Source organism: Cibotium barometz, chromosome 63, assembly GCF_041138505.1.
Source record: "Cibotium barometz isolate CiBa-2024 chromosome 63, ASM4113850v1, whole genome shotgun sequence".
Classification (NCBI taxonomy): Eukaryota; Viridiplantae; Streptophyta; class Polypodiopsida; order Cyatheales; family Cibotiaceae; genus Cibotium; species Cibotium barometz.
The window spans coordinates 7,015,105-7,159,283 of NC_141108.1; the positions used below are offsets into that span (position 1 = coordinate 7,015,105).

Here is a 144,179-nt window from a genome sequence, read left to right on the forward strand (position 1 = left end):
GTTAGTGGGGGGTCGATCTCCTCCTGGTCATGGGGTGGTGGTGGGGGGTTTTGTCCTTCTTCCAAGGGTTGGGGGGAGTAGGATACTTATGGCTTGCTTGAACTCCATGCGATCTAATGGATCGTGCCAATTGAGGGGGTTAGTGGGGGGTCGATCTCCTCCTGGTCATGGGGTGGTGGTGGGGGGTTTTGTCCTTCTTCCAAGGGTTGGGGGGAGGGGATGTTGCGTGGTGGTTGTTGTGATGAATGTGGAGGGGTGGCCAATGATGAGACAAGGGTGCTGAGGGTAATGGTAAAGAATGGGGGAGGCCTCACCTATATCGAGGGTAACTTTGTTATGGATTTGAGTATGCCTAAGTGGAGAATTAAAGTGGTAGGTGAGGGAGGAGTGGGTGATGGAGGCGGAGTGGGGAGGTGAGGAGGTGTAGAGGATTGTTGGGGGAAGAGAGGGAGTGTGGTGGTGCTAGGTGGGGGTGGGGGTGCTTGGGTGCTTGTGCTGGGGTGAGAGGAGTTGGGAGGAGGTTGATAGGGGGGAGATGAAGGTGGGGGTCGAGTGCCCGGGCTCCTCCACCGCTCTCATCATCGTGTTGTTGTCTTCATCAGAGGAGGTGTTGTCGGGGCTTTTGGAGTGAAAGAAAGTTTTGGCTTCTACGGCTTCTTGGGGGCTGAAATTCATGGTGGGAATGACACATGCGAGTCATCAAACTACATTATGCCATTGTCTTAGATAACCTCCATCTGTAGAAGTGGCACTGATGGTAGAGGATCACGAGACCTTCAGCTGAATACGATGAGAGCTTATAGTGTCAGAGGGATTTATAGGGGCTGCATAGACGATTTCCCAACGTGTGCGATGTAGGAATCGGAGGGCCTATGCTATTCTGGGGGAGGAGTAAGGGTAAGGGCATAGCCCATTGGGAATGACGAGGTCAATTGGTTTGGTTTGTTGGCCATAGTGAAGGAGATGGGCCTAGTTCATAAGATTTGCTTGAAGAGGATGGGCAGGAGGTCAAAAAAGATGGTGGGGTGGGCGAAAGAGAGTGTAAGATTCCTCCCTAGCTTCTCAGGATGTCCAGTATCTTCCCCTGTAGTCAAATCCTTCTTTAGAAATATAAAGGATCTTGTTTTTACCAGTTTTAACCTAGAGAGAGAAAATCTTCTAGAGAGTGGTAATGTAGTTTTTAAATATTTTTGGATGGAAAAATATCTCTTCTTATTAAAATAAGTTCCCCCGAAACAAAAGTTCAAAAATATTTTCAGAAGGTGCATTAGAAATCAAGTAAAATCTGTTCAAGAGGCCTTATCCTGAGCTGAGGGTCAAGATTTTTTCAAAATTTTAAATTAAAGTTCCTATGGGCCAATAAGATCAATCCATGTGTGGGGAGGAGATAAATCCAATTTGTAAAAGAAAAATACCCAAAAATGAGTAAATGCTCACATAAGCTGAAGAGTTGACTATGTACAAGGGTTATTAGTAAAAAACTATGAGTATTACTAAAAAAATGAGATATTTTGGGTATAATGATTCCATTTTGACACGTGTAAGGAAGGGGAGTCCCTTCAAGGAGGCGCGTACTTCACATGCTTGAATGAGTTTTAAACTCAAAAATAATGTGATATTTTTATCTGTCCTCTCTCTTGGATCAAACCGAATCAAAAAGGAACCAAACTAGGTCCAAATTCAACCAAACTGAATCTAAAAAATTCTAGAAATCAGTTGGTCTTGGTTAGAGCCTCCCTCTCTTATAAATAGAACCTGAGCCCTTTGTAAAAAAATAGGAGAATTATACTATGCCAGGATTATGCTTTCTAAAATTATGAAAATTAAGTTTTATTTTTTTATTCAAAAAGAGTAATTCCCATCGTATATGTACTCTTAAAGTATTAATTTTCATCCTAGGTATAAGAAAATGCATACTAAAAATATTTTATTAAAAAAGTGTTACTTTCTTTAGAATTAAATTACATGCATACAAGGAAGTATATTGAAATTGTTGTTTTGATTATAAAAGTGTTTTTTTCATCAGAAATAATTTTTATGCATAAACAGATGCATAAAAGAAATTCTTTTATATTAAAAGAGTGATTTTCATCATAAATGATTTGTATGCATAAACATATGCATAAAAGATATATTTTTATTTTGAAAGTGTGATTTTCATCATAAATAATTTTTATGCATAAATAGATGCATAAAAGAAATTCTTGTATATTAAAAGAGTTATTTTCATCATAAATGATTTCTATGCATAAACATATGCATAAAAGATATTTTTTTTATATTAAAAGTGTGATTTTCATCATAAATGATTTTTATGCATAAAAGAAATTCTTTTATATTAAAAGAGTGATTTTCATCATAAATGATTTGTATGCATAAAAGATATTTTTTTATATTAAAAGTGTGATTTTCATCATAAATGGATTTTATGCATAAATTAGATGCATAAGAGAAATTCTTTTATTCTAAAAGTGTAATTCCTACTAAATTGGATTTATGCATGGAAAGATGCATAAAGAATTTATATTAATCCAAAAGTGTTATTCTCATCAACTTTGATTTTATGCATAAATAGATGCATAAAGAATTTTTTTTAATTCAAAAGAGTTATTTTCATCAATTTTGATTTTATGCATAAATAGATGCATAAAGAATTTTATTTTTAATTCAAAAGAGTTATTTTCATCAATTTTGATTTTATGCATAAATAGATGCATAAAGAATTTTATTTTTAATTCAAAAGAGTTATTCTTATCAAATTTGATTTTATGCATAGAAAGATGCATAAAGAATTTTATTTTTAATTCAAAAGAGTTATTCTTATCAATATTTATTTTATGCATAGAAAGATGCATAAAAGATTTATTTTTATTTTGAAAGTATTATTTTCATTAAAATTAAATTTATGCATAGTTAGATGCATAAAAGATTTATTTTTATTTTGAAAGTGTTATTCTCATTAAAATGGAATTTATGCATGGGGGAGGCTGTAGAGAAGTCGATCGATGTCAGCGGGTACAATGAGAAGAGCAAAATGGCTCTTGCAAGGCTGAAGATGGTGGAGACAGCTAGAGTGGCATGGAGAAACCACTGCGAGACAAACCGTCTCGACCGAAATACCCAAACCTGGACCGATCTCAAGGCTTACCTGAGAAAGAGGTTTTGTCTCCCAGGCTTTCTTGAAACTAAGATGAATGAGTTCTTAGAACTAAAGCGGGAAAGCTGGACAATTGAAGAGTACCATCAGGCTTTTGCCCTTCTCCTTAAATATTCCCCTCAATTAGTAGATGAAGGGCAGCTGATGGTGGCCAGGTTCAATCGGGGAATGAACGAGCCATTGGATACTTTAGTCAAGAATGCCAAACCTATTTCCATGGCCGAAGCAGTTCGGATGGCGAAGGATTTTCCCAAAGTGTTTGATGTCAAAGTCCCGCCAAAGCCAGCACCATCACCTTTATTCCCAGAAGATGATTCCAACCTTCCTCCACCTAAGAGATATCAGGGTCAAACCCAAGATATGGGAAGTTCCAGAATGGAAGAAATGTCCTTTTCCCGAAACTCAATCCCCTGGATTTCAACTTCAAAAGTTTCACCCTTGAACAAGAGAGTGAAATGCTATAACTGTCAAGGATTTGGACATCGCAGTATGGATTGCCCAACTCCTTTTGGATCGAGGTTTTCGGGGCAGGAAAATTAGGGATCAAGATTCCAGACTCCCGCCCCTTCTGTCCAGAGTAATCAGGGTTCTATCTGCCAAAATCAGGGAAATCCCAGAGGTAGACCCTCTATCCAACCTACAGTTTCAATCCAAAGTAATGCAAGACCTTCACCTCAGAATAGGGGAAGTCAAAGAGAGTTGTTCCCAAATCGGCCGTCCACTTCTAAGGTAGTAACGCTTGAAGTGATTGAAGAAGAAGAAGATGAAAGATGAAAGAGATCATACTCCACCTGCGAGATGAGGACATCTCGTGTTTTTTAAGTAGGGTAGAATGTAAGATTCCTCCCCAGCCTCTTAGGATGTCCAGTATCTTCCCCTGTAGTCAAATCCCTCTTCAGAAATATAAAGGATCTTGTTTCTACTAGTTTTGGCCTAGAGAGAGAAAATTTTCTAGAGAGTGGTAATTCAGTTTTTAAATATTTTTGGATAGAAAAATATCTTTTCTTATTAAAATAAGCTCCCCCAAAACAAAAGTTCAAACAAAAGGTGCATTAGAAATCAAGTAAAATCTGTTCAAGAGGCCTTATCATGAGGGTCAAGATTTTTTCAAAATTTTAAATTAAGGTTCCTATGGACCAATAAGATCAATCCATGTGTGGGGAGGAGATAAATCCAATTTGTAAAAGAAAAATACCCAAAAATGAGTAAATGCTCACATAAGATGAAGAGTTGACTGTGTACAAGGGTTATTAGTAAAAAACTATGAGTATTACTAAAAAAATGAGATATTTTGGGTATAATGATTTCATTTTGACACATGTGTAAGGAAGGGGAGTCCCTTCTACTTCACATGCTTGAATGAGTTTTAAACTAAAAAATAATGTGATATTTTTATCTCTCATCAAAAAGGAACCAAACTAGGTCCAAATCTAGTCCAAATTCAACCAAACTGAATCTGGAAAATTCTAGAAATCAGTTGGTCTTGGTTAGAGCCTCCCTCTCCTATAAATAGAACCTGAGACCTTTGTAAAAAAATAGGAGAATTATACTATGCTAGAATTATGCTGAAATAATGATAATTTTTACTATTCTCTAAAATTCTCTCCAAATTGAAGAAATTGGAGCTTCCCTCCTTCTTCAATCTCCATTGGTGGCTCCATCAACATACCAAACCAATTGATTGGTTGGGGGCCTCTACCGTGATCAAAGAATCAAGCAATTTGTAAGGTAAAGTGTGAATTTTGATCTTTTTTCATAATTTCTCAATGTTTCTCTCTTCTCAACCCCTCTCAAGCTTGAGAAGCTTAATTGGAATGGCTTTTTAATGCTATTGAATTTTGATCTTTTTCCATAATTTCTCAATGTTTCTCTCTTCTCAACCCTTCTTAAGCTTGAGAAGCTTAATTGGAATGGCTTTTTAATGCTATTGAAGTTAATTGATGAATGGTAGTAAGGAAATACATAAATTCCTAATTTTAATGGATTTTATGATTTTTGTCTTCTCTAAAATGATTATGATGTTATGCCTCATTGAAAAAAAGGCATTCCCCTCTCTTCTTTAGTAAATCCAACCATTCTTTATCCTAGATGAATGATTAATGGATAAAATCAAGTTTTTCATAATGTTTCGCTTTGATAAGTAGAAAATGTTTACATTAGAATGATTTAAATACTCTTGGTGAACTTCCAATTAATTTTAGAGAATTAAAAATTGAAAAATGGTCAGCCATACAAAGGAGGTTATGGTGAAATTTTCTAAAATTGTGAAAAAAAAGTTTTATTTTTTTATTCAAAAAGAGTAATTCCCATCGTATATGTATTCTTAAAGTGTTAATTTTCATCCTAGGTATAAGAAAATGCATACTAAAAATATTTTATTAAAAAAGTGTTACTTTGTTTAGAATTAAATTCCATGCATACAAGGAAGTATATTGAAATTGTTATTTTGATTATAAAAGTATTTTTTATCATAAATGATTTTTATGCATAAATAGATGCATAAAAGAAATTCTTTTATATTAAAAGAGTGATTTTCATCATAAATGATTTGTATGCATAAACATATGCATAAAAGATATATTTTTATATTAAAAGTGTAATTTTTATCATAAATAATTTTTATGCATAAATAGATGCATAAAAAATTTTTTTTTATATTAAAAGAGTTATTTTCATCATAAATGATTTGTATGCATAAACATATGCATAAAAGATATTTTTTTATATTAAAAGTGTGATTTTCATCATAAATGATTTTTATGCATAAAAGAAATTCTTTTATTATAAAAGAGTGATTTTCATCATAAATGATTTGTATGCATAAACATATGCATAAAAGATATTTTTTTTATATTAAAAGTGTGATTTTCATCATAAATGGATATTATGCATAAATTAGATGCATAAGAGAAATTCTTTTATTCTAAAAGTGTAATTCCTACTAAATTGGATTTATGCATGGAAAGATGCATAAAGAATTTATATTAATCCAAAAGTGTTATTCTCATCAACTTTGATTTTATGCATAAGTAGACCCCCATGCTTTCTTGAAACTAAGATGAATGAGTTCTTGGAACTAAAGCAGGAAAGCCGGACAATTGAAGAGTACCATCAGGCTTTTGCCCTTCTCCTTAAATATTCCCCTCAATCGGATGAAGAGCAGCTGATGGCCAGGTTCATTCGGGGAATGAACGAGCCATTGGATACTTTAGTCAAGAATGCCAAACCTATTTCCATGGCCGAAGCAGTTCGGATGGCGAAGGATTTCGCCAAAGTCTTTGATGTCAAAGTCCCGCCAAAGCCAACACCATCACCTTTCAAAAGGTTTTTATTCCCAGAAGATGATTCCAACCTTCCTCCTTAAGAGATATCAGGGTCAAACCCAAGATATGGGAAGTTCCAGAATGGAAGAAATGTCCTTTTCCCGAAACTCAATCCCCTGGATTTCAACTTCAGAAGTTCCACCCTTGAACAAGAGAGTGAAATGCTATAACTGTCAAGGATTTGGACATCGCAGTATGGATTGCCCAACTCCTTTTGGATCAGGGTAGGAAAATCAGGGATCAAGATTCTAGACTCCCGCCCCTTCTGTCCATAGTAATCAGGGTTCTATCTGCCAAAATCAGGGAAATCCCAGAGGTAGACCCTCTATCCAACCTGTAGTTTCAATCCAAAGTAATGCAAGACCTCCACCTCAGAATAGGGGAAGTCAAAGAGAGTTGTTCCCAAATCGGCCATCCACTTCCAAGGCAGTAACACTGGAAGTGATTGAAGAAGAAGAAGATGAAAGATGAAAGAGATCATACTCCACCTGCGAGATGAGGACATCTCGCGTTTTTTAAGTGGGGTAGAATGTAAGATTCCTCCCCAGCCTCTTAGGATGTCCAGTATCTTCCCCTGTAGTCAAATCCCTCTTCAGAAATATAAAGGATCTTGTTTCTACCAGTTTTGGCCTAGAGAGAGAAAATTTTCTAGAGAGTGATAATTCAGTTTTTAAATATTTTTGGATGGAAAAATATCTCTTCTTATTAAAATAAGTTCCCCCGAAACAAAAGTTCAAAACGATTTTCAGAAGGTGCATTAGAAATCAATAAAATCTGTTCAAGAGGCCTTATCCTGAGGGTCAAGATTTTTTTGAAATTTTAAATTACGATTCCTATGGGCCAATAAGATCAATCCATGTGTGGGAAGGAGATAAATCCAATTTATAAAAGAGAAATACCCAAAAATGAGTAAATGCTCACATAAGATGAAGAGTTGACTATGTACAAGGGTTATTAGTAAAAAACTATGAGTATTACTAAAAAAATGAGATATTTTGGGTATAATGATTCCATTTCGACACATGTGTAAGGAAGGGGAGTCCCTTCAAGGAAGCGCCTACTTCACACGCTTGAATGAGTTTTAAACTAAAAAATAATGTGATATTTTTATCTCTCCTCTCTCTTGAATCGAACCGAATCAAAAAGGAACCAAACTAGGTCCAAATCTAGTCCAAATTCAACCAAACTAAATCTGGAAAATTCTAGAAATCAGTTGGTCTTGGTTAGAGCCTCCCTCTCCTATAAATAGAACTTGAGCCCTTTGTAAAAAAATAGGAGAATTATACTATGCCAGAATTATGCTAAAATAATGATAATTTTTATTATTCTCTAAAATTCTCTCCAAATTGAAGAAATTGGAGCTTCCCTTCTTCTTCAATCTCCATTGGTGGCTCCATCAACACACCAAACCAATTGATTGGTTGGGGACCTCTACCGTGATCAAAAAATCAAGCAATTTGTAAGGTAAAGTGTGAATTTTGATCTTTTTCCATAATTTCTCAATGTTTCTCTCTTCTCAACCCCTCTCAAGCTTGAGAAGCTTAATTGGAATGGCTTTTTAATGCTATTGAAGTTAATTGGTGAATGGTAGAAAGGAAATACATAAATTCCCATTTATGCTTAATTTCAATGGATTTTATGATTTTTGTCTTCCCTAAAATGCTTATGATGTTATGCCTCATTGAAAAAAAGGCATTCCCTTCTCTTCTTTAGTAAATTCAACCATTCTTATGATATTATGCCTCATTGAAAAAAAGGCATTCCTAGATGAATGATTAATGGATAAAGTCAAGTTTTTCATAATCTTTCGCTTTGATAAGTAGAAAATGTTTACATTAGAATGATTTAAATACTCTTGGTGAACTTTCAATTAATTTTAGAGAATTAAAAATTGAAAAATGGTCAGCCATACAAAGGAGGTTATGGCAAAATTTTCTAAAATTGTGAAAAATAAGTTTTATTTTTTATTCAAAAAGAGTAATTCCCATCGTATATGAATTCTTAAAGTGTTAATTTTCATCCTAGGTATAAAAAAATGCATACTAAAAATATTTTATTAAAAAAGTGTTACTTTGTTTAGAATTAAATTCCATGCATACAAGGAAGTATATTGAAATTGTTATTTTGATTGTAAAAGTGTTTTTTTCATCAAAAATGATTTTTATGCATAAGTAGATGCATAAAAAAAATTCTTTTATATTAAAAGAGTGATTTTCATCATAAATGATTTGTATGCATAAAAGATATTTTTTAATAATAAAAGTGTGATTTTCATTCATAAACAATTTTTATGCATAAATAGATGCATAAAAGAAATTCTTTTATATTAAAAGAGTGATTTTCATCATAAATGATTTGTATGCATAAACATATGCATAAAAGATATTTTTAATATTAAAAGTGTGATTTTTATCATAAATGATTTTTATGCATAAATAGATGCATAAAAGAAATTCTTTTATATTAAAAGAGTGATTTTCATCATAAATGATTTGTATGCATAAACATATGCATAAAAGATATTTTTTTATATTAAAAGTGTGATTTTTATCATAAATAGATTTTATGCATAAATTAGATGCAGAAGAGAAATTCTTTTATTCTAAAAGTGTAATTCCTACTAAATTGGATTTATGCATGGAAAGATGCATAAAGAATTTATATTAATCCAAAAGTGTTATTCTTATCAACTTTGATTTTATGCATAAATAGATGCATAAAGAATTTTATTTTTAATTCAAAATAGTTATTTCATCAATTTTGATTTTATGCATAAATAGATGCATAAAGAATTTTATTTTTAATTCAAAAGAGTTATTCTTATCAATTTTGATTTTATGCATAGAAAGATGCATAAAGAATTTTATGTTTAATTCAAAAGAGTTTTTCTTATCAATATTTATTTTATGCATAGAAAGATGCATAAAAGATTTATTTTTATTTTGAAAGTATTATTTTCATTAAAATCAAATTTATGCATAGTTAGATGCATAAAAGATTTATTTTTATTTTGAAAGTGTTATTCTTATTAACATGGAATTTATGCATAGTAAAATGCATAAAATGTTTATTTTTCATTCGAAAGTGTTATTTTCCTTAAAATTGAACTTATGCCTAAATAGATGCATAAAAGGATTTTTATAAAAGTGTTATTCCTACTAAAGTTGTCTTTATGTCTAATTAGTTACGTAAAGAATCTTTATATCAAAAAATTAGAATTCTCCTACATTCTATAAATAGATGTGATAAGATGTGAGAAGAATCAGATAAATGTAAATGGATGTATGGATGTATGAATGTAGATGTGGATGTGGATGTGGATGTATGGATGTATGTGGATGTGGATGTGGATGTATGGATGTATGTATGTGGATGTGGATGTATGATGTATGAATGAGGATGTGAGAATGGATGTATAAATGTGACTGTGGATGTGGATGTATGAATGTGGAATGTGGATGTATGAATGTGGAATGTGGATATGGATGTATGAATGTGGAATGTGGATATGGATGTATGGATATGAATGTGAATGCGGATGTATGGATGTGGGTATGGATGTGGATGTATAGATGTAGATATGGAATGTGGATGTGGATGTGAAAATGGATGTATGCATGTGGATGTGGATGTGGAAATGGATGTATGGATGTGAATGTGAATATGGATGTATGGATGTGGATGTATAGATGTAGATATGGAATGTGGATGTGGATGTATGAATGTGGGTGTGGAAATGGATGTATGCATGTGGATGTGGATGTGGAAATGGATGTATGCATGTGGATGTGAAAATGGATGTATGGATGTGGATGTGGATATGGATGTATAATGTGAATGTGGATGTGGATGTATGAATGTGGAATATGGATATGGATGTATGAATGTGGAATGTGGATATGGATGTATGGATGTGAATGTGAATGTGGATGTATGGATGTGAATGTGAATGTGGATGTATGGATGTGGGTATGGATGTGGATGTATAGATGTAGATATGGAATCTGGATGTGGATGTATGAATATGGATGTGAAAATGGATGTATGCATGTGGGTGTGGATGTGGAAATGGATGTATGGATGTGGAAATGAATGTGGATGTGGATGTATGGATGGGGATATGGATGTGTATGTATGAATGCGGATGTGGAATTGGATGTAGATGTGGATGTACGAATGTGGATGTGTATGTAGAATAATGAATGCAAATGTGTATGTGAAATGATGTGTCGTCGATATGAGTGAATGGATGAGATGTGATGACATGTGAATTGGGATGTGAATATATGATATGTGATGTGAATGAATCTGAGGTGATGAGATGGAAAATGATGTGATTGGATGAGAATGACTACACATAGGAATGGAATGTGGAATAAGTAATGTGACTGATGAAGGATAATGTGGGAAGACGAGAGTTCAATATAGAAACTGTATTTGTGACCTGTTTGTAAATGACTGTTTTATGTCAAGAATGCTGGGGAAGCATTTTGACCGTCTTGATTAAGGTCATGGAGACCTAACTGATAAAGTTGCAACTGCTGTGTGACGGAGAGTCAATGGAGGACGTCTCGCGTAGCAAGGTCGGCCGAGGTCTTGACCAACCTCGGTTCGATTTAAATGGTGAGTTTCCGGTACTGTGGATGAGGGACCAAGGAAGTGGCCTATAAGTGAAGCGCTAGGTGACTTGCGAAGGATCCTAGAGGGTACTGACCATATGGTGCTCGCCAAAGATACCCACACGTGCATCGTGGAAGATATTGGAACAAGGAGTAAAAGTTGTTTTTGAAACCGAGTATGGATTTGGTTGATTGACCTTGCTGGTCCTCAACTGATGAGTCCATAGCTCTCTTATATGGATCTGTTGGTTGATCTTACTGAACTTCAACGAGGATTCCATCTTGATTTTTATAAGTGATTATCTGCCGGGTACTATGAGCTAGGAACTATTGAAAAAGCCCCTGAGTGAACATGTGGTGAGCGTTCTGGTTGCCAATGATGCCATAGATACTCCGATGAAGGAATGGCTAGAAATTAAGATTCAACCGGATACTTGGAAGTTTATGATCAGTAACACTATGAATTAAATACATTTGAATTTAGGAAAAAGATAATTTCATATTGGGTGTGTAAGTAGTGTGACTAGAGTTAAATTTGCTTGAAAATCTGGCTAGGGGGCCTGGGAACTCTTTTCTCTGGTACCTGGGACAAAACCTAACCAGATTCCTAATTGGATCCCATCACTACCCATGGGACTGGGTGGGGTTAGGCTGGACTGATGGATCCGTAAAATGAGACTCAATTTCTATTGTAGTACGCTAGATGAAGTAAATAGTAATTGTTCTATGGAAAAAGGAATCAACAGCTGTGCCTCTCGATGGAAAAAAAAGCATTGATCTCTATGATCCAAGTGCAAGTTTCTTCCTTGATTTGACCAAGTGACTTTAGGTTCGGTTGGATCAGTTTGGTCAGTAATGACCCTGACTACATTAGAGTAAAATTTTATCCTGGAGGAATCACCTGTGCTTTTCGGGCAAGGGAAGTTTTTTTAAGTTCGGTTTTGGAAGAACCGAGGAATTAGTCACCTGTCCGGATATCCTCGGATATCCGTGGGCGAGGCCCCGAGTGTAGGACCCTGCCCCGCGCAAGATGTGCTACTTCTGTTGCTAGCACCCTGTTGCGCGGTGGGGACGGGGATCTTACAGAGAGCTTTTTCTTGAAAGAAGAGGGTGGCCAAGAGGGAAATGCTATGAGGTGGGAGTTTGGTTAGGATATAGGAGAAGGTGGCTTGTGATAGGGGTTCATCGAGATGAGGTGGCTTGTGATAGGGTGGCCAAGAGGGAAATGCTACGAGGTGGGAGTTTGGTTAGGATATAGGAGAAGGTGGCTTGTGATAGGGGTTCATTGATGAAAATATCATGTTGGAGTAAGTTAAGGCGGATGGTTCGGAAATTTAGCTCAAGGATTTGGGATGGGTTTTGGGGAGTAATGGCAAGAAGTGGAAGTTCCGTGGTGGTGTCCCATCAAACTTTCGTTCGACTATGTTGTGCATAGGGCCAGATGGGGTGGGTGGGTATTGAGCTACCCGAGCTTCTACAGGTTCATGTTGGACGGTTTTTTGGTGGAGAGCCTCCTGTACAACCTCGTGGTATTGCTAGAAGACAAGGTTGGTTTTTGTGAGGGTTTCTTTGGCTTGGGCTACTCTTTGGCAGAGTTCTTGTGCAGCGATCTGGGTGACGGATAGGTCATGCAGCGCCCACTACTCTGCTTCTTGGGTCGCTTGTAGTAGCTGTCTTTGAATCTTTGATGAGGGTGAGGAAAGGGTGTTGGCTGTACTTTGTGCAGAACCTACATAAATTGGCTTTGTACTTTGTGTAGAGCCTACATAAACTGGCTCTCTAAGCTAGCAGTGTACCTCAAATCTGGCTTGCTGATCGTGACATAGATCAAAACTCCCCACAATCTTCATGTACATAGTGGGGTCCTTCAAAGCATAACCTGCATCCGCACTAAGCTTTCCATTTTGATCTAATGGCATCAAGATTGGCTTACAATTAGCCATCCCATACATGGAGAACATGTATGGGATGGCTTACAATTAGCCATCCCATACATGGAGAACATGTATGGGATGGCTTACAATTAGCCATCCCATACATGGAGAACATCCCATACATGGAGAACATGTCCAATGCATACTGTCTCTGTGTGACAGCCAAATACCATCAGCAGGTGTGCGAATGACCTCAATGCCCAAAAAGTAGCGTAGATCTCCCAAATCCTTCACGTCAAACTGCTTTTTGAGAAGACTTTTCATATGCTCAATCTCTTCCAAGTTGTCACCCAACAATAAGATCATATACATAGATGGTGATGATCACAATACCCTTATCACTCTTGCACACATACAAAGAGTGATTTGCATCTACCAATATGAAAACCAATAGTGACAAGATACTTAGAAATCTTGTCATGCCATGCTCGTGGAGCTTGCTTCAGCCCATACAAGTGCTTACAAAGCTTACATACATACTTTGGGTGACCTGTATCCTTAAAACCAGGTGGCTAATCCATATACACTTCTTATTGCAAGTTACCATGCAAGAAAGCATTTTTTACATCGAGCTGATGTAAAAACAAGCCTTTAGTTGTAGCCACTGCAATCACAAGTCTCATAGTTGCCATCTTTGCAACTGGAGAAAACATCTCCTCATAATCAATCCCATGTGTCTCCTCATAATCAATCCCATGTGTCTGCGCATATCCTTTGGCTACCAATCTAGCCTTGTACTTGCTTATGCTACCATCACTGTTATGTTTCACCTTATACACCCACTTACATCAGATAACTTTCTTGCCTTCAGGCAATGGCACCAAATCCCAAGTCTCATTTCCATACAATGCATCCATCTCCTCATCCATATCTTTCTCCCAATACACATCTCCAATAGCCTCATCAAAACATGTGGGCTCTACAACCTTCACAACTTTTGCCATACAAGCATAGTGATGTGACACATAACTATCGTAAGTCAACCTTTGCACATGGTTTTGACTCTTCTAGATCTTTGTAACTTTGTATTCATGGCTTCTAAAGCCTTCTTTACACCAGGTGTTCTCATTGTTGGAATCCCAAGCTCCTCACATCCAGGCTCATCTGTGAGCCACTTGAATCTCCATCAACAAGAAAATGCCTTGTAGAAATATTAGGCATACTAAGGGGATCAACCACTTTCTCTTTGCCTTTATGTGATGTACTAACTACATTTCCAAGACTGGTATTATGACGTAGCCTAGCACTCCATGGTCTATCAATGGAACCACTGCATAAGGACTCTCTTGGTTCACTCATCAATGACTGTGATTTGATGACTTGCATTCTGTGCAACCACATTTCCACTTACATAAGCTTTTTTTCTTTTGGATCTAGCTTAGTACGCAACTCATCTGGCACATGCACATATGCAATATATCCCAAAACTTTCAAGTGAGACAAATTAGGTTTCTTGCCAGTAAACTTTTCCTCTAGCATTACATTATGATGTAAACTATTGTAGACATAGCCTCAACCCAATAGCTATGTGACATATTCTTCTCTACTTTCAATGCTTGCACAATCTTAGCAATGTGTGAAAGATCCCTACCCCCTGCGCATCGAATTCTGGGGTGCTAGCACGGAGGTAGCAATTCTTGCCCCGGGCAGAGCCTCTCACTTAGGGCCTTGCCTACGGATATCCGGACAAGAGACTAATCCCTTGGTTCTTCCAAAAGCAAACCCAAGAAAACTTCCCTCGCCCACAACAGACATAGGCAATTCCTCTAGGATATTTATTCTAACGTAGTCAAGGTCTTCGCTAACCAAACTAATCTGACCGAACCCGTAAGTCTCATGGTCAGATCAAGGAAGAGACTTGCACTTAGATCATAGAGTCCAACGCTTTTTCAAGAGGCACAGCCGTTAATTCTTTTCCATAGAACAAGGGTTATCCGAGATTTACTTTAACTATCATAACTTAATAGAATTGAGTCTCATTTTAGGGATCCATTTGTCCAACCTAACCCCATCCAATCCCATGGGTTAGCCAACCGCCGCTCAACCACTGTAGTGATAGGATCCATTTAGGAATTTGGTTATGTTTTACCTCGGGTACCAGGGAAAAGAGTTCCCAAGCCCCCTAGCTGGCGCTTCAAGCAAAGTTTAAGATAGTCACATCACTTACACACCCAATATGAAATTACCTTTTTTACAGATTCAGTTGTCTTTAAAACAATCTTTTAATGAAACCATAGTATCACTGATCATAATCCTCCAAAATATCTAGCTTGAATTCTAATTCCCAATCATTCATTTATCGGTGTACCTATGGCATCATTGGCACCAGAATGCTCACCACTTGCTCACTCAGGGGCCTTTTCAATAGTTCCTAGCTCATAGAACTCGAAAATATAATCAAGTATTGGATTCATTTCTTCCCCAGCGTACCTACGGCATTATTGGCAACTAGAATGCTCACCACCTGCTCACTCAGGGGCCTTTTCGATAGTTCCTAGCTCATAGTACCTGGAAATATAATCACATAAGAAAGATCCAAATGGACTCTCCATTGAAGATCAGCAAGATCAACGTAAAAGAGCCATGGACTCATCCGTTGAAGACCAGCAAGGCCAATCAACCAGATCCATGCCCGAGTTCAGAAAACAACTCTAACTCCTTGTTCCATTTTCTTCCCTGATGCATGCGTGGGTATCTTTGGCGACCTAGAGCACAAGCACCCTATGGTCAGCACCCTTTAGGCTCCTTCTTCGTCGTAGGTCACCTAGCGCTTCACTCATAGGCCGCTTCCTTGGTCCCTCATCAATTGTACTGGAAGCTCACCATTTAAATCGAGCCGAGGCTGATCAAGACCTCAGCCGACCTTGCTACGTGAGACGTCCTCCATTGACTCTCCGTCAGCTATTACAACTTTTTCACTTAGGTCTCCACGACCTCATTCACAAGATGGTCAAAATGCTTCCCCAACATTCTTGACATAAAACAGTCATTTAAAAATAGGTCTCCACGACCTCATTGACAAGATGGTCAAGATGGTCAAAATGCTTCCCCAACATTCTTGACATAAAACAGTCATTTAAAAATAGGTCATAAATACAGTTTCTAAAAACGAACTCTCATCTTTCCACATTGTTCCACATCATTTCTCATTATTCCACGTTCTTCTAAATCAATTCACTTTGCTTATTCCTCATCCAGTCATATCTATTCCCATCATCCTTCATCCATTCTCATCCAATCACATCATATTACATCTCATCACATCTATCCACATCACATTACATTCATCCACATCACATCTCATCACATCCATTTACATTTATTCAGATCCTCATGACATCACGAGGATCCGTCCTCATCACATCATGTCACATCCGTCCTCATCACATCTCATCCATTCACATCTACCCATATCCACATCACATCACATATCACATCCATTCACATCACATCACATCCATTCACATCACATCACATCACATCCATTCACATCACATCTCATCCATTCACATCTACCCCAATCCACATCACATCACATCACATCCATTCACATCACATCTCATCCATTCACATCTACCTAGATCCACATCACATCACATTCATCCACCTTACATCTCATCCATCCATTCACATTACATCACATCCATTTATATTCATTCAGATCCACATCTCATCACATCACATCCATCCACATCACATCTCATCCATTCACATCTCATCACATCATATTCACATCCATTTACATTTCATCGTATCATATTCACATCCATTCACACCTACCCAGATCCACATCACATCCATTCACATCTACCCAGATCCACATCACATCACATCCATTCATATCACATCACATCTATTCATATCTCATCACACCCATTCACATCTATCACACCCATTCATATCCCATCACACCTATCACTTTCATTGTATCCACATCACATCACATACATTCCATCCACATCTATCCATATCACATCACATTCATTCCATCCACATTACATCATATCCACATCTATCCATATCACACCACATCCATTCGCAGCTCATCACATTCATCCACATCCATTCATTCATTCACATGCACATTTATCACATCATATCTCATTCTCATCCATTTTCATCAGATCACATCCATTCATACATCATCACATCTCATTCATATCTTATCACATTCACATTCACATCCATTCATATATCATCACATCTCATTCACATCTTATCACATTCACATCCACATCCATTTACATCACATCACATCTCATTCACATACACATCCATTTACATCACATCACATCACATCTCATCACATCCATTTACATTACATCACATCTCATCCACATCTCATCACACCGCATTCACATCTTATCACATCACATTCATATCTTATCACATCACATTCACATCGTATCACATCACGTTTACATCTCCTCTTATCACATTCACATCTCATCTAATCACATCGCATCCATTTACATCCCATCACATTTCATTTACATCCCATCACATTCATTTACATTCATTTGCCTCTACATCACATCTTATCACATCCACTTCTAGTACTATTTTCTACGTTCGAAAAACCGATGGGACTTTTCTAAGTTTCTGCCAATTGCTTGGCCTAGTTAAAGGTACTTTTTCTTGATGTGGATATTTTCATATTCTTTCTCAAATTTCTCAAGTGAAATATATTCAATATTCTTCTTTTGAGTAAAAGATTCATGGGATTTACAAAAATCAATTCTACCCATATTTCCCAATAAAATTAATAATGTTCAAAATTTCACTTTTGATAAATACTCATAATTTGAATTATACCAAAAATTCCTCTTTTACCATTTAATTACTTGGATCTCCAATATCATGGGAATTTCTCTTTTTGCATGAAAATAAATCTACCAAGATTTACTCTTTTCTTATAATCAATTAATTATGCATAATTACAAAAAAATTATTTATCATGAATATGATGAAAATCATTCTTTTTGCATAGGATGTCCAATCCTAGAATATGGTAGGAAGTCCTCTTTTAGTATTATGCATAAAAATAAGATATGTATTATTTTCTAAAAATTTTACCATTGCTTTGTTCTCCTGTTATACTGATAATTCTCAATTTTTTTCTAAAGAATAAAAGCTTATAATGAAAATATGATAGTAGTTCCTCTTTTATGCTTAAAATAAAACTATGAATTTATATCATAATTTTAACCATAAAATTAAACATAACTATGATTATCCCACTAGATTGATCTAATTTCAACATTCCTCTTTTCTCAATTTGTTAGGATAATCCATTTCTCTCTAATTCATGAATGAATTAGAGTAGTTTTTAACTACTCATAAATAATCTAAAAGAATTTACCATTATTTTAATAGCACAAAATCATGAAAATATCATTTTCTTAATCTCTAGCTTATCAAGCCTAGAGTTTAGCTTTGCATCATTGAGAAGCATCCTTTTCCAAGGGATTTAGCCATAAAGATGGCTATTCTTTTAGAGAGAGAGATTTATTTAAAGAAAGCATTACAATTAAGCATAAAGATTAACTTTCTCTTAATTAAACATTAAGATTTTTAGGGAAAGCTTTATTTGAATTAAAAAAATCATTTTGAAAGCTTCTCAAGCTTGAGAGGGGTTGAGAAGAAGAAAGTCATGAGAAAATTAGAAAAAACCATAAAAATTAATTTTACCTCCAAGTTTGGCTTGATTCTCTAATTGCAGTGAAGCCCCTAACCAATCAATTGGTCCACCAAGAGGAGAAGAGAAACTCCAAGAGTTGTTTGGCTTGATTCTCTAATTGCAGTGAAGCCCCTGACCAATCAATTGGTCTACTAAGAGGAGAAGAGAAACTCCAAGAGTTGTTGTAGAGAGAGAGAGCTCCAAGCTCCCAAGAGAGAGGAAAATTTAAAGGATAATAGAAAATATGATTATTTTAATATAATACTAGCATGGTATAGCTCTAATATTTTATTACAAATGATTGAGGGCCTATTTATAGGTGAGGGAGGCCACTAACCAAGTCAAGATTTGGACCAGTTTGGCTCCCTTTTTGATTTGGTTTGATCCAGGAGAGAGGAGAGATAAAAATATCACAATGTTTTTGAGTTAAAAACCCTTCCACACATGCGAAAGAGGCGCCTACCTCAAGAGCCCCCCTTTCCTTAGTCAAAAATGCATCATTATTCCAAAATATCTCATTTTTTAGTAATATCTCATAATTTTTAACTAATAAACCTTGTACTCAGTCAATTCTTCATCTTATGTGAGCATTTACTTATTTTTGGGTAATTTTTGTTATTCTTTGGAATTATCTCATCCCAACACTTGGATTAATTCAATTGGCCCATTGGAACCTTAGTTGGACCATAATCTAAAAATTTCTGAAAATATAGACCCTTAGGCTAAGGTCTCTTATACCATTTTCAATTAATTCCTAATGCACATTGGAAAGTTCATTTTGAACTTCTATTTCAAGGGAATCCATTTTAGACACTAGGAGGATTTTTATATCCAAAGATATTTCAATTTTGGATTATCTCTCTCTAGACATTTTCTCTCTCTAGGCCAAAATAGGGTAAAACAAGATCTTTCTTCTATTTCAGAGAGGGGAATAATTACAAGAACAGAAGGAGAGGTTCTTACACCTTTACACCTCAAAAGCTGGAGGAAGGAATCTTACATCCTTCCCCACTTAAAAAATGCAAGATGTCCTCATGATCTCGCAACAACTGGAGGATAAACTCTTTCACCTTAAGATCCAACTGGAGGATAAACTCTTTCACCTTAAGATCCAACTGATTATGGGGTTCCTTATAGTCTGGTCATGATCTCGCAACTGGAGGATAAACTCTTTCACCTTAAGATCCAACTGATTATGGGGTTCCTTATAGTCTGGTCAACCCATGTAGAATCCTGGGATAAAGATCTCTTCTATAAGAAGAACATACAGAACTCATTATCAGAGAACAATTCATTCAGAACATATCATTCATATCCTTAACACAATAATGGTCCATCAGACTGAAAATTCCATCTTAACATTCCCCACGGAAATTTCAGATATGCAAGTTCTCAATTTGTCATTCCTTAATTAGATCCATTGGATCAAAGGTCAGCCATCATCAATCTATCAGCATAATCCACTAATCTCATAGTGATCTGCTGGAAGTTATAATCGTCTTTCAGTTACTAACATCATCACTGGGATTCTCCCCATTCATCCTCATTGTGGCTTTATTCAACTTATCTTCTTTCAACTAGAATTCAGAAATCATCATCTTTCAATCAGAATCTAAATCAATTCATCAATTCTCAACCAGAATTCAAAAATTATATCAACAAGCATTCAAATTCATCATTTGGATAGCATTTTTGCTTATAACTTCAAGGTCAAGTAGATTTACTGGTATATATTGTCAGTAAAGAGCTGCAAATATACCCACGGTATGTACATGTAGTCACGATCCTTGGAGATATAAGGTAAATACCATCATATTTAGGCCTCAAGCAAGTCAGGGATTCCATACAATTGCGGTACTTCCATCTGAAGACCCACTTTCCAATTTATGACTCTTCATTCTGAATATCAATTTGTATGAATTTCATCACACAATTACAGTCTTTTACTAGTACTTCATAAATGTTTTTCATTTCTTGCTTCTTGGTTGATCCACTTTAGCCAACTTGCTCTGATACTTGAGAAGAAGAAAGTCATTGAGAAAATTAGAAAAAACCATAAAAATTGATTTTATCTCCAAGTTTGGCTTGATTCTCTAATTGCAGTGAAGCCCCCAACCAATCAATTGGTCCACCAAGAGGAGAAGAGAAACTCCAAGAGTTGTTGTAGAGAGAGAGAGCTCCAAGTTCCCAAGAGAGAGGAAAATTTAAAGGATAATAGAAAATATGATTATTTTAATATAATACTAGCATGGTATAGCTCCAATATTTTATTACAAATGACTGAGGGCCTATTTATAGGTGAGGGAGGCCACTAATCAAGTCCAACTGGGTTCTAGAATTTTCAAGGTTCAATTTGACTCAATTTGGACAAGATTTGAACCAGTTTGGCTCCCTTTTCGATTTGGTTTGATCCAGGAGAGAGGAGAGATAAAAATATCACAATGTTTTTGAGTTCAAAACCCTTCCACACATGCGAAAGAGGTGCCTACCTCAAGAGTCCCCCTTCCCTTACCAAGGTGTCAAAAATGCATCATTATTCCAAAATATGTAATATCTCATTTTTTTAGTAATATCTCATAATTTTTAACTAATAGACCTTGTACTCAGTCAAGTCTTCATCTTATGTGAGCATTTGCTCATTTTTGGATAATTTATTTTATTCTTTAAAATTATCTCATCCCAACACTTGGATTAATCCAATTGGCCCATTGGAACCTTAATTAGACCATAATCTAAAAAATTATGAAAATGTAGACCCTTAGGTAGCTAAGGTCCCTTATACCTTTTTCATTTAATTCCTAATGCACATTGGAAAGTTCATTTTGAACTTTTGTTTCAGGGAAATCCGTTTTAGACACTAGGAGGATTTTTATATCCAAAGATATTTCAATTTTGGATTATCTCTCTCTAGGAATCCGTTTTAGATACTAGGAGGATTTTTATATCCAAAGATATTTCAATTTTGGATTATCTCTCTCTAGACATTTTCTCTCTCTAGGTCAAAACAGGGTTAAATAAGATCTTTCTTGTATTTCAGAGAGGGGAATAATTATAAGAATAGAAGGGGAAGCTCTTACACTTTTACACCTCAAAAGTTGGAGGGAGGAATTTTTACAATGTGCTTGTTTTTCCACTCAACAACTCCATTTTATTGCGGAGTGTATCTACATGTAAACTATCTCTGAATGCCATTCTTCCGCAAGAAATTAGGGAATGCATTGGAGTAGTACTCTCCCCCTCCACTTGACCTTAGGCACTTCACATACTTCCCTGTCTGGGTTTTCAGTCATCACTCCTGAAATTCTGAAAATGAGTGAAAACTTAACTCTTCCCCTTCATGATGAAATACACCCACACTTTCCTCGTGTGGTCATCAATGAATGTTACATAATACCTGCAACCACCCATGGACGTAGTTTTCACAGGACCCCATACATCTGAATGCACAACTAGTACATTCTTGCTCACATTTATGCTCACAGGACCCCATACATCTGAATGCACAACTAGTACATTCCTGCTCACATTTATGCTCACATTTATGTTATGTGGAAATATGTGCTTTGTTTGCTTTCCAAATTGACATGCTTCACATACTTTATGCATAGCTTCAACCTTAAACTTAGGCAGCCTTGTCACAATTTCTTTAGTCTGCATAGACTTCATTCTTTGCACATTTACATGCCCAATTATCTTATGCCAAATGTTTGTAATCTGCAATAACTCCTGAACCATTTGCAAACATTACAGCACTCACTTCAAGCATATTTACATTCAATGTAAACATTTTGCCCACTCTGTTGCCTTTTGCAACCAACCTGCACTTATGTTTAAAGTCTTATACATAATAACCATCAGGGTTAAACCGGGCCTGCAAACCCTGCTCAATCATCTGGCCAACAGAAACCAGATTCTTTGTAATGTTTGGAACATGAAGTACATATGCAAGGTACTTCACCTTACCATCCTACATAGACAATGGCACATCTCCAACATGGATAATCACATGAGCAGTGTCATCCCCTGTTTCAACAAAACCTGGTCTTTCAAGTCTCTTCATTTTCTTGAACCACTTACCATGACTTGTCATGTGGTTTGAAGCTCATGAATCAACATACCATACATCATCCTTACATGCTGCTACGTCATTTCCAGACATAGCGTTCACTATATGTTGCATAATTAAAAAACCTCTCATTATCCTCATTATTTATCTTAGAGGATGCATAGTTATTTTGCTAGACTTTTCCACTTCGCATGTCATTCTGCTTCTTATAGCAATCTGCCTGCACATGTCCAGGCTTACCATAGTAAAAACAGCCTTATGTATCATTTTATTTCCTTTATCAAAATTACCACAACCTCTTTGACTCCCCCTACCTCTAAACTGGCCTCTTCCACCACCTGTGTGCTGTTGTTGTGAATCATCCTAGGACTGTTGCTGAGCATTAATCTGATTACTTGTTCAGCCACCACCTTGGCCATGGCCTCTACCTCATCCTCTACCTGCCCTTGTGTAGAAGGCCTGTTGCTCCAAACTACCTTTGTTTTGTGAAGACTGGTGGTCTTCACCCAAACTCTTTTCTTCATCAATGATCAGAATTGACACCAAATCTGTAAAGTTAGGAATGTTCTCCTGCGTCTGAATAGAAGTCTTGAATACCTTGTATTGCGGCCCGAGACCACATAGACATACTTCCACCTTATCATCATCAACAACAGAAACACCAATAGATGCAAGGGATTCCACAATTCCCTTGATCTTTAAGACATAATCATTTACATACATATTTTTCTTCTCCACAGTATGAAGCTCATTCTTCAACTGAATCTTTTGTGCCTTGGTGTTAATTTTATATAGCTTTACCAAGGTGTTCCATGCCTCCTTGGGTGACTTATCATCCTGTATATGCCCAATCATGGTGTCATGTATGCTAATAGAAAGCCAATATAAGACTTTGCTTGCTCCTTGATTCTAATCCGTGTATTCTTTTACATCTATAGCAGTTGGATTAATCTTTGGTATCTTTGGTGCCTCCTCATGTTCACCTTCTCAATGTAGTCCCAGTAGCCTTTTCCCATCAAGAAATTTGTTAATCTAAACCTCCAAGCATGGAAGTTGTTCTTGCCAAGCTTTTCTGCAACAATTTGGTTAATTCCATCATTCGATATCTTATCTGCAACACAAACTCACCAAAACAACACTCTTGTTTGACGTGTATAAACTATTGTATTCTCTGCAGTGTTATTGTACTGCACCCAAACTGTCACAAACCAGTGACCTAAATTTGCATACATACACCCAATGAAAACTTTAAGACCTCTTTGCAGTACACACAGTGTCTGCACAACCAATCGCCCATCCTGTAGTTCCAAAAACAGAGTTTTGTAGAGAATCGAAACTTACTCGCAATGCCCGTGAACGCTTGTGAACTAAAAAATGGAGGTCCAGACGCGCTCGAAACATGTTTTTGTCCCGAAACATTTCATACAATGGACATTATAGTTGCCCTAAACCTCCTCTCCCATGAAGAATCTCCTCAATTGGAGTCCATTGGTTGGTGCCTCCCGAAGAGCTCCCTACTACAATGGTGTAGTAGCCAACACAGGGGGAAGAGTAGATGAAGCTCTTACCCTCATAGTGCTTCCTGTGCTTCTCTTGCTTTGCTGCTCAACTCTTAGCATGAACTAGGCTCTGATACCATGAAAAGATGTAGGGGAGAAGAGAGCTTGAGCTCTTGCAAGCACACACACACACACTCACACAAACCCTAGAAGAGAACACACAAGGTGAGAGGCTAAAAATTCTTCTTCTTCTTCACACAACAAAAGAGGTCTACAAAAGAGATAAAGTGACTAACACACATACTAGAGTATACACAAGCGGTCCATAATGTGAACACACTACGTAGATAGGTGTGGACTAGTTGGTGTAGTCCAGTTGTAGAATCTCTGGGTGGCGAAGGTATGTCGGTGCGAGCTACCAAACCTGCCAGTGATGTAAATGTCAAACGGTCATGCAGGCGTCTCGTGAGTGTCAGCTCATGTTGAGCTTGACATCTCAACATTTGTTTCATCTCTTCATGTTTAGTTTTTTGTTGTTTTTTTGTCATAAATGGTCCTGAGGGTGGTTTCCGTTAGGGGGGTCATAGTAATGTTTCAATTTGCTACCATTGAAATATCCTGCCATCTCGACGTCGTCGTATCTCTATGTACACTATTCCTTATGGGGCTATCTCAGTGACTAGGAAAAGTCATAAGCCTCTGAGCTTGAGTTTATTTTTATGAGTTTTTATGCTAAAGAGGAGGACCATGTCGCCCTCCTTCATTTGTTTGTCCTTAAGCTCATCCATCAAACCACTATTTATGCCCAAGTTTTTGACAATCATACTGTAGACAACAAGGAGGCATGATTCGTTAAGCTTTTCAAGCTCGAATAGGCGACAACCGAGGACATTGCCCATGAGTTTTTCCTTTACTACAATTTGAAAACTTGAGACCAAGAACTCCATAGGCATGACCGCTTTCAGTACCATAGGTCAAACTGAAGGTGGTAGCAGCCTTGTAGGATGTTTGATAGGCCCAGAGTGCCGTAGGAAACTTTTGTTCCCAATCATTACAGGTTGGCTTCAATTGTTTTGGTTAAAATGGCACAAATAAATTTATTCGTGCTCTCTGCTTGGCCATTGTCTTGGGGGTAGCATGGGCAAGATTTCATGTTAGTGATGAGAAATTCTTGTAAGAGGAATTGGATTACCTCATTAATGAAGTGTGTGCCATTGTCACTCATGATCTCAAGTGGGCATTCAAAGCGAGTGACCACTACCTCATACATGAATTTTATATTAGATCGCACATCAACCTTGCAGGTAGCCCTTGCCTTAAACCATTTTGTGAATCAGTTTGTGGCTTTGATGATGTATTGAGCTTGAGTGTATCGAGTCGTGGGACTAATGGGTCCAATGAAATCAATGACCCATTTTTTAAACGGTTGCATGGACACAACAGGGTTCAGGGGCATATTGTCCTCAAAGCATGGAATTGCCGCTCATTGGCATTCATTGCACCACTTTGACATATTCTATTACATCGGCCATTAAGGTGGGCTGCCATAGCCCTACTGTGAGGACTTTGCATGCAATGATATCTGTGCGTGAAGTGCCCCCCCACCAGCACACATAGCGTGAGCCTATTCTAAAAGGAAGACATATTCATCTTCTCGAACAAAACGTGTTATAATTTTATCTTTCCCCTTCCTATAGAGTTGGCCTGTAAAATCAATTGTAGGAGGCTACCTATTTAATGATGCACTGTGCATAGTTTTTATTGAGGAGTGGGTCAACTGGTAGGCCATTGGTGAGGAAGTGTGCAACTTTATCTCCCCATCTCGGAATTAAGCATAAGGCGGTCTCTGGTAAATCGTCATTGACTCCCACCAGTGGCTTGCCGTTGGGAATGCATGACATATGGTCTATTGAGATGTCAAGCTCAACATGACCGTCAACACTCATGAGGTGCCTGCATGATTGTTCAACATTTACATCACTAGCAGGTTTGGTTAGCTGGCACCAACATATCTTTACTAGAGATTCTATAGCTAGACTACACCGACTAGTCCATACCTATCCACTCCACTTTAGCGTGTTCACATTATGGACCGATTGTATATACTCTAGTATGTCAAGCTCAACATGACCGTCAACACTCATGAGGTGCCTGCATGATTGTTCAACATTTACATCACTAGCAGGTTTGGTTAGCTGGCACCAACATATCTTTACTAGAGATTCTATAGCTAGCCTACACCGACTAGTCCATACCTATCCACTCCACTTTAGCGTGTTCACATTATGGACCGATTGTATATACTCTAGTATGTGTGTTAGTCACTTTATCTCCTTTGTAGATCTCTTTTATTATGAGAAGAAAAAGAACAATTTTCAGTCTCTCATCATTTTGTGTGTTCTCTTCTAGTGTTTTTTAGAGTGTATGTGTGCTTTTTTGCAAGAGCTCAAGATCCCTTCTCCCCCTGCATATTTTCATGGTATCAGAGTTTGCTTCATGTTAAGAGCTAAGCGAAAAGCAAGAGAAGCATAGGACTTATGTGAGTATTTACTCATTTTTGGGGGGATTTTCTTTATTTCTTCTATTTATCTTCTCCACGCATTTGGATGAATCTGATTGACCCCTCAAAACCTTAATTTAATTTTTTTTGAAAATCTGGACCCCTAGGGTAAGGCCTCTTGAACAAATTATACATGATTTCTAATGCACCTTCTGAAAATCTTTTTGAACTTCTATTTCGGGGGAACTTATTTTAATAAGAAGAGATATTTTTCCATCCAAATATATTAAAAAACTGAATAACCTCTCTCTAGAACATTTTCTCTCTAGGCCAAAACAGGTAGAAACAAGATCTTTTATATTTCTAAAGAGGGATTTGATTACAGGGGAAGATGTTGGACATCTTGAGATGCTGGGGAGGAATCTTACAGTCCTGTGGGTTAGCCAATTGCCCAACCACTGTAGTGATCGGGCGGATCCAATTAAGAATTTGGTTAGGTTTTGTCCCGCGTACCAGGGAAAAGAGTTCCCAAGCCCCCTAGCTGGATATTCATGCAAACTTAAAACTAGTCACACCACTTATACACCCAATATGAAATTGCCTTTTTCACAGAATTAGCTATCTTTAAAAACAATCATTTAAAGAAACCATTGTGTCACTGATCATAATCCTCAAAATCTCCAGTTGAATCCTTATTTTCAATCATTCCTTCATCGGTGTACCTATGGCATCATCGGCAACCAGAACGCTCACCACCTGTCAACTCAGGGGCCTTTTCGATGGTTTCTAGCTCATAGTACTCGACAATATATTCACATATCAAAATGGAATCTCCGTTGAAGATCGGCAAGATCAACCAACGGATCCATATAAAAGAGCCATGGACTCATCCATTGAGGACTAGTAAGGTCAATCAACCAGATCCATGCACAAGTTTAGAAAACAACTCTTACTCCTTGTTCCAATATCTTCCCCGACGCACGCGTGGGTATCATCGGCGACCCAAAGCACGAGCACCATATGGTCAGCACACTGAAAGAATTTCTTTTATGCATATGTTTATGCATACAAATCATTTATGAGATGAAAATCACTCTTTTAATATAAAAGAATTTCTTTTATGCATATGTTTATGCATACAAATCAATTATGATGAAAATCACTCTTTTAATATAAAAGAATTTCTTTTATTCATATGTTTATGCATACAAATCATTTATGATATAAAAATCACTCTTTTAATATAAAAGAATTTATTTTATGCATATATTTATGCATAAAAATCATTTATAATGAAAATCAGACTTTTAATATCAAAGAATTTCTTTTATGCATATGTTTATGCATAAAAATCATTTATGATGAAAATCACTCTTTTAAGATTAAAAAATATCTTTTATGCATAAAAATAATTTATGATGAAAATCACACTTTTAATATAAAAAAATATCTTTTATGCATATGTTTATGCATAAAAATCATTTATGATGAAAATGACACTTTTAATATAAAAATATCTTTTATGCATATATTTATGCATAAAAATCATTTATGATAAAAATCACACTTTTAATATAAAAAATATCTTTTATGCATATGTTTATGCAAAAAAATCATTTATGATGAAAATCACACTTTTAATTTAAAAAAAATATCTTTTATACATATGTTTATGCATAAAATTTATTTATGATGAAAATCACACTTTTAATATAAAAAATATATCTTTTATGCATAAAAATCATTTATGTTGAAAATCACACTTTTAATATAAAAAAATATCTTTTATGCATAGAAATCATTTATGATGAAAATCACACTTTTAATATAAAAAAATATCTTTTATGCATATGTTCATGCATAAAAATCATTTATGATGAAAATCACACTTTTAATAATAATAAAAATATCTTTTATGCATAAAAATAATTTATGATAAAAGTAACACTTTTATAATAAAAAAAATATTCTTTTATGCATAAAAATCAATAATGATAAAAGTAACACTTTTATAATAAAAAATATTCTTTTATGCATACTTTTATGCATGGAAATCGATAATGATAAAAGTAACACTTTTATAATAAAAAAATATTCTTTTATGCATAGAAATCAATAATGATAAAAGTAACACTTTTATAATAAAATTCTTTTATGCATAGAAATCAATAATGATAAAAGTAACACTTTTATAATAAAAAATATTCTTTTATGCATACTTTTATGCATAGAAATCAATAATGATAAAAGTAACACTTTTATAATAAAAAATATTCTTTTATGCATTCTTTATGCATAGAAATCAATAATGATAAAAGTAACACTTTTATAATAAAAAATATTCTTTTATGCATAAAAAATAATATGATGAAAGTAACTCTTTTGTAATTAAAAAAATATACTTTTATGCATTATTTTAGGCCTAAAAATCCATAATGAAGAAAGTAACACTTTCATAATAAAAAAATTATCAATAAGTATCTTTCATAGAATTTAATTCTATCGAAAATCATTCTTTTACAAAAATTAATCAATATGTATCTTTCTATGCATGAATGAAAATGACACTACTCTAACGATGGGGATTACTCTTTTTGATTAATAAAAGATGAAATTTATTTCACAGATTTTTCAAAAATTTTACCATAACCTCCTTTGTATGGCTGACCATTTTTTAATTTTTAACTCACTAAAATTAATTAGAAGTTCACCAAGAGTATTTAAATCATTCTAGTGTAAACATTTTCTACTTATTTAAGAGACATTATGAAAAACTTGATTTTATCCATTAATCATTCATCTAGGATAAGAATGGTTGGATGTACTAAAGAAGAGAGGGGGATGCCTTTTTTCAATGAGGCATAACATCATATTCAATTTAGAGAAGACAAAAATCATAAAAAACCATAAAATGAATAGAAAAGAGAAGAATCTCCAACTTACGAAGGAATTTGAGAGCTTTCCTTTCGCTTGATGGCTTGATGGTTTGAGGGTTCTACTGTTGTTTGAAACAAGAGTGACCACCAATCTTTAGAAGAGAGAAGGTCAAAAAAACTAATGAATTATGAGTAAATTCATAGTTTTCTGACTCTTAGGAGAAGTAGGGTAACAGTGCAAAAACACTATTAAGCTTCAACAAAGGGGAAGGCTTCTATCTATAGGAAAAAGTGAGCTTCTAACCTGTTGCCATATATATAGGCAGTGATGTGTGTGGACACACTTAGGACCGCCGGGGCACTTTTTCCCTCTTTAGGAGGTTTTTTCCCCCAGCTTGTATATACGCCCATCCTTCTAGGGCTAACTTATCTTATGTACATTGACACAATCTAATACACTTTGTGTTGTGTGCATTCTTGCTTCTTCTTCTCCAAGCTTTGTGTGCTTTCCTGCAACCCTAATTCCAACAATTGGTATCAGAGCAGGCATCGGCTCCCAGGGCTACGCCGCCAGTACCCTCCGACTCACATTCTCCGATTGAGGTGAGTTTTCACAAGCGCTTGCAGGTCCCTACACTCTGCAAATCAGCCCATAGGGCTACGCGTTCTCAGAATTTGCATCTGAGGTCGTTTCGGGCTCCGTTTTTGCATTTCAAGTTCTGCACAGGTGTTTCGTCATTTTCTGCAAAAATTTTGACAGTGCAGTTTTCTGCAAAACAGGCATACGTATTCTATTTTGTGGACCGTGCTACATAGCACAAGTTGTTTTCTGTTCAGTCTTTGCTTCATTATAGGTAGCTTTTGCATCACTTTCAGTCAGCAATGATGTATTTCGCATGTTGTCTGCTGAAGACAAACTAGATGGAGACAACAACTACCCACTTTGGGCATACATGATGCAGCATGTTTTGGTTGCAAAAGGAGTGTGGAACATTGTGCAGGGTATGGATGTACGTCCAGGTTTTGTGGATGTAGGATCTATTGAGGATGTTGCAGGTTCTAGCAGCTCTACTGTTGCTGATGTTTTACCCACTGTGCTGAACAAGCTCGTTGGGATGGTAAAGATGCGCAGGCTCATGCCTTGATTGCACTTTCTGTCAAACGTAACATCACCCCACATATTCGTTCAGCTAAAACAGCAAAACAGGCTTGGGATATTCTAGCTGGTTTGTATGCAGGTCGTAACGAGGCAAAAATCGCTTACCTGCATAAAGAGCTAGAATTGAAGATTATGCAAGAAGATGATGACATGAATGTTTTTCTTGCTGAGATTAAAGATCTCAAAGAGCAGTTAATTTCTGCAGGTGAGATTATTCCTGATCATTCTCTTGTGCAGACTGTTCTTGATGCTTTACCTGAGACATATGAGACTTTTGCCGTGGTAATGAGGACAGACCTGATACTGTCAAGTAGGTGAGATTATTTCTGCAGGTGAGATTATTCCTGATCATTCTCTTGTGCAGACTGTTCTTGATGCTTTACCTGAGACATATGAGACTTTTGCCGTGGTAATGAGGACAGACCTGATACTGTCAAGTATGATACTTTAGTCAACAAGCTCTTGCAAGAAGCGCAGTCCAGGAAAAACAGGGCCAGGTAGCGTGCAATTGATCAAGCATTTATTGCTGCCCAGCAGAGCAGAGAAGAAGTGGTAAGGCAGCCCCTTCCACTGTTTCTTCTCCTATTAGTAGGTCTGCAACTTCTTCTCCTTCCACAGGTAGCAACAATAAGTCTGAGAAGGCTCTTGAGTGATAAAGGCAAGAAAAAGACCAGGTCCAACTATTGTAAGGCAAATGATCATGTCATTAAGAATTGCCCTAAGCTAAAGGCTAAAGAGGCAAAGAAGAAAGAGTCAAATGCAGCCACAATAGCGGATGCTTCTACAAATGCAGATTCTGCAAATGTTGTGCAGGATACAAAATGGGCGTTTAGCATGTATTGCTAGTATGACCCATCTGTACATGATGCATGTTTGGCAGTTTCTGTTGACTCTCATGTTTGGTATTTTGATAGTGGTGCTACAAAGCACATTACCTCACATCGTGATATGTTCACTTGTCTTGAGGCTGTCTCTAATGGAAATACTGTCACATGTGCCAATAATGCTTCTTACCCAATGAAGGGCATTGGTAAAATTATGCTTGCTGCTGCAAATGGCAGTGCTTTCACACTTTCAGATGCTTTGTATGTGCCAGGGATAAAGAAGAATCTATTGTCTGTCTCTGCGCTTGCTAGACTTGGACTTGTAGTCAAATTTGTGGATGACAGATGTACTGTTCATGATTTGACTTCTTCTGGTGATACGATTATTGTATTTGGCACCTTGTTTTGTGGGCTGTATAGGCTCAATTCTTATGACAAGTGTGTGGAAGATTCAGCAAATGCAATTTGTGTGATGATGAAAAGGCAGTTTCAGATGCAAAACTATGGCATGCTCGTTTTGGTCATCTGAACTTTGCTAGTTTGCTGCGTTTGCAGAAATTTGATATAGTTGCTTCATTGCCCCCTCTTGAGACACCATTGAAACATGTTTGTGAAGGCTGTATTTTGGGCAAAATGCAGCGTTCTGCGTTTCCAAAGGATGGTTCTGTGCGGGCTACTCGCAAATTGCAACTTGTACATAGTGATGTATGTGGGCCTATGCAAACTCCGTCATTTGGTAAACACTTGTTCTTCGTGACTTTAATTGATGATTACTCAAGGCATGCATGGGTATATCCACTGAAGGCAAAGTCCGAAGTGTTTTTGTGCTTCAAACAGTTTTTTCTTATGGTTGAAAATGTATCCAATTGTACTGTGGGCACTCTCCGTTCTGATCGAGGGGGGGAGTACATGTCTAAAGAGTTTGATGCATTTCTGGCTAGTCGTGGGATAAAACACCAATGTACAGTGCCGTATACCCCTCAGCAAAATGGTGTTGCTGAGAGAAAAAACAGGTCACTTATGGAGATGGCACGATGTATGGTCAAGAGCCAAGCTTTACAACATGCGTTTTGGCTTGAGGCTATCATGTGTGCTGCATATGTACTCAACAGGTGTCCCACTAAGGCCTTGCAGTCTATTACTCCATATGAAGCTTGGCATGGCAGGAAACCTTCTATTGGTCACTTACGTGTCTTTGGTTGCTTGGCCTATGCTTTAGTGCCTGTGCAACAACGCAGAAAATTGGATGATAAGGTTGTCAAATGCATTTTTGTTGGTTACAGTGCTGAAAGCAAGGGTTACAGATTGTATCATCCGCAGTCAAAGCGTATCTTGATTAGTCGAGATGTTGTTTTTGTGGAAGATGATGCTGTGCAGCCCTTGTTATCATGTACCAAAGAGACAGGTGTGAGGTCACGGGATGTATTTGATACGTTGTTACCTCTCTTTACAGGTGGGAATTCAAATGTAAGTCCTAATGAGGCAAATATTCAGCCTATGCAGATTTCAAACGACATCATAGATCAGCCTATTTCTGATGCAGATCAGGCTAGAGATATGCCTAAATGGCTGGTGCAAACCTTGCGTGATAGTGAGATTGATGCACCTATGACTAGTCGTACTCATTCAGGTTTTCAGCATGCCTCTTATACATCAGATTGTTATGCTTTGGTTGTGTCTAGTATGTCTGAAGAGGAAGAACCTCTTTCATTTGATGAGGCACAAAATTCAGAAAATTGGTTGGCTGCAATGCAAAGTGAATATGATGCTATAATGAAGAATGGTACATGGTCTTTGTGTGATTTGCCTATTGGTAAAAAGGCCATTGGATGTAAGTGGGTTTTTAAGTTGAAACGAAAGACAGATGGCAGTGTTGATCGCTATAAGGCTAGACTTGTTGCAAAGGGTTATGCTCAAGAAAAGGGCATTGATTAGGTTGAAACGAAAGCCAGATGGCAGTGTTGATCGCTATAAGGCTAGACTTGTTGCAAAGGGTTATGCTCAAGAAAAGGGCATTGATTTTGATGAGACCTTTGCTCCCACTTGTCGTATGACTACCATTCGTAGCATTTGTGCATTGGCAGCTCATAATGGTTGGAATGTACATCAGTTGGACATAAAGACTGCTTTCTTAAATGGAGATTTGCATGAGGAGGTGTATGTATCGCAGCCTCGTGGTTTTGTTCAAAGAGGGCAGGAAAACAAAGTGTGCAGGTTGAAAAAGGCTTTATATGGTTTAAAGCAAGCTCCACGAGCTTGGTATGAAAAGATACATGCATATTTGACTGCACATGGTTTTCAGAATAGTCCAACAAAAAGCACTTTGTATGTTAAACATGTGGATGATGTACATCTAATCATTGCTCTCTATGTCGATGACATGCTGCTCACAGGACCAAATGAGAGTCATATTGCTGATTTTAAGGCTGACTTGAATGCCTCTTTTGAGATGTCAGATTTGGGGCATTTGCATCATTATTTGGGGATACAATTTAAGCAGTGTGATGGAGGTATTGCTTTGTGTCAGACAAAGTATATTGAGACATTGTTGCGGAGATTTAGCCTTGAAGACTGCAAGCCTATTGCTACTCCAATGGAGACAGGTTTGAAGTTGAGTCTTCATGATGCTGGAGATCACTTTGATGTCACACTCTATCAGACAGCTGTTGGTTGCCTCATTTATGTATGCATTACGAGGCCGGACATTCAGTTTGCAGTCTCACAGGTGAGCAGGTTTATGCATAGCCCAGGGTCTCAGCATTGGAAGGCAGTTAAACGCATCTTTTGCTACTTGAGTGAGCAGGTTTATGCATAGCCCAGGGTCTCAGCATTGGAAGGCAGTTAAACGCATCTTTTGCTACTTGAGTGGCACCATACATCTTGGGTTGTTTTACCCCAAGGGGGGATCGTTGCCGCCAGATTTACATGTCTTTTCGGACTCAGATTGGGCTGGTTGCTATGACACAAGAGTGTCCACAAGTGGTTTTTGTTTCATGCTCGGTAGCTCATGCATATCTTGGTTGAGCAAGAAGCAACCTACTGTGGCCACTTCTAGTTGTGAAGCTAAGTACAGGGCAGCTTTCATAGCTACGGTTGAGTGTGTGTGGCTCAGACGGCTTATCGCTGACTTGGGTGTTGGACAGGACTGCCACCTCTATCTTCACTGACAGTCAGAGCGCATTGGCAGTTGCAAGAAACCCAGTTTTTTATGCTCGCACAAAGCACATTGAGGTGCATTATCACTATGCTCTCACTATGTCAGGGAGAGACTCTCAGCAGGAGAGATCAGCTTGGCCTATGTGCCAACACAAGACAACGTCGCCGATCTTTTCACAAAGGCACTTCCTCATGAGAGGTTCGAAGCTTTTCGCAAAGCTTTGGGCTTGCTCCCCTTTGTCGATTGATCTACTTCGGGCATGGCACTCCCCTATACATGAGTGCCAGCTCTCATTCACACCATCACTCCCAGGGGGGATTTGTTACCATATATATAGGCAGTGATGTGTGTGAACACACTTAGGACTGTCGGGGCACTTTTTCCCTCTTTAGGAGGTTTTTTTCCACGGCTTGTATATACGCCCATCTTTCTAGGGCTAACTTATCTTATGTACATTGACACAATCTAATACACTTTGTGTTGTGTGCATTCTTGCTTCTTCTTCTCCATGCTTTGTGTGCTTTCCTGCAACCCTAATTCCAACATAACCAAGCCAACTGATTCTAGAATTTTTCAGATCAGTTTGGTCAATTTTTGACCATTTTTGGGTCAGTTTAGTCCACTTTTTGGATCTAGTTGAAACATGAGAGAGGAGAGATAAAAATATCTCATTGTTTGGGAGTTTAAAACTCTCCCACAGATGTGAAATAGGCGCCTCCTTCATGAGGGGAATTCCCCCATACTGAGGTGTCAAAAATGCATCATTTCATCTAAATATCTCTCTTTTTTAACTATTAACCTTGTCCTTAGTCAACTCTTCATCTTATGTGAGTATTTACGCATTTTTGGGAGATTTTTCTTTTATTCTTCTATTTATCTCCTTCCTACATTTGGATGAATCTTATTGCTCCATAGGAACCTTAATTTAAAATTTTGAAAAAATCTTGAGGTCCCTCAGGATAATGCCTTATACTTAATTTCTAATGCACCTTCTGAAAATCTTTTTGAACTTCTGTTTCAAGGGAACTTATTTTAATAAGATGAGGTATTTTTCTATCCAAAAATATTTAAAAACTGAATATTCTCTCTCTATAATATTTTCTCTCTCTAGGCCAAAACTGGTAGAAACAAGATCTTTTATATTTTTGAAGAGGGATTTGATTACAGGGGAAGATGTTGGACATCTTGAGAGGCTGGGGAGGAATCTTACATGCACCATGAAAAGATGCAGGGGGGAGAAGGGAGATTGACCTCTGTAAGCACACACACACTCTCACAAACCCTAGAAGAGAATACACAAGATAAGAAGCTGAAAATTGTTCTTCTTCTTCTCACAACAAAATAGGTCTACAAAGGAGATAAAGTGACTAGCACACATACTAGAGTATATACAAGCAGTCTATAATGTGAACACACTAAAGTGGACTGGATAGGTGTGGACTAGTCATCAGTGTAATCCAGCTGTAGAATATCTGGCGAAGATATGTCGGTGCCAGCTACCAAACCTGCTAATGATGTAAATGTCAAACGGTCATGCATGCACCTCGTGAGTGTCAGCTCATGTTGATCTTGGCATCTCAACACTTCCCCTTAAGCTCAACTCTAGCTTGTGAACTCCAAGTATATCAAAAAATCTACGAAGCTTCTTAGCTCCCAAGGCCTTCATGAAGATGTCAGCAACCTAATCCTGTGCTGACGTAGTCCAAGTCAATGTTGCTTGCCAAGGCTTTCTCTCTAATAAAGTGGTAATGTACCTCAATGTGTTTTGTTCGCGCATGGAAAACTGGGTTCCTGACCAATTGTATACTGCTAGGATTTTCACAATATATGACAACCTTTCTCTCCACATGCAACCCCAAATCAGCAAAGTATCTTCCTTAACCAAGCTACCTCACACACTGCCACCACAGCTCCTCTCTGTGTACTATGCCTCTGTGCTACTCGACAAGGCAACTGTGGGTTGCTCCTTGCTACTCCATGTCACAGAAGCACTCCCCAATGAAAGCTACCTCACACACTGCCACCACAGCTCCTCTCTGTGTACTATGCCTCTGTGCTACTCGATAAGGCAACTGTGGGTTGCTCCTTGCTACTCCATGTCACGGAAGCACTCCCCAATGAAAACATAAATCCATTAGTAGATCTTGTGTCTGAGATGCTACCTATGCCCAATCTGCATCTGTGTACCCATATAACTCCAGTGGTGGTAGACCTGCTGCATAAAACAATGCACAATCAAATACCGAAGTGTGAGTCACACACTATCAAGATGTGGTTTGCATCATGGAACCTACATAAATTGGCTCTCTAAGCCAACAACGTAGCTCAAATCTGGCCTGCTGATCGTGACATAGATCAAACTCCCCACCATCTTCATGTACATAGTGGGGTCCTCCAATACATAACTTGCATCTTCACTAAGCTTGTGATTTTGATCTAATGGCATCGAGATTAGCTTATAACTAGCCATCCCATAGTGAGACAACATGCCCAATACATACTGTCTATGTGATAGACAAATACCATCAAGTGTGCAAATGACGTCAATGCCCAAAAAGTAGTGCAGATCTCCCAAATCCTTCATCTGAAACTTCCTTTTGAGAAGACTTTTCACATGCTCAATCTCTTCCAAGTTGTCACCCTCATCAATAAGATCATCTACATAGATAGTAATGATCACAATATCCTTATCACTCTTGCGCACATACAAAGAGTGATCTGCATTTGCCATATGAAAACCAATAGTGACAAGATACTCAACAATCTTGTCATGCCATGCTTGTGGATATTGATTCAGTCCATACAAGGCCTTACGAAGCTTACATACATATTTTGGGTGACCTTTATCCTCAACACTAGGTGGCTGATCCATATACACTTCTTCTTGAAGGTCACCATGCAAGAACACATTTTTACATCCATATACACTTCTTCTTGAAGGTCACCATGCAAGAACAAATTTTTACATCCATATACACTTCTTCTTGAAGGTCACCATGCAAGAACAAATTTTTACATCCATCTGATGCAAAAACCAGCCTTTAGCCTGCAGCCACCGCAATCCCAAATCTCATAGTTTGCATCTTTGTAACCAGGGAAAATTTTTCCTCATAATCAATCCCATGTGTCTGTGCATATCCTTTGGCTACCAATCTAGCCTTGTACCTGCTTATGCTACCATCAGTGTTATGTTTCACCTTATACACCCACTTACATCTAATAGCTTTCTTACCTTTAGGTAATGGCACCAAATCCCAAGTCTCATTTCTATACAATGCATCCATATCTTTCTCCCAATACACATTTCCAATAGCCTCATCAAAACATGTGGGCTCTACAACCTGCAAAACCTTTGCCATATAAGCATAGTGATGTGCCACATAACCATCGCTCATAATTCAACCTCTGTATAAGGTTTTTGACTCTTCCAGATCTTTGTAAGTTTGCATTCATGGTGGCTTCCAAAGCCTTCTTTATACCAAGTGTCCTCATTGCTGGAATCCCAAGCTCCTCATCAAGGCTCATCTCTAAGCCACTAGATTCTCCATCAATAAGAGAATGCCCTGTAGAAATATCAGGCATACCAAGGGGCTCAACCACTTTCTCTTTGACTTTATGTGATGTACCAACTATATTTTCAAGACTGGTCCACTCAATGACTATGATTGCTGACTTGCATTGTGTGCAACCACATTTCCACTAACATTATCCCCAATAACATCTTGCCAACTACTCATCTCATCAAATACAACATCCTTGCTTACCCTCAATTCACGTGTAGTAGGATTATAGCATTTATATCCCTTTTTCCTGAGGGAATACCCAATAAACACACATTTTTTTACCTTTAGATCTAGTGTAGTACCACACAACTCATTTGGCACATACACATATGCAATACATCCAAAAACTTTCAAGTGAGACAAATCAGGTTACTTGTTGCCAGTAAAATTATCCTCCGGTGTTACATCATGTATGGCTACAGTAGGAGTCATGTTCATGATATAAATTTTTATTGGACACAACTTCAACCCAATAACTATGTGGCATATTTTTATCTACCCCATCAATGCTCACACAATCTCAGCAATGTGCCTGTTTTTCCGCTCAACAACTCCATTTTGCTACGGAGTATATCTACATGTGAACTTTTTGTGAATGCCATTCTTCTATAAGAAATCCGAGAATTGGAGAAGTACTCTCCCCCTCCATCTGACTTTAGGCACTTCATATGCTTTCTTATCTACTTTACCATCACTCTAAAATTCTAAAAATGAGTGAAAACTACACTCTTCTCCTTCATTAAATATACTCACACTTTCCTCGTGTGGTCATGATTGAATGTTACATAGTACCTGCAGCCACCCATAGACATAGTCTTTGTAGGACCCCATACATCTAAATGCACAACATCTAGTACATTCCTGCTCACATTTCTATCGTGTGGAAATACCTACTTTGTTTTCTTTCAAAATTGACATGCTTTACATACTTTTTTGCATACCTTCAACCTTAAACTTAGGTAGCCCTATCATAATTTTTTTAGTTTGCATAGACTTCATCCTTTGCACATTTACATGCCCAATTCTCTTATGCCAAATGTCTGTATCCACAACAACTCTTGAACCATTTACAAACATTGTAGCACTCACTTCAGGCATATTTACATTCAATGTAAACATTATGCCCACTCTGTTGCCTTTTGCAACTAACCTACACTTATCTTTAAAGTCTTCTACACATAACAACCATTAGGGTTAAACCAGACCTGCAAACCCTGCTCAATCATCTGGCCAATAGAAACAAGATTCTTTGTAGTGTGCGGAACATGAATTACATCTATAAGGTACTTCACCTTACCATCTTGCATAGACAATGGCACATCTCCAACATGGGCAATCGAATGAGAAGTGTCATCCCCTGTTTCAACAAAACTTGGTCTTTCAAGACTCTTCATTTCCTTGAACCACTCACCACCATGACTTGTCATGTGGTTCGAAGCACTTGAATCAACATACCATACATCATCTTTACATGCTGCTACATCATTTTCAAATATAGAATTAACTACATGTTGCATAATAAACAACCTCTCATTATCCTCATTATTTTTGCTAGAGGACGCATAGTTATTTTGTTGCACTTTTCCATTTCACATGTTGTTCTGCTTCTTATAGCAATCTACCTCCACATGTCCAGGCTTACCACAATAAAAACAGCCTCATGTAACATTATGTTACCTTTGCAAATTACCATCATGACCTCTTTGACTCCCCCTACCTCTAAACTGGCCTCTTCCACCTTTGTGTGAGTGTTGTTGAATATTTGGATTGTTACTACTACTGACCATAATTTTGATTACCTCTTTGGCCACCACCTTGGCCATGGCCTCGGCCTCTACCTTATCCTCTACACCTGCTCTTGTAAGGAATTACTAAAAAAATAGATTTTTGACACCTCACAATAGGGATTCCCCCCTCATGAATGAGGCGCCTACTTCACATGTGTGGTGGAGTTTTAAATCATTAAAAATTGAGATATTTTATCTCTCCTCTCTCCTAATTCACTAGTTTTTGACCATTCCCTCTTCTAAAGAATTGGTGGCCACTCTTGTTGCAAACAAGAGTAGAACCCTCAAACCATCAAGCCAAAGGAAAGCTCCTAGAATTCATGTAAGTTAGAAATCTTATATTTTTCTTTATTATTTTAATGGTTTTCTAAATTGTTTGTTATCTTACAATGATAAACAGATGCTATGCCTTCTTGGAAAGGCTTTCCCCCTCTCTCATTCTTAAAATCAGCCCTTCTTTATCCTAGTTAAGTGATCTAATTGTTGGAGTTAAACTTTTCATATTGTTTCTCTCTTAAAAGTTAAAATTGATTAGTTTAGAATGCTTTAAACCAATTGGAAAAATTCCTAAGTAGATTAAGGTTAGAAAATTTAAAAAATGGTCAGCCATACAAAGGAGGTTATGGCGAAATTTTCTAAAAATTTGTGAAATAAATTTCATCTTTTATTAATCAAAAAGAGTAATCCCCATTGTTAGTGTATTCTAAAAGTTTTATTTTCATTCATGCATAGAAAGATGCATATTGATTATTTTTATTATTAAAAGAGTGATTTTCAATAGAATTAAGTTCTATGCATAGAAAGATGCATATTGATTATTATTTTTAATTTTAAAAGAGTGATTTTCAATAGAATTAAGTTCTATGCATAGAAAGATGCATATTGATTTTTTTAATTATAAAAGAGTGATTTTCAATAAAATTAATTTCTATGCATAGAAAGATGCATATTGATTATTATTTTTATTAAAAAAGTGTTAACTTCATCAAAATGGATTTTTACGCATAAAATGATACAAAAAAAGAATATATTTTTATTATAAAAGTGTTACTTTCATCATTATTAATTTTTATGCATAAAATGATGCATAAAAGAATATATTTTTATTATAAAAGTGTTACTTTCATCATTATTGATTTTTATGCATAAAAGAATATATTTTTATTATAAAAGTATTACTTTCATCATTATTGATTTTTATGCATAAAATGATATATAAAAAAATATATTTTTTATTATAAAAGTGTTACTTTCATCATTATTGATTTTTATGCATAAATGATGCATAAAAGAATATATTTTTTATTATAAAGGTGTTACTTTCATTATTATTGATTTTTATGCATAAAATGATGCATAAAAGAATATATTTTTATTATAAAAGTTGCATAAAAGATTTTTTTTAACAAAAGTGTTGCTTTCACCAATATTGATTTTTATGCATAAAATGATGCATAAAAGAATTTTTTTATCAAAATACGAGTTCACTTTAATCCTATGTTTAAATCCCATGAATATTGGAAAAATGAATAAGTAAATACTTAGTGAAGGAAAATTATACCGTTTTATATTCTCTAGGATGGTAATGAGAAAATTCAGAAAAAACTATCGAAGTCGGAATTTAAGATATACTCATTGTATTCAAAAGAAAATCAAAACTGAAAACTTGCATAGAAACCCTGTTTTCTTAAAGGACTTTCTTATGCCAGAATGCTGCCAGAATGCTGGAGGGAGCATTTGGTATATGTGTGTTCTAAGCGAAGTTCGGTTGCAATAGCTGGCCGGGAGTGTTCAAAGGACGGCTCACACGGCAAAGTCTGTCCAGGTCTTGACCACCACCCTCGGTATGGTTAAAATGGTGCGCTTCCGGTACGATGGACGAGGGCCGATGAAGCGGTCCCTGAGTGAAGAGTACCAGGACACCTAAGGAGGATCCTGGAGGGTTCTGACCAGGCGATGCATGGGCTCGCGGTGTCGAGGACACCCATGCATATGTCGAGGAAGATATATATGTATGATGACGAGAAACTTATTGTAGTATGCTATTACTGGATCTCGTTGTTGACCTGCTAATGAGGTTTTGTCCTCCGGGCTTCCTTGAAACTAAAATGAATAAATTCTTGGAATTAAAGTAGGATAGCCGGACAATTGAAGAGTACCATCAAGCTTTTGCCCTTCTCAAATATTCCCCTCAGTTGGATGAAGAGCAGCTGATGTGGCCACGTTCATTCGAGGAATGAATGAGCCATTGGACACCTTAGTAAAGAATGCCAAACCTGTCTCAATGGCCGAAGCAGTAATAATGGCAAAGGACTTTGCCACCAAAGCCTTTGTTGTTAAGGTCCCGTCAAAGCCTACACCCTCTAACTTTAAAAGATTCCAAACCACAAACCCCGGGAAGTACTTCAAACTTTCCTCCCCCAAAGAGGCAGCAAGGCCTAATTCAAAATCAAGACGCAGGAAGATTCAGAAGTGAAGGAAGGCCCTTCCCCCAGAACACTTTCTCAGGAGCCCCACCTATTTCAAGGATTCAAAGGGATGAGATCAGAAGTGAGAACTGGTGTTTTGGATGCCAGGGTTTTGGTCACCAGTTGGAAAGATTGCCCAACTCCTGCCATGTCAAGGGGACAGGGAAGTCAAGGACCAAGAGTGCAAAGACCAACCCCTTCCTATCAATCAAATCAAGGTCCATCTCGCCCAAATCAGGGAAATCCCAAAAGAACTCCAGCTCAGTCGTCTGCCTCTATCTAGAGTAGCCTCAGAACTCCTCCCCAGAACTGGGGCAACCAAAGAGAAAGAGTCCTGCTCAGACTGTAGCATGCAGAGCAATCACAATTGTAGAAGTAGTGGAAAGAGGAAAGAGGACAGATTTATGCTGTAATTGAAAACCAAGGGCCAATTCTCCGTCATTCATACTCCAACTGAGTATCAGGGTAAGCCTTTTAAGCTTTTGATTGATTCAAGCAATACTCATTCTTTCATTTTCCCTGGATGCTTGCGTAAGTTAGTCTTGGGGATCAAAAATCACGGAAACCTATGCAAGTTGAATTGGCAAGTGGGAAGATTCTTTTCACTCACCTTGAGACAGATTGTATTCAGTTCAATCTAGATGGGAATTTAACTGACTGTCAGTTCAGAGTTATACCTTTGGGAGTTTTTGACGGGATCCTTAGAATGGATTGGCTCCATAAAAATCAAGCTGACATTCACTGTCATAATGGAACCATCTCCTTTCATGACCTTCACGGAAACAAAGTTCAAGGAATCGAAATTTCAGGATCCCCTAGTGGTTAAGTGAATATGATGATTTATTCCCAGCAGAATTAACAGAGATGCCCCAGTAGATCATGTCATAGAATTGACCCCCGGAGCTGAGCCAGTAGCCTTACGCACGTACAAAATACCAGTTCCTAAAGCCATCAAACTCAAGGAACAGCTTAGACAACTGTTAGAACAAGGGTTTGTAAGACCCAGTGTTTCACCTTGGGGTGCGCCAGTTCTCTTTCAGAAAAAGAAAGATGGAACGTTAAGACTCTGTGTGGACTACAGAGGTCTCAATCAGCTGACAGTTAAGAATATGTATCCTATCCCCAGAATTGATGAGCTTCTGGATAGGCTAAGTGGAGCCCAGATCTTCACAAATATAGATCTCAAATCAGGGTATTATCAGATCAGGATTAATGAGCAAGATATCCCGAAAACAGCCACATCAATACTCAGTATGGGCATTATGAATTCACTGTCATGCCGTTTGGATTGACAAATGCCCCGCTACATTCACTCGCTTAATGCACGGCATTCTCAGAGAATACTTGGATGATTTTGTTCTTGTTTTCTTTGATGATATTCTGATCTACTCAAAGAATGCAGCTGACCATGAAGCTCATGTTAGAAAAGTTCTTGAGATCCTAAAAAAGCACCAACTCTTTGCAAAAAAGAGCAAATGCACTTTCTCTGCCGACCATGTTGAATACTTGGGCTTTCTGGTATCCAAAGATAGAATTTCTCTAGACTCCGTGAAAGTCCAAGCAGTCATAGATTGGCCTGAATCAAAGATAGTGAAAGAAGTCAGAGGATTCTTGGGATTGACTGGTTGGTATAGAATTTTTATACCAAAGTATGCTCTCATAGCTTCCCCCCTGACTAATCTTCTCAAGAAGAATATCTCGTTTCAATGGTCTACCAGGTGCCAGAGTGCTTTTGATAAGCTGAAGACCACCTTGGTAACCAATCCTGTTCTGAAGCTGCTAGATTTCTCTCTACCCTTTGAGGTAGTAAACTGATGCCAGTGGTTTTGCCTTGGGAGGTGCACTCATGCAGGAAGGTCATGCAGTGGCCTATGAATCCCAAAAACTCAGAACGCATGAGGAATTATGCTGTCCACCATGACCTAGAACTACTTTCAGTAGTATATGCCCTAAAGTTGTGGAGACATTACCTACTAGGTCAAAGATTCACTTTGATGTGACAGATCATCAGAGCTTAAAGTGGATCGTCACTCAGAAGGATCTCAACATGCGCCAAAGAAGGTGGATGCAGACCCTACACGAATTTGATTTTGAAATCAAGTACTGCCCAGGCAAAGAAGGTGGATGCAGACCCTACACGAATTTGATTTTGAAATCAAGTACTGCCCAAGCAAAGAAAATGTGGTAGCAGATGCCCTCAGCAAAAAAGCCTCCTTGCTTGCAATTACTGTAGTGTCAAATCCCTTGATTATTGAAGCAAGAGAGAAGATCATGTAGGGTAGATTCTTTGGCCCTATTGCTACCCTACTTATGCAGGAAAGCAAAACTCCACAGGAGTTGAACCGAGTTCAAGAGTATAGCCTGGATGATGGAATTATGTATTATAATCACAAGCTATGCATTCCCACAATGATGAGAGAACTAAGGGTCAAATTCTGAATGAAGCCCATGATAGCCTTATTGTTGCAGGACATCCAGGTTTCATCAAAACCTACATGTCTGTGAAGAAAAGATTCTTTTAGCCTGGTCTAAAAAAGGATGTGCTTAATCATGTACGTCAATGTCTGACCTATTAGAAAGTCAAGGCCGAGAGAGTAAAAATGCTTGGGAAATTACATCCATTAGACATCCCCCAAATGAAGTAGGAATGCATCAGTATGGATTTTATTACTGGATTACCTTCAGCGCAATCAGGTTACAACTCCATCTTCGTGGTAGTTGATAGACTTACCAAAGTTGCCCATGTGATTCCAGTAAAAGAAACCTACATTGTAGCGGATTTGGCCAGAGTGTTCCTCAAAGAAATCTTCAGATTGCATGGCCTACCCAGAGGAATAGTAAGTGATCGAGATCCCAAATTCATGTCAAGATTCTGGACTGCATTTTTTGAAGCGATAGGAACTTTCTTGGATCTCAACACAACTTACCACCCTCAGATCGATGGACAAACAAAAAGGGTAAACCAAGTAATCAAAGATATACTTCGATCATGCTGTGTTGTTTTGCAGGGAACCCAAGAAGTGGCTAAGTTATCTGCACCTAGTCGAGTTCGCCTACAATGCTTCTTATCACATAGAAGTATTGGGATGAGTTCTTTCAAAGCTTCGTATGGACAAGATTGCTTAACTCTATTAACTTGGTCCGACCCATTGATTAGGGTTGAGATGTCCAGACAGATGCTTGATGGCATGGAACAGCAGATGCAGATATGGTCTTCATTCGAGTACGCCCCAAAAGAAGTTCTCTATCTCTTAGAAAGTACAAGAAGTTATCCCCCAGATATTGTAGGCCATATCTGATTACAAAGAAAGTAGGTGACTTAGCCTACGAGCTTCTTCTGCCTCCTCATCTCAAAGTACATAATGTATTTCATGTCAGTCTTCTCAAAAAGTATGTACCAAGCTTGAATCATGTGCTTGATGATGAAATCTTAACTTCTTCAACCGAAGGGTAGATGGAACTCCAACCTGAAGAAATCCTTGATGTTCGAGAAAAGGTTCTTAGGAATAGAATTCTAAGAGAATTATTGGTCAAATGGAAGTTCTATCCTTTTGAAGATGCCACTTGGGAGAAAGAATCCGAACTGTTGCAGGATTACCCCTAGTTTGTGAGATGAGGACATCTCATATTTTTTAAGTAGGAGAGAATGTAAGATTCCTCCCCAGCCTCTCAAGATTTCCAGCATCTTCCCCTGTAATCAAATCCCTCTTCAGAAATATAAAGATCTTGTTTCTACCTGTTTTGGCCTAGAGAGAGAAAATATTCTAGAGAGAGGCTATTCAGATTTTGAATATTTTTGGATGGAAAAATATCTCTTCTTATTAAAATTTTAATAAGTTCCCCCGAAACAGAAGTTCAAAAAGACTTTCAGAAAGTGCATTAGAAATCAAGTATAATCTGTTCAAGAGGCCTTGCCTTAGGGGTCTAGATTTTCGAAAAATTTTAAATTAAGGTTTTGAGGGGTCAATCAGATTCATCCAAATGCGTGGAGAAGATAAATAGAAGAAATAAAGAAAATCCCCCCAAGAGTAAATATTCACATAAGATGAAGAGTGGACTAAGGACCAAAGGAATTACTAAAAAAAAGGATTTTTGACACCTCACAATAGGGATTCCCCCCTCACAATAGGGATTCCCCCCTCATGAATGAGGCACCTACTTCACATGTATGGTGGAGTTTTAAATCATCAAAAATTGAGATATGTGATACTGTTTTGTGAGAAACAAGGATTGAATGGAAATTTTGAGTTGTGACATCTATACCCAATTGTTTGTCAATGCATTGTTTTATAAATTAAAGTTTAAAGAGGAGTGTGTGAGTATCTGTATTCTAAAGCAAAAGTTACGAAAGGCTTTCAATTATGGGTGGGTGAGTACTTATCTGGTTCTACTATTCCAGTGGTTGGGCGGTGGATAACCCATGGGCCGGATGGGGTTAGTAGGCTGGAAGCAATAGAGTTTTAATAATAAAATTGATTAATAGGATTACGCTTAGAATTCGAATAGTTAAATAATAACCTGAAGACTTCTCAAATGAATAGATCAACAGCTGTGCCTAATTCAATTAGGAAAAAAGCGTTAATTCCTTCAAGTCAAGTCTGTTATAGTTTCCCTTCTATCCGGTTTATTCAGGTTAGTTCAGTCTTGACCTTGTTAGAAAAATTCGTTAAGAAATTCAAAATGGTGGAATCGTCCCCGCTTTTTGGGCATGGAAAATTTTTCCGGTTTCGGTTTTCGAAATGACCACTAGCTTAGTCTCGTGCTCTGACATTCGAGGGCGAGGCCCCGAGTGGGAAACCCTGCCCGTGTTGCATGAGGAAACTGCTTCCGCCTGCTACCATTCGGGAATCCCCGGTGCGCAGAGGGGGCAGTGGGATCTCACATGGACTGATGGATCCCTAAATTGAGACTCAATTCTGTTATGGTACAATAGATGAAGTAAATCCCAGACTAAAATTCTATGGAAAAGAATCAACAGCTGTGCCTCTCAAATGAGGAAAAAAGCGTTGGTATCTATGATCTAAGTGCAATCTTTTCCCTTATCTGACTATGGGACTTATGGGTTTGGTCAGATCAGTTCAGTTAGTTAAGGCTTTTGACTACGTTCGAGAAAAATTATCCTGGAGGAATCGCCGTGCTTTTCGGGCAAGGGAAGTTCTTCTGGGCTTGGTTTTGGAAGAACCAATGGATTAGTCTCTTGTCCGGATATCCATGGGCAGGGCCCCGAGTGTGGGACCTTGCCCCGCGCAAGAAGTGCTACTTTCACTGCTAGCACTCCTGAATTCATTACGCGGTGGGGACGGGGATCTTACATGAGGAAAATGCCTTTCTTCCATTCTGGAACTCCTGTATCTTGGGTTTGACTAGGACCTTGTTGTCTCTTAGGAGGTAGAAAGTGTCGCCTTCCGAGGTTAGGAATTTTTTGAAAGATGATGGTGTTGGCTTCAGTGGAACCTTGATAACAAAGGCCTTGGTGAAATATTTCGCCATCCATAGCACTGCTTCAACCATAGAAATTGGCTTAGCATTTTTCACCAGTGTATCCAAGGGTTCGTTCATTCCCCGAATGAACCTGACCATCAACTATTCTTCATCCACCAATGGTGGCGAGTATTTGAGGAGGAGGGCGAATGCTTGGTGATATTCCTGCATAATTTGACTTCCCTGGTTTAGCTCAAGAAACTCATTCATCTTTGTTTCCAAGAAGCCATGAGGACAGAATCTCTTTTTGAGGTATGCTTTGAGATCATCCCACATCTGGGTGTTTTGATCCAAGCGATTTGTCTCACAGTGGTTTCTCCACACTACTTTGGCTATTTCTCCACGCTACTTTGGCTATTTCTGCGATCTTCAGCCTGGCAAGAGCCACCTTACTCTTTTCATTGTAACTTGTGACATCGAAGTACTCCTCCATAGCTTCGATCCACTTCTCTAGTGTTTCTATCAAGTGCTCCCCACCATCAACTTCAACCAATTTGCTCTGATACTAGCTATGAGATCCCTGCCCCCTCTGTGCATCAAACTCTGGAGTAGCAACCTTGTGCACAGGGTAGAGCTTCCCACTCGGGGCCTCTCCCACGAATGTCCGGACAAGAGACTAATCCTTCCATTCTTCCAAAACTGAACCCAAAAAAACTTCCCTTGCCCAGAAAGCATAGGTGATTCCTCTAGGAAAATCTTCTAACGTAGTCAAGAGTCTTAACTATCCTTTGTATTCTGACCAAACCCGCAGGTCACATGGCCGAATCAAGGGAGGAACTTGCACTTGGTTCATAGAGACCAATGCTTTTTTCCAAGAGGCACAAATGTTGATTCTTTTCCATAGAACAAGGATTTTCTCGTGACTTACTTCAGCTATCGTAACTTGAACAAAATTGAATTTTATTATAAGAATCCATCGATCTAGCCTAATCCCATGGGTTAGCCAACTGTGCCCAACCACTGTATTGATAGGATCCATTATAAAAATTTGGTTATGTTTTGTCCTGGGTACGAGGAAAAAGAGTTCCCATGCCCCCTAGCCAGCTCTCATGCAAAAATTAAGTAGACACACCACTTACACACCCAATATAAAATTGCCTTTTCTTAGACTCAACTATTTCCAACACAACATTGCAATAAAACCACAGTGTTTCCATCATAATCCTCAGTATTTCAATTCCAAGTCTAATTTCCAATCATTCCTTCCTTGGCGTACCTATGGCATCATTGGCAACCAGAACGCTCACCACCTGCTCACTCAGGGGCCTTTTCAATAGTTCCTAGCTCATAGTACCTAGGAGTATAATCACATAAAATCCATATGGACTCTCTGTTGAAGATCAGCTAGATTAACCAACAAGATCCATGTAAAAGAGCCATGAACTCATCCATTGAAGACTAGCAAGGCCAATCAACCAGATCCATGCCCGTGTTCAGAAAACAACTCCAACTCATTTTCTTCCTCGGCACACGCATGGGTATCATGGGCGACCTAGAGCCCGAGCACCGTATGGTTAGCACCCTCTAGGCTCCTTCGTAGGTGACCTAGCGCTTCACTCATAGGCTGCTTCCTTGGCCCCTCATCCACCATACCGGAAGCTTACCATTTTAACCGAACCGAGGCTGGTCAAGATCTTGGCCGATCTTGCCACGCGAGACGTCCTTCTTTGACTCTTCGTCAGCTGTTGCAACATTTCCACTTAGGTCCCCACGACCTCATTTCATAAGATAGGCAAAATTCTTCCCCCAGTATTCTTGACGTAAAATACAGTTTTCAAACAAAATTCTCATCTTTCCATATCATTCCATCATTTCGCATCATTCCTCATCATTTCTCATTACTTCACATCATTCTTCATCATTTCTCATCATCCTTAGCATTTGACATTATTCCACATCATTTAACATCTTTCCACATCAATTCACATCACCCCACATCGTTTCCACATTCATTCACATCATCCCACATCTATTCACATCTTCCCACATTCATTCACATCATCCCACATCATTTCCAGATTCATTCGCATCATCCCACATCAATCCACACATCAACCCATACATCAATCCACATCAACCACATTAATCCACACATCAATCCACATCAACCACACCAATCGACATCAATCCACACATTCCACATCCTTCTACACATCACTCCACATTAATCCACATCCTTCCACACATCACTCCACATCAATCAGATTTCTACAAACAAGATGGTCTCTTTTCACTTTGAGCGAATTAGGTTTGATTATCAACTTTCCTTGATCTAGTTATCATAATTTTTGTTCCATAAAATCAACCAAGTTAAAAGTACAGATACTCTACTTTTTATACTGACAGAACTTTCTAAGTCTCGGCCATTACTTGGCTCAGTTAAAGGCAACTTTTTCTCAGCTCAATTCAATTAAGTCTAAATTTTGGTTCACTTTTGGATCCTCGATCCTTTTAAGAATTCCATATTCCTTTCCCATGAAATTTAGGAATAAGTCAGTCACACAAGTATTTACATTCATCCAACTAAGCATGTTTCTGGTCTTTTTCTGGGAAATCCCGTTTCTCGCTCAGAGTGTACTTAAGATTCTAGTACTTGAGAATCTAGACGTATTCCAAAAAGTCAAATATGTTCGTGGTTCCTCTTTTTGATTAAAAATTTATCCATGTTTTCTAGATGCATTCCTATGAATATTTTCACATTCTTATCTCAATTTTTCCAAAATAAAATATGCTCAATATTTTTCTTTTTGAATAAAAGGTTTATGCATGTACAACCTCGTGGGATTTACAAAATCAATTATACCCATAATTCCTCTTTCAACATAAAGCATTCATGCACCCAAACTAATTCATTTTTATCTAAATGAATTATATTCATAATCATTTCTATAATTCTCATAATGTGAATGAATCTAGAAAATTTATGCATAACCTTCTTTATTTTTTTGGTAAATGAATAATGCTCAAAACTCCACTTTTAGCATAAAATTTATTATGCATAAATTCATTCTCTAATGATATAAAATTTTCCACATTTTCTATGAAATGATAATACTCAAAATTCCACTTTTAATATAAAAATTATTTATGCATAAATTTCATTTTCTAATGATAAAGATTTTACCATAACTTCCCCATATTTTCTATGAAATGAGAATGCTTAAAATTCCACTTTTAGCATAAAAATTAACTACGCATAAAATTTATTTTTTTAATGATAAAAATTCTGCCATAGTTTTTTCACATTTTCTATAGAATGAGAATACTCAAAGTTCCTCTTTTAGCATAAACTTAATTTATGAATAAACCTTCATTTTCTAATGATAAAATTTTACCATAACTTCTCCGCATTTTCTATGAAATGAGAATGCTTAAAATTACACTTTTAGAATAAAATTTATTGCATAAACCTTCATTTTCTAAAAATAAAATTTTGCCATAACTTCCCCGTATTTTCTATGAATTGAGAATGTTCAAAATTACACTTTTAACATAAAAATTAGTTTATGCCTAAACCTAAGCTTAAACATAAACATTAATTCATCATAAATCAAGAAGAGCATGGTTTTAAGAGGAAACCCATAAAATCAAAAGCTTCCCAAGCATGAGGGAGGTTAGGAAGAAGATTAACATAAAAAAGAGAGCATAAATATCATTATTTAGGCTTACCCTTGGTTTGCTTGATTCTTTATCTTGCAAAAACTGTGTAGCCCTCAAAGAAAAGGCTTGGCCACCAAGGGAAAAGGGTAATATTCAATAGAAGAAGAGGTTTAGTGAAGATCCAAAGCTTCACAATGGAGGGCCAATGAAGAGGGAAGAGGAAAATTATGGATATATTATGAGAGTAGTCATTGCAATAGCATTAGGCCTCTTATGAGCCTAAAGTGCCCGGCTGGCCATAGTTTAAGTGCGTGTGAACACTTATGGCCATGTATATAAGTGAATTTCTCTCATAATACAACATACTCTCCTATTGTGTAATTGAGTCTTGCTCTTGCTAATCTCTCTCGCTAATGCATGCTAGTGAGTGTGTGTGAGTGAAGTGAAGTGAGGTGAAAGGAGGGACGAGGACCTATTGTGCAACGTGGCCATGTGACAATGCTCGCGGGAGATGCAGTAGAATTGCTTCTCAAGGAGTTGTAGAGCTTGAGACTGCAAGGGTTATGAGCTCGGCCATTGGAAAGATCCTCATGACAATTGCAGTTCATCAGGTAATCTCTTTTTGGATGTGTTTCAAGGAGGGTTAGGGTGAGCCATAACAGCATTTGTTGTCTTTGCTCCTGTATGTTTGCAAATGTTGCTGGCATTAAGAAGTTGTAGCAAACATGTGAGTCGCGCCTTTTGGCTTCCTGAAATTCCAACACTGTCCATCTTCTCTTAACTAGCATGTATAAAGGATCAACCTATTGTGTTGGTGGCGCTCCCATATAGACCTGGCTGTATTCCGAAATTGTCAGGTACTCCTTCTGCCAGTGTGGTTGTATGCCAAAATCTTCCAATTTGGGTTACCCTTCATCGGTGACTATGGTGGCATAGCCGCCCTCTTGTGTGTACAGGATGTGCCTTCCTCCACCACTGCAGAAGTAGTAGCTGATCATGAATGTAATGATCTTTATTTCCAACATATCAGATAACTAGGGGTTTGCCAACTTTGTGAGCTTTGCCACATTTGCCCATAATGTGCCCTCTCTAGCCAAAGGAATTAATTCTTCTAAATCAGGGCGTGGAGCTCGAAGAGGGTATGGCACATTGTGCTGTTTTGTTGGGGTGATCTCAGAGTAAGCTTTTGGCATGATTCGTCTAGTTGGCTCAAATGGAATGATTTGCATGAGGACCTTGAACATTAATTTTGTCTTCAAAAGAGGGTTTCCAACATGAATGAAACCCTCGTACTCTGCACCTTACAAAGATTCCAAATGGGTGTCATCAGTGAATGCCTTAATATTATCCTATGGGATAGGATGTCATGCCTCTTGAGAGTGCCATTTGTGGAGACGGGTGAGGTGCTAGTATCTCCTTGGTGGGGGTGAGAGGGTTAGTGGGAAAATCTATCTCTGGGACGATTGAAGGTTGAGAAAATGCAGTCATCTTGAGATGTGTTAGTAGGTGGCATGTTAGGATAGGGGTTAAGCAGCTTATTACTAGCGACATTAGAATAGACAGGTTAAGTTGATTTTGAAGATGAGATAGAGGATTCTTCTTAACCCTGACGTGTGCTGCAAGGGGGTAGGTGGCTAGGCTTGTGATACTTTATAAATTCTTGTAAGTCCACAATCTCTTCGTAAATTGATAATGGGATATTCAATGTGGGTAGCATCAAAATTGTATTGTACATTTGTTAACATGGCTTCTAAGTGCTTGTAGATATTAGAGTATAGCTTTAGAATGCCAAAAGGATGATATAAAGTTGACTCACATAAGTTTAGACGTTGGTGAGTATTATATACTTCAAGCCAGCCATGACTTGTAATCCACTGGTAAGTATGTGCTACTATAGTTTGTAGATATTAGAGTATAGCTTCTAAGTGCTTCTAAGTGCTTCTAAGTGCTTCTAAGTGCTTGTAGATATTAGAGTATAGCTTTAGAATGCCAAAAGGATGATATAAAGTTGACTCAAGTATTATATACTTCAAGCCAGCCATGACTTATAATCCACTGGTAACTATGTGTGCTACTACCTCTCATAGTTGGCCGGTGTCTCAAGAATGTCATATGGGACAAACAGGTCTAATTTTTTGACATTGTTGTCCAGAATTTTTGAATTTTGGAGGATGCGACACCAACTACGAAGGTTTAGCATTATAGAATGTAAAGGGTAGAATAAGATGTCTTGTGGATTAGTTAATACTAAGCCTCCTCGCAAAACTCCCATTATTATGGTAGGGTCAACATCTCTTTTTTAGTATTTTGTTTAATTACGGTTAGTTCTCCTAGGCCTATATCTTCATATAGGTTAATGTCATATTGAAGTAAAGAGAGTGTTAGTGTAGACAAAAACAAGGTGAGAGTTTGAGGAGGGGCTCAAGGAGTTACTGGGCAACTGCGGAGGAGGCATGCTCAAGGAGGAGGCGGAGATCATCATTAGGCTTTAGCCGTACTAACTCCTATCTTGGATTGCCACAGCTGGTGCTCTAACTCTTGTAATCGAGAGTCAGTATTTCTAAGGAGGTTTGAAATTTCCATTTCCTAGACCATCCTTGTATAGCATCTAGTTCCTTGAATCTTTTGGTTGCGTCTTCTTGGGCACGCCTAGCCATTGCTTCTCTTTCTTGATCTTCGGTGATTTGTTGGAGCCTTTGGGTAGCTAGCCTTTGAATGTCGTGTAGTTGTTGTGTAAGATGTGCCATTGCCTCTTGGTGGGCCAACTCTTTCCTTTACTTTAACTTGGCTTGAACCTATTGTGTCGTTAAGTGTTCTAATCTTTTCTACATGGGCCTTGTTTGTTTGTTCCCTCTCTTGCTGTAAATGAGTTGCCCTCTCCTCCGCTGCCTTTAGCTGTGAGGTTAACTGTAGGATTTGGCTTTGCAAGTCTTCTTCTTTGGCCCTAGCATTGGTTTGGAGCTCTTGTATTTGGCATGCATGAAGTGTAGTGAGCTCATTGGTGTGGGTGACCTCTTTTTGAAGCTACTCCTTAGCTTGTTCTAATGTTTCCTTGAGGTCCACATTTTCCTTGATTCTTTACACAGTTGTTTGGCTGAGGACCATGTTATTGCTTTCCAGGGCTTTATACTTGTTCTCTTGCTCCTCCGTGGCCTTCAAGCTTGTCATGATTACATCCTTATGGTGGGTAGCTTCAGCTGTTGTTGCTAAGTGGTCTTTTAATGTTTGCACTTGTGTGCATGCATCGTTAGCCTGCTTTCAGAGGGCGGCGTTATGGTCATGGAGCATTGTGCGTTATGAGGAAGTGGCACTGCCAGACCTTTTATTCTTGCTCCTAGATTGCACTTGTGCTTGATTCTTCTTAGAGCCCATCCTATTGTTGGTTGAGCAGCTCATCTAGCCCTTCCACAGCCTCTTGCAAGAATTGTTGATAGTCCATTTTCCGTAGGGAGGCGCTGGGTATTCTTACTTCTTCTTCCTAACCACCTTCTCTTACTTGGACTTGATGGCTCTGCACTTTGTTGTCTTTTTGTTGCTTCATTTGGGGCCTTTGTTTCTTGTACTTGAGCTGTGGTGCCTTGTCTTTCCTCAGCTTGTATACTGGTGCTTCTTGTTCAGGTGTTGTCTCTGTTGGCATGTCTGCCAGAGCTGATTCTTTGAGGGGGGATAGGTCTGTAAATATCACTTGAGCTGAGCTTGTTGGAGGAGTAACTTGTTGCAGGGGCTCCTATGTAGCTTGGCTGATAGTGGTCTCTTGTAATGCCTCTTGGTATGTTCGGATTTCCTAGGCCACTTTGGCCTCTAATCTTTATGGTTTAGCAGCTACATCAGGAATTACTCCCCTCATCTTCTTTTCTATCTTCTTATTTCTCCCTTCTTTATTTCCATCATGATTCCCTGGGTCTCCACCATCAATATAGCCTACCCCTCTAGCATATCTTCAGATGTTAGTGTGGGTTGTTCTAGCAGCAGTGCTGCAAGTGCTCCACTGGTTCGGGCTCTGGGAGAGGCCTTTTTGCTATGTGATTTAGAACTTGTGTGTGAGTAGGTACAGGTTATAAATTTTGGATTGGTGGGCCTTTAAGTAGTTCTCTATCTCTCTATGGACATAGTAGGCCTAGTCCTCCTCTCTCCATCACGGGCACCCTGTTATATCTGTCCACCACGAGCTTCACCAGCATCATTAAGGACATGGCCTTGCAAGCTTTTTCCATAGCCTCATCACGGATGTTTTCATACTCGGCCCCATTTGAGTTGTAAGAACTTTTCTTGAGCATTCCGTCCAGAGGCATTTTGTTGATGGCATGGGCGTGGACCTTGATTGCGGGTGAGAGCTGTAGAGCATCCCGTATGAGCTCTTCTTTGATGAGGAGTTGATCGGTAGTGCCGTCAACCTTGGTGATAGTTCCCCTTTTGGTGCCCTTGTCGTAGGTCTTGAGGTACTCGGCACAAAGTTCTGTGTCGATACTTCTTGGGAGTATTTGTGCCATTTTTCCCAAACCAACCTTGTCCAGCTTTGCTTTGAATTCTGCCTCTTCCAGAATTTGGAGGCATTTTGGGCTGTGGTAATGTAGGGCTACCTTTCCATGGGCCATTGAGGGCTTCTTTGTTGATGACACCCCATGGAAGGTCTATGCATAAGGGCCCAAAAAGTTCAACTTCGGGACCTGCACTGGCCTCTTTTTTTGTGACTTCTTGGGGATCCAATGGTGCTAGCTTGAGTTGCAGCTGGGGTCTCGAGAGCTTCTGACTCTGAGGCCAACACCTATACATGAACAGCACATCAGTCTTCTGACTGGTGGGGTTGATACCATATTTTATTTTTGGGTTAATGGATAATTGGTTACTTGAATTGAGGAGTGTGTTAGTGTAGGAGCAATCATAGGGTGTGTTAATAGACAGGTGAAGGCTGTGGCATGAAGGTGCAGGGTTTGAGTGGTTTCGTGAACCTGCAGGCTATGAAGTTAGGTTTCGTGAAACAGTGAGGTTCCATGAAGTGGTAGGTTTTGTTAAACATTGAGGTTATGAAACAGTGAGGTTCTGTGAAATAATGAGGTTCCATGAATTGGTTAGGTTTCGTGAAGTGTTGAGGTTCTGTGAATCAGTTAGGTTTCATGAAGTATTGAGGTTCTGTGAACCTTTGAGGTTCCGGTGAACTGGTTAGGTTTCGTGAAGTGTTGAGGTTGCGTGAACCAGTTAAGTTTCGTGAAGTGGTGAGGTTTCGTGAACCATTGAGGTTCCATGAAACATTGAGGTTCTGTGAAATGGTTAGGTTTCGTGAAGTGTTGAGGTTTCATGAACCAGTTAGGTTTTGTGAAGTGGTGAGGTTTCATGAACCGTTGAGGTTTTGTGGTGAAACATTGAGGTTCCGTGAACCGGTTAGGTTTCGTGAAACTGTAGGTTCACGAACCTGAGGTTCCGTGAACCCACAGGGTGATAATATCGTGAATCTTTTGTTATGAGGGTTTTTATTTTTGCTTTCGTTATTAAGATGCATGTGAGGATACCATGAATAATTTTTTTAAGAATAATTATGATGTATGTACAATAAGCATTGCCGAAAATATTTTGATCAATCATGAAGATCAAAAAATACAAGAAGAAAAAGAAAACAAAAAGAAAAAGGATCAAGCTCCCACCTTGAAAGGAGACAATTGATTAAGCCCAAAATCCAAGATGGAAGATGCACAGCCATTAGGAGAGCGGAAGCAACGCGCAATCAAAAGTAAAGGTCACACGATGCAAAATGACGGAAGAGGAAATAAATTTTATAACGCAACTGTCAAACAGGGCCACTGCCTTAATGAAGAAAACCACGTGGCGTTGCTTGATTAGCCCGTGAGAAATGACCGTTTCACGGCGTGAACATTTTTGAATTGGTTCACGGCATGAACCTTTGTGAATCAGTTCATGGCATGAACCTTTTTGAATTTGTTCATGGCATGAACCTATGTGTATCAGTTCTCAACGTGAACCTTTTTGAATTGGTTCATGGCATGAACCTTTTTGAATCATGAATGCATAAGATCAATACCTTCTTGTTTTTTTTTTTGGTTTTTTTTCTTCATGCTCAAGCAGTCAAACATGCAAAAAATCAGTGAATGATACCCTGCTTACCTTGTACCCATTGTGCAACCATTGGACACCCTTCTATTTTACTGCCATGAGAACCAAGGGGTCACTTGAGCACTTTTGGGCATTTGTTGATGCAGTCGTTTTAGCTCTGTGGGAGTTTTTAATTGTTCCTTCCACCCAACTGAACAATGTTGTTACTATGCCTTGTGGTGGAGGGCTTCTATCTGTGTCCCTTTGCTGAACTTCTTTGTTTCTACCTTTGGGTTCCCTATTCAGTTCTGTAATCGGAGTGGCTACTGTCATTGCTTTGGCAATTTCCAAAACTAATTTTGCTCAGTTGTCTTTTTCCTCCACACAAAGGTTGGTGAGGTTCTTGCTTGGGTTGGGAGTTGATGTTGTGTGCTTTTACTAACAGGGGTGAGTGGCATCTTGTCCTTTTGTTGTGGGATAGTGAAACGTTGACATTCTTCGCACCTTTTGACAAATTCTATGGCATCTCCTAATAACATAGGCCACCATAGTCTTGCTTGGGTTGGGAGTTGATGTTGTGTGCTTTTACTACTCAATAACAAGGGTGAGTGGCATCTTGTCCTTTTGTTATGGGATAGTGAAACGTTGACATTCTTCGCACCTTTTGAAAAATTCTATGGCATCTCCTAATAACATAGGCCACCATAGTCCTGCTTGAAGCACTTTTTGAGTGTGATGTCTCTAGCAAAATGCCCCCCTACTATCCAATATTGTGATGAACTCATCTTCTCTAAAACATCTTTGTAGCACATTATCTCTTCCTAGCTTATATAGTTCTCCCGCTCGTAATCAGTTGATAAGGTGCATCAAGCTTGATAAGCCACCACATTTTATCTTTGTTCAAAGGTATATCTGAGATTTCCTTGCTCCATTCGGGTACCGTGTCCAACTTGAACAAACAAGCATCATGGAGATCATCATCAACACCAGTTTGCTAGTTCCTCGTTTGGAATTCTTGACATATGATCGGCTAACACATGTTGTGTTCCTTTTCTTACCATGAGACTATAAAGTCGAATTCCAACAATAATAGCAACCACCATCATGTGATTCTCCCCATGGTGCAAGGCTTATTCACTAGGTATAATAGGGCTTGATGTTCCAAAACAAATACGAATTTGTTGGCCAAGAGGTAATGTCGATATTTCTCGACAACGTAAACCATGAAAATCCTTTCTTCTCCGTGTGGTGGTGTAGTTCACCTCTACATCATCGACTAGCAAAGCAGACTGGATAGTCCAATTTGAACTCACCAGGCTGGGCTAGTACTACGCAACCAATAGCAAAATTTGATGCATCAATATGAACGTGAAATATGAGATCCCAATTGTGGGGTCATAGAATTGGAGCGCTAGCCAATGCTTGCTTCAGTCGATCACATGCTTACTGGAATTCCTTAGTCCATTCAAAGACAATGAGGAGCTTGTACAATGGTTGGACTATTTTAGCATAGAAAACTATGAAGCAGTGATAATACCCCACATGGCCCATAAATCTTTGCACACCCTTGGAATTGGTGGGTGGTGGCAACTCTAATATCAGCTTGACCTTGCTATCATCCATGGATATACCATTCTTTGAGACAATGTGTCCCAATATTACACCATGTTTTACCCAAAACTGACACTAAAGGGTTCAAGGATATACGATATAATCGACATCACTCGAACACTTTCCTCAAGCAGGCCAGATGGTCTGCCTATATCGAGAGTATGCACACAGATCATCAATGAATACCTCTAACCACTTATGTAAGTAGTCCTTGAAGGCTGTGCACAACCACCGTTGAAATGTTGCTAGGGCATTGGTGAGGCCGAAAGGCATATCACGTTGTATTGAAAGCTGTCTTATGCTGGTCCTTTTGGTGCTATGGACACCTCATTGTAACCGGAGAATCCATCCAAGCAGTTGTAAGCTTCTTCCCTAGCCACTCTTTCCAAAACATGTTTTGTTAGAGTAGTGGATAATGGTCTTTCGTAGTAGCTGCGTTGACCTTTTTAAGATAAACACATACCCTAAGTTTTCCATTATTTTTTGGCACTATTACGATTGGTGACAACCAATCCCTATGTTCGATTTCATAGATGAAATCCGTTGCAATGAGCTTGTCTATTTCCTCCTTTACAATTGCTGCATACTTAGGATTCATCTGGTATGGTTTTTGCCTGGTTGGTCTTGACCCTTCTATGATTGGAATCATATGTTGTACTACCTCAGGTGGTACCCCCTTCATCTAGTTGTAATTCCAATGAAAAAAAGTCCTTAAATTTCTTAAGGAGAGTGACGAGCTCATCTTCTTCAGCCAAAGTCAAGTCATCCTTAGCAATGTATACAGGTCAAGCTTCCTCCCTGGTCCCACAATATCCACTTCCTTGACTTTTTTCGGGCCATCCTATGATGTGGAAAGCCCATCCTCCTTAACACTTGTTGCCGTTAGTCGGACCACTTTCTGTTTGTCAACAATATAGGTTTTTAAGTGGCCGAGTGTACTGAGAGCAAGCCTGGTTTGTCCTCATTTTCCCTTTTGGTTTTAGTCATCTTTCTAGCCTCACATTTTGCTTCTGCCAATGCTTTATTGTGTTTTCAGTGCCCAGCTTCTGTAAGCTTGGGTGTTTCTAGCTCTTGAAGGGATACTTTTTCCTTGTCTTCCCTCTAGCGATATCTTAACTCCTCGCCCCAATCCTTGGAGAACTCATGTACCTTAGTGGCCTCAAGGTATCTCAACGCGACGACTGGGCATCCATGGGTTTTCTTCGTATAGGGCATTTTGTCAGGCTATATATCGTTTCTATTTTTGCCACCTTCTGATGCATTGAGCATTGGTACAGCCTTGTGCTATGGTCCCTTTTGTACTCAATGTCTCCTCTTTATCAATGTTCTGCCAATTAACCATACATATAGAGGTCATGGAGAGAGTTTCGGATTCCACATATTGGGTCCCCCTGGGTTACATCACTTTTATGGTGGCCAACACATGCATCCAATTGTCACTGAATTCTAGAGGAGGAAGTGACACATACATTTCCATTTCCTCTTCTTCCTTGGGATTTTCCACCGAGGCATATTTGTATAGAGTAGTCCATTCCGTTGTGACCGAATCATTACCAAACAATTGCCCTTCCATGGGGTGTGCTTTCCATGTTCTTAGATCTATCTTTAAAATTTGTGAATCCCTACGTACATACACGTGATCTAAGGCCCAATCATGCAGCAATTTGGATCTCCCTCATGAAGGATCTCCCCAATATTATGTTATATGAATTAGGTTGGCATGCGTAGGAAGTCCATGACCATAAATGTATGATGGTAGCAAAATGTAAAGACCTTGAATTTCACATTCTCTCCAGAAGTCCAATGGGCCTCAAAGATGTTCCGTCAGCCATTTTAACGATTAGATCTACTTTTTCTAGCTCAGGTTTCTCCCAATTTTCCTAGCAACATTTTGTGATGATGCTAACCCCCGCCCCACCATCCAGGATAGCCAGTGCCTAGTACCCATTATGATGAATCAGGATTGTAGCATTTGTGTCGTTGCTTTCGTAATAACGTCCTAGTTGATTAACTGGTATCTTAACGACTCGGGGTTTTCCTTGTGTGTCTCAAGGTTCTTTCTACCAGAGGTGGCAGAGCCTCATCTATAGTATTGACTGGCTTTAGTCCACCTTCTACCCATTCTTTTACATCTTTCCATAGGGTTGGTGAATTGCGTAATAGTTGCCCTAATAGCATTTTTACAGGCACAGACAGTATAGCCGCAAGACTTCCTACGTCTCTAGGTTCTTTGGAGATAGAGGGTTCTCCCCATGTGTGTGACTCGCATTCCTCCATAGAGAAGGGATGGATGGACTTCCCCAATGCATTTTCCTCAAACATTCTAGACATTATGTTTGCTTGGGATCCCTCTTCTGTTTTTTTTTGGAATTGGAGTAGGCACGTCCAATTCCCTTTCCTTGGTTGACTCATTTCATGGATAAATTATATCCCTGACCCGGTTAGCCCTTAGCTTGCCTTCATGAAGTTGTTCACATTCTTCAGCTAAGGCCCTTGCATCTTCAAGCTTTCTTATTTCCTCTCATCGACATTGGGGTATTCAACGACTCGTTTAGGAGTTGTTGGTTGCTCCCTTTGCTCTTCTAGGTCTGTGATTGATCCTTTGATCTCCCTCTTCTGTCGATTGGGTGGATCTGCCTGGTGTCGATTATATCTTCTTTGGATCCATCTTGGATTGTGACCCTTGTGTCACCCTTACCCACTCTCTTCACTCTTCTCCTGCACAACCAGTTCTAGAAATAGTCGCATCTGCTCGGTTCTTTCCCTTGTCTCCTAATTGAGCTTGAGCTCTTGTTAGGACATTGAGTGGTGTGATATTTCTAGGTTGCACACTAATGGTTCGGATGGTGGCCTGATTGGTAGTAGAAGTCAAACCACTTGTGTGGTATGGAAAATCCTTGATCAAATGATCAATCCCACATTTAGTACTGTAAGGGAGTACTAGCATGTCATTGGGTGTAGCAGCCACTTGTTGGGGTTGGTGCGTATGAACCATATTATTATTTGGGCACTCGGCAAACTGGATGCGGCCCTCCACAGCTAAAACATTGTAGTGGTCCTCTTCTGAGGTTCGAGTTCATGTCCTTGCCCTTGCATTGTACCGTGGTTTTTGAAACATAGATACTGGCATGTTATTCTGTAGGACGTAGAATTTAAGCGTGACCTCTGACATTTCCTCATAGTACTCTCCGCTAAGTTCTACTTCACACACCATATCAACATCTTCTAACGGCTCTTCAATCAATACTTGATTGATTTTAGTGTGTGCGGTGGTTGTGGTAGTAGAATTAGTGGTGGCAAAGTTGAAGCGTCTTGTACCTGAAACTTCCCCCTAGGTAAGTAGGAAGAGTTAGGTTGTCCAGCAGTAGTAGCGGTGATCTATACAAGTGGTGCAGGTAAAGCTAGTAGAGCTCTAAGTGCTGGTAGCTGTGTAACATTTTATAATCTTGGATATCTGCACATTGAAGTGTCATGATTTCCTAATTTTATACAATGGGCACAATAGAGTAATGGCCTTGCTCTTAATTGTGGACATTCGATGGTAGTGTGATTCAATCTACACATAGATCACCACACCAATTCCCTGCGGGGGTAAAGATGATTATACCCATGCCCAGATGTTTCTCTTCCCTCCTTTACTTTCAATTTCTCTAATATAGCATTATTGAGCTCGTCCACCATCATGTTTCCGACTTGCTTGCTCCGAGTTTCAATTTCTTGGTGACTTGAGACACGTGAAGTCATAGTTTTGCTAAAGATATTTTGACATCTTCCGATTGCGGCAATTCTAGCATATGATCTTCACATTCAATTGCTAGTTTGCAACATGCATTAAGAGTAGCGGGTCGAGCTAGTACTAGATAATCATGCATTTTGTGGTCTCTAACCCCTCTCCTGAAGAAAGGCAATAACTCATTCAATTAACCTCTCCCGTAGTTTGCACCTTGAATTTAAGTGCTCGAGACACACAGTCTCTCATATCAACTCAACTTCCTTTTGTTTGATATTATGTAACTATGCCACATGGCTCCATCTATCACCACTTCCGACAAAGCTGGATACAAAAAAATTCTTGAGTCTTGTGAAGTTAACCTTATCCTCGGGCTTGAGGGTTCGGAACCACTGATGAGCTTTTCCTTCCAGGGTCAGTGAGAAGGCATGAATCATATTCACATCACTGATGGGCCCACAGGTTTCACATGTGAATTCAAAAAACTCTACATGTTGGATAGGATCTCCGTCCCGAGAGAATTTTTAGACAAGTTTGGAAATGATGTATGGCTTCATCTGGGAGGGTGGTTGGCATTCTAGAGCACTGCGCCTAATTCTCTAACCATTCCTTGGCCCATCTCTGCCATATTTAGCAGGTCTGTCCTTGTGTGGCTGCATGCTCTTCTAGGTATCTCTAGTCCATGCAATGGTCCTGCTGTTGTACCTTGGAGTGGCTCATCATTAGTCGTCTCCGTACGCCTTTGCAGAATCAGAAGTTCCATGTCTTGTAGGAACCTAGGATGATTGATCATCTGCTCAATATCCTTTTTGGTGTATAGATGGTCCTCCACTTTACCCACTCTTGCTAGGTTATCCTCTTCTTCTATGGTTGTAAACCCTTCCTCAGCTTTGGACTCCTCATTTATGGGTTCCAAGTTTGGAATTTCTCCCTCACTTCTTCCCATAACCAATTCTGGTTCCTAACCCCATGATGTAGGTTTAAATTTTCCGTTTCCTTTTTCTTAGCTCTTGCCCTTCGAGTATCGAGCTCTTGTTTCCTTAAGCTCAACTCTTATAGCTGTTGTTCCACCTTGCTCCTTCTGAGATCTAACTCTACTTCCTCCGAGGTGGGGAAGAATATTAGACTCATCCTGGTCACACTTTCCATGTCTCATCTCATTCAGGGGGTGCCGGTGTTCGACAGCCTAGAATTTGATGTTTGGATGGGCACTTCTTGTCATGGACCAAGTCCAGCGCTGGTTGACAGACCCATGCCCGCAAATTGCACTTCTTCATCATGATTGGTTTGGAGACCAAAAAATACCCGGGCGATATCAATGATACCACTTGACCTGGTTTGGGGAGGGTGGTTTCTCCTCTCCCCCAAACCCAGTGTACCTCAGCCCTTCTTCCATGGATTCTTCACTACTAGTTTCAATGGTGGTCAGGTTCCTAAGGCACTCAGGTGTACGCTTGCTGAATGACTTGAACCCACACTTTTTTGATAGAAAGATCCAGGGTGATTTGATGCACTATTGTCACGTGTAAGATCGTCCTCTAATGAGTTTTTCAGATCTTAAGTGCATGTATGTATGATTTTGTAAGCTACTTTGTTGACCCAATTTGATTTTGATCCGACTCTATCGCTCTATTTGTGAATCCATGAAACTGAAAAGAATAGTTCACGGCATGAAGTGTCAGAAAATGGTTCACGACGTGAATGTTTTTCTACACTTTCATGTGTTCAAAGATTTTTGCTTTTAGGTTTAAATCCCCTCTTCTTTGTTGTAGGCGTCCCTCCCTTACCGACCTTTGTGGCCTTGGCATGACTGTTCATTGGATCGGACTAAACCGTGAGTTTGCAGAAAAAGTTCAGGTTGTGAACACAAAAGGGTACACATCGTGAACAAAAAAGGGTTCACGCCATGAAGAGTTCTGAAAAAGTTCACGGCGTGAATGTTTTCTTGAACTTTTGCGTGTTCAAAAATTTTGTCAGACTTCATGGCGTCAGAGGTGTCAGGATAAGGTTACCTATTTTTGGCAAAGTAATCCCGTGATTTGAAGTGTTGATTGCGGTGCTGATGTCAGAAGCGATTTGCAGCGTGAAGTTGCAGAAAAAGTTTATGGCGTGAACATTTTTCTGCAAACTTCTCGCATCGAATGTTACTTATCCAACGGATACCAAATTTATTGTGCCACGCCTAAGGACTGGAATCCTCTATTTCTGTAAGATTCATCCTCAGCCTGAATAATGAATAAGATTTACTTTAATGCCCTGTAATCATTCGCTATTTTTTAATACAAGAAAATATTATTTTTCCTTGTTTTTGTCTAGAGAGAAGAAAAATTCTAGAGAGAGGTAATTCAATATTGAGATATTTTTGGATAAACAAATTTCCCTAATATCAAAAATATATTTCCCTAAAACAAAAGATCAAAATAAATTCTCTAAGGTGCATTAGGAATCAATAAAAAATGATTTAAAAGACAGCCTAAGGGTCAAGATTTTCTGAAATTTTTGGATTATGGTCCAATTAGGTTCCTATGGGGCCAATAAGATTAATCCAAGTGTTGGGATGAGATAAATCCAATGAATAAAAGAAAATACCCAAAAATGAGTAAATGCTCACATAAGATGAAGAGTTGACTGAGTACAAGGTTTATTAGTTAAAAACTGAGATATTACTAAAAAAATGTGATATTTTAGAATAATGATACATTTTTGACACCTTCGTAAAAGGAGGGAGGAGACTTTAAGGTAGGTGCCTATTTCACACATGTGGATGAGTTTTTAATTCAAAAATATTAAGATATTTTTATCTCTCCTCTCTCCTGAATCAAACTATCAAAATGGGAGCTAAACTAGTCCAAATAAACTGAAGCTAGAAAATTCTAGAACTTAGTTGGACTTAGTTAGTGGCCTCCCTCACCTATAAATAGACCCTCATTATTTTGTATTCTCATCTGTGAACTAGACCATGCTAGTATTACATTAAAATAAGCATATTTTCTATTATCCCTTAAAAATCCTCTACATTTTGGAGAGATTGGAGCTTCTCTCTCTCTCTTCAACCATCCTTGGAGCTTTCCTCTCAACACACTAACCAATTGATTGGTTGGGGGTTTCCTTCTAAGAGAAAGAAGGAAGCAAGCAAAATCAAGAGATAGGATGTACTTTCATGGTTTTCTTTAATATTCTAAATGATTTCACTTCTCAACCCCTCTTAAGATTGAGAAGTTTCAAATGAATTTTTTTTCAATGCAAATCAAGCTCTCTATAAGAATTCTAATGATTAATCACAAAAAGTTTATATTTATGCTTAATTAGGATGTTTTTTATGTATATATCTCTCTCCCCAAAAGAATGGTCATTCCTATGACTAATTCTTATTCAAATGGATGCTTCTCATTGATAAATTCTTAATTCAAAAATCAACTCTAAGCTAGTTGAGCTAGAGATTAGAAAATGGCTTTTTTTAATGCTTTTATGCTAATAAAATTATAGTAAACTTATGATTTAATTCCATAAATTGGATTTAGGTCCAATGATAGTTAATCTATCATAATTGTATTATAAAGTCTTATTCTTTCTAAAAAAATTAAAAATTATCAGTAATAGCAGCAGAGCGGAGCTATGGTAAAATTTTTAGAAATTAATACATAACTCATTTTTATGCATAATGTGAAAAGAGGACTTCCTACCATATTCTAGGATTAGTCATCCTATGCTAAAAGAATAATTTTCATTACATTCATGGAAAAGTAATTTTTAGTATTTACGTGTAAATAATTAATTAGAGAAATGAGAAATTTTTGGTATTTCTATTTTTATGCAAAAGAGGAATTTCCATGATAATGGAGATCCATGTAATTAAATGGAAAAAGAGAAAATTTTATATATTAAAATAATAAATATTTTTAGAAGAATTTTAGATAAATTTATTTTCATGCATGAGAAAATTTAAATGATAAAAGAGGAATTCCCGTGACATTTGGAATTCAATAATTTAAATGGTAAAAGTGGAATTCTTGGCATAATTGAATTAATGAATATTTTTATTTAAATTTTAAAGAAGAATTTTAGATAAATTTATGTATGAGAAAATTTATTTTATGATAAAAGAGGAATTCCCATGACATTTGGAATTCAATCATTTAAATGGTAAAAGTGGAATTCTTGGTTTATTTAAATTAATGGATATTTTTATTAATTTAAAAAGAAATTTTATGAAAGGGACGCTCAGCAAACTACTTGTCCATCTGTAGATCTGAAAGCAAAAACCACGTGACCGATTCCGGATAATACAAAGAATAAACTACCGTTGAATTAACTAGTTTTTCCTTGATCAAAATCACCAAAAATCTAGTTGGACAGTCAGTCAAATGATGGTAGATTACCCTAATGAGAGATCAAGGATTCTCATTATGAAATTTTGGATTAAGGAAAAAGGGTTTTTGTGGAACCAATCTCAAACTAGGAATTTTACTTGCATAGAACCTTTGTTTTCTTTTAAAGGACTATTTTACGCCATAATGCTGGAGGAAGCATTTGGTATATGTTTAATCTAAGAAGAGGCTCGTTGTTTAGCTGGCGGGGAGTCGCCGAGGGACGTTGCTCATTGCGGCAAATCCTACCGAGATCTTGACAGCCTCGGTATACTGTTAAAATGGTGCGCTTCCGCCGGTACGATGGGCGAGGACCGACGAAGCAGTCCTCTGAGTGAAGTGCTAGGACACCTAAGTAGGATCCTAGAGGGTTCTGACGAGGTGATGCTCATGGTTGCTAGGACACCCATGCGTGCGAGGAAGATTCGGATGGACTAAAAAGTATGACTTTTGTGAATCAAATTTTGATATTGGATCTCATTGGTTGGCTAGTTGCTTGTGACATATTTTGTAATACAATGGACTCAGAATTTTGAAGGATGATGATCAGTAATATTATGATTTTCATTGAAGGATTAAAGACATCTGATTCTGTTATAATGCCAATTTCATATTGGGTGTGTACGTGGTATGCCTACCTTAATTTTTGCATGAAACGCCGGCTAGGGGGCCTGGGAACTCTTTTCCTCGGTACCCGGGCAAAACATAACCAAATCCTTATAAAGGAATCCCACCAATATAGTGGCTGGGGTGGTTGGCTACCCATGGGCCGGTTGGGGTTAGTAGGCTGGATCCGGGGATTCTTGTAAGAAAGCATTATGGGCCCAAGGCCATGGACAACTAGTAAGTAGGTGTGAACTCTTGGGTGGAGTATAAATTACCAATGTAAATGGGATTATGGCTCATTCATGATAATGTTATCTATTCCAAGAATCAATGGTGAGCTTCTCCCGTGAGATGCTAAGTGGTGACTCCTTCATGAGCCACTCCCTTGGTGAGGGACTAACCCACCCCTGTTACTTTCTTTCATTGGTATCAGAGCATGGCTTTTGATCCATGATTTTTAATTTTTCTTTTCTTCTTCTCATTTCGTGAAATTTCTGCTTCATTTGATTCATGGGGGAAGGGGATATGGCTAAGGTAGAGTTTGTGGTTCAAATCTGAGCACATGGACCTATTTTTTTGAATGAGTGGACCAAATTGGGAAAAATTTCTAATCTTGATTAGCAGTTGTTAATCAAAAACGTTTTTTGTTTGGGAGCTTTCTTGCAAACCCTAGCCATGGAATCTCAACATGAGCAAAGGGCATTGAGTCTCTCATGTATCTAGCAATGTTTTATGAAGTATTTCACCTATTTTCCATGAGCAATGGGGCTCCCAATGTGGCTGAAAATCACTACCAAAGCTGCCCACGTTTTTCACCAAAGTGACCCTAATCTTCATCTCCTTCAACAAATTCAAGCATTAAGGCTTCCCGGGTGACATTGGTGAGTTGCTCCATCACTTTCTTACAATTTTGAAGCATTCTTTCAAGCTATGGAGTGAATTAGGGTTTTATTACACATCATTAGGAACTCAATGGAGTCTTCTTGGGCCCTTTAATTTGCCATGAGGTTATGGAAACGTTTAACTTTTTGACAAATAGGAGCCCGCCATGTAAGCAAAAACCATTGGTTTGTAAGAGAGGTGTAAGAGTGGTCAAAGGGTGCACTTTTTCCCCCAAAAAGGGGGGGGGGGGGGGGGCAATTTTACAATTTTCAGACCTCCATAACTTCTACATACAAGCTCCGATCTGAGCGGAGATTACAGATCCGTGATCTACGCATCAAGAGCTTTCCATAGATATGTTACATGATATGGTTTTATCCGCTAGATTTTAAATTCCATTTTCCCCCCCAAATTCAAATTCGAATAAAGTAGTCGTTTTGAAGCTTCAAATTAGAAAATGTTTCTTCTTAAGAGAAAAGGTTTGACTCCCTTAAACTGCCAAATAAAAGGGCCCAAGAAGACTCCATTGAGTTCCTAATGAAAGCCCTAATTTTCAGAAATTGGACTTTAATCATGGCCATTCATGCTGCTCTTTATGCATTATGAATGCTTGAATGCTACACATAGCCATTCAATGCTATGCCTTGCATATTGGCATAAGTGAGCATAGCTTTTGGCACATTTGGGGGATTGAATAAAATGTTTTGGGTTGGAAGCCCACTTTTTGGTGACCGTTTTCCATTGCCGGTTGCACGTTTTTTGTCATAACTCTCTCATACAAACTCCGTTTTTGGAGTTCTAGTACTCAAAACGACCGGCTCGTCGTCCTCTTCGAGACGAGCTATAGGTCTTGAGGTGCAGGATTCAGCAAGTGCTCTCTGTTTTCACTTTTCTACTGGATTTTCTAGTCCCGAGCGGGAACTCGCGCCCAGAACGCGACCCGAGATCACCGCTTCTTCGTGACACTTGGATGTTGTTGATGTATGTGGAAATGTATTGACATTGCCATGAGTGGATGTGATGAAGGAAGCACTATGAACCATGTATTATGATATGAATGAGCATGAGTCATGCTATAAATCAATTGTAAGTCAACTCTACTCATTCATTTGAGCTTGTAACCACATTCCACTCACGATTGTACCCCACTTTATTCCTAGAATGTAGAATGAAGTAAGGGTACCTTGGCATTTGGAGGAGAGGCCAAGGGGAGAATGTCTTGAATCTTCCTTGCCGTTAGTGCCGGGTAACGCGGTAAGGAAGAGGATTAGGTACTTGGTGGTAAAGAAATGGCCTCAACCTTCACCTTGGATGTAAACTTGGTGAAGGGGTGAGAAGTGCTTGGCCGGGAGATCGGCAAGCATCGACGCGCTTCATCGACCACTTCATTCGACTTGAGCAAACAAGCAAATCCTCTACATCGACTTCTTATGCAAAAGGACAAAATTGATGCCATAAGGTCACATGCTCAGATGGAAAAATGATTGAGGATTGATTTGCTTACAGTGGTCAAATGCATAAGGATTTTAATGCTTGATTGAGATGCTTTGATTTGATTGAGATTTGGTGCAAAAAGAGGGGAGACCATGGCAAAATTTTTGCAAAATTTGCCTACTTGCAGCCAGGACAAATCCTTGAATTTCTAGGGTTTTTCAAAAGCTTTTCAAATCTGTCCTGAAAGCTCTTCAATCTACCCGAAAATCTCTTTCAAACAAGCTAAAGATCACTCAAATCGGAGTAGTATTGAGCGGTCAAAGTTAAGAGTTGACTTTCAGCTAGAACAGTTGACTAGTCAAAGGTTGTTGACTTTTTCAAATCTGTTTTTGGGGATCCTTACTCGTCTCGTCAAGAGCTTCGCATCGATATAAAGATCACCCAAATCGGATAAGAATTGAGTGGTTAACATCAAGAGTTGACTTTCAACCAGTACAGTTGACTGGTCAAAGGCTGTTGACTTTTTCAGATCTGTTTTTGGGGATTCTTATTCGTCTCGTCAAGAGCTTCGCATCGATATAAAGATCACCCAAATCGGATACCGTTTGAATAGAGAAAAAAAAATCAAGTAAGTGGTCTTTGCAAGGAGGGATCAATTACGCGCATGGAAATGACTAGAGGAGGTCAAAACAAGGGAGCCCGGAATGAAAATGATCAAAGACAACCGGAAGCAATGATGGCAACGAGTTCATCAACGAGGAATGAAGAAAGTTCAACCATAAAAGCACCATCTCCAGATGAATCTCAGCCAGTGGAAATGCCTCAATCTTTGGGAACTACTCCGCTAACAGTGGACATGATGTTAATGGCTATGGAGAGTATGTTTCAAAGGATTGAAAATAACCAAACAAATCGGCAACAACAATTTGGTGAACACCTCATGGAACGGTTCGACAAGCGACACCACTACCTGGATGACGTGATGCAAAGAGGGTTAAAAGACTTGGAGAAAGCCATTAGTGCATTGGCTCCTCTCAAGCAGAAGCTGATATGAATGCAATGGATGGATGGTGTACATTATGATGCCAAACATGATGGAAAGCCTTCTATGCCAGAAGAGAACAAAGTAAGACAAATGATGCCACCTCAAATGATGCCACATTCTTCTTACATGGACAAGGGCAAGAGACCTATGGGTGATGCTTCTTATGAGAGATCCAATGCCAGTATTCCAAGAACTTCATCCTTTATGCAAGATGCAAGAAGAGGGTATGAACAGAAGGGATTTAAAGATGCAAGTGATTGGCAATTGGAAGATGAGCAAATGCATAGACACTTGGGTGAAGGAAGAGGATTTGATGATCCAAGAGCACGGCAGAGGGGTTCAAGAATGTATGGTGATTTTGACAATGCTGTGAAGGACAAAATTATATTTAATAAGTTCAAAGGAGAATCAAATTCTATCGAAGACTTTGAAGAGTGGGCAAACAAGATGGATCTCTACTTCGAAATCAGCCCAAGGAGCGAGATTGTCAAATTGTACTTCGCCTCACTTCATCTTGAAGGTTTTGCTCACACTTGGTGGAGGAGGAAGCAATCTCATGGTTATGTCATCACTACTTGGGAAGAATTCAAGAATGACATGGCAGAAGAGTTTACTTCTCGCATGCAAAGGGACAATCACATTGTGGAATGGGACAAGCTAGAGCAAATCACTACCGTGAAGGAATATTCTCATAAGTTTCTAAAGCTTCTATTATACTTGGACGACTTTGATGAGCATTATCTTGTTGTCAAGTATATAAGGGGCTTGAAAGCTTCTATTGGTGGTGATGTCAAGTCTCATGAACCCGCCACTTTGAAGAAGGCAATGATGTTTGTAGAAATTCATGAAGAGAAGTACTTGACAAAGTGGGCTAGCAAAGGGAATATCAAAGGGGAAGTGATCACAAGGACTGACATGGGTTCTCATGCAAACACAAGACCTAATCTTCCAAGATTTCCTACCGTGTATGGTAAAGGGTCTAATAGACTTCCATTTAAACCACCATTTATGTCCAGCAAAGCTACATACAATGAGTCCAAGCCAGCAAATGGGGGTTCAAAAAGCAAGGTTATCAAGGAGGACCGTTTGCATGAAATGAGGCTCAAAGGTCTATGTTTCAAATGTGGAGAAAAATGGAACAAGGATCACTTCAAAGTATGCAAATCCAAGGATATTTCCATAAGCTACATTATCACTGAGGACAATGCTAATCATGAGGAGGAGGAATTCCTTGAATGCAATGATGCCTTAGGATGGGGAGATCCTCATGAGGGTGGAGGTTCTCATGATGATGGTTTTGATAAAGAAAATCCCGAGTTTCCTTTTGATCCGGGTGGGAAACTAAAGTTTGCTCATGACAAAATGGATGATGGGATGCCTCTATGCGTGTGGAATGAAAACAATAGTGCACATACTACCTTGTGTACAATCTCTCATGATGCTTATGCGGGAAGTAAGGGTGCCAACACATTGAGATTGAAGATCAAGGTGAATGGGAGAACAGCATTGATACTGGAAGCACGCATAGTTTTGTCAATAAAAGGTCTTTGAACACTCTCAAAATGCAACCAACTTCTTTACCAAACAAGCACATGGTGCAAGTGGCCAATGGTGATTCAATGGGTTGCAATATGAAGTGTCAAAGTACAGAATTGGAGTTGTCCAAGAACTACTCTTGCAAAGTTGATCTTTTGGTGATTGAGTTGGGACCAATTGACATAGTACTTGGATGTGATTGGCTGTCCACTTTGAACTCTTTTACCATGAACTTACAGAAAAGTTTCATGAGTTTTGTGCATCATGGAGGGGTTATTACATTGAATGGAATGCAAGGGTCCAAGCTCTTCATGATCAATGCTACTCAAATGAAGAAAGAGTTCAAGAAAGAGGGCTATGTTTATGTACTACAGCTTTGCAAAGAGGAAGATAATAGCAAAAAGGATTGCATCGAAAATGTGGACATGGTTAAGCTACTCAAGGATTATGAAGATGTGTTTACCATGCCAAAATCAATGCCACCAAAGAGGAGTGTTGATCATGCTATTGATTTGGAACCAAATGCCAAACCAATCAACAAGCCTCCCTATCGTTTGTCAAAGGTTGAAAAGGAAGAGGTGGCAAAGCAAGTCAAAGAACTCATTGACATGGGATGGGTTGAACCAAGTCAATCTCCTTTTGCTTCTCCGGTGCTACTTGTGAAGAAAAAGGATGGTACTTTCCGCATGTGCATTGATTATCGTGATTTGAATAAGATCACCATCAAAAATCGATTTCCAATACCAAGGGTGGATGATCTTTTGGATGAGTTGAAGGGTGCCACATGCTTTTCAAAGATTGATTTGCGTTCCGGATACCATCAAATAAGGATGAAAAGTGGTGATGAGTTCAAAACAGCATTTCGTACAGAAAGGGGTCTTTACCAATTCATGGTTATTCCGTTTGGATTATGCAATGCACCGGCAACTTTTCAAGCATTGATGAACAAAGTGCTTCAACCTTTCCTCTACAAGTTTGTATTGGTCTTTTTCGACGACATACTTATCTATAGCAAAGATGAGGAAGTGCATTTGAAGCACGTGAAAGAGGTTTTGGAGGTCTTGAGGCAAAACAAGTTGTATGTTAAGGAGACAAAATGTACCTTCATGGCACATGAGGTGGAATATTTGGGTCACATTGTGAGCAAGGATGGCATTTGTGTGGATCCAAAGAAAGTGGAATGTATTAGGAATTGGCCGGTTCCTTCAAACACTACTCAATTGAGGGGATTTTTGGGGTTATCTTCATTCTATAGGCGCTTTATTGCCCACTATGCAGAAATTGCAGCCCCAATGACGGATAAATTGAAGAAGGAAACCTTCTTTTGGGATGCCATTGCCAACAAAAGCTTTGAAGATATGAAGAAGATGCTCACATCAGCACCTATTTTGGTATGTCCAGACTTCACCAAACCTTTCACAATAAGGGCGGATGCAAGTGGAAGAAGGATTGGTGCGGTACTTTACCAAGACCATGGAGTCATTGCTTATGAAAGTAGAAAGCTGAATGACAAAGAAAGAGAACTCCATGTGTATGAGCAAGAGATGATTGCTATACTCCATGCTATCAAGAAATGGCACCATTACTTATATGGGAGTCATTTTTATGTGAGAAGTGATCATAGGGTGCTGAAGTTTTTCCTCACACAACCCAATTTGTCTCCTAAGCAAAGAAGGTGGGTAGCAACACTACAAAACTATGATTTTGAAATCACATACACAAAGGGCAAAGAAAATGTGGTTGCCGATTCCTTGTCTCGTATGTGGGCCTGCTCATTGTATGCTATTTCTGAGGTGCATAAAGATTGGATCATGGAGATACAAGAAGAGTACTTGTTTGATGAAGAAACCTCACAAATAGTGCAGAAATTACAGCAAGGTGTATGTGAAGAGTTACCCCATTATGAGCTGAAAAATGGTCTCCTCTACTACAAAGGAAAAGTCTACTTGGTTCCTACTTCATCATTTATCAAGAAGATCATGGAAGAGATGCATTGTACTCCTATGGCTGGTCATTTGGGTGTCTACAAAACCTTTGATGCAATAAGGAAAAGTTTCTTTTGGAAGGGGATGTGGAAGAGCATTCATGCTTATGTAAGTGGGTGCCGGTCATGTCAATTGAACAAGGATCCTACACATAAACCGGGAGGTTTGCTTCAGCCATTGCCCATTCCCGAAGGCAAATGGAGTCATATATCAATGGATTTCATTACTAACCTTCCGCGCACAAAGAAAGGGTGGGACAGCTTGTATGTTGTGGTGGATAGATTGACCAAAGTGGCCCATTTCATTCCTTCCAAGGTCACATATTCAGCCCAAAATGTTGCCAAGCAATTTGTTGATGGGGTTTTCAAGTTGCATGGTATGCCGTCACAAATTGTGAGTGATCGCGATGTCAAATTCATGAGCACTTTTTGGAGAACATTGTTTGAATATATGGGAACCAAGCTTACTCCAAGCACCGCCTATCATCCCGAAACCGATGGTCAAACAGAAAGAGTAAACAAATGGGTGGAAACATATCTACGCCACTATTGTCATGATACTCAAAGCACATGGGATGATTGGTTACCTTTGGCTGAGTTTGCTTACAACTCAACATATCATGTGAGCATTGGCATGTCACCCTTTGAGGCTTTATATGGTTACAAGGTCAATTTGCCTATGTTGGTGGGTACATATGAGACTTCTAACCATAATGCCAAGGAGGAAGCTGAAAGGATGCAAGCTTTGTTGCAACAATGCAAAAGTAATTTGAAGGTTGCACAAGAGAAAATGAGACAATATGCCAATGTTCATCGAAGACCATTGGAATTCAAAGTGGGAGATTGGGTTCTTTTGAGAATACCAAAGTCAAGATATGCGTCTTTGAAGGGAAGCACCAACACCAAGCTAGCTCATCGCTATTATGGTCCTTATCAAGTGATACGAAGAGTTGGGGAGGTTGCATATCAACTCTTACTTCCATCTACAACAAAGATTCATGATGTGTTTCATGTCTCTCACTTGAAAGGATATGTGGGTATGATCGATCAAATGGTTGATGAGTTACCTCCAATGAATGAAGAGGGAATGATTGAATACATTCCAGAAGCTATCTTGGGTACAAGGAAAAAGGTACTTCGCACTCGTACCTTGGTGGAGTATCTTGTTCAATGGAAAGGTTTACCTAAGGAAGAAGCTTCATGGCAACCTATTTCAGCATTGGAGGGATATGAAGCATTGATAGAGCAATATGGGTTGGTGTAAATTCAGCCACATGGAACATTCTTCTCCAAATTTGGGGTATTCATTTGAGGTTTCGAGGACGAAACCATTTGGGAAGGGATGGTTTGTAAGAAAGCATTATGGGCCCAAGGCCATGGACAACTAGTAAGTAGGTGTGAACTCTTGGGTGGAGTATAAATACCAATGTAAATGGGATTATGGCTCATTCATGATAATGTTATCTATTCCAAGAATCAATGGTGAGCTTCTCCCGTGAGATGATAAGTGGTGACTCCTTCATGAGCCACTCCCTTGGTGAGGGACTAACCCACCCCTGTTACTTTCTTTCAATTCTTGCGATACCATTAAGTTACGATTAGTTACGTTAGATAGATTAAGTCCTGAGAAGACCCTTGTTCTGTGGGAGGGAATCAGCGGATGTGCCTCATTAAAGGAGGAAAAAAGATTCTATGGACCAAGTGTAAGTCTCTTCTTTGATCTAACCATGTGACTTCAGGTTCAATCAGATCATGTGACTTCAGGTTCAATCAGATCAGTTTGAATAGTTAAGACTTTGACCCATTAGATTAATTCTCCCGTTCGAAGATTTTCCCTGCCTGCTCTGTTGTTGCTGGAGGAATCACCTGTGTCTTCCGTGTAAGATTTCTCCCTCCAGATTTTGAGGTGTGCAGGTGTAAGAACCTCCCCTTCTGATCTTATAATTATTCCCCTCTCTGAAATAAAAGAAAGATCTTGTTTTACCCTATTTTAGCCCTGGAGAGAGAAAATGTCTAGAGGGAGGTAATTCAAAATTGAGATATTTTTGGATATAAAAATCCTCCTAGTGTCTAAAATGATTTCCCCTGAAATAGAAATTCAAAAAGAACTTTCCAATGTGCAATTGGAATTAATTGAAAATAGGTATAAAGGACCTTAGCCTAAGGGTCCAGATTTTCAAATTTTTTTGAATTATGGTCCAATTAAGGTTCCTATGGACCAATAAGATTAATCCAAATGTAGGGAGGAGATAAATTGAAGAATAAAAGAATCCCCCCCCCCAAAAAAATGAGTAAATGCTCACATAAGATGAAGAGTGGACTAAGGACCAAAGAAAACAATTAAAAAACTAAATTTTGACACCTCAGTGTGGGGATCTCCTCTCATGAAGTAGGCTCCTTTTTCTCATCATTGCCCCCAATTTTTAATCAATAAAATGAGATATTTTTATCTCTCCTCTCTCCTATTTCAAAACTAGATCCAAAAAGTAAGCTGAACTGACCCAAAAATGGTCAAAAATTTGACCAAATTGATCTGGAAAATTCTAGAATCAGTTTGCTTGGTTAGGGACTCGCTTTTTCCTATAAATAGAAGCCTACCCTTTTGTAAAAACTTAATGGTGTTTATGCACTGTTACTCTACTCCTGTCCTAAGCCATCTACATTGATTTTTTTAATAATTCAATTGTTTTTGGCCTAATCCTCTATAAAGTGAATTGGTGGGTGGCCACTCTTGCTTGTTCAAACAAGAGTAGAACCCTCAATCCCTCAAGTTAAAGGAGAGCTTACAAGCTCCATGTAAGCTAATTTTCTTACTTGTTTAATGAAGAATCTATGGTTTTCTTAATTTTTATGTTTTGCAGATGTTGAATTAAATTCAAATGCTATGCCTTTGATAAAAAGGCCACCCCCTTCTCCTCTTTACATTCCAACCTTTCTCAATCCTAGAAAGATTAACTAAAGGATTAATTAAACTCTTTTATTGTTTACTCTCTTGAATTTAAAAAATTATGTATATTAGAGTTCTATAAATCTAATTTGGGTTAATTTAAGTTAAATAAACAATGATAAAAATGAGAAATGGTCAGCCATACAAAGGAGGTTATGGTAAAATTTTCCAGAATTTTATGGAAAAGAAAGTTTATTTTTATGTTATTCCAAAAGAGTAACTCCCACCATTTTTGCATCTAAAAGAAATATTCTAATTACTCCATGTACATATTCACCTATGAATATGCATGGATATCACTCATATTAATTATTAAATTTGATTTTTATGCACAGAAAGATGCATAAAGGAATTGTTTTTATTACAAAAGTGTTATTCTCATTAAAATTGATTTATATGCATAGAAAGATACATAAAGGATTTTCTTATTACAAAAGTGTTATTCTCATTAAATTTCCCTTCGAGTTGATATGTGGATCAAGGTTATAGAATTCGAGGAATTTTGGTATGAAATTCAAAAGTTCGATCAAGAAGTTTTGGGGATACTTATTCAAGAAATACTCCTTGTATTCAAAAGAAAATCAAACTAAAAACTTGCATAGAAAAATAGATGTGATGATATGTGATGTGAATAGATGTGATGAGATGTGATGTGAATCAGATAGATGTGAATGAATGGATGAGATGTAATGTAATGTGAATCAGATAGATATGAAGAATGGATGTGAATGAATGGATGAGATGTAATGTAATGTGAATCAGATAGATATGAAGAATGGATGTGAATGTGTATGTGAAAAATGGATGTGAATGTGTATGTAAAGAATGGATGTGGATGAGTATGAGAAAGAATGGATGTGGATGTATGTGAAAGAATGGATGTGGATGTGGATGTGTGGAGAGACGGAAGACTCTCTCACTTGTAGCATGAGTAGTATAATCTGTGTGTAGTTCAATCCAATGGGATTTGCATCCCTTTCGGAGCTAGAGATTCAACCCGTACTGGTGCACAAAAGCTTATCCACGAATGGAGAAAATGCTATGAACACCACTACCTTGACATAGACTTTACACACACAAGCTCAATCTTGCCATAACTCATTCACTCATCATCCCACTCATTCATGCATCCAATACAAGAAGAAAGCTAAGCTAATGCATACACAAGCTCAAAGCATACTTCATTCTCAAGCTCTTACTTCCCTAGCATGCACACAAACCTTGAAGCTTAATGGAACTTGAAATAAACATGCATTCTCAATCACTACTCAAGCAATGCCTTGCCCATGGATAAGCTACAAGCTATGGAGAAGCTTAAGCTTGAATCCACTACCACACAAAGCCTAATAGAGAATCCACAAGCATCAACAAAGAAGCATGCACACTAGAGAATAGAGATGAGAAGAGAGAATCCACAAGCATCAACAAAGAAGCATGCACACTAGAGAATAGAGATGAGAAGAGAGAAAAACATCATCTCATTGCATTGAATAGAAGAGCATTGCTCATACAATAGTGTAGATGGGAAGAGAGAAGAGCTTGCACCTCTATGAACAAGAGGGAGAGCTCTCCCTCTATGAACAAGAGGGAGAGCTAGTCTCAAGAGAGCTCAAGCATAAGTTTAGCCCAATGTGTCTAAGCTCAAGCATAAGTTTAGCCCAGTGTGTCTAAGCTCTCAAATGAGCCACTTTTTATACTAAAACTCCCAAAACTTCCCATGTGGGATTATTCTCAAGCCCACTCCCACACTCACCTATAACTTGGAACTTTTTACAAGAGCCCTAAATAAGAATGTCAAGTCTCTTGTTTTCCTGCTTGCATCTTTGTGTTGCATCCTTGCATTGATCACCACTCGTCATGCAACATTCTCCCTTCCTATTTTGCGCACGTCCTCGAGCGCGTAGATGCCAAGGAAGAGTAGAATCTCTAGTGTGTACCTGCAAGCATAACGATAGGTGGTTTGTGTGTGTGTGTGTGTGTGTGTTTTTTAAGCAAAAGTACTGACAGACAGTAACGAAACAAGCAATTTTACTGAATAAGACATGGCAATAAACGTCCAATTAGCTAGAGGAAGGAAAAATTGAAGCAGTGTAGAGATTCAATAGGTTTGTTCAAGCCTTAATAATTATTGCTTGTGCAGCTAACTAAAGTAAAGAATGTTTTATGCCAAATGTTACTAAATAAGACATGGCAATAAACGTCCAATTAGCTAGAGGAAGGAAACATTGAAGCAGTGTAGAGATTGAATAGGTTTGTTCAAGCCTTAATAATTATTGCTTGCAGCTAACTAAAGTAAAGAATGTTTTATGCCAAATGTATTGTTCTTTTATTAGAAGGCAAAAGACAATAGTTAATCGAGGGACTATCAAGTAGTATACCTAGCCTATGCTAAGTCAAAGATGTCGGTTCAACACTAATAAATCTAACATAATTATGTATTGGCAGACTCTTGATATTGCTTAGTATACCTAGCCTATGCTAAGTCAAAGATGTCGGTTCAACACTAATAAATCTAACATAATTATGTATTGGCAGACTCTTGATATTGCTTAGTGTTAAGGTTTATTATTTTAAGCACAACGGCGACCATCCTGGATTAGACAAGCATTTCTCTTGGTGCCTTTCTGTCCCTTTTTTTTTCTTTTTTCTTTTTTCTTTTTTCTTTCTTTCTTTTTGGACACAGGGCTTTCTTCAAGAGTATGTTTGCGCACCCGCGGTATGGCTATTTCTTGCTACACAAGGCATTGGTCTGGGAAAGGTATAGACCTCCCTCACCTACCATGAATGACAAGGCAATAGGCCACAAACATATACACTTTTCTTTTATTTTTGTCATACCAATTTTTGCTATGGAAGGTTTATTAGATTGTCCCTAAGCAATGTCCTAGTAATGGCAAGATATCCACTAATGGTCCTATGATTAATTTAGTCTCTTTGTCCTAGGTCTGGAACTCTACCTTTAGCACAAAACACTAATTACTTTGTATTGCTAAACAGGTAAAAACAATTACGATCAAACTTACACTATTAAGTCTAAAGCTACTAAAATGCTATCCCTACTCTAGACCAAAGGAGATGCATATTGCCATGCTCAGTAAAGTGAATCTTATAAACAATTAAGCAGCAAGAAAAATACTGAAAACACTAGAGATTGGCATGAGTTCACATGTTTCTGTTAAAACGCTGGTTGGTGAAGAATTGTTTGCACTTGATTGTATGATTGCCAGTTGTTGCGGTATTGAAGTGGAAGATGTAGTTTGGTGCTTGTATCTGTTTTATTCCGACAAAACAAATAGAAAGAAAATTAAAAAGATAAAAAATAAAAAACATTGGTGTGCTAAACACCGGATTTAGCCGAGGGGAAAAACCCAATGGGAAAAAGTGCCCTGGCTTCTAGTTCTTATTAAGAGAGTACAAGTGCCCTGGCTTCTAGTTCTTATTAAGAGAGTACAAGTGCTAGTCTTGCACTGGGGGTGGATGTATGTTTGCATTCTCAGGTGGGTGGACATTAATAGCTTCAGGATGTAAAGATAACCCAGAACGTAATCCTACCCATGGAGTAGATGGCAAGGGAAGAAGTGCATCTTCACTTACATATGGTATGGGCATAGTAGGAAGGCTAAAGACGCACCTATGGTTTTGAAACCGTTCTTAAGACTTACTCACATTGAGCCAAAACTGACATGTAAATTCATGGGGAAGAAGAACCTGCAAAATGGGAGGGGTTAGCAAACGAAGGTTGTCTTCGCACCATGTTTGAGCTCTTTCCTCTTCCGGGAGTCTTTGTTGGTTGGAACCACGTTGCGGCATCATAATTGCCTAGAGATTATGTCGTTGAGGTGTGACCCCCATGATCTGCTGCATCATACCCATGCCATAGCGACGGAAGTATGTGCGACACTGCCAACATATATGGGAAGCATTCCCCAATACCATACAAGCACAGTCGCGACAGTGTGGAAACGGATGATGTTGCTGGTAGTATAACTCCACAAATTGTCTTCCACAGTAAGCCTCACCCACCACTGGCGCATAAAAATATCGGGAGTGCGTCTGAAAAGGTGCAATGCTATAGCCCCCTTTGATGGTCAGGGGGTGAGTGCTATCTAGGTCCAAAGATGGACTGCATGTGTCCAGCCAAGTCTCCACTTGGTTATTCTACACCACACACAAGGAAGTGTTCAATTTTTTTTTTATTTAATGCAAGTTGAACGAAGAATGCTAGTATGTACAGGCATGACGAAAATAGAGCTAATAGAATGAGCAGCTTTTGTAGCATGCTAGCTCTTTCAAAAATGAGTTTGCTTTTGGATGTAACATTAAGCAAATTGTTTTTTGGGGTGTTGACGTATGGCACAGGTTCCTTTTTGTTGGACTCTTTTTGGTACCCTTTTCAGAGTACGTGCAAGAGATTGAAGTTTAGCTGGAGGTGAGATTTTAGCGATAGGCATAGGTAATGCATTGGGACAAATAGGAGGAGGTGTGAATGGAGATGTTTGAACACTTCTAAGCTTTGGCAACCATATGGCAGCTGTGTTCTTGCCATCTCATTGGGCCTTCAAAATTTTATTGGGTCTTCAGAGTGCCCAACTCTAACACCTATGCTTGTAGACTTATGGCTGGTAATGTAATTTGATTAGTGAAAGAGTAGAATACCGAAAACATTCCAAATAGTTGGAGTTGTAGGAAGAACGCTCTTTCCTTGTTTGATAGTGAGGGAGTTTACTTGTGCAGGAGCCTGATTGAAAGTTGTCGGCTTTGTAAGACAAACTTTGACATTTCTTGTGTTTTGAGGAATAGACTCTGAACTTGATTCGGTTGTAATATCCTCCTTCTGATGTGTTTCCTCTGAGATAGAAGTGGGTAAAGGTACCCACTTGCCTTTTTCTTCCCATGTCAGTTTGGAGTATCCCTTCCTGTCCGAGACCTTCTGAAGATGTCCAATTGATACGTCAGCTTGTGTTTCCACCTGGACTCTTTCAGGCTTGGTAAGGCGTGGTTTCCAGTATTGATTTGGTTTCTCTAAGTGAGGTGGTATTGACCACTTTTGTTCTTGAGTAAATTTAGGAACATAATTATGTTTTGCTGCAATAGTCCTTGCATTCTTCTTTGGTAGCCACAAGGTAGTAGCACCCTCGTAGTAGCCTTGTGCTTGCAGAACCTTCTTTGGGATCCATCATTGTTGAGTGGTCTTGTTGGAGGTGAAACTGTTGGTTTTGGTGAACCTCCTCTTTAGCTTTGTATTCCTTGGATGTTCCTTGGCAGCATTGGGTCTTGGCTTGCGAGCTGCTTTAGGTAACCAGATTTGAATTCTAAGTGCTTCCCCCCTTCCGTAGCCTTGTGCATATAAGAGATTTGTTGGCACATGCCATCCTTGAGTATTGTCATTGTCATTATTCACCCAACTCATTGGATCTTTTGAGGATGTCTCTATCACAGTAGGGGATACTTCCTCTACAGATACCATATCTCCTAGCAATAATGATTTGTTTGCTTCAAACCTAGGGGCTTCTTGAGGTTCCTCTGCATAGATCGGTCTTAGCATTCTTACGGGAATAATGTCTTACCCATCTGGATCACAGAACTGTGTTTGCCTTGGCAATGCACAAGTGTCTATGGTAGCTAAAACATGGTTCCATTCTAAGGGATCTATCAAGTTCTCAAGAAAAGGTATGGGGATATACGCCTCATCCGTCACACTTCTGTCTATGGTAACATTTCCAGGTTGCAAATCTCGACAAGATGCTCCACAGATCCATAGATCAGCTCTTCCTTCAGACATGGTTGCTCCCGATGCTTCTGAAGAAGCGGAATCAAACTCGTCCCACAGGAGAGTGCATCACATCTTGATAAGCATGGTTTTTTAGATTCACCCTCGTGGTTACATTCTCATGTCTGAGGTACAAGTAATTGTAACCCCAGTCTTGAATCATTTTGAATTGGCGCATGAATGGCCTTCCTAGGATTACTTCATAATCCAAAGTCTACGATAGCAAAGGTATGTCCGTACTCAATGCCACATGACTTGACCATAACGTTCTCAAGCAATCCTATGGGACTCTCTAGATTTCCGTCTACCAATTGCAAACTCATCCTTGTACTTCTAATTTGCAGGTTTTCCCCACATTTTTCATACAATTTTTGTTGCTATACTCACCCCTGCTCCGCTATCTAGAATAGCTATAGATTCAATCTTGTTGATCTCCACAGGAAGCGTAGTATTTCCTTCATCGTCCTCACAATGCTTGCCACTTTGTTCACAGGAACCAGAATTGTTTGCTTAAGCATTAGCCCAGAAGCCTTTGTCTTCAACAACTCCTTAACCTGGATATTCTGGTTCCACAAACCTTGCTCAGTTAATTGTGTAGCCACTTCTCCCCACAACCTTGGCCTAAGCTTTAAGAACTCTGCGAGTGGAATGGTACACGTAACTGGTGCCGACATTAAGGCTTGCAAACTCCCTATGTCTTGTTCCTGATGAGGTTGTCATGTCATTGATGGTACTCGCATGATTGGCTATGTGCTTCGTACAGTCCTAAATATGAGGGCAGTGTCTTGCATGTGAGCTTGTTGCTCCGAGCTGAAGTCTGAGCATCATCTGGTAGAGATAAAGCATCTAATTCTTGAACCCTTTGATTCGAGAATTCTACTATAGAGAATGGTGGTGACTTGTCAGAAGATGCTAGATCCTCAACTTGCTTTTGCACTGCTTCCCACATCTCCCTTGCTACTGCTTCCCACATCTCCCTTGCTACTGCTTTCTCTATTTCAAGAATTTCATCTCCAAAATCCGTGGTAGTCAATGGTTTTGACTCGTCTGCATTGGTATGAGGTAAATCATCTCCTTCAGGCATTTCTGGAAAATGTAGAGATACAACTTCACTTCCCTTTTCCATGCTTGGCGTGGCTTCTAGTATCATCTCTAAGTTAGGCTTCAGAGAAGCAGGTCCTCTTGCGTACATAGGTGGTGGGCCGTCTATTAGAGTCTAAGTATCCCTAATCAACTGCTTATCGATAGCCAAGTTGATTGTCTCTTCACGAGGGTTGGGATATTCTTGCAGCTTCTTAGGCACCTTAGTCAGAGCTGTGATCCTACTATTATACGCTTGAAGCGCTGAATCTAAAGGCTCATACACCTTGTCCACAAGGACTGATCCTCCTGAGCTTCTCGGATGCTTTTCCCTTTTGCTCATTTTGAATTTTTTTCTCCGATTTGTTTCATTTTCAACATTCCTTCTAGCTCTTTTGGGATAGAGTTTCCTCCATCAGAGCTCTTCTGCTCCTTCAACTTCTTACTCCCCTTGCTGCGTGGTTTACGTCAAGTTGATTTCTTGTTCTCTTTTACATCTTTGGATAGAACCTTAATCTCAGAGGGTTTCTCAACAACCTCTTTGACATTCTTTTGCGCTTGGGCTCTAGTCACTACTCTTAGCGACACTAGTTCATTCTCCTCCTCAGATGTCGTGGGTGATGGAATCAGCGCTTTAGCTTTTTGTGCTGCCACGTCGAGTTGATTTCTTTTTCTCTTTTACATCTTTGGATAGAACCTTAATCTCAGAGGGTTTCTCAACAACCCCTTTGACATTCTTTGCTCTAGTCACTACTCTTAGCGACACTAGTTCATTCTCCTCCTCAAAAGTCGTGGGTGATGGAATCAGCGCTTTAGCTTTTTGTGCTGCCGGATCTACAGGCTTCAACAAGCAATCCTTTGGTAGATGGTCAATGCTACACCCTTGGCAAAGCCTCTCTATAGGTTGAAATGTAGATGTTGTGCCTATGTTAGCTAAGAGGGGTCGTTTCTTGTTTGGACATTCTCTCGCCCAATGTGGTCCACCACATTCGTAGCATGGTCCTGTTTGTTGCGTGGGGTATAGTCTCTTTGTAGGATATGGTCCTGGTGGATAACCTTGAGTCTTGGTTGGCTGAGATCCTATAAGCATCAAAGAGCTTGGGTCTCCATTAAAGTCATGAACTAGGCTTGGTCTAGTTGGGTTCTCAAAGTAGGGTTCGACAAGAGGATGCTCCATTTCGATGTAGTATGGTTGAGAGCTAACCATCTCCATTCCTAATTCAGGATTCTCATATTCCACATATCTAAAGGAAGGTGTGCCAGGTGTAGGAGGTTGAGATCCTAGCATCGGCCGTGCTTGCTCTTGAGCAACTAATGTTCTCTCATGGTTCACAACTTGCTGTCTAGGTGCAGAGTTGGCTGCTTGTTCCCTTTGTATCCTTGCAATGTGATTGCAGTCCGAAGTCACATGCGTGTAGTTCCATTTACAAAGCTGGCACCACTTCTTTGTTGGTTGATTGCCAACCAATGGTGAAAAGGTTGGGCACTGCTCGATTTTATGGCTACCTCCACATCCTCCACAGATGTAAGGGCTTGTAGGTACAGTATGCAACGGTATGATGGTTGGGGTCGGTAGGAAGGTCTGTAGTATTGCCCCATCTTTTTCAATACTATCTCGGCAATCTGATCTGGATTAACTAATGGCACACTAGAGTCAGAACCCTTCCCAGAGCTATGTTTATCATCCGGATGACTATCTTGGTTTCCCATGCCAGTCATGTGAAAGTTATCATCATAATCCATGGCATCCATGCAACACTCATTGAAGATGACATGCTTCTCTGCGTACAAGTGAGCGTGAAGCGTCTTGTTTCGTAAGCCTTCCAGGAAGATAGAAATTAATCTTCCTTGGCTTGGCTTCTCATCGTCAGGGCATCGATTGATATATTGCTTTAGCCTATTTACACAATCTTGCACAGATTCTTGATCTTTTTGCTTAAAAGCATAAATTTGAGCCACCACATTGTGCTTAATTCCCATTTTTGAAAATGTTGCTATAAAGCTCTTTTCCAGCCCATTGAAAGATCGCTTTGCCTCAGGCTCTAAAGTCTGAAACCATGATAAAGACTTACTCTCTACTAGCGTCAAGCCAAATCCTTCGATTTGTGTATGCATATCCGTGACTTGCTCCGCATGTATAGCTTGCTTAAAAGCTGCTATATGGTCATATGGGTCACTGGATCCGTCGTACTTCTTGATAAGCATTTGCAGCGCAGATGGTCTCACTTTTCTAGAATATTCATCGTCATGTCTCCTATATGAGTCTCGGCCTCTAAATCTAGGCTCTTCAAATGTCAGTTCACTTGGTCTATGGGGTTCTTGGAGGTACATATCCACTTGCTCCTCGTGGTCTTTCCTCTCCCCTAGATTCTCTAATAGCCCTGGGTCTCCTCGTAGGATCAATCGTTGGAAAGACTGGTCCTTTAGCAGTTGTTTGCATGGAAGGTGCTGGTCGAGCCACACTTGGGGTTCTAGCCCATGGTGGTGCTAGTGTTTCTCCTTGAAAGGCAGATTCGTCTTGACGTGCCGTGTCTAAGGTAGACACCTCAGTGAAAAGGGGCCTTCCTTTCCATGTCATTTCCCTAACCTCTGGCCATTCAAGGATTCTAAAGTCGTTCCCCCATCTATCATGAACACGCTTAAGTGAAACCATCTAGATGCTCTACAGTTATTGTGTGCGTGACTGGAAGCTCTAAGCTCGGGTGCTTAGTGGTTGCATAGTAGGTTTCTTCCACATCCCTATACACCTCTTTAATTGGGTCGTCCTGATAGATTTTAACTACTGGAATTTCTTTTACTATGTCCCATGGGTTTTTCTTGGTCTCTTTTTCTTTTCCAGTTCTTTCTCTATCCTCCCAATTCCTGTCAGAAAACAATTCTTCAAGTAAAGAAATGGACGTACCAGGTCTACGCGATGTTCCTGGCACATTTGGGTGGTCCGATGGAAGCTCCTTTTTTTGCTTTGCTTGTGTGCTAGGTTGAAGTACACCCAAAGCATCCACTTGTTCAGGATTTTTGGTGACCTCGTAGCGTACTCCATTTCTACCCATGTACATATCGTTTTGGTAATTTACCCATGGTGTTGGTTCAAATGCAGAATGAATGTCTGCAATTTTAACAACAAACCAGCTCATTGGATCTTTGTAGATCTCACCACCATGCGCATTTGTATACAAAAAATGGAGTCTCATGTTGTCAATCAACTCCCCATCTGGGATTTCAAATGGATTAGCAGAATTTGCCATACCAATGGGTGTGGTCGGTCTATTCATGCCAAATGACTCGTTTACGTCCATTGAAATATCACTCTCGGTTCTTGAGAGGCTCTCTGTTTGAGACTTTGAAGATGTCTCGAGAATGCTCTCCAAGTTGCCAACAACTGATTGAGTGCCGCTCCCTTGATGAGTGGTTCCCCTAGATGGTGCACTAGTGTTACGCCCCCCTAGTATAGTTCCCGAGCATAGATGCATACGCTATTTTTTGCACGTTGCAGTGTCCAGTTTTGATTTTTTTGATTTATATATATATATATATATATGTATGTATGTATGTATGTATGTATATATATATATATATATTTAAACCCTACCTAACCACTAAATGCAACTAATATGAATATGTGTGTAACTATCTTTTTTAAAAAAAACTTTTTTACTAATTACACAAAAATACGAATTACGCTAAAAAAATACTAATTATGCAAATTGCACTAATTATGCAAAAAATTTACAAAAATCTAAAAAAATGCAGAATATGCAGGAAATATGGACTCAAAATAAAACTCATAATTTACAGATTTTTTCTTTCTTTCTTTCTTTTCTTTTCTTTTCTTTTCTCTTTTTTTTAAAATTATTTTTATTTATTTTTATTTTTTTATTGTTTTTTTTCTTTTTATTTTTTTTTAAAAATACAAAGAACATGAAAATTAACAAAAAAATAAAAAAAAATACTAACCTTATCTTCGGTGCCTTATCGCTTCCGGGATTTCTGCAGTCACCTTCGCTTCCTCCCTCGTCTTCCTCCCTTGTCTGCACTTTCTGCTGCTGCAGCCGCCTCCTCTGCCACTACACCGGCCCTCGCTCTCTTTTGCTTTGCTCGCCTCCACAGCTACCTCTGCAGCCTTCGCCTGTAGCTGAAACTCAGCCTCCGCCAACGCTAAGCTCAGCGACGGCGGCAGCCAGGCGCCCTCCTTCCTGACGTGTTCACTTTCCTCAGCCACCTCTTCGCTCTCGTTCAGCCACTTCACCAACGCCGACTACCCTCCTTGCCTTCCTGCCTTCGCTGACCTTCGGCCTCACCTTCGCCCTTCTCGCCTTTTGGCCTTCTTCGCAGCTGCTGTTGTGGCTGCTTGCCTTCTGGCCCCTGACAGCAGCTGCCTCTCACCGGCCACCACCTCACCGTCTCTTTCGGCCAGCCTTCGCTTCTTTGCTTTCGGCCTGGCCACCTAACCAGCTGACCTCGCCAGCCTTCGCAGCTAGTTCCACCTTCTTGCCCGGCCTTCCTTTTCTTCTTTCAGCCAGCCGCCTTCTACAGTCACCGTTGCAACAAGGCGCAACACATGGCTCTTCAAGGTGGATCTTGTTAAGCTTAGGAAAAAGCTAGCCCTGCCAGTTGGGTCCGGTGAGCTTGCTGTACCTGTGGAGAGCCAATGTAAGCATGTTCTGCAACCATTTTGTCACAGTCCATTAAACATCCCACAAATTGTTAGAGCTCATCGGGCAGAAATAATACAGGGCATTAGGTGGAAAACCTTGTTTATTGGGCTTGTACAAAAACATGTATTTTCTCTAGGTTCTTGCAGCGCTGTAAGAAGACGCGTCATCTCCTTACTTAGGGTGGACCACACCCTATGTGTGTTGCAACCAAATTCATCTAGAAATGGTTTCTTTGTGTGTTTTAAAAAAATATAACAAAAATAAAAAATAAAATTTGCGACCTTGTCCGGCCCCTCCTTTGTCTTTGTAATCGACCTTTTTTCTCTTCTAATCACTAGCTCCGAGATTCCACACTCGTGCTAACCCTAAACCTAAAAACAAAAAGAAATAGTGGTAGTAATGTAAGCTTCTCAACCGGTTTTGAGTCTTCTCCCCCGCAGCGGCGCCAATGGAGAGACGAAAGACTCTCTCACTTGTAGCATGAGTAGTATGATCTGTGTGTAGCTCAATCCAATGGGATTTTGCATCCCTTTCGGAGCTCAACCCGTACCGGGGCACAAAAGCTTATCCACAAATGGAGAAAATGCTATGAACACCACTACCTTGACATAGACTTTACACACACAAGCTCAATCTTGCCATAACTCATTCACTCATCATCCCACTCATTCATGCATCCAATACAAGAAGAAACCTAAGCTAATGCATACACAAGCTCAAAGCATACTTCATTCTCAAGCTCTTACTTCCCTAGCATGCACACAAACCTTGAAGCTTAATGGAACTTGAAATAAACATGCATTCTCAATCACTACTCAAGCAATGCCTTGCCCATGGATAAGCTAAGCTAATGCATACACAAGCTCAAAGCATACTTCATTCTCAAGCTCTTACTTCCCTAGCATGCACACAAACCTTGAAGCTTAATGGAACTTGAAATAAACATGCATTCTCAATCACTACTCAAGCAATGCCTTGCCCATGGGATAAGCTACAAGCTATGGAGAAGCTTAAGCTTGAATCCACTACCACCACACAAAGCCTAATAGAGAATCCACAAGCATCAACAAAGAAGCATGCACACTAGAGAATAGAGATGAGAAGAGAGAAAAACATCATCTCATTGCATTGATGAATAGAAGAGCATTGCTCATACAATAGTGTAGATGGGAAGAGAGAAGAGCTTGCACCTCTTATGAACAAGAGGGAGAGCTAGTCTCAAGAGAGTTCAAGCATAAGTTTAGCCCAATGTGTCTAAGCTCAAGCATAAGTTTAGCCCAATGTGTCTAAGCTCTCAAATGAGCCACTTTTTATACTAAAACTCCTAAAACTCCCAAAACTTCCCATGTGGGATTATTCTCAAGCCCACTCCCACACTCACCTACAACTTGGAACTTTTTACAAGAGCCCTAAATAAGAATGTCAAGTCTCTTGCTTTCCTGCTTGCATCTTTGTGTTGTATCCTTGCATTGATCACCACTCGTCATGCAACAATGTGTATGTGAAAGAATGTGATGTGATGTGACATGAATATATGTGGATGTAAAGTGATAGATATGAATGTATGGATAGATGTGAGTAGTCGTACATGTGAAAGATTGGATGGATGTGGATGGATGTGGATGAATGAGATGAGATGCGTATGAATGAGATGAGATGCGTATGAATGAGATATGATGTGGATAGAAGTGATGTGATGCGGATAAATGAGGAAAGATGTGATGAGATGGAAAATGATGTGATGAGAATAAAATACATATGAAATAAATGAGGATTGATGTGGAACAATGTGGAAAGACGAGAGTTCGTTATAGAAACTGTATTTATGACCTGTTTTTAAATAAATGTTTTATGTCAAAAATGCTGGGGAAGCATTTTGACCGTCTTGTGAATGAGGTTGTGGAGACCTATCTCATAAAGTTGCAACAGTTGATGGAGAGTCAAAGGAGGACATCTCACGTAGCAAGGTCGACCAAGGTCTCGATTCGATTTAAATGGTGAGCTTCCACAGTGCAGTGGATGAGGGACTAAGGAAGTGGCCTATGAGTGAAGCGTTATGTGACCTGCAAAGGATCCTAGAGGGTGTTGACCATACGGTGCTCGAGTTGTGGGTCGCCGAGGATACCCACACGTACATCGTGGAAGATATTGGAACAAAGAGTAAGAGTTGTTTTTTGAATTTGGGTATGGATGTGGTTGATTGACCTTGTTGGTCCTCAACGACAGATGAGTCCATGGCTCTTTTATATGGATCTTTTGGTTGATCTTGCTGATCTTCAACAGAGATTCCATTTTGATTTTTATAAGTGAATATATTACCGGGTCTTATGGCTGTGGTTGATTGACCTTGTTGGTCCTCAACGCGGCAGATGAGTCCATGGCTCTTTTATATGGATCTGTTGGTTGATCTTGCTGATCTTCAACAGAGATTCCATTTTGATTTTTATAAGTGAATATATTACCGGGTACTATGAGCTAGGAACTATCGAAAAGGCCCCTAAGTGTAAAGGTGGTGAGTGTTTTGGTTGCCAATGATGTCATAGGTACACTGATGAAGGAAAAATTAGAAATTAGGATTCAGTCGGATGTTTTGGAGGATTATGATAAGTGATACTATAGTTTCATTAAATGATTGGTTTAAAGACAGCTGAATCTGTGAAAAAGGTAATTTCATATTGGGTGTATAAGTGGTGTGACTAGTTTTAAGTTTGCATAAATATCCGACTAGGGGGCCTGGGAACTCTTTTCCCTGCCACCCAAGACAAAACCTAACCAAATTCTTAAATGGATCCCATCACTACAATGGTTGGGCGGTTGGCTAACCCACGGGACTGATGGATCCCTAAAATGAAAGTCAATTCTGTTATGATACGATAGATGAAGTAAATCCCAGATAAAAATTATTCTATGGAAAAGAATCAATGGTTGTGCCTCTCAAAATGAAGAAAAAAGCATTGGTCTCTATGATCCAAGTGCAATCTTTTCCTTGATCTGACTATGGGACTTACAGGTTCGGTCAGATCAGTTCAGTTAGTTAAGGATTTTGACTAGGTTAGAGTAAAAATATCCTGGAGGAATCGCCCGTGTTTTCCGAGCGAGGGAAATTTTTTCGGGTTCAGCTTTGGAAGAACCGATGGATTAGTCTCTTGTCCGGATATATGTGGGCGAGGCCCCGAGTGAGGGACCCTGCCCCGCGCAAGAAGTGCTACTTCCACTGCTAGCACCCCAGAATTCGTTGCGCGGTGGGAACAGGGATCTTTCATTCCGGGCGAGGGAAGTTTTGTTGGGTTCAGTTTCGGAGGAACCGCCGGACTAGTCTCTTGTCCGGACACACTCGGGGCAAGGCCCCGAGTGTGGATCCCTGCCCCTCACGTGAGAGACTGACGCTGCTTTTGCCGCCAGCACCCTCGGAGGAGGCACTGTGGAGGGGGCGGGGGTCTCACAATTTCAGCGAGACCTATGATGAAAATGTTACCACTGGATAGGTGTGGATGCTACAGGCCCGCCGACCCAGACCGTCCACCTAAGTCTCAACGTGGTCCATGAGACCCTGCACCTCCCAAGGATGGACCAGCCATACGTTCACCTTCCAATGCCACGCGTATAACTTGTGGCACCTACGACGGAACCAACACCAAGGATGGTGTGGAGTGGAAAAAACATTACATAGGAGGATGGTGTGGAAAAACATTACATAGGAGGAGCTTGTCATGCCGGCCAGGCCTTGTCCTTTTTGCTAACCACCATATGTATATATAGATTCATCCGATGCAGCCTCTCTATACTAGTGAGGGTCCACCAAGACACACCCATCATCTTGGCAGAGAATACCTATATAAAGCGGATACACTCCATATGTGCTAACCCATAGGGAAATCTAATGGTCGCATCCCTACTTACCAAAGTGCTTTACCACATTGCAGGGTGGGATGAACTCCCTCAGGCCATTCAACTAGAGAGGCTAGATGCAGTGCCAGTCTCTCTCCCTCCCCCTCAATCCTCTCCCACCTCTCCCTCCCCCTCAATCCTCTCCCACCTCTCCACCCCCAAAGCGCCATCACCTAGACCCAAAGAAACAAGAGCAGGTTCCACCCCAATCCAATCCGGACCCAAATACAGAGAGACTTGCTGCTAAATCCCATCACAAGGTTACTGAGGAGGAAGCACAACACAAGGCATTTTTTGAGCAGAATCTATATGAAACCCCACCACCCGCCGCGGGCGCCTCTCCATTCCCTCCTCATTACTCAGAACCTAGCCTATTTTCCCCTTCCTACTTTCACATAAATGCATTGGAAACCCTCTACTGGGTGCCACACACATGAAGCCTATTGTGAAGGCATCTGAGTTCATCACATAGGGAAGTGCCGGACTTCACCCCCAGGGATTCTTCCACTTGGCCTACAAGCTTATCAGTCAAATGGCAGAGTGCATATACAAGCAACAAGAACTAGCAACAGTGGCGCAGCAAAACAGATGTTGCTTGCAAAGGCCCAAGAGCAACGGAGCCAAGAAGCTCTATACAATGCCACCATCGCCAATATCAACCTCCACCAAGCCTTGGAAGATAGAGAGCGGACCCTAGCCAACACCCTTTCCTCAACCCTAGCCCAGATCGCAGCATATAGGAACTCTTCCAAAGAGCAACCCAAGCCAATGAAACCCTCACAAAAACCAACCTTGACTTCCAGCAATATCACGAGGTCGTAGAGTGGAGGCTCTCCACTAAAAAACTATCTAATGTGAACCTGGAGAAGCTCAGGCAGCCCAATGCCCACCCACCCCATCTCGCCCTGTGTGCAACATGGTCGAAAGAAAGGTCGACGCGTTGATGGACTCCACCACGGAATTTCCACTTCTTGCCATTCCTCCCTAGAACCCATCCCAAATCCTTGAGCAATGCCTTCTTACATTGTTAATTATATTTAATTTACACATTGTTTCAAAGGTGAATGGGCTGATGCAAAATATTACCGTTGGGTAGGGTAAGCTTGCTCTTGCTGTGGGGGGGAGTACTCTTCTTGTTGGGGAGAGTTAGTCGCTTGCTCTTATTACTGTGCTTGCTCCAAGGGGATGGCGAATCTCCAAGGTTGATCCACTCCCTATCGGTTGGCATTTGTGGGTACTGTCACGGCGGTGGCATTGGTCTTGGCCATTGTGGAGGGGACACAAATGCATATGGCATATCAGGCTCTCGTTGCCCAATATTGTTAATTAGAGTTTCAATTTTTGTGGCCCTGTATAGTCGTACATCCAAATCTGTATAATCCACTAATCATAGATTCTACACATATGAAAAATTACCTATGTGCTATCAGTGAATATATAAAGAAACTGAGATATCATTAGAAGAAGAAGTGTATGCTTACATTTTCTAAGGGTAGTCCCAACATTGAGCACAGCATAAACATGGTATTGTAGCACACTCTCCAACCATAGCGAAAGCCATCATGTTGCTTGGAGATCTGCATCTAATGATTTCCCTTGTCTCTAAAATCTCCTCTTGGGTAAGGACCTCAATACTAGCTATTAAATTTCTAATAGATTTGCACACCATTTTTCAATTGTTATCAATACTCTCTCTCTCTCTCTCTCTCTCTCTCTCTCTCTCTCTCTCTCTCTCTCTCTCTCTCGTAGGGTAATATAAAAAATGATTGTGTGGCCTTACTACCTCATGTTGCCCCATGAAATCCTGCAGGTGAATTGGCAAGATAATATTACTTCGACTCATTAGTTATAAATAACAATCAAACTCCAGTGTCCATTAAAAAAGTCAATAAATAGTATAAGACGGTAAATCTAGTATCTATGTTAGAATACCAAAAGTACAATTTAGATCACATGACACTCACGCTTCATGGTAGACCATTACAAAGATCTGGGCTTAGTCCAAATCTACATGCCTAAACCATGGACATATATCCACGTAGGAAACATCCTCTGAAACTAGAAGCAAGGCTATAAGAGAATCCAAAATGTATACCCTATGTTGAGCTTCCCATGGTAGATATGATAAAACTAGGCTACATAGATAATTAACATCATATTACTTTGAGAAAGAATAACACTTTAAATTAAAGTTTAGGTCATGGAAATAGCAAACCTTAAAATAGCATGTATAGCTCTGTTGTTGACCTCCTTGTGCATTCTCGATAACACATTAATCTCCTTCACCTCAAAAGGAGTTATGAAATTCTTGGAAGGCAACTTCTCTCCTCACCCTTTCAATACCCTCCGTATCAACAGCCCTATTTTTTGCTTCCCTGTTGGTCTAAATTGTACGTTGTGCCATGTGTCATGCAAATGATTAACCTTTGTCTCTTAAATGATAGTACCTCTTTGCCTAAGGGGGGGATCTCCATGATATCTTTCATCTTTGTGTCAGTGAGGTTCACTGGCTCTAGGGTCTTGTTGTTGAAAAACAGGTAGAGGGAGAGGAGACACACACACAGGAGCAAACCCTAATGTATATTGCAAACCCTAACCATAGAGGGAAGCCATCTCCCTTCTCACACAATGCATAAAGCTATAATCCATAATACACAAGACACACTATGTGTTGTGTCCACACACATCTAGCCCTAGCTAATGTCCACACACTATGACCAGCTGGACGCGGTCATTTATGTCTCACACATGTTTCTACCTAACATGCCAAGCACTCCAAGCACGAGGTGCTTGCTTCAGACCATATAATGCCTTCTTCAATTTGCATACATGAGTGGGATACTTTGGGTGTACATATCCTTTTGGCTATGCCATATACACTTCTTCTTGTAGATCACCATTTAGAAATGCATTTTTCACATCCAATTGATGCATTTCCCAACCATTTATTGTAGCCATAGCAATGACTGCTCTCACTGTTCCCATCTTTGCCCACTGAACACCTGTCACTCTAGCATGTGGTGGCACATATCTATCCTGCCTAGCACCAGGTGTGCATAAAACGGGTATGCCAAGCTCCTCATCCAAACTCTCTGAACTTGACGACTCATAACCTGTAATTCTAATTCCTTTGACTTTCTTCTTTCCTTTATCCACAGCACTACTCCCAGTGCTCACACTCTCATGCCTCAAAAGTGTCCTGACCATGGACGTACAGTGCTACTCTATGACTCTGCTGGCCCAGACATAGTAGAACTAGAACTTGCTTGTGGCAAGTTCACATGCACATCAGCATCAAGTGACTCAATGACACCCTCATCCTTTGCTTTGTACCAACTAGCAATTTCATCAAACACCACATCTCGTGAGATAACCACTTGCCTAGTTTGTGGATTGTAACATTTGTATGCCTTACGATCCTGTGCATATCCACCAACAAACTGTAAGGTTCCTCCTTCTAAAATAGGAGAAACACTTAAGATAGTCCACTAAGTCTTAACTTCGAGAAAATTTCCTATTTATTGACACCTTGACTATGTAGAGATTTATTAATACGATTCATAGTAGGTAAGACCTAGTCCTATCCCACAGGGAAGCGTGATCTTCTAAAAGTCAAATCACTTATAGGGAAATTTATCATAAATTGGGAAACTACTAGACTTGATTTCTAGAGACAATGCTTTTTTCCTCATCCGTGCAAGGCACAACCGTTGACCTAGTCTTCTAGAATAGAAGTGCCCAAGAACCTAATTATCTAGCGTAGGGCTTTCACTTAATATGTTGGAAAGCTACCTAACTAATCGGGTCCACCCATCCATAGGATGGTGCCATCGGGGCATTCCATCCTACAACTTTCCACCCCTCACGCGTCAATTTGTTTTCTAATTAATCCTACCACACTGTTTAACATAAATAAACATGTTCCTTAATTACGGCCCTTTTCACAAGGTTTGTTAAAACAGCCTTTTTACACAATACAATCATGCGCCAAAGACAAGATATATATATAAAAGTTGATACATGAATCCATTCCATACAAGCCAAACCGGCTCTCAATGGTACGAGGGATGCCTTGGGCCATTCTCGGGCTTTGCTTAACGACGTCGCCCGACTACATAAGCACGGAACGGAGTTAGCATTGAAGCCAGGAAAACTTGCACTCTTTAACGATAACAATTTCAATGCAATTTATTGAATACAACATCACACAATTCGTAACTTCATACAATTTTATGTCATTATTTCAAAAAGAAAAAGATACACATTTATTAGCAATATATATATATAAACTTTTCTTTAAAATATAACCAAGCTAACCTGGCCACCATTTCCTTGAGGAGCTTGAAGAGGGAGGGTTGGAGCCGCATCGGCGGGAGTATCTTCCCTAATTTCGTTGTTGCGTGCTCCTCTTGGGGCAATATTCTGATGTTTCCGGGATGGGGCCATCTTGGACGTCGACTTGTAGGGCTTGCTGTTGCGGTCGAAACGCTCCAATCATATCTCAATTCTGAGATCGTTTGCTCACCGTATGAGCAAAAGACTATAGCGTATGAACCTTTTCTAAAGGCAAAAATCCCTTATTAAAGTCTACGCAAATGGGGGGGGAATTGTGAGATGTCCTTAAGACCAAAAATGTGGAGGAGGGCTGTGAGGGGGGGCTGATGTAAGTCTATTCACACCCCGGGGGGGAGGGGGAGAAGAGTTAAGGACACTGCCTCCTATAGCAAGAGGGGGATGGAGGAAAATTAGCTTATCTAAAAAGAGGCAAATGAGGGGGTGTAAGAGGGGCGGCTGTACTGCAGCAACAAGTACGCTACACAGGGGACGGACGACGGTACAACAGGGCATACACTGCACAAAAATGTGTGCTGCCTGTGTGGAGCACCCCGGGGGTTTATATAGCTGAGGGATGAGGGTACGGGCACTGCGCAAAGCAAGGATGAAAGGACGGTGTACCATCAAAGGCTATGGATCGGTGGCCTGCATGGGTCTAGGGGAAAGGTACGGTGTCAGTTTGTCAGGGAAAGGAGTGGTACGCATGTACCTTATCTGGTCTAGGGCAGCATGGGTGTCCACGTAGGGGTACGTGTGGACCACACAGTGGGCGGCAGTTCTTTGGTTCTTGGGCAGCCATCCTACGGGCACCCTAGTAAGTGTGTACGGTCCAAATTTTGGGGCGAGGTACCCAAATTTGGAGCGCCCGCCTCGATTTGCATGCCGGACCACCCTGGGGGCCGAAATTTTTTTTTGTCCGAGAGGTTCTCTTGGTCATTGAGGTTCAGACCGTTCGTCAATCGGACGCCCGGTAATGCATTTATTAAGGTTTAAAGGTCGTCACTTTTTATTAAGGTCATGCATTTATTAAGGTTTAAAGGTCGTCACTTTTTAACTAAAATGACTGAAATTTGCGTATAAGCTTGATCCGGTGTCCGTTTTGGATGCTGTAAAATCCTATATTAGGGTAAAATCACACGCAGATTTCAAATTTGGGCTTAGAATTTGAAGATTCTAAGTAGAAATGACTCAAATAATAAAATCATTGATTTTTATACCATAAAAACTCATAAATTTATCTATTACATGGACATTTCTTTATTAGTGAAGATGGGTATGCTACATCCTTCCCCCCTTAAAGAAATCGAGATGTCCTCATCTCGTCATGAATTGGGGATAATCCCTTAAGAGTGTAGCTTCATCTTCACAAGTTGCATCTTCTTTAGGGTAATCTTTCCACTATACTAAATGTGCTACAAGAGTTCTATTTCGGAGTTGCCTTTCCCTAGAATCTATGATGCTATTGTGTTGTAATTCAAGGACTCCTTGAGTAGGGATTATAACTTGTTCATCATCAAGAATATGATCGAGACTGGGTACATATGGTTTTAATAAACTTACATGAAATACATTGTGGACTTTGATATGGGCTGGGAGTTGGAGTTTATAGGCACTTTTACCTAGACACTTTTACCTAGACACTTGATAACTGTATAGGCACTTTTACCTAGACACTTGATAACTGTATAGGGACAATACCTAGGGTTGAGTTTATTATATTTTCCAAGTGATAGAGAACTTCGTTTGGGTCGCACTCGTAGAAGAACTCTGTCTCCTTCCTTGAAGATCCTTTCAGACCTCTTGGTGTCAGCATAATGCTTTTGTCGATCTTGGGCAACTTTAATATCCTTTTGGATTGCCTTGGTTTGTTCCTCCATCTCTTCGAGCATTTTCCTGGTGGATGCCTCAACTCTTATGATCGAATCAGAGAAATTTAGAGAAGACAAGCATTCTTGCCCACCATAGAGTGCTTTGAACGGTGACATTCCTATGCTCTCATAATAAGATGTATTGTAGGAGGCAAATTCTACCAGAGGAAGGTATTGAATCCACCTTCTTGGTTCCCGTCCACAATATGCTCTGAGAATGCCTTCAATTACTTGATTGACTCTCTCAGTCTGGCCATCGGTCTTTGGATGATAAGCTGTGCTAAAGCAAAGTTGAGTTCCCAGGGCTTAAAATAAGGACTGCCAAAATTTTGAAGTGAAGTCAGAATCCCGATCACTTACTATCCTATTTGGGAGACCATGGAGTTTGAGGACTTCCTTGATGAATATTTGAGCAACATCAGAAGCTTTGAAGGTCTTCTTTGCTAGTATAAGGTGAGCTACTTTGGTAAGTAAGTCCACTACTACCAGAATGGAGTCATATCCTCCTTGAACAGTGGGGAGACTTGTGACAAAATCCATACTAATGCACTCCCACTTCATTTGGGGAATATCCAAGGGTTGAAGTTTTCCAGGCATCTTGACCCTTTCAGCTTTGATCCTTTGGCATAAGAGACATTGCTTCAAGTACCGAAGCACATCATTTTTCAAGCCTGCCCAATGAAAGCTCCTTCTTACGGCATCTAATGTTTTTACATAGCAGCCTGGGTGTCCTACAGAGCAGGGCTATCATGAGCTTCATGGAGGATTAGTTTCTCTTTAAAGCAGGATCCTTAGGGATACATAGCCTGTGATTGAAGTAGAGGCTTCCTTCATGAGTGGAGTATCCCTTGATTAGATTCTTCTCTTTCTCTGAATGTCTCCCTTCTTCTACTAACTTCATCATCCTCTGAGACTTCTTCCACCTTAACCAGTATGGGATTATTTGGCATTGAAATTGCACTCAAGAAAGATTTGCGAGCGACTAAGTGCATATGCTACCACATTATCTTTCCCAGGGCGGAATTTGATGTCGAAGTCATATTCTTGTAGAATTTCAATCCATCTCCTTTGCTGCATGTTGAGGTTAGGCTGGGTGAAGATCCACTTTAGACTTTAAATGTGGTCAGTTACAAGCTGGAATTTGCTCCCCAAGAGATAATGTCTCCATAATTTAAGGCAATGAACAACTGCTAAGAGCTCCAAATCATGGGTGGCATAATTTGTTTCATATTGCTTCAGCTTGCGGCGGCGGGAAGTATAAGCGACTGGTCTTCCTTCTTGGCCTAAGACACCACCAAGTGCTAGACTACTAGCATCAGTTAACCACTTCAAATTCCTTGGCGAAATCAGGAAGTTTCAGGACTGGGGCAGAAGTAATAGTGACCTTGAGCTGATCAAAACTATTTTGATGGATTGGCAAACCACACTATTTTGCAATCCTTCTTAAGAAGATCTGTCAAAGGTGGAGCTACCAAGGCATAATCTTTGATAAAAATCCTATACCATCCTGTGATTCCCAAAAACCCACGAACTTCACGAACTGATTTAGGGGGTGGCCACTCCAAAATATCCTTGACCTTGGCGAGGTCTACTGAAATGCCATCTTTGGAGACGATGAATCCAAGATACTCAATTTGATGAGTAAAGAAGGTACATTTGCTTTTCTTGGCATAGAGTTTGTGTTTGCGCAATAATTGCAGAACTCTACGTACATGCTCCTCATGCTCTTCCATTGATTTGGAGTAGAGTAAGATGTCATCAAAGAAAACAAGCACAAATTCATCCAAGTAAGGACGGAATATATCTTGCATTAGGCGGTTGAAGGTTGCAGGGGCATTGGTTAACCCGAATGACATTACAGTAAACTCATAGTGGCCATAATGGGTATTGAAGGCTGTCTTGGGTATATCTGCTTCCTTGACTTTGATCTGATAGTAACCAGACCTCAAATATATTTTTGAGAAGATTTTGGCCCCATGAAGCCTGTCAAGAAGTTCATCGATGCGAGGGACATGATACTTATTCTTGACAGTGACTTGATTTAGCCCTCGATAATCTATGCAGAGGCGGAAAGTTCCGTCCTTTTTTTTGGAAAAGAACAGGTGCCCCCAAGGAGAGCTACTAGGGCGTACGAATCCTTGCTCAATGAGTTGGGAAAGTTGCTCTTTAAGTTCGATGGCTTCAGGAAGGGACATTTTATAGGGCGTTTTTGAGACGGGTTGAACTCTAGGGATCACCTCGATTTCATGATCGACTTCTCAAGGAGGCGGTAGCCCTGTAAGCTCGTCAGGGAAGATGTCAGAGAATTCTTGGAGCCAAGAGGGTTCTATCTCCATACTAGGTTCAATGGCTTTGTTAAGTTTGACTAAGAAAACTTGCTGACCCTTACGTGTTCCCTTGAGAAGATGTTTTGCCTTGACTACCCTAGATTTAGGTTTTCCTGTTATCCCCTAAGCAGATATTACTTGGACATGCTCATTTTCAAAAGTGATACTCCCTTGGTTACAATGAATGCTAGCTTTGTTTGCAATTAACCCAATCCATCCCAAGGATTCCATCATAAATTCCTAATGGCAAGACTCTAAAGTGGCCCATGAGTTTGCTCATTACCCAGCTCAAAATCAAGGTTCCCTATAGAGTGGCGAGATACTACTTCTTTCCCACTGGCTAACTCTACAGTCATTCTTCTAGCTATTTTTTGACTCAAGTTTAATTTTTGCAAGCACCTAGGAGAAAGAAATGAATGGGTACTGCCATAAGCTGAAATGGCTTACCGTGATGAGTGGCTGGGGTTTGGATTACACCAAATTGTTTATTCAAACCTTGGTGTTCTACTGTCGCATGGACGGTGGCACGCTCTTCTTCAACCATTTCCAAGGTCGGTTCTTCACTTATAATACAGGCAGTCCTAGCAAAAACTGCTCCTCCGCGGCCTCTGCCATGCCCACCGCCTCTTGCACCTTGGTTGATAGGGGTTCCACGGCCTTGATTTCCTTTGCTACCTTGGGGAAATGATGTTGCCATCTTGGGACAGTTGGCTCTAAAGTGTCCCGGCTCATTGCACTCAAAACACAGAGAGCCTTCTCTGGAAGAAGCACCATATGAGCGGGGGACAAAAGAGTTTCCTTGTCGCCCTCTGTTGTAGTAGGGAAAATTCTGTTGGGGTTTCTTGTAGGGTTGATCTTTAGGATTTGCCTCAGGGTAAGATCTCTTTTGATGCTTAGGTTTGTCAGTCTTCATTTCTTTCACAAGGCGCTTTGCTCGTATGAGAGCACCCTGTAATGTGCTTGGCCTCATTGCTTCAAGGTGGGAATCTAAGGGTCCATTTAGCCCTTGGCAAAAACGAGCCACTTGCTAGGAATTAGTCATAGTTGGGGCATACTTCCGAAGAGTGATAAATTTGGAATAGTAGTCCTCAAGAGTTAAGTTGCACTGCCTAAGACTAAAAAACTCATTCATCTTTATGGATTCATGGGATGGGGGAAGATATCTTTCCTTCACTGCCTGCTTGATGTCTTCCCACGTTTGAGAATGCTCGGTGACTTCCTTGTCACGGCACCACTGCTTCCACCAGAGTTTAGCATCTTCGATGAGTTAAAACCGTGCAAGCATAGACTGATTTGCTACTCCAGTACCGGCGCAGCAGAGAAATAATCGTCCATCGCCTCAATCCAGACTTCAGCATCCTTCTCAACCTTTGAAGCTTCTCCTTTAAAGGAGGGAGGTTGCATTTGCTTGAGTAGGAGCTTCTTCTCCTGGGTATCAGTCTAAAGCGCATTGGGAAGTGGAGGGTGATCGTCCTGGTCATCATTGTAAAAACAATTTTAAGATTACAAGATTCATATTTGCACAATGCTTATTTTTGGAGAGTAAAACATTGAAATCATTTTATTTTCAAATATTTACAAGGACGAGTTTTATTACAAAGATCTGAGACTAATATTTGCACAACGCTTATTTTTGGAGAGTAAAACATTGAAATCATTTTATTTCCAAATAACTCGTCCTAGTCATCATTGTAAAAACAATTTTAAGATTACAAGATTCATATTTGCACAATGCTTATTTTTGGAGAGTAAAACATTGAAATCATTTTATTTCCAAATATTTACAAGGACGAGTTTTATTACAAAGATCTGAGACTAATATAATTAGTCTTATTTGCCATCAAGGGAAATTCCTAAGCTTGACTATGACATAAGGGTAGAGCGGTCCACACAGGTGAAACATGGGGGTTCCGCTGTTGTTTCTAAGACTCTAAAAACTGATGGGTGGTAGACTCTGGATTGGGGTAGATCCCAACATAGCTACTCTAACAGTAGGTAAGATCTGCATCACTTTGTCATACACCCAGCAATCCTAAGGTATGCGAATCCCATCTATAGTCACACAGGTGTCTGCCCTGGGGGTACCCAACGAACCAAAATAAACGGATCATCTTTAACTTTTCAATCCAATGAATCCGCTTAAGGTCGGTGGTGAGGTTCCCAATTCGATCTGCTCTGATGAAGAAATATATCGGCCCACGACTCCAGAAATCTCTACCCCATCCTCTTTCAATACGAGAGAAATGAGGGAGGGACATCATCTCTAGTATTTACACCATGGTGTCAGGAAATTCGAAATTTGAGAAGTGACTAGCAGTCTCGAAGATGCATTGGAAAACTAGAAACTTGGAGTAGGCATCTTCCTCTTCCTACAATCATTCAAACATCAATTCAACTTATTTGTTTTAGTAGGATGTTTTTATTAATTAGCATTATGTTAGGTAAAACATTCATTGCAAAACAATCCTTAAATGGCAATTCCTAGGAGCTAAGATTGGCTCTGATACCAATTGTAAGGTTCCCCCTTCTAAAATAGGAGAAACACTTAAGATAGTCCACTAAGTCTTAACTTGGAGAAAATTTCCTATTTATCGACACCTTGACCATGTAAAGATTCAAGGATACGATTCATAGGTAAGACCTAGTCCTATCCCACAGGGGAAGCGTGATCTTCTAAAAGTCAAATCACCCATAGGGTAATTTATCATAAATTGGGCAACTACTAGACTTGATTTCTAGAGACAACGCTTTTTTCCTCATCCATTCAAGGATACGATTCATAGGTAAGACCTAGTCCTATCCCACAGGGGAAGCGTGATCTTCTAAAAGTCAAATCACCCATAGGGTAATTTATCATAAATTGGACAACTACTAGACTTGATTTCTAGAGACAACGCTTTTTTCCTCATCCATGCAAAGGCACAGCCGCCAACCTAGTCTTCTAGAATAGAGTTGCCCAAGAACCTAATTATCTAGCGTAGGGCTTTCACTTAATCTGTTGGAAAGCTATCTGACTAATCGGGTCCACCCATCCGTAGGATGGTGCCATCGGGGCATTCCATCCTCCCACTTTCCACCCTACTCACGCGTCAATTTGTTTTCTAATTAATCCTGCCACACTATTTGACATAAATAAATATGTTCCTTAATTACGGCCCTTTTCACAAGGTTTGTTAAAATAGCCTTTTTACACAATACAATCATGCCAAAGACAAGATATATATATAAAAAGTTGATACATGAATCAATTCCATACAAGCCAAACCGGCTCTCTTATTATTTTCCTTTATTCTGCCGATGATCTAGAATTTGGCCTTCCAGCCCCACTACATGCTGGGCAAAACCCTACAGGACCATACTCCTCATCGTCAGTGGCGAGAGGACTCAAGCCAGCCTGTCGCCCTCTTAGGCTCCATCGCTCGATCCTCCCGCCCCTCAGAGGGATGTCTGCACACTAGGGTGGGCTTATTTACCGCACTCGCCTGGGCCCTCAGAACTAGGTAGCATCATACCCTCTCGCCTCAATCGGCAGGCGGCGAACCTTATTCTTCCAATGGTACGAGGGATATCTTGGGCCATTCCTGGGCTTTGCTAACGCCGCCACCACCCGGCTACACAAGCACGAAACAGAGTTAGCATTGAAGCCAGGAAAACTTGCACTCTTTAAAGATAACAATTTCAATGCAATTTATTGAATACAACATCACACAATTCGTATCTTCATACAATTTTATGTCATTATTTCAAAAAGAAAAAGATACACATTTATTAGCAATATATATTAAAAAAACTTTTCTTTAAAATATAACCAAGCTAACCTAGCCACCATTTCCTTGAGGAGCTTGAAGAGGGAGGGTCATCGGGAGCATCTTCCCTAATTTTGTTATTGTGTGCTTCTCTCAGGGCAATATTCTGACATTTTTGGGATGGGGGACATCGACTTGTAGGGCTCGCTGTCGCGGTCAAAACACTTCAATCGGATCTCAATTCTGAGATCGTTTGCTCACCGTATGAGCAAAAGACTATAGCGTATGAACCCTTTCTAAAGGCAAAAATCCCTTATTAAAGTCTACGCAAATGGGGGGGGAATTGTGAGATGTCCTTAAGACTAAAAATGTGGAGGAGGGCTGTGAGGGCTACTTAAGTCTATTCACACGGGGGGAAGAAGAGTTAAGGACACTGCCTCCTAGCAAGAGGGGGATGGAGGAAAATTAGCTTATTTGAAAAGAGGCAAATGAGGGGGTGTGAGAGGGGCGGCTGCAAGGGACGGCTGTACTGCAGCAAGTACGCTACACAAGGATGGACGGCGGTACGAACGATAGTACAACAGGGCATACGCTGCACAAAAATGCGTGCTGCCTGTGGAGGGGAAGAAGAGTTAAGGACATTGCCTCCTAGCAAGAGGGGGATGGAGGAAAATTAGCTTATTTGAAAAGAGGCAAATGAGGGGGTGTGAGAGGGGCGGCTGCAAGGGACGGCTGTACTGCAGCAAGTACGCTACACAAGGATGGACGGCGGTACGAACGATAGTACAACAGGGCATACGCTGCACAAAAATGCGTGCTGCCTGTGCTGCCTGTGGAGCACCTCGGGGGTTTATATAGAAGCTGAGGGGTGAGGGTACGGGCGCTGCGCAAAGCAAGAACGAAAGGACAGTGTACCATCAAAGGCTATGGATCAGTGGCCTGCATGGGTCTAGGGGAAAGGTACGGTGTCAGTTTGTCAGGGAAAGGAGTGGTACGCATGTACCTTATCTGGTCTGGGACAGCATGGGTGTCCACGTAGGGGTACGTGTGGACCACATAGTGGGCGACCATCCTTTGGTTCTTGGGTGACCATTGTACGGGCACCCTAGTAACTGTGTACGGTCCAAAATTTGGAGCGGGGTACCCAAATTTGGGACGCTCACCTCGATTTGCATGCCAAACCGTCTCGGGGGTGAATTTTTTTTTCCGGAGGTTCTCCTGGTCGTTGGGGTTCAGATCGTTCGTGAATCAGACGCTCGGTCGTGCATTTATTAAGGTTTAAAGGTCGTCGCTTTTTAACCAAAATGACTGAAATTTTTATAAGCTTGATCTGGTGTCCCCGTTTTGGATGCTGTAAAATCCTATATTAGGGTAAAATCACGCATAGATTCTAAATTTGGGCTTAGAATTTGAAGATTCTAAATAGAAATTACTCAAATAATAAAATCATTGATTTTTATACCATAAAAACTCATAAATTTATCTATTACATGGACATTTCTTTATTTTAGTGAAGATGGGTATGTTACACAAACACACACTTTTCTGCCTTAGGATCCAACTTCCTCCTTCTGTCGTCAGGCACATGTACATAAGCTATGCATCCAAACACTTTAAGGTGTCTAATGTCTGGCCTAAAACCTGTAAGCCGCATCTCTGGCATACTTCCATGTATGGCTGCTGTGGGTGTCTTATTAAGTATATACACTGCAGTAGCATTTGCTTCTGCCCAATAATAATCTGGCATGCTCTTTTCATTGAGCATTGCCCTTGCCACTTCACAAATGACTCTATTCTTTCTCTCATCAGCAACACCATTTTGCTGAGGTGTATACCTGCAAGTTAATTGTCTTCTTATGCCATGCTTTCTCAAAGAAATGCTCAAAAGCATGTGAGGTGTATTTACCACCTCCATCTGTCCTCAAACATTTTATCCAAGAGCCATATTGCTTCTCTGCAAAAGCTTTGAAATCCATAAACTTTTCCAACACTTCACTTTTCTCTCTGAGAAAGTAAATCCATGTCATTCTACTGAAATCATCAATGAATGTCACATAATATAAAACTGCCTTTAATGGATGGATTTTGTGCAGGACCCCATACATCGCTATGAACTATTTCAAGTGGCCTGCTACTCATGTTGCCTTCTCTAAGAAACCGCAACCTCACCTGCTTTCCAAACTGACAGGCCTCACAAACATGCATATTCCCATCATACTTGAATCTAGGTAGCCCATTAACAATGCCTCTTGCCTGCATGTTCTTTAACCTTTGTATATTCACATGCCCAATCCTTTTATGCCACATGTCAATGTCCTGTACTACATTTCGGCTTTTAGAGAACATGGCTAATTTCAACTCAGGAATCCCAGCATCCAGCTTAAACAACCTGCCTTCTTTCTTTCCTTTGGCAATGACTCTACATCCATTTTTGAAATCCTCAACGAAGCAACCATGCTCGTTGAAACGAACCTGTAATCCCTGTTCCACCATTTGACCAAGTGAGGCCAAACTTTTTGTAATAGAAGGCACATATAATACATCTGCCATAGATTTTGTTTCACCATTGTGCATAACCAATGGTACACTTCCAACATGTGTAATGGCATGCTGGGTATCATCTCCTGTCTCCACATAGCCTTTCACATCCATAGGCTTCATATGCTCAAACCATTCACCATGACAAGTCATATGGTTTGATGCTCCAGAGTCCATATACCAAGTGTCATCATTTTTAGCATTTATCATCATAGATCCCACAACATGTTTCATGGCAAACAAGTGATTTGCGCTGCCATCATTACTACTTGATGCATAATTTCCACCATGTTGTGCATAATGTCCACCATGTTGTGCTCTACCCCTCTCAAATCATTTTGTTTGCGAAAATAATCATGTGCCATATAACCAAATTTTCCACAGTAATGGCATTCCACATCGTGCATAGATGCCAACGTCCTCTACCACACAAGGATTACCTCTGCCTCTCTAAGGTGTATATCCACGACCACCTCTACTACCATATGAAGGCTGAAAATTCTGTTGTGGTGACCTGTCCTGCCATCCACAACCATTACCATGGCCACGTGATGCAAATTTCCCCCTGCCTCTCTAAATCCTCTTTGTGAGTAGAAAGCCTGATTTTTGCCATTATCATCATGGCTAGTAGATGCATCATGAAAGGAGTCACTGAGTTTGATTTCCTCAACAAGCAAGAGTGAAACCAACTCATCAAAATCTGGTAAACCTATACTCCGAACCGAGATGGATGTATCAAAAGACTTATACTCCTTGCCAAGACCACGCAAGGTAATGTCTACCAAATCATCATCAGGCATGGGGGCATTAATTGTTGCCAATGCATCTGCATACTTCTTTATCTCTTGTACATAATCATGGATGCTCCTTCTATTTCGTTTCACATTATGAATCTGTTGTTGCAATTGAGACTTGCGAGCACTCGTGTCTGTATCAAACAACTTTACCAATGTATCCCATGCATCCTTGGGATTCTCAGCATCATGTATATGTATGAGTATAGCATCCAAAATACATATAGATAGATAATGCAAGACTTTGTATGCTCTTTCTGACCATTGCTTATGAGCTATAACTTGTTGCTGTGTAGGTTGTCGGGGTAGTTCCAGCTCTGGCTAGCACCTGTAATAAGATTCCAAAAACCTTTTCCCTTTAGAAAGCTTTTGATCATGTACTTCCATGCATGGAAGTTCTTCCTATCCAGCTTTTCACCCACAATTTGTACTGGATTATCTGACATATTTGCTTAATGCAAATGCACCTTTCGCACACTTCCAAATCTGTAAACGAGCCTTCCTAAGCTCAACCACACTCTAATGAGTGTTCCAGATACTCCAAATTAGTCAACAAACTTCAATTTTGATGTAGAAAATCAAACTGTATGCATCCAAAATGAACTGGTTTACGCAGTCCAAGATACCCTGCTTTGATGCATTTTTCAAGGCTCCAAATTGCAATGTAGTGGTTCAATCAAGTGTGGATAACTTGCATTGACACCTAAACAAGCTCAATGTTGAATATCAACACCAACCAAGGTGCGTACATATCAATTTTGTTAAACCCCCTTCTCTGTTTTGAGAAAAACCAAAAAAACCAGTAAAACCAGTAGTAAATTTGCTCTAATTTCTTCAATCTTTGTCCAAATTGAGAGACCAAGCATTCATTAGCTTATCAATGATGTCCACTAACTCCATGTAAAAGGAATTAGACCAATTATTTAAGACAAGAGAGTAATTAGTCGATTAATCACACACTAAACACAGTAGACAGCCTGTTTAATTAGCTCATTTCCAACTCTATAGATCATAATTGCTCCAACCAAACATGTAGCAACCTCCTCAGTAGTATGAATCACAAATTTGCTAAGCCAATTTTGGAATTTACCAAGCACAAGAGTTGATTTTCGTGGCCTCCACTCAGTAAAAATAAAATGCTCTGTTTCTGCATACCAGGCTACGCCGCCTGCTGTAGAGGGATTTTTGGCTGATTTAATTGTCAATTACAAATTCTAAGTAGAACTAGCTCATTTTTAAAACACTCTAAAAATAGAAATTTTGGTGAGGAGGAAAGAAAGAGAGGTAATTTTATGCTAGCGTTTGGTATAACAATTTGGATGTTCAATATCCAAATCACCATAATTTGGATGTTGAACATCCAAATTGCCTCAATTTGGATGCAAAACATCCATATACATCTTTTAAGTGCTGATGTAGGACAAAAGTGTACCCGCTTGATAATATAGCCTCTAAAGGCATGCGCTTTTAGGAAAGTAGCCTCTAAATGGTTATCAACAACATTGATAGTTGCATGTCAAAAACTATGTAGGCCATACCGTAAATGGCCCATCACGTTGAGGAGTACATGTAGGGGTGTGTCCCCCCTCCTAGGGGACGTGCCATCGCTCACACCCCCTGATAATGTGTCCTATTGAGCGAGATCATTATTGTTCCAACTGTGCACCATGACAAACCCAAAGTTTTCAACCCATGTGCAATAGATAATTCATCACACATGTCACTAGATTATAACAATTTGGATGTAAGACATCCAAAGTACACCAAGATAAATGTTTAAAAAAACATCAAAATTGTAACAACATGCCTAGGATCTTGTTCAACCTTTAAGCGATAAATTAAAACGTAAAAATATATATTGAAATATCCAAATTGAAATAAAATGGATGTTGGACATCCAAATTAAAATAAAATGGATAGTGGACATCCAAATTGAAATAAAATGGATGTTGGACATCCAAATTAAAATAAAATGGACAGTGGACATCCAAATTGAAACATAATGGATGTTGGACATCCATTTTCATTCAATTTCAAAAAATTATCTACTTTTTCAAATAATAATTTGTCGAAAAATCTCAACTTTTTGACTTTATTTATAAATTTGTATCATGTCAAATTTTTACAAAGTGCCCAAAATCTTATCAATTTTTGGGCATGCTTTACTCATGAGTACAATGTTTTAAAAAAAAGCCTTTAAAATGTCTTTTTCAAAAGGAATCTTTAAAAGATGCCAAATGTTTTTTTCTTTGAGGTAATATTACCTATTTTACTTGCAAATGTGTTAGACATAATCTCTCTGTGACACACAAAAGAGAGAGAGAGAGAGAGAGAGAGAGAGAGAGAGAGAGAGAGAGAGAGAGAGAGAGAGAGAGAGAGAGAGAGAGAGATGGCTATTTTAAAAAAATAGACAACTGTATATAAAAAAAAGCTCATTATTAGTAAAGCCAAAAAGCCTTCAACCGAGATGATACTAGCTTCGAGAGCTACGTGAGTTTCTTTGGTCTTTTGGAATTTTTTAGACTTAATTTTTTTAAAAGCTGCAACTAGGATGATACGAATCTACGCTTTATGCTCCATGATGAATGTGCATTAAACTGTACATGGGGTTTTTTTTGTCTTTTGGGATTTTCAAAATTTAAACTCACTAGGTGGTTTGAAACCACTCCTAAAAGTAATGTCAAGGATGTTGCTTTTAAATCCACCTTACCTTGCTTTCACCCCCCTTATGTAGGCACCAAGGCCCTATCTTATGTTCTCTTAATAACACCTATAGTGTTCACACACCACCACACTGAACACTTACTAGACTCTAAAATATCCAACAAAAACTCCTTTTTAGTGAAGGAGTGTCATTTAAGAGAGAGAACTTTAGGATTCATAATGATTTGTGCTCTTAGACTAAAATCATGTGAGACAAACGAAACACAATGATGTCAATACTTGAAACTCATGTCAGATTTGTTGATAAAAGAGCTTGACCATATATAATAACTATATTGGTCTATCCATAGGCAACCCCCCTTGGCTCAATTAGGGAAAGTAAGATCAAAAGAACCCTAGCCTTTTATTAAAAAAAAGGGTTACAAAAAGGCATCCGCCGGGGGACATCTTGGGCAAAGAACCCTTAACTCATACATAACTAGAAGATCATTTTTGAATTTTGAAAAATTCTCCATGCTAGAGCAATATCAATGAAGATCTTCTTTTAATGTCGTTTGCCAAGTAGTTACACTTGGGACATATTTTTAGGCTCAAGGACCAAGACATAGCACCCATTAATTTTTTATTTGGAAGTTGTACTGAAGAATCCCCAAACATTTTCTGTTGTAGCATTGATCAATTTTATCTAGAAGGATTTCTTGTGGAGGAAAAGCCCCAAAAATTGTTGGTGTAGGGTCTTCAATTTGATGATTTTCTAAACATTTGAGAAAAGTCCCAAATTCTCAATGGGATAGAAGTTGTAACTAGGCCAACTTTGCCCTAATTTTTAGAAAGTCCCAATTTTTTATGTCTCTAAGAGCTTCAATTCGATGATTATTTCCATATTTGGGAAAAGCCCCTAATTTCTGTTGAGGTAATGCCTTTGATTTGATGATTTAATCAACATTATGTGATATCCCCAAATTCCATTTATTGAAAAATAAAAAAATGTTTGCAAACTTGATGTGAAATGAGAGCTTTGATTTTACCACATAGGTGGTAAATAGGTTTTAATAGCCAAATCTTTTGACACTAATGTGAATCTGCAAGTTGATTGATGAGGATACTAAAGAGATTATATTTTTTGGGTGATGTTTGTATGCTAAAAACACATACAAACATTTTAAGGTGATGAAGAGATGGTCATGTTAGGGTGATGTGAATTTGCAAGTTGAAATGAGGATGATGAAGTGATGATCATGTTAAGGTGATGTTTATATGCTAAAAATGCATGCCAAAGATAACAAGGGAAAACTCATGATGAAGAGGCGGCATGTATGGTTAGTTACAATAGAGGACAACCCATAATGATGAAGAGGTGACAAAGAGAAGTGCTTAGCTATATGAGGATAGCCAGTAGAAAATGCAAGGCTTCATTATGTGTGCATCAAAAAAATGCAACAATGAAGGGAGCGGAACAAAAACATAGCACTTTATCATGTGTGCATCAGAAAAACGTATCAAAAAATGCATCTTGTGGCAACTTAGTTCAGAAAAAGCAATAACCAAAGGTGACATGCAACATAGGTGGTGAAGGTTGGATAGTAGAAAATATGCAATGATAAAGGAAAAAAAATGTAGGTTTGATGGTGGGGTGGTAGCGAAAACACATCATAGAATGCAAGGCTAAATGGAGGAAAAAAATGTAGGTTTGATGGTGGGGCAACAAAGAAAATGCATCATAAATGGCGGTGATGTCAAGTCCACCCTTGCTCTAATACCATGTATAGAAGAACATGGTTTCATTCATGAGTGTGAGTGGAAGGAGAGATGAAGAAATCAAGCCCTGGTGACTTGGTGCATAGACATGGATGGAGAGAGAGAGAGAGAGAGAGAGAGAGAGAGAGAGAGAGAGAGAGAGAGAGAGAGAGAGAGAGAGAGAGAGAGAGAGAGAGAGAGAGAGAGAGAGACTCATGTGATAGCACACATAAGAGAAATAGAGAGTTGTTGTTGCACATAATAATAATGATTATATTATGACAATACTTCCACCATGTACAATGCTTTATATAGGCACCAACAAGGCCTGTCTTATATTCTCTTAATAACAGGTGTTCACACCTAAAGTGTTCACACACCACCGGACACTTACTAGATTCCTAAAGCGTTCACACCTAAAGTGTTCACACACCGCTGGGGACACTTACTAGAATCCTAAAACGTTCACACCTAAAGTGTTCACACACCATTGGACTCCAAAATACCTAACATGTGGGTTGTCTTCTTGCATTAGCTTCCCCTTCATTCCACGCCTTTTGTGAGAGTGAACCATCATGAAGGACCATCTCTTTTTTTCTCCATCTAGGCATAGAGAGCTATCCCTTCACCCCTTTGGCAAAAGGAGCATTCCACTGTCACAACAGAGTTAGGATGCCCAATAGATGTGGTAGCCCACCCACATAGGGAAGTTGCAATTCGCAGTTTGCAGCTCTAAGGCAAGACCTAATTATGACCTCGGGGGTGCACTACTAGAAAACCCTAGGTATCACGTGTGTACAAGAGGTATTTAAAAAACCCCTTAACTAAAACTTTTCCCCCAATAAAACAACCCCTCTTTACTTATGAACTAACAGAATTTTTTCTAAAGTTGAATTTAAAATCCCCTCTTGTTAATGTAATCCTGTTAATTTTTCTCAATGTATCTAATTAAAAAACCCCTTATGCTGAACTCATGTGGTACACTAAAATTTTTTGAGGTGAACCCCCGAGATTATGACACATGCTTTAGCATAAGAAGTTCTTGACTTAAATATATTTGGTGCCACTGTTAGGGACTCTATCTATTCCAAGCTATTGGGATCACCCAATATTGCCCAATGTTGATTTTAGAAGGTTACACTCCATAAAACATATGGTTTTAGAGTCATTAGATGTGCCTATTTGTTGTGTTTGATTTTGATTTGAAATTTATTTGTGTGTGGGCATTCTAGATTCATCTATTGTTGGAAGTTTATTTACATGTGGGCATTATAGTTTTATCTATTAGAAGAGAAAAACCTTGATTTCATTGGTGATTTGTATGAAATCGGAGCCCAAGAGAACTAGATTTTATTACTTTGAGCTAAGGAATAGCTTAGTAATTGTGATTAGGAGTGGAATCCACTCTAGAAATATAAGCATTGAGCTCCAGTAGGGTGAACTAGAGTAGATTAGTCAATTATGCTCATACATTTCATAATTTTTTCATGCAGTATTTGAATTTAAAGTTTAGAAGCGTGCCCAATTTTTTTAAAAAAAAACACATCATTATATTCATAACAACCATTAACTAGAATTAGAACCATTAATCATGCCCCCATCAAGTCCAAAAAATCTGAAGCCAACAACTCACTCTTCGATTAGTGATGTAAGCCCATAGACCCGAACAAAAAGATGTGAATTTGAACATGTGATCCTATAGACGTGAGCCATGAGCCTAATGACAAATTTTAGATTTTTCAATAACTTTTGGATCACTCTTTTCTCTAACTTAGGCACTAAGATAGATTTTTCCATAGCTTTCATCAATCCAGAAACGAATGGATTGATGGCACTAAGATAGATTTTTCCATAGCTTCCATCAATCCAGAAACAAACTAAGGTTACTAATAGCACTATCTTGGATCTATTCAGAGGCTATGTAGCCCAACAACCTAATTCATGGGATACGCACATTCATCTTCTCCAGTTTGCTTTTAATAATACTCCTCATTCAGCTACTACTGGTCGAGCACCTTTCAAAATTATGTATGGAAGACCTTTGCATGTTCCGGCTACTATACTTTCCCACAAAATCAAAGCTGCTGATCAATTTACTACTGATTTTAGTAGAATTTTGAATTATGTAAAACATTCACTTACACATGCTCAAGAATAATATGTTAAGAAAGAAAATCGTAAACATAAAGCTATCTCTTTCAAAATTGGAGCTTATGTACTTTTGAGAATTGAGAAATGCAGACTTAAGAGTATTGAAAAATTCCCAGGTATTAAGCTCGCTCCAAGATTTTATGGACCTTTTAAGGTGATTCACAAAATTAATGATGTTGCTTACACACTTGAATTACCTTCTCATTAGCAAATTCATAACTCATTTTCTAGGAGTTTACTCTAAAACCTTTCAGAGGGGATCACTTCCCACTCATCCTGTGTATGAGGAACTAACTCTTATTAAGAGTGACGAAGAAGTTTTGATTTCAAATACTACCATTGATCTTAGATTACATCAACTCATACTAGAAATCAATATATCAAATATTTGGTAACTTTTCAAAATCATCCTCATGAAGATGCAAGATGGGTAGTTGAGAAATACTTTCGTGCCTTCCCTAAGATCCTTCGTTCTTTTCAACAAACCTATAAGGGCAATTGCAAACTCAAGCAAGAGGTAATGTCATGAGAATATGTTTTAAGCTTTTAAAAATATTATTCTACCCACTTAGATAATTCAGGGATGCTTGGATTATCTTTGTGTCATGCCAAATCATGTTAATATCATCGGTGATGCCATTGTAAATATTTATATGTTTGGTATACATGGACATATGATTGGGACCTCCAATGTTTGTTATAGTTTGTTTGTATGGAAGGGTGATTCCTAGGTTACTTACGCCTGGCAAACATGTGTGTGGCTATGGTTTGTACACTTATGGAATAATTTTTTTACCAATTTATTGTTGGTTATTTTATAAGTGGAGAGGAATCAAAATATTGAGGACATTACGCATAATATTATTTGTTGGAACACCTTTTTTTAAACAAGCTTTGTACATACATGTGCTAGCTTGTGCACATTTTGATTTATCAAGCTTAGACTTTAACTTTAATACTTTTTCAAAGTGTGATATGCTTTAACCCTTTTCTTAATTTATGTCGTGCTCTCTATTTTGAGCATAAGAGAGTGGCATGCAAGTAAAAGCACCTTTTTGTATTTTTAGAGGCTATGGCCTATTTTGGAATGAAAGAAATATATAAATACTCATGTGTGGGGAGAGTCCACACACATGAGGGGGGATGATTGCACCCAATTTTAAGTCACTATCTTGAGCTAAGTATTTTTATTTTCTTGAATATGTTGAATTTGTGGTCCTTCATGAGTTAATTGGATTCAAAAATCTATTTTCTTACAAGTTTCTATTTTCTCTATTTTCCTAGAAGTGGATCTGTGTTAAGAAGTTTGAGTTCTAAAATAAGTTCTCTTTTTTTAGGGAACTCACAACTTTGGAGAGACTTGTTCAACTGGATGAATGGAAACTTAATAGACCACATAGTTGAACTTAAACCTGAGGAGGAGGTGGATGAGCCATACCCCATTGAGCTTTGTCCCTCCATAACCAAAACTAAAGGATACCCAAGAGTTCCTATAAAGATGTTTGAACATTGTTTTAAAAGTGACGAAATGAATGTCATGCTACCTATCATCAAGGTAAATCCTCTCACGGTGGAGAGGTTAGTTGCCTTAGAGAGTAACTTAGTGAGAAAAGATTCCTATCTGCTTTATGGATTGATGTGGTTAAAAAACTACAATGCAAGAAGTGATTTGATGACCAACTCAAGGACAAATGTATGGGAGTAGGAGACATGGTGCTCATGTACAGTGTCAAGAACACCAAAATGGAAACTTAAACATATAGGTCAAGGTCCCTATCCAGTTCACAAAAAATGTTCCTCAATGAAGTAAAGATAGAGACCCTGGAAATGCAAAGATACTTTAATGGTAGTAGTTGAAGCGCAACTATGGACCTCTCAACCCAAGACATACTCTTCTAAATCTAGAAGAAAAAAGAGGAGAAATGAGAGGCTAAAAATGAAAAATGAAGGGTAAGCCTTGAAGCATTCACTTGACAAAAGAAGCCTTAAGAGGCCATAGACCCCCAAGCATATAGATCTTTGTTCATGCAACCGATCTCCATGATCCAGCTGTGCAAAATAGAAACACTTGTGAAACCCGCTTGCCTGACAAAACAAGACTTAAGAGGCCATAGACCCCCAAGCATATAGATCTTTGTACATGCAGCCCAATCTCCATGATCAAGCCATGCAAAATAGAAACACCTATGAAACTTGCTTGCCTGACAAAACAAGACTTAAGAGGCCATAGACCCTCAAGCATATAGATTTTTGTACATGCAGTCGATCTCCATGATCAAGCCATACAAAATAGAAACACCTATGAAATCCGCTTGCCTTGAGCTAGAGTCCCCCCAAGAAGACCATCTACTGTCATGGGAAACCTTGTGGTGGACATTGGGGCTGGAAGATGTGGCCCTCGTTATACCACCTGCCACACTCACACCTTCCATAGAAACCATTACCATGGTAAACAATTCCTAATCCATAGCAACCACCTTTTGTAGCAACCATTACCATGGTAAACAATTCCTAATCCATAGCAACCACCTTTTGTAGAAACCATTACCATGGTAAACCACTCACACCTTCCATAGAAACCATTACCATGGTAAACAATTCCTAATCCATAGCAACCACCTTTTGTAGCAACCACCATGGTAAACAATTCCTAACCCATAGCAACCATTACCACAGTAAAAAATTCCTAATCTATGACGTCGGATGTTTTGAATTTGAGTTTCTTATTGGATCTAAAGTTGCATCATGCAAGTTTTATGTGACCCTGCAATAAATAGGTACAATAAAAGAGAGCATCATCCTTGAAAGGGGATGGATCGGGCCACAGATTGCATCGACTGGTGAAAAAGGACTATAATGCTCAAGCTTCTAGTCTAGTGCCATGTAACCTCTAACACTAATAACCCTCTTGCTTTTCCCACAATGGCCATCCCCTTCAACCCTATAAACCTTGCCAACAAAGAGATGAACACGACTCCCCAAATTCCAACTTCAAAAACTCTAAGGGAGGGCACTAAGAAGGAATAGGTACCTAAGAGTTCTTTGGTTAGACAAGGAAAGTATAATGCCCATGCAAAGACCTGCCAGCCACCATTTGTCCTAAAACCTAACCATCTGCCAAATGGGCGCCCCATGCAACATAGTTCTACACAAACCCTAAGGCCTATAGGATCCTCATCAAGCTACTAGAAGCCCAAGGCTTCTACAAAGGGAACTCATCCATTTGGGTCCCAAAAACCTTGCCATTTGCATAACCCTTGAAGCCCAAAAGATCCAAGTGACAGTACCTCACTACCCAATACTATCCATTTGGGTCCCAAAAACCTTGCCATTTGCATAACCCTTGAAGCCCAAAAGATCCAAGTGACAGTACCTCACTACCCAATACCACCTTGGAAGTCAATGCTTCATTGGATCTTGATAAAATTGCTAGAAGCACAAGGATTCTACGAAGGAAACCACCAAATATGTGTACCAACATCAAAGAAACGCATGCAACAAACCTTGCAAACACACCCTCAAATGAAAAATCCAAGTGGGTGTGGAGACCTAAGGCCCTATTTGCGATGCCATGCCCAAAGTCTAAGCAAAAAATGGAGAGCAGGTAGCACCCCCGACATGCATGCCATACCCACCACCAATGAAGTAGGTGAAAGAAATCTTTGCCATGCAACTAAGTGGTAGTTGCACCATCAATTGTTCTAATTTCAAATGAGCCTCCTAGGATGCCAACTATTCTATTTTGCCACACATAGATGCCCCCAAATCTAGAGGGATCCCCATGGTCATACGACACCCTCGTGCATCACATCACACCCCAATGTTGAGACAAGTCCCCACCAGCAAAGCCGATGGGGGCGACAGTGGCATCTAAGCTTTTCTTGTTGTGGGTAGGTAAGAGATTATCTCCCCTCACCTATTGAGCACAAGCCACAAACCCTAATTCCATGTGTACATATGATGGAACGTACCCCCCCCCCCCGGGCTCAAGTTTACAGTTACTAACTTCATGAGAATGATAAAAAAAACTCAAAAACCTAAAACACAACAAGAAATGTTAATTAATCGACAAAAAGCATGCATGTGAACCCTAAACATTCCCATCTGCACCCCGTGCACGCACATTTTCACCTTATGCATACATCTTTACACTTCATGCATGCACATGTATGTGTGCCACACAGGCACGTGCATACACCCGCTCATACACACATGTGCATGTGCATACACCCGCTCATGCACACACATGCACACATCTTTGCACCTCGTGAAGGCACATGTCCATGCACACACTCTCCCACACACACATGCATACACACACATTTGCACCATCACAGCATGCTTGTGTATGTACACTTGCACCCACACATGCACCCCACACACATCTATGGACATGCACATGGTGCACCCCACACATGTACACACATTCATGCACACATATTTGCATGCACACGTGCACATACATTTGCACCTCCTGCACACACATGCCCATGCCTACACTCTTCCACACACGCGTGTGTATCTACACATTCCATACACACATTCACATATTTGCACCTCGCACCCACACGCGTGCATGCACACTTACACCCACCCCACACACATCCATGTATGTGCACATATGCACGCGCACATCACACACAAAAACACCAAACACTCATGCATGGGCACACACCTTTGCACCTTATGAACACACATACACATGCTTGTGCACACACATTTGCACACGCACGTGCACACACCTTTGAACCTCATGCATGCACCTATACACACGCATGCACACATATTCACACGCATGCACACATATTCACACATTTTCACCTCACGTACACACTCGTGCATGCACACTTGCACCCGCACGTGCACCCCACACACATCCATGCATGTGCACACGCACATGCACCCCACATTCACACACATGTACATACTTTGCACCTCATGCACACACATTCGCACGTGCACGTGCACACACCTTTATGCCTCATGCAGCCCCCAACCTCTCCATACGACCCACACCAAAGTGGCTACATCATTATAACACCACCATAAGCCACCTTCATTGGCATCCCAACCATGCCACCTGGCATGCTTGCAAGGCATCCGGCCAAGCACCATCCCATTGTAACTTTTAAGCACTAACACACCCACTATTGGCGCACGATCATGACAAAGGCAGCAACTAGCTTCATCAAAGCTATCGACAAAATACCCCCTAGTAAGGAGATGGAGATTATGATGGCACACTATTGGCGCACAATCGGACAAAGGCAGCAACTAGCTTCATCAAAGCTATCAACAAAATACCCCCTAGTAAGGAGATGGAGATGATGGCACACCAACCCCCAAACTGCCACAACTCTGCAAGCAACCCTTAAGGGCTAAGGACTGCCAATGATGCCAGCGATTATCCTATAAGGTCGCTAGCTTACCAAGGAAATCTCAAAGCATTGTCCACGACTCGTCAATGCAAGCAACAACCCGGTGCTACCAACATTCCAACAAGCGATGTGATCAACATAATGTTGATGTTACCATTCTTCCCAACAAGTGGACGTAAAACCCTTCTCACCCTCATTTTACTACTGATTTTGGCTTCCCACTGAGTGGGTAAAGTAATCCCCATAAAGGGTAGAGTCAATTCAATGATACAACTTTGTTTGTTTGTAGACACACTCCTTTTATGGCTTATTTTAACTCCCAACTGAGTGGGTAGAGAATTCCCCATGAAGGGTAGAGTTAATTCAATGATATAGCTGAGTTTGTTTGCAGGTACCCTCCTAGAAAATCCAAAAGCTAAGTCTGCCCTCCTAGAAAATCCAAAAGCACCCTTGGAAAGTCAACAGCTTCCAGCCAGACAGTTTATTAAAACCCTTTTCCATCACAACGGCGGCTTCCAGCCGGACAGTTTATTAAAACCCTTTTCCATCACAACAGCTTCCAGCCGGACAGTTTATTAAAACCCTTTTCCATCACAACAGCTTCCAGTCGGACAGTTTAAAACCCTTTTCCATCACAACCAACTCACCATGCCAAGTCACACACACTTGGCACTGCCCACATAACAGTCATGCACTTACCAAAAACTAAGAATTTAATCCAGTCCATAAGGAACCTTTGTAAATACAACATGGTGCCACATTCACATTGTCACCCTTGCATGGGTAACCTTTGTAAATACATCATGGCAGCAATGCCACATTCACATTCTCACCCTTGTATGGGGAGCCTAGAAAGTAGCCTCTCTTGATCTTCTGGATCCATTCATAGAAATGTCCCTCACTATTCAAGATGACTCCTGCTCCCTCGACCCTAAAATACTTTGCACTATCCGAGGCTACCTATTTCATGCCCAAGTTAAAACCCCCTTAGATATCTCTTCAAGTCATCTACCTGTCTCGAAATGTCATGCTACATTCCATTTACCAAATCTCATGCTAAGATCCCTACATCTCTTGACCAAACATCCAAATTCCATAGTGGAAAGGAAGCCATGACTGAGGTTCAGCACCTAACCACCAACAACAGCCTCAATTCCAATGGGGCTAAATTTGATGACATGTTCATCCCAAAATGGGCTCTATCGACTCATGTCGCACCTCACCACTCACCAAAAGGCCCAACAACAGGACTACCAAATTAGAATGTCCTCCACCATTCTTGCCAAGCTACTTTAGGCTAACTGACAAATTGGGTCAAATCCTTCACTAACACTGAGCACCAAAGCTCTTACAAGAAGCAACGTACATTATGTACATATATGCTCACAAAGATCCTATGCCATGCCATGATTGCTTCAACCCCTTGTGCCTTACTAACACTGAGCACCAAAGCTCTTACAAGAAGCAACGTACATTATGTACATATGGTCACAAAGATCCTATGCCATGCCATGATTGCTTCAACCCCTTGTGCCTTACTAATTCCATTTCCAATTCTTTATGGGCCCTCATTTGGCACAAAACCTTGTGTAGGGGTATGACACACAAGCTGCGTGAAAAGAGAGTTGAAGAAAACAGAATACAAGGTGTCGAAGAAAGCAATGTGTTGGAGTGTTCATCTAAAAAAAATTCTACACAAGCACACCTTTTGCCTAATGTACAAGCATGCAACTGCAATATATCCACGGTGCATGTAATACATACATAGGAACTTTTCTTTCACGAACCCTACCTACTACAAGGCACTTACCCACTCAAATGGTGGGCACTCATCTTTTGTAAGATGGCACTGGAACATTAAAGCAACCATGTGCTTAATGTGGAATACAGAAATTCTAAGGACTTAGTATACATACTTACTTAAGACTAGTAATATAGGCTATACTATTTTTAAGTTTTAAAGGCCGAGTGTAAAAAGCTAGTCATTTGTCTATGAGCCATTTTAAAGGCCTATTTTTAAGTTTTAAAGGCCTAGTGTAAAAAGCTTGTCATTTGTCTATGAATCATTTTTTTATAGTATAAAAAACTAGTCATTTATATATGTGTCATTTTTTAGAATAATTCATTTGCATACTTGTAAGCTCTCCTCTTCCCTCTTCTTTCTTGCTTGTAGGTTACTAGACTCATACATGCTAGATGGATGCTTGCTTCCTGAATAGGTCTATTTGTAGGTTGTCTTCTTCATGCATGCTAGATGGATGCTTGCTTCTTGAATAGGTTTGTTTGTAGGTTGTCTTCTTACATTAGCTTCCCCTTCATTCCCCAACTTTTGTGAGAGAGAACCATCACAAAGGACCATATCTGACTATCTCTTTTTGCCGCCATCTAGGCATAGAGAGCATTCTTTATTATTTTGGTGGATGGATAATAGCTTGCTTTTACATGGCTTAGTTACAAGGCTTGATTTAACTCTAAGGTTTTTGGGCAAGGTTTTTGGGCTTACATCTTTGGCATCTTGGCTTTCCCTAAATGTGTGGGGGTATTATTGGCACATTCCCAACAAACATGACCTGGGCACCATTTTCTAGTGTCTCATATGCCTTGATGAGAGCTCTTATAAAATTGGACTCTTCCCAATGCCATCATATTGTAACCTCTTATAATGGTAACAAGACTTTGCACGGATGTGCGAGGGACCCCTTCCTAACCCTCCAAAGTCTCATCACCATTCGGAGGTTCACAAGAGGGCCTCCCAGTCATCGTTTTCTAGAGTCTTTGAAAGCTCTCATAAAAGTGGACTCTTCCCCATTCTATCATACTTGAAATCTCGTCTCTAGTGATGGCGATGAGGGTGGACAAGGATCTACTCTTAAGGACAAGAATCTATGCATAAGTAAGAACAAGGATCTATGCATAAGTACAAAAGTACATCTCAAAACACATGATCAATAAGTACAAGGATCTATGCATAATATCCCATTGAGACTAAGTAGAAATATTTTCACAAAAGTACAAAATTACATCTCAAAAAATATACATCTCAGAAAACATGGGCATAAATACAAAAAAATGTGATGTTTTTTGAGATGTACAAAAGTATATCTAAAAAATATGATCATCAACTTAGTACATCTCAACATAAGTACAAAAATACAAAGTACCAAAATACATCTTAAAATGGATGTCATAACATAGACATGGTCATCAACACCCTCTGTAGCTCTCAAAGCATCCAAAATGCTTTCATGAGAATAAAAGTCATATTCAGATAGAGAACGGCGAGTTTGCATTAAATGAAGATATCTTTTTCATTTATTATAATTGATACTGTCATCTTTGGTGCAGAATTTGCAATGCAAAATTTGGTGATTCAGACATCGCAGGCGCATCCCGGAGCATGCCAAAACCCCCAAAACGACACCGAAAGCGTTGAAAATGGGCATCCGGAGGCCCGGAAAAGGACGGAAAGGGCCGGCCAGGAAGATTCGCCGGCAAATGCAATTTGGTGTTAGTCTGGCAGCAGTCTGACACCAAAGCGCATTTTCCAGCGAATCTTCCTGGCTGGCCCCTTCCGGCCTTATCCGGGCCTCCGGATGCCCATTTTCAGCGCTTTCGGTGTCGTTTTGGGGGTTTTGGCATGCTCCGGACGCGCCGACGATGTCCGAATCACTTGCTGCCAGACTGACACCAAATTGCATTTTTCGACGAATCTTCTTGGCCAATCCTGACATCTCTGTAGTTGCATGTACTTACTTTAATATTTTTGCTAATTTTGGGTGAAGAAAAATCAAAAAATCGTGAATTTCCTAGAGGGCCCCAAAATGAGTTCCCTCTTTTCCTAATGGCTTCCACCATTGAAACCCGAACTTCTTGTAGAAACATGTCACAATCATGATGTGAGGATCAAAAGAAAATTCATGACCGCCACTATATCCTAGCCGACGAGCACTTTGGCATAGTGTATCTCATAAATCTATGGCTACATTCGAGGCATCTACAAACACATGAAAAATCTAAGACTAGTCCAACGCTTGCTAGATTGGGAATGCAATCAACATCAACTTAAGTCATTGTGGGGAAGGCCTTATCACACTCCAATGTCTCTCCATTGTCCACACAAAGACTATATCCAATTTCATCATAGCATGTGCCACAATAGCTAAATATCAAAGAAATCGGCTATGCTAGTGGATTTTCTCAAGGAACTTGCTAAGCTGCTTTGCATTGGTTAGGTTACTTAATTATCTAATGACCTCACCTTCTGTGGACCTACTGCTCGACCATCTTTGAACACAATATGGCCAAGAAGGTTTCCATCCTTCATTGCAAAAGCACATTTTACCGAGTTAAGACTGAATCAACATTTTTGGGACTTCTCCAAACACAACCTCTAACAAAGGAGGTGCACTACTTCCTTTTTCCAAAAACACTGTAATCATCCAAGAAGACCCTCATAAAGCTTTTCAAGTATTCGTCAAAATTCTCTTGCACCACAAACAAAATGTCATCACATTAAAGCGAATACTTTCCATTCTATAACAAAGGATGTCTTCTCTTGTGATCGGCCTCACTACATCCAACAAGGAATCCATGAATAGTAGTGGAAATGGATCTATGATTGTAGTGGAAATGGATCCATGATTGTAGTGGAAATGGATCCATGATTGTAGCTACATTCAACTTTCTATAATCTATATAGACCCTCAATTTGTCATTCCTTTTAGGGATAACCACAATTGGGATAGCTAGCTGGCTTTATCCATGATAAATGAACCTAACTTGTAACAATTTATCAACCTCTTCCTTTATTTGCTTGGCATAATCCGGCTTTATCCACCAGATAAATGAATCCAACTTGTAACAATTTATCAATCTCCTCCTTTACTTACTTGGCATAATTTGGGATTCATTTGATATCACTTTTGGTGGATCGGGATTGCATCCTTCTTTAAATTAATACGGCACTGCATCCTTCTTTAAATTAATACGGCACTGATAAAACTGAGGATCAATTCCTTTCATATCGGTGTAGCTCCAAGCAAACACATCCACATAGGACTTAAGTAATCCATATAGCTCCTCTTTAGGTTTTCCCCTCTAATTTAGCACTTGCTCGTACCTGCCAGGGATTATTTACATCTCCCAAGTTCATGTCTTGTTACATTCCCGTAATGCCGCCTCTACGGGCATTACCACAGGAGGGGACGGCGGCCTCTGGCTCACCACCCAGCCATAGAGGAAGAATTAGGATTGCCCCTCATCCCCCAGGCTATATAGTGTGTGGCCTGCCGTCCACACTAGCCTGGCCGCCCATGACTCCGCATGGGCGTCCTCTCCCACTGAACCCCGGACATGGCCATCCGGTCTGCCGCCATTGGTCTCACAGGCGTTACAGCCTACGTGACATTACCCCCCCTTAAGAAGAGTTTTCGTCCTCGAAAACAAACTGGTGAAACCTTTTGGAAATTGCACTACGGCGTTCCCAAGTAGCTACCTCCTCATCCCTATCTGTCCATTTAACAAGTACCTCCTGGTACACTTTATGTCGGGTTTGTCTATCACAATACTATAGAATCTTTTCAGGTTCATGTGGTATCTTTGGTGGCTCTATCAAGTCCACCAAAATCTCTGGAGAAACTGCGTTCTCTAACCCGTGAACTGATTTCTTCAGTTTACTGACATGGAAGACAGGATGGACTTGAGAACTCTCCGGTAACTCAAGTTTATATGCTACATCCCCAATCTTCTTAAGGATTTTAAAAGGACCACAATATCTCGGAGAAAGTTTATCACACTTTCCCGTTCTCATGGTTTCTGACTGCGCAGGAACCTTGAGGAATACAAAGTCACCTTCTGCAAAGGTCACCTTGCTTCGTCCTTTATCCGCATAAGTTTTAGCGCGATCCTGAGTGCTACGAATGCTCTCACGTGCGGCTCTGAGCATATCATTCATATCTTCAAGGAAATCCTTGACAGATTGAATCTTCTCCTTTACAGCCACCATCGGAGATCTCGGCTGGAATCCATACATTAATATGAATGGTGTAAATCCCCAGTCATTTGCTGAGTTTTCCCAATTAGATTGCTTCTTACTAACATAAGAACGCAACATATCCTCTAGAATTTGGTTAAGTCTTTCAGTTTGACCATCAGACTCCGGATGATCTGGCGTACTCATACTCAGAGTAGTATCCAACTTTTTGAAGATTTTCCTTCAAAAATGACTGTTGAACTTTCTATCTCTATCCGACACTATATCTGCGGGCAGGCCATATAGCTTGTAGAGATGTTCAATAAAGAGTTTTGCCAACTTTGGCGTTTTTACAGTTTTCTTCATGGCAATAAACTTTGCCATTTTAGTTAACCTGTCCACTACCACCCACACCGAGTCATTCCCTCGACTCGTCTTGGGTAAACCGGTAATGAAATCCATGGAAATGCTTTTCCATTTCCCTTAAGGAATCTCCAGCGGACGGAGTAGTCGTCCAGCCTTAAGACGTTCATGTTTATTGACCTGGCACTTACTACATTTCAGCACATAAGTCTGGACGTCCTTAAACAAACTAGGCCAATAAAACTGTCTTTTTACTAGTGCACAGGTCTTTTGAATCCCAGGATGACTCGCACTTGGACTATCATGACTTTCTTTAAGAATTTGGGCCCGAAAGTCACCAATAGTTGGTACACATACTCTACCCTTGTAAAGTAAGTACCCGTCAATGGAGTAATTAGCATATTTCTCCCACGTGTCCGGTCGAGCTTGACCGCCGCTATGGGCAATCCGACATGCCATTAACTGGGGAAGTCATTGGTAAGCAAATGTCTAGTAGTACTCAGGCAAGCCGTGATTTGGTATTTCAACCAAAACCCCAAGGCAAATTTCATGCCTTGATTTTGCATCATGTCTTTAGCCCAGAAGCTAATGTACTGGAGAGCACTCTAGTAGCGCAAGTTCTTAGACTATGCTACTAGATATTTGTAAACTACGCTACCATGTTGCATCACCAGCTTGTTAAAACTTCTCCTTGGAAAGCTCTACGGCCATAGGAGAAATAAACTAGAGCCAATCTAATCATGCATCACAAGGATTAGTTCCAAAGTTGAGAGATACTTTTCTCTTAGAGTAACATCTTTGCACAAGCATATGCTCTAGAATCTTGTTGAGTTTCTAACTACCATCAATCTACGGATGGTTAAACTCCACTCTAACTCAGAGTAAATGTAGATTTTTGAAGATTTCCCTTCAAATATAACAATCAAACTTCCTATCTCTTATGCCATACTATATATGCGGGCAGACCATATAGTATGTGGAGATGTTTGATAAAGATTGTTGCACCACTACGGGTGTCTCGAGTTACATCCAATCACTTACAACTCTTTGTTGCTATTACCAGACACATCCCTTCAAGTATTGTCTGGACTCACACAACTATTCGAGTTTATGTGATATTTGAGGATATCTCTCCTTTCCCTCAAGAAAGGTTTTTGTCCTCAAAAACTCTACTCTCAAGCGGACTACGCGCTAGTGTCATAGGTCCAAGAACAAATCTAGACCATGTTTAATATCATATGTTATATTCTTGAGTCCTTCCAAGAAACTTTTAAACATCTTGCAACAACGAAGATGTGGTATAGTGTCTATGCACATATGGTGGTACTATTGACTGCTTTGCAACAGATCAGTGGTTTCACACTTGTAACAAAGTGCTTCATTGTTGCATATTATTACCCTTCATAAGTGGTTACACACTTATGAATTATATGGGTGGGTTGTGCCATCTATCAAGAAAAATTCCAAACTACTAATAACCACATTATCAATCCACAGATAATGACTGAGCTTGCTGCGAAGCCATAGGTTGCTAGATAATTGATGGTAATAATTACACAAGCCCAATGTCTCATTACATCATACATTTAATATAAATGCAAACATCACAGTTTTTCGTGATGATGAACTTAGGAATTTCATCCTATCCCTGTTTGGTGGTGTTGGTATGAAGTATAACTATGAGAACATTATTTGCTGCCTCCTCATTATAGCGGCAAAGCTACCTACCCATCACTGGTGGCAATCTCTACCAAGCTATAACCAATGATAAGCAAATAAACGAGTACTCGTGTAAGAACTTCATAACCATATCTCACACCAAACTCATAATCACTACGGATTAAATGCCAGGGCTTGCAAAATTGAATGTTGTCTGATAGGTAGAGGGGATCATCAAACTACGGATGACCTTGACAACTCACTAGGACTAGTGATGTGTAACTTTTAAGTTACTTCACTCTCCTATTATTCCATACCATCGAACAAATCGGTCCCTCGATTTGAGCAACGTCAACATATTTATGAGTACCTCGATACTCATGGATTGTGGTTCGGTAATTTAAAATGTTGATCTAGAGTATCTTTCACTCGAGGATCTTAATGTTATTAGCAGTTATGTATTAGTAGTGAGTAACTACGTACCCACTATCATCACACTAGTAGCTCCATACTAGTCTGTGAGTAACTCCGTACCCAATGGCGTACCTCCCCCGAGTGGGAGTACCATATACAACCATCTATAACAAGATGCTTAAGTCACTTGCTGCTAAGAAGTGACTACACAAATTGACCCCTCCATTGCACATTGCAGTACAATTTCTGGCATTACAACATGAATTTTTGGACGTCCTTAATAGAGGTCAACTTAAAAACTAGTGCATATGTCTTGTGGAGTCTCGGCTGACCTAACCACACCACTGGTGACTTCCTACAAAAAATGTGGCGTTGAAGTCACCACCTATGTACTTTAACTCCGTAAAGTACATGGTCTTCATCTATCATCTATGGAAAGTTGTAAAACATTCCTGCGATGGATTTTTATCACCCTAAAATTATTGTGCACTATTTTAGTATGAAGAACTTTTTTCCTGGGTACCATGGTTCACCCCAAGCTCATCTTTTGCTAAATTCTCCGATTATTTAACAAAAGATATGTCTGCCTCCGAACACTCCAGTTCAGCCCCAGACTTTGAGTTTACTTCTTAACACTCCGGTTAAGTCAAAACTCACCAGATACAGTAGGATTTACCCCCAAACTCTCCGGTTAAGTCAAAACTCACCAGATACAGTAGGATTTACCCCCAAACTCTCCGGCTTAGCCTCCTATCCTAACTTAGCCCGAGTTTATGTACACTTCATATATCGGATCCGATACTAACAACAACCAGGCTCGTCTGGAGTGAGATACTACTCACTATTGCCATGTAAAACCTTATTAAATCCTAGAAATGCTCTACTCATTCCCCAGGGGTCATACGACTTATAGGGTTTACATGCACATGAACTTTGTAAGCAAAATAGCCTGTCATGCAATATTATAATTGCTTATGTAGGAAAGTAATATATTCCCCAAATTCATATGATAGCAACTAAAATGTGCTCACAATCGCACACTTATGTTGAACATAGGCAAGACTACGCTTGCAAAATGCTATAGGGCATCCCCCATGCATGAAACTATCCAACCAACTAGTCTTACTGCTAACCTCTAGATTTAGATCACTCCGGAACTAAATCACTCTGTTAGCACTAGTACACCATCATGGTCTTGCTACACCTAGAGCTTCTCCGAACTCTGTAAACTCGGTTTTATCCCAACTTTATGGCTATATTTGGTAATTTTCAAAGTTCAAATTTTATCTTGCACACTTTATCACTACAGACAAGTGTACATATAGACCTGCCAAAGAGTCAAGTTACATGCACAAGCCTTGGCGTCCCATTCCACCAAGACTACAATCGATTCCGTGAGAATTTGATATCCCATACCATCAAATTACCACCAAACCAATTGATGTAACATATAAAAAGGCTCTTTCTCCCCTTGAAAGATCACCACAAACTCTCGAGCAGTGGGATGTCGACGCATGGCAATAAAAAGAAGAGAAAACCATGCTAGTAAGTTTAAGAACAGTTCTCTTCGATCAACTTCTATAAGGGCATGCTAATCCCTCAGATTAGTACTCCTAGATAAACCATTCAATTGAGTACTGTTAGCAGCACTGCTAGCCCCTTTATCCCAAGTAATACACACCTTAGGGATTACTTTTACAAGGCAATCTACGTGACTAAATCAAACCAGTCATTACTCTCTAGGCCCAAGTAGTGACACTATTTTGTTACTACCAACCAGGGCCAGCTTACCTCTACGGGCCAAGGCTCTCTTGTTGCTACAAACAGTAAGCAACTTGTTTGGACACAAAGCATAACCACATCAAGACTACGCTTGTATATGGTTCTCATTTGCCAAAGTTTATCACAATCTTCTAGCAACTGTTAAAAGATTGTGAAGGGTTATGAGCACTACGGTTCAATTAGGCTTACCTTGATTTCTCGTGATAAGCACTTCGTCTAATTTGGGCACAATTGACACCATTGCCGATCCTCTTAGCCCAAGTAAAACACACCGCAGTTTTAGATTTACACTATAGCCAAACTACGTGACTTTGATGGTCAATACTAAGTCTATGCTCAGCTTAAATTTAGTCTCTCTGAACCAAATGTGTGATCACCACATGTGCTACCCTCAATTCGCTTCGAACTAGGACCAAGTCACTCTGAGTGGTGACACTGAGAGAAGGTGTGTCTACAGAAGAACACATTTGTTTGTCACTACAAATCAAACACAAATTTGTCCGAACAAAAACTTTGACTCTAGCAAACGTCGCAAAAGTGTAAATTGAAATCTAGTGAGGCTACGCTCCCAGAGTCTTCATAACAAAAATAAAAATGGTCGAGAGGCTGTGCCTTACCGGGATTATCCCTTGTGCGGGGATTAACTTTCCTCCGTAGCCGAGAGAGAGGGTTTGCTTGAATTGAGTTTTATTTTTAATTTCATTAAAAATGAATAATGAAATATGTATTAAAAAATAAATATTTTTTTTCTTTTTTTTCTTTTTTTCTTCTCCTCTCGCTAGTGGCCCCGCTGATGGCTGGCCGGCTCCCTGGCTTGGCTGGCGTTATGGCTACTTTGGCCGCCGCCGGCTGGCCGCCTAGGCTGGTCTGGCCGCCTAGCTGGCCCTAGGCCTCTGGTGGCTGGCCTGGCCGCCTAGGCACAAGTCGCCCCCAACGCCGACGCGAGCTTCCCAGACGACGTTCACCTCCACACGCTTGTCAACGTCGCCTGGCATTGCAGGTCATTCAAGCCTTGTACAGCCATTCACAGCTTTTTTTCAACGCCGTTCGTGGGCTTTTCGTCCTGTGCTGCTCTTCATTCAAGCCTTGTACAACCATTCACAGCTTTTTTTTTCAACGCCATTCGTGGGCTTTTCGTCCTGGGCTGCTCTTCGCCTTTCCCAGGCAAGCCCCCCCAGGCTCTTCAACGCGGCAGTGGGGCTGGTGGGGCTGGTTTTCGCAGTGGGGCTATTGCTTCACCCCCCCACACACACACAGTCGTGCGCATACAATTTCAATATTTTTCGTGGGGCTGGTCTTCACCCCCCACCTCTACACACAGGGTTCAACGAGTTCTTTCATAGAGCCATTCAACGCAGAGAAAAAACCAAAACAAAACGAAAATTGCTTTGCTTACTTGCGTGGAGACTTGCTGTGTGTGATGGGGAGAGAGAGAGAGAGAGTGAGAGAATTCTTCCCTTCCATTCTTCCTTGGCCGCCTCCCTCCACACACTCCATTGGAGATAAGGATAAGGAGATGAATGGTTGAAAACCATCGAGTGGGCTCCGGTCCCCCGGTCACACACGGACTCTGACGATCCCATCGAACCACGCTCTGATACCAGTGTTACATTCCCGTAACGCCGGGCGTTACCACAGGAGGGGACGGCCTCTGGCTTACCACCCAAGCCATAGAGGAAGAATGAGGATTGCCCCTCATCCCCCAGGCTATATAGTGTGTGGCCTGTCGTCCACACTAGCCTGGCCGCCCATGACTCCGCATGGGCGTCCTCTCCCACTGAACCCCGGACATGGCCATCACGTCTACCGCCGTCGGTCATCACAGGCGTTACAGCCTACGTGACATGTCTTCTAATTCATCTTCCTTTACTCTATATATATTTTGTATTTTTTCTTCATGCATGGCTTCTATGACCACAAAGGCTTTAAGATCTTCCAGATCGTTTATGAAAGCAGGAAACTCTACCTATATGTCACCACAGCTCTCTTTCTTTTCTAGTGTAGCCAAGCCATTTAATACTTCTAGTTGTATCATGAGGGAAGTGGGACCATATTGGGCAAGAATAACACCCGAGAGATGTCCCCCAAACAAGATTTGTAATAAATTTCCATTAGTGTTTATGAGTTTTGTATGGCCTTGCATAAATCATTCGGTTGATTTTCATGATTGCCATTGGAGTGCCATGGACTCTTAAAAGTACTAACATGAGTATTAGGATCCTATAAATGATTTGTATTACCATGGAACTGAAGTCATATTCTCTCTTACAATGCACCTTGTGCATGTATATATAGTGTTTACATTGTAGATCCATACCATCACATGTGTATGCCTTATTACATCATCGTGCAGTTAATTAATGTGAATACACCTAAAATTATGAGGGTACGATATCCCGCTAACAATCACCATTGGTAAGACCAATCAAGACCATCACTATTAGTAATAGCATCAGTAACATTATTCTAAACATCTCTGTAACAACACTTGTTTCCATCCTTTTCATTGTATTTATTAATCTAAATCATTGTGTGCCATGCTTGGTGCTTAGATAAGTTCGGGGGTTAGTAACAAAGAGTCTTAAGAGCAACACCACAAGGCCATGAACAACACCATCATTAACATCATCCTAAACATTTGTAGTAAAAAACCACCATCATCATCATTTCCACCCTCTTCATCATCTCCTTGGACAACATTATCTCCATCATCTATAGCACTAAGAGCTAGCTCTATAAATGCTTATCACTCCTTATTAAAGGGTACCCATTTTTTGGTGATGGCACTCAACACATTTAGGTCCTTGGTGACCAACTCTTTTAGGGCACCTTGGAGCTACGTACAAATTACATTAAGGATCAATATTTTCATGTCCTCTTAGATTGACAAAGGAAGCATGATGCTATGACATGTTAAGAGGCCTTAAAAGGAGAGCAAGAGAGAAACACTAGGAGGCCATAAATAACACAAATGTAACATCATCTCAACTTGGAGGCCATAAGTAACATTATTAGTAACATCATTTTTAACATCTAGCAATAACCTCGTCGTCGTCATCATCATCTCTACCATCATCATCATGTCTACCATCATCATTATGGCAACTAAGGCCACTCATTAAAAGCATCGTTGATGCCCACATTCAGGACCATAAGGACTAGCCTATATATGTATTTATATTTTAGTACATATATAATGTATATATTCAATGTTGTATATTTATTATCAATAATTTGTATATATGTGCATATATGAGTATATTCAATTGCATTTGTGAATTATATATTTACTCAATTGCATTATATATATTTTTTAAATTACATCATATATATTTAATGTATATATCTATATGCATAAGTATAATCTATATGCATAAGCATAATTGATATGCATGAGTATAAATCTATAAGCATAAATATAGATTATACAAAAGTATAATCTATATACATAAGCATAAATCAATTATATATACATTTAATAATATACCCAAGCAAAGCTACTCAAGGTGGCCGCTTTCGACTACTCCGCCACCCACATATGGTAAAACAGAGGGAGCAGCAGCTTCAAGTTAATGGCAAACTTCATGGTGGTGGATGATATAAACAGCAATCACAAGAAGTCAAGCCAGTGAAACTCTTGCATTTATGGGCCTCTTGTTTGCATGGACATACAACATAATTCTTTGCTATGAACCTTTTTGTTTTTTTTTATTGTGCTAGTCGTCTACTAACTATATGCACATGATTACTCTAGCATAAGTCATGTTTTGGAACTCTCTTGGGCTTTTTAATTATGCTTCATAAAGAATGGATATAGCACTTAGATTTGTTATATTAATGATGTATTGGTTCAATTTGGTTTCCTTCCCATTACTAAAATTGTTTGTAGTGTGCTCTCCCATACTCCCTCTGTATGCTAAAGCAATGGCCATGCCAAGGGATTGATGATTTGACAAAGATTTCATTGGTGATTATTTGTTTGTAGTGTGCTTTCTCGTACTCCCTCTCTATGCTAAAGTATTGGCCATATCCATGCCAAGGGATTGATGATATGACAAAACTTTCATTGGTGATTATTTGTTTGTAGTGTGCTCTTTCCATACTCCCTCTCTATGTCAAAGCAATGGTCATATCCACATCAAGGGATTGATGATATGGGAATTCTTTCAGTGGTCCATGTCAAGGAAATAATGTCTTTGTTGATGATGAATGTAGTGAAGACTAGTAAAAGAGATGAAGCCTCTTGGGAATTTTAACACTATATCCAAGAGAAATCGTTGCTTTTGTTGGATTGTCTTTGAGAAATTTGATTGTGTAAATAATGTCTTTACATGTAAGTCCATAGCTCAACACTTTGGAAATGGAAAAGAGAAGTATGAACCCAAACCTCTAGCTTAGCTTTCTTCATTTCTTAAATGGAAAGGATAGTGTATGTGACAAAACTATGATGTAATTTCAAAAGTATGGTGCCAAACTAAAGTTGTTATTGCAATCTCTTGCTTTTTTATCTCACTTTTCATTTGCTAGGTGTTCTGATCGCCTCTTAAATAGGTAGTCCCAAATAGGCAATGGTGGGTTGTTATCCCCTAACAGTCCATGCATGGAGTAGGTGGACTTCTCTTGGACACCTTGCCTTGCCATTATGAGACCCAAGATGAGCCTAGATGGTCATGGGAGGTGGGAATTCTCTGTAGTAATCTTTAGTAGTTCTTTATGGGCCAAGTCTACACTATGGTGGATGGTAGCATTGACTATGATTATGAACCTATGCGATCAACCCCCTGTATAGAGTCATATATATCTATATGTAGTGAGCCCCTTCTCCACACTATGATCATCATTTTGATTTTACTCTCTAGCTTCCTCTATTAGCATATGGCCTCTATCTTAGTAGCAATTCCAAATCAATCATCGAAGCTCCCTATCACCAAAGCACATGAGTGTAGGACTTTGTCAGTTGTTATATCATCGCTTAAGTAACATAATATTCTTATCTATCTCTATTATTGTACAATTTGAGATTAAGGTTTTATTTTATATTGTGAAAGATCCTACTTCTTGTAAGTGTTACCTACATACACTACATGTTGCATCCTCTTAAATACGCTTGCAATTTAGAAAAACTGTTACATGAATATTTTAGAAAATATTAGGACCCTTTGTACATCGACAATCATGCTTCAAGACACACTATGTCACATAACGGGTAGAGAAGGTGTATAAAGAATTGAAAAGTGATGTATATGGCAACTAACATGGGAAATGCAAGCAAGCCAAAAGGTCTCTCTCTCTCTCACACACACACACATATGGAGTGTTTACATAGCTGTTTACATATCAAAAGCAATTAATCAAGAGGTCTTTCAAGTCTCGTCCATATAGTTTGATTATGTCAAATGTGGTTAGTCGGCTTTTTTATAGTGTTGAAAGTGACATCATTATTATCATCACATTGTGTGTGTGTGTGTGCACGCGCGCGTGTACATGCATGTAGGAGGAGGAGGAAAGGAGGGTGATTATTGGGATATGTAATCGTCTTACTAGGGTGATGAAAAGGGAGGGTCCTTATTAGGATATGTAATCGTTTTACTACGGTCATAGAATATATTACCTATGTAAGAGTGCTAGCATCAACTAAAAACTAAGCCCAAAATCTCTCTGTCTCACACACACACACACACACTCTCTCTCTCTCTCTTTATTCCACCAAAATCTATTCATAGTAATGTTCTCACGCAAGGGGCGCTTTCGTAATTCATCCATCATAGATAACTCCTGCTTGCCTGCGTAGTTTTATTTAATCTAATTAAAGATAATAGTAGGATCGCAGCAGCATTCATCCAGAAGGCAACAGCAACAAAGAGCCGCCAAACTGCATGCAAAAGGCGGCGTGAGAAAGGGACTCGAATATTAATCACTGACGCATTATACAGCTACTGCATAATTAGTGCATGGATTGCATGTAATTAATTACCATCCTTCCAAGCAACCCCTATCTCCATATGCTTTGGGTCGGCTCTTGCAGTCATGGATTCTACATTTGGAGCACTTCTTAGGCTTTGCAGCCTTTGCAGGTGGAGGCGAGTTATCGGCCTTTGGATAACCTACATTAGCAAACTTAATTAAGGCGATAAGTTAAGCTAACAAATTATACAGGGTACTTCAAGGAAAGTATTAATTAAGCTTTGTGAAAGAGAACCTTGAGGTGGGTAACCACTAATCCTCTGCCTCTCAGCCATTTTCTGAACTGTTAATTAAGCGCTTGAAGATAGAGTTTAGTCTTGCTAACAAGCAAGCTGCCTATATAAGCATGGGTTATGCCTTGGACGTGTGGTATATATATGCACTCAGGATGATCAGTGGAGAGCGCACTTGCCATCTGGCTTTGCTTTTCATAACCGTAAGAAAGAGACGCACCGTTGCATGATTTCCTCTTTTTTAGCGCTAGATTTTTCTTAACTTCTTTTCGTAAAAGATAGAATCTCATCATTTTTTATAGGGATGGTGAGACTATTTTTCTAACATTCTCAAATATATTCTTTTGGATGGTAGTTTTTCAATATTTTTTCACTTTAAAAGTTGAATAAATTGGGGGTTGAGGATGAGCTATGGCTCATGTATTTTATACATTATGCTTTGAAAGCTTTGTGTCCATTGTTTTAGGTATGCTTCTCTCTCTCTCTCTCTCTCTCTCTCTCTCTCTCTCTCTCTCTCTTTACACATACACACACACGGACATGCACACACACGCATGTGCATGTGTACATGTGTGCACACACACACTCAAGCTGTGTTTTTTTTTGTCCTATGTTCTATATAATTGTGAATCTCTCTCTCTCTCTCTCTCTCTCTCTCTCTCTCTCTCTCTCTCTCTCTCTCTCTCTCTCTCTCTCTCTCTCTCTCTCTCTCTCTCTCTCCATCTTTCTATTCGAAATGTTGTGTGATGTGAATACCATCAATCGCTAATGCTTTTTTTCTAAAGGCTCTTAAGAACTCTTACTAAATAGAACCTTTCCTTCTTGTCGATAAGGACAAGATTGAAATTACAAATTTAGTCCCACATGCTCTCTTTATAAAATTGAATCTTTATATAACTAAATTCCTCTTAATTCCATATGACTCTTCTATCAAAAGTACCTCAAAATGTGCTCATTGTCTAGCCAAGTATTAGTTTAATATCCTTTGATATATATTTCAAATGGGAATATGCAAATCTACATATTTCATGTGTTTCTCACACCCATTTTCTTTTTTTCTTGTCTTGGTAAGTCTTGGTAAGATTATTTTACGTAATGTTTTTCACACACAATTTTTAAAGGGGGAGTTTAAAACAAGAAGAACATAAGAATACACTAAAATAATGTATCCTCAAATAGCATTGCACTTTATAACTTAAAGCTTGCAAAAGATTTAAAATCATATTTAAAAACAATATAAAAGCATCTATATCAGCCCTTTGATTTTGTTATATCAAAACGTACTACTATAAAGTTTGGAATATTGCATAATGAACAATTGCTTTTGAGTTTTAGAAGTGGAGGCTATTGAAAGATGCATGGATCAATGCCAAGTTATGGTGGATCAAAAGCAATGGAGTCCATAATGAAAAGAAGGATTAAGGAATTGAAAGACTCAATAAAATACTTGTCCATTAATAAAAGAGCTCAAAGACAATAACTAGATATCACATAAAATCATACTTTTGTCCATTAGCATAAGGGCTTTAAGTAGCCAAGGTACAAGTGAATTTTAGTACTCCATGACTCCTAAGAAACCCTTTACATTCCATAACTACCAAGAAGTAACTCCATGAGTAACATTCATCTTGACAAGGTATAAGTTTTGACCTATGTTTCACTAATAACCTCATGTTAGCTCAAGATCAACATAACCTTTGACAACCATGCACATGCCTCCTTAAATCTTTAATGTCCATGACCACTATCATTACCCAATGTCCATACCCTAACCATAACGGGAGATGGCCGTTGGGAGTCAACTTCCAACATCCCCCCTTGGTTCTACAAGGACATCTTTTGGACTCTATGTGGACTCTTAAGGGAAAATCATTAGGGGTTAACAAAGAAACATACCATAACATGATCATGAAATGATATCCAAATGAGATTAAAAGACCCATTCATCATCATAGTGAGTGAGATTAGTCTCATTAGGGCCAAAAACGTTTAAAAAAGGGTCGCATTTTAATCACTTGTATCGGATTTGGATTAAGCTTTGGACCAATAGAAACACGACATTCAACCATAAATATGACATTCAACCATAAATATGACATTGGGTGTTATATCCACTTTTCACTAACTTCACTAGTTTGGGCTATTTTAGTGGGTTATCACCACTTTAATATAATACTACACAGCTATTTCAACTTCACTTTAGTGGGTTTCAACTTCAAGGGTCAGTACTTCAAAAATAAAAATTTGAAGTTCTCCCCCACAAAATGAGTCGTACATTTGAGTAAATGTATAGTTTCAAATTCCCTAGTATACCATGAGTGCACCTCTTTTCCATCATCTTTTTGCATCATCCTCCCCTCTATTCGTCATCTAACAATGTTGAGACAATAGTCTAACCTGAGACGCACTCCTAATGCCATTTCATCATGCATCCTTCACAATGTTAAAGATAATCAGGGTGTGTGGAAAGATATAAACTTTAAATTAAACGATTGGGTGACTATGCAACCATCATGCAAAGGTCCTAATAGGATAAAAAGGTAAAGAAGAGGCTTACTACAATACCATTGGAAGGGCTGTATCTTGGAATTCAAGATAGAAAAATATGGGTAGAAGGAAAAGGTGCAACATGTGTACACGACAAGAGACATGCAGATGCATTCTTCCACTCTAACATCTGCATTACAAACTCATTGTAAGATATTTTTGGTAATTTAATTTATATTCTTTATGATTCTACGGTTTATTTACATATGTTGTATATGTGATAGATGTTTATCCATCAACAAGCATTGAGTGGCAACATGTGGAGTTATTCACTATCGAGACTTTCGAAGCCATGCATGCTGATCTTGGGAAAGTATTATTTTTTGATCAACTGGCATATTCTTTTTTATTAACAAGCATATATTTTTATACAACGCTAAGTATATTGTCCCTACAAGACTAGAATCTTATGGAAGACTGGAGAGTTTGCTTATACTAAGCCTAAATTCATTAGATTGGGATTTTCCAGACAAAGGTACTCTATTAGCATTTAAATCCAAGATTGTCTCTGATATTCAGAAGTCTATGAAAATAGAAAGGATTTGTAAGAAGATTAGGCTATCATGGTTTGTACCTCTCCATGTACATGTTTTCGAGAAGCAAACATGAAGAGGACAAAAGCAATGTGGCTAGCTACACATATATTTGAGTTTGTGGCTATCTACACATATATGTGAGTCTAACTTGGATAATGTAATTGGAGCAGAATAGAAAGTGAGTGAAGTCATCCATAGGGGTGATTTTATAAAATATAATGCTTGCATTGATTCTGTGGTGATGGCATACAACATCTCTCGACAAACCTTATACATCAGCTTAGAGTATAGACAACAGAAAAAGAGTAGAGGGACTTGGATGCCATTGGATTCAGAGGAGAAATTTACGCAATATGACCTAACAATCAACTTGAGTGATGATGACAACATACTTGTCCCTGTAAATGCAAAATGGACATTGAGGGATGTGCGCACATCCTTGGAATTTCTATTAGATGCCATATCATCGAACTTTAAATTTAAGGTAGATGGTATTACGGTGGGAAGAAGATCCGAAAATACTTTTAGTTGTATGACACTACAATAGGTCGGGGGTATAGCAATGTTTATTTTGTCAGGATGTCGGGGAATTCGATAGCTACCCATAGCAAAATATCACTACTCATAGCAGTGAAATTTTCTACCGTTTCGCTGCTTAGCAGTGAGCATAGCAACAAAATTTTAGTGCTTTATTGTAACTTTGTTGTTGGGCAACAAAAATAGCAGCAAAATTTCACTGCATAAAATTCCAGAGAGTTGTTGAGTGTTGAATTTAAGTTATACATGTTATATACACACAGAAAATCATTATAGTTTTAAAAAAACATCCATCAAAACCCTTGGAGCCATGTTTCAGCAAAAAAAAATAAAGATAGTTAAAAACTTTGAGAAGGGAAACATTATCCCATCTTGTAATAAATCCATATGTGTTGCTTCATCAATGTCTATATCTAATGGAAGCTCAATGAAAGACGGGGTTCCATATCAATATCAATATCATTATCGGACAATGAAGCACTGTCATGGTTTATAGGTGACTCATTATCTTCTTCAGATTGATGTTCCTCATACTCTTGATTGGCCTGCTCCAAATTGTCATCTTCTTCCAATGAGCTGATTTGAGGTAGTACTTGCACCTCATCCAAAGATTTGAACTCAACATCTATTGAAAAATGTGGTGCCATGGAACACAAGGAAGGTAGGGAGTGAGTCACATCATGAACAAGAGAAGAAGCATGCACATTATAAAAGGAATAGACCAAGGGTACATTGGCAAAGGTTGATTTATTTGGCATTTGTAAAAAGTGAAGTCAAAGGTCAAAAAGGTAGCAAATGGAAAGTGCAAGGGAGTACATATAGTGTGAGCATTTATGGACACATGGTTAGCACTAGGGTGCACACAAAGCATGAGTTGAAGCCCTTCCTCCCAAGGCTATAAATATGGGTGTATGAACCTTGATTTTTATAAGGAGATTATGGAGTTTGTGTCTTAATCATTGTGTCATTGATTAACCTTAATTTATCTCATATTAGCATTTTCTTAGTCTTTCACCATGGGCTTAATCACTTGCTACAAGCCACCTTAGATCCACATTCTTAATTTGGTATCAGAGCCTCCTAGGGCAGGCCTAGCAAGTGATTTTAGGAGATTACAATATCCTTATGAAGATTAGATTAGGATTTACTTATTTCTTTCCTCATTAGAGTCTTCTTCTTTGTCATGCAACTATAGAGAGCTAGTTGCTTGTGTGAAAAACAAGACTAGCTTGAGAGAAAGAATTTTGTTTTTTCTCTATGTGAATAAGAGAGAGAAAGAGAGAGTAGTTTTAGCATCCTTCTCTCAGTAGCAACAACAGGTCCTAGAGTCAGTGTTTATTTTTGAAGGTTGCAAAGCCCTTCTAAGGGCAATTTGACCTACTAAAGAAGTATGAAAAAGAATCAAGTATTGCTCTTGAAGTGCTATAAAAAAAATTACCTTTCACATGGAAGGTTGAAAAAAAATTAAACCTTGCCAATGAAGGGCATATAGGTATTAGTTTGTTGATTCTTTAGATACACATTACACATTAATTAGTTCTTTTTTTGAAGACATTCGTTGTGTTGATAGCTTATTAAGAAAACTGATGAAGCTTTATAGTGGAACCATGGTGATCAAGACAAACAAACTTCATAAGCAAAGAGATTGTAATACGGTGGGTCAATGGATATATTGTTACCACAATGGGTCAATGACTTAACAATTTCATTTCATTTGTAAATGTTTTACTAAGGAACTTGAAAGATAACCTTTATGTTGGCCATCTTTTGAAGGGCAAAGAAAAAATATGCCCTTCACATTGAAAGACAAGTTTGAAAGAGGCCTTCTTAAGAGGAACTTGAAAGATAACCTTTATGTTGGCCATCTTTTGAAGGGCAAAGAAAAAATATGCCCTTCACATTGAAAGACAAGTTTGAAAGAGGCCTTCTTAAGAAAAAGCACACCCTAATTGCAAAATAAACACTGGTCCTAGCACAAATCAGCATTGAGTCGTGATCTCTATGAGAGCAACACATAAGATACTTGAGCTTTCTGATGAGCAACACATAAGAGACAGGAACTCGCAAGACACAAGAGAGAGAAAGTAGCAAGGCATAGCTTCCATGCCCTCATTCTATAGCAGATGTTATTCATGATGGGTGACTCCTCTTCTGTTTATCATAATCAACAGTTCAAGTCGAGAAAATCGCATAATCACCTTGAAGAGAGCTACACAGCACCATAGAGCAGCAAGGAAACATGGCTAGAGGAGCACATCTAGTCATGGCATCTAAAGCGGAACCATGGAGAAGGAAGACTGAAAGAAGGACCTTCATTCAATAAGCGACCAAGCGGCTACCTCCCAACAGTTCAGTCGTCCATCAGAAAAGGGTATCGTCTGCAAGGTGCTACCCCATCACTGATTCTCTCCACAAAGATGATAAGGTTTTTCTTATTTTGTGTGGTTATAATAAGAACCCTAAGGATATTAACCCTTATCTCCTTAAGAGGAGCTATCAAAATAAATGTGATGTATGATGGGATTTCTTAGGATGATGGGTGTCGTGTCATGGATGATATGCCATGCTATGTCACGGCGGTGACTATGTCTACACCATGGAATTTAAAATCATGAAGATATCAAGGATTATGGTTCCGTATGCTATGGGAAAGCAATATATGCAATTCTCCAATGGATGTTTCCATGAAAGCCTATGTCAAGATGTAGGCCATGTCTATGCCTATGAAAGATGATGGAGGTATCACAAATGGAATGTAAGCAGCCAAATGAGCGTGCAAAAATTTTCTCACTACCAAACCAAAATGTTGTAACACTCGACCACCAACAAAGAGTAGCCAAATTAGCACTCTGGGGAGTGAAAATTAACTCGACCATCTCTAAAATAACCTCTGAGCTAGAAAGCAACCAAGAAAAAAAATCCTCTAAGTTACCCAACCAAGTTAGAATTAAGGAGGTGGGGGGGTGGTGATGGAGCTGTTGTAACCTCATATCCGACTACCTTGTAGTAGCCTAAAAATATGGCACCAAGGGAGGGTGTTGAAAAATGTGGTGCCATGGAGCACAAGGAAGATAGAGAGTAAGTCACAAGAAGCATGCACATTAGAAAAGGAATAGACTAAGGGTACATTGGAAAAGGTTGATTTGTTTGATCATTCATAAAAGGTGAGGTCAAAGGTCAAAAAGGTAGCACATGGAAAGTGCAAGGGAGGATATGTAGTGTAAGCATTTATGAACACATGGTTGGCACTAGGGTACACACAAAGCATGGGTTGAAGCCCTTCCCAAGGCTATAAGTATGGGTGTATGAACCTAGATTATTATAAGGAGATTATGGAGTTTGTGCCTTAATCATTGTCTACC

General features: G+C 39.4%; 1 long non-coding RNA gene across 1 annotated transcript; it reads right to left on the reverse strand.

The window, feature by feature from the left end:
• Positions 1 to 136,685: 136,685 nt before the first annotated feature.
• LOC147603612 (uncharacterized) lies at positions 136,686 to 137,315 on the reverse strand. The gene is made up of 3 exons (XR_015265552.1): positions 137,200 to 137,315; positions 136,975 to 137,104; positions 136,686 to 136,872 (listed from the first exon to the last, which is right to left on the reverse strand). It is a non-coding gene; the product is annotated as an uncharacterized LOC147603612 (long non-coding RNA).
• Positions 137,316 to 144,179: the final 6,864 nt, after the last annotated feature.